The 144,179-nt window shown below is 43.7% G+C and overlaps 1 protein-coding gene across 7 annotated transcripts; it reads right to left on the minus strand.

Moving 5' to 3' along the window:
* Positions 1 to 4,835: 4,835 nt before the first annotated feature.
* Positions 4,836 to 96,967, minus strand: LMTK2 (lemur tyrosine kinase 2). 7 transcript variants are annotated; one of them, XM_017966757.4, is made up of 14 exons: positions 96,556 to 96,967; positions 68,504 to 68,631; positions 64,545 to 64,689; positions 56,930 to 57,003; positions 53,074 to 53,192; positions 48,257 to 48,344; positions 35,347 to 35,480; positions 26,016 to 26,100; positions 24,491 to 24,612; positions 20,442 to 20,591; positions 16,782 to 19,740; positions 7,259 to 7,391; positions 6,792 to 7,034; positions 4,836 to 5,549 (listed from the first exon to the last, which is right to left on the minus strand). In XM_017966757.4, exons 1-14 carry the CDS (start codon positions 96,653 to 96,655, stop codon positions 5,521 to 5,523), a joined length of 4,509 nt encoding a protein of 1,502 aa, XP_017822246.1. In that variant the 5' UTR covers positions 96,656 to 96,967; the 3' UTR covers positions 4,836 to 5,520. The 7 variants fall into 7 exon arrangements, with proteins under 7 accessions (XP_017822246.1, XP_035138644.1, XP_078213497.1 ...); XM_035282753.3 differs by lacking the exon at positions 68,504 to 68,631; XM_078357371.1 differs by lacking the exon at positions 53,074 to 53,192.
* Between the last annotated feature and the right edge of the window lie 47,212 nt (positions 96,968 to 144,179).

The raw sequence follows: 144,179 nt of genomic DNA on the forward strand, positions 1-144,179 counted from the left end.
CTCCCCCTCTAGCCTCAGCCACCCGCCCCGAGATAGCTTCCCCTCATCAGTCTCTCTCCATTCTTCCCCTACAGCCACCTCAAGACAGCCTGCATCCATCCCCGTTTCCCCTACTCTCGTCTCCCAGAACAGCCTCTCCACAAACTGGTTTTTCTCATCCTCCCCCTCAGATTCCACCCGCACCTCCCCCACATCCGTGCGCGAGACAGGCTCCCCACACCCGCCTTTCCCGACCCTCTCCCGTCACAGCACCCCCACATCCATTCCTCCCGCGACCCTCCATCCCGGCCCCTCCACCTGTGGCGGGGACCCAGGCCCATTCCGCGGATGGGGAAACTTGAGGTCTCTGGGAGCTGCCAGGCTGAGGGGCAGGCCCAGTTCAGGCTCAGAACACAGGGCCCAGGGCCCAGGAGCACTAGGTTAGGAGCCGCTCGGCGAAAACGCCAGCATCTCACAGCGGCTCCTGCGCCTTGCCGCCCTGGATGGTTAGGGGACCCTGGGGCTCCTACGGGTGGACGCCGAGCTGAGGTGGGAGTGGGGGTCTCCCTGGGCAGGTGTGCGGTCCATAGGAACGCCTTTTATGTTTTTTTGTTTGTTTTTTTTAGACAGGGTTTCGCTCTGTCGCCCAGGCTGGAGAGCAATGGCACCATCTCAGTTCACTGCAACCTCCACCTCCTGGAGTTCAAGCGATTCTCCTGCCTCAGCCTCCAGAGTAGCTGGGATTACAGGCGAGCGCTACCACGCCCAGCTAAGTTTTGTATTTTTAGTAGAGAAGAGGTTTCACCACATTGGCCAGGCTGGTCTTGAACTGCTGACCTCATGTGATCCATCCACCTTGGCCTCCCGAAGTGCTGGAATTACAGGTGTGAGCCACCTCGCCCAGCGGTTTTTATGGGCTCTGGGTCTCCCAGGTAGGGAGACAGGTGGCTTGGGCTCAAAACCAGCTCTGCTGCCCCGTGCCTCGGTTTGCTCACCAGTTTCAGGGGGAATAAAAAGTGCTTAAAGCATTTTTTTTTTTTTTTTTTTTGAGATGGAGTCTTGCTACCTGGGAGACCCAGAGCCCATAAAAAACCAGCTGGGTTCAGTGGCTCGCGCCTGTAATCCCAGCACTTTGGGAGGCCGAGGTGGATGGATCACTTGAGGTCAAGAGTTCGACACCAGGCCAACATGGTGAAACTCCATCTCTACTAAAATACAAAACTTAGCTGGGCGTGGTAGCGTGCGCCTGTAATCCCAGCTACTCGAAAGGCTGAGGCAGGAGAATTGCTTGAACCCAGGAGGTGGAGGTTGCAGTGAGCTGAGATGGCGCCACTGCACTCCAGCCTGGGCAACAGAGCCAGACTCCCTCTCAAAAAAAAAAAAAGCGGGGGACGAGGGCAGTGGCCACGGGGCAGAAGCTGCAGGTGCTCAAGGCAGGGCAGGACCAGGCCACTCACCTGGGTGTCCCTTGCATGGTGGACAAAATACAGAAGAAATGCTGCAACAGAGTTTATAAATATATAACTATATTTATTTTGAATATTAAATAGTTTTTAAATTACAAGCAATTTGTTCAATCACACTATGCATCAATATACAGTAAAAATCTTACAATTTAAAAATGTACACAATTTAAACTGAAAGTCCATTGACTTACATTGCCATGAACCTCTTTTGCCTGTGTTAAAGGACAGCAGGGAGGCCTGGTGGGTATGGCGGCCCCTGTGTCCTCCCCTGCACACAGAATCCGATGGGAGATACATACACCAGTCCCATGATGAAGATACCGGCACGTGTCAACGCCGGTCAAACTCATCTTCACAGGCTGTTGGAAATTCAATACTGTCAACACATCTTTAAGGATTTATAGACAAAAGAGAATGTTCTTTGTAAATAAAGACTTGAGCCAACCCCATTGCTACTTAGGAATATTGTTTTGGAGATTTCCACTGGAAGTCACTGTGCACACCCCTTCTTTTTATAAGGCTACTTCTCATAAGGCTCATGTTTTGAAGCCCCTCTAACAGAAGCCCAACCTTTGACGTCTAACCCTTGGTTGACTTCTGAATTTTTAGATGATGGGCTGAGTTGGGGAAGAGTCAGGCGGTGCCTTCCTTCCACTGGGCCCTGGGGACAGACATGCAGAAGGCCCTAAGCTCTAGACACCCTACGGGAACAGGGATAAAAGGAGGGGGTACGGAAAGGCCTTTTACAGCAGCAAGACAACCCAAGACTTTTCTTAGATAAATCCATTTCTACAGAAACAATTGAACCTGGACATTGGATGCTGCCTGCAATTCAGCTTGGTCAAGCTTTCTGCACCCTGACGATGAATGGCTTCTCGTCCAGACACATGGGCCAAGTCTCAGAAGGATTTGGGGAGCACTTTTTCTGTGTTGCCCTTTCTGGCTTATTGATGGGGTCATTTGAAAAGACAAATTAGCATCTAGCTAGAAAGAGAATGAAAGCTAGATTATTTTTGTTACAGGATTGAAAATGTACAAACTCCACCAAAACAGGACTAATTCAGATTCTGGGTTGGTACCCACAGAAGGCCAGAGAATATTCTAACCCCCCCTCCACATCATCTAGAGAGTGCCACTGATTTATTTCATTGCATGACTTATTGGAACAAGTACATTTTGAAAACCCACCACTGGTAACCAACTTATTAGTTAAAAAACAACAAAAAACTGAGCCGAACACAGCACATGCTGACATCTGAAAAATGGGCTGCAATTTTTATTCTACTTAAATTTCCTGTGTATTGCTTGAGATCTCAAAAGAACATGTTAACCCACGTGATTATAAATATAAAATCTTCCCCTCCATGCAACACCACAAAGATCCACTACCCCCCCAACTCAATGTAGAAAATGTTTTTTTGGCAATTAATTATGAGTAACTCAAAATAAATAAAAACGGAAATTGTGTTGTTAAAATCTTTTTATTTATTTATTTTTGAGGCAGGGTCTGGCTCTGTCACCCAGGCTAGAGTACAGTGGCATGATCTCGGCTCACTGCAACCTCCATCTCCCGGGCTCAAGCCATCCCCTCGCCTCAGCCTCCCAAGTAGCTGGGACTACAGGTGCATGCCACTATGCGCCCAACTAGTTTTTTTTTTTTTTGTATTTTTTGTAGAGGCGGGGTTTCACCATGTTGCCCCCAGGCTGGTCATGAATTCCTGGGCTCAAGGCAATCCACCCGCCTCGGCCTCCCACTGCACTGGGATTGCAGGCATGAGCCACTGCGCCCGGCCAAAATCTTAATCCTAGTGGAAAATGGACAGTCCCAAAAGGTCAATAAATTTCCTTGAGGCTGACACTTTATAAGAAGATGACAGATTCCACGGATCTGTGCGACTTTGGTCATTAAATCTGAACTCCTTAAACCTGCAACTGGAAAAAGTAGTATAATCATGTCTCATTTCTCCTCAGCCAAGACTAATCTTAGATGTAAAAACTGAGAAAACTCAGGAAGTCCCACAGCAAGAATGTAGTCATGACAATTTTGGCAAAATCATCTTCTAATGCCCTGTTAATTTTTTCTTTTAAATCCACGCATCCTGAGAACTGGTGCACCCTGGACAGCCCAGGGGGGCGCTGTGTCCACCCCAGGCCTGGGCAGAAGGGGACTCTCTCCATCCTACACTTCTTGCTTTGGAAAGTTATTGCTTTGTGTAAAAAATGAGAGGAGTGGATCACAACTGGCAATGAAGTCATCATCTGCGATGCACACTCTGGCAATGTCCACACCACCTGCATTTTGCACTGGGGTTCGACTTCCTTCTAGGTACCCAAAGCGGCCCCTGCAGAGGTCTGGAGAGCCGCCCTGGGTTGCGCTGGAGTCTGGAAACGTATCAGCACCGGAAATATGTGGGGTGAAGAGTGAGGGTGATGGGATCGCAGGCCTCAGGAGCCCCGAAGGAACGGCTGCCTCCCCAGCACAGCGTGGCGGCATGGCACCAGCCACTGGGGACTTTTTATGTCAGAGCAGAACTCAGGGAGGGAGGGGTGAGGTCGTGCATGACCGACCGGGCTCGTGCCCACGTAATGAAGCTACATGGGAGCACTCGGGCCCTTTCAAAGCTGGACGAGACCTTGTGGCTTAATGCAGAAGGGAGGGTAGGTGCAGATGAATCCCCACCACGCAGGACCAGCCAAGGTCCCGACCCAGACCATGTATCAACTGCTGACGCTCTGCTGTCATCCCTTGTCTATCCCCCTTCACAGCTTCGGGATGTGGTGTTATTTCATCCCACAGGGGATAATCAGAGACTAGCCAGGCCTGGACGTGACGTGGAGTGGCTCGCAGGGGAAGATTCAGCTATGGAGGTGTTTTTAAAGCTCAAGTCCCCACCACCTGAAGTGTGCACACATCATCAACTCAAACCGTCCTCCCTGGCCGGCACGCTCTGCGGAGATTCGGCTGTCTTGCGTTCTCAGCTTCTCGAAGGAAAGACTGATGGGAACACGGAAGCTTCCCAGTATCCTGCCCTCCGAAAACCAGATAGAAGAGCTGCACGGAGGGAAGCGGAGTGGTGGCCTCACGCGGGCTGCAGCTCTCCCTACCTGCCACACCAGCACGTACATCCCCAGGGATGGGCCGGATCCATCTGAGGTTTGGGGCGCACGACCTGTCAATTTTTACCAAAAGGGCTTTAAAAAGTTGGACGTGGGCTGGGAGAACGACAAGGAGAGGCTGCAGGACCTTTCAGCTCTTCAGAGAGAAGCCTCATTTGCTGTGAGGAATCCGCTTCATTGAGAAGAGACAAAAATGTGTTCAATTCCATCAACAAAACAGTGGTTATTTGGACTCAGTGAAAATATTTCCTATAAGAACATAAAACACTAACATTCAGAATCATTTATCATTTATGAAAGAGTACCATATGTACAATTCCAACAATCCTAGAGACAGCAGAACATTCAAAGTATTTAAGCTTTACAAGTACCATGCAGCACAAACAAACTATAAAACAGAAAAAAAAAATCAAACTAGTGGATAGCACCAGCTTGACCTGCCTCAATTTCTTTGAATAATTTTCTATACAACATTGGAGACTCTCAGAACATTTACCCACAGTGCAATTACAGAAAGCAATTCGTGATTTCTCTAGAAATAATAAATATGGCTCACTGGTGACCATTCCTCTCGCGTGTCCTCCGTGGTGCCCGCGTGTGGGCCAGGATGTGCAGGCGTGGATGTGGAGACGCCCCTGTGGAAAGCACACACATCTGGTGTGCACAGCTCCATGCACGTGTGCACACAGAGGTCGTGCCTGTGCCTCCCCCAATGGGCAGTGTGTGGGCACTGCCTGGGAAAACACAGCTGCAGGTGCACGGGGCACCAAGGGATGCCAGCTCCTGGAAACGGCCTCACTCCCCACCAGGGCTCCCCAGGGCCCCGCCTCGAATGCAGCTCAGAGCCGTTGCCCTCTTCACCTCGGGCTCTTCCTCCCAATCTCATGTCAGCAAATGTCGAGTGCATGTTGCTGCTCCACGGGAACAGCCTCGGACCCCAGCGCGCGTCAGCAGCCACCTAGTCCTTTTCTCCGTCTTCGCTGCTTCCTGTTGAGGAGAGAGGAAGCGAGGTGACAAAGCTGGGTTTTTAAAATGATGATCACAGACGGGAACGGCATGTCCGGCACGTGCGCTGCCTCGAGGAAACGGGAACAGAAGCGGGTGTTCTGAGCCCAGCATTGCTTGAGCCACCCCCTTTCCTGTCCTTTCCTTCAAAAACAGCACCTGCCTGACTCTCCCACAAACACATCTGCTAAGCTCAAATGCCAGCTGGGCACTAAGGCTCTGGGTGCAGAAGAAGTCGGCTGGGATCCACACATCTGCCCCGACGGGTCGGCAGGCAGCAGGCATTATCTAATCGGCACAAATGAAGCCTAGCGCCGACGCAAATAAAACCTCTTTGTATTCCATATTTATTATTTGATCTGTAAACTTCCAATAAAAAAAATGAGCCTATCTACCTTTAACTTTCAATCTAGTGACAGGCAAAGAAGGCTCCGTATGTTCAGATACCTCCACTTCAAACAGCCCCTGCCCACTCACCCTACCCAGCCCTCGGGAGCCACACTAGGACCAAGACTCAGTAGCAACACCAACATTCCAGGGGCAGTGCCGGAGTGCACATGGGCTGGCCCCAAGGCCAGGGGTTAAGTGCTCTTACCAGCCTGCCGAAGAGCAGCCTCTCTCTGGGAAAGGAGGAGATAGTGGGGAGGGGGACTGTGCAGCAACAGGAGGAAAGGAGATGGTGCAGGCCGGGGGCTCCTGTGAACCAGAGCCCCTCTGCCTCAGCCTGGCCCCACAGGGCAGGTGAGAACCAGCCTTGGAGTGACCACAACCCACATCCCGAGAGCACACTCAGGATGCTGGCAGTTTTATTTATTTATTTTAGAGGCAGGGCGTTGCTCTGTGAGTCACTGTAGTCTTGAACTCCTGGGATCAAGCAATTCTCCCACCTCAGTCTCCTGAGTAGCTGGAATTGCAGGTGCACACCACCACACCTGGCTTATTTTTTAATTTTTATTTTTTGTAGAGATGGGGTCTCACTATGTTGCCTGGGCTGGCCTCAAACTCCTAGGAGTTCAACTGATCCTCCCACCTCAGCCTCCTGAGTAGCTGGGATTATAGGCATGAGTCACTGCACCCAGCTGACGATGGGAGTTTATAAAAAGGAATTTGTAATCTACTCAGCAAACTAGTAGAAGACATCAGATTATCAGGCCTGCAAGTCTCCCAGCTGCAGCGCCCCAACCCCACCCCCAGCTACCCCCCACAGCACATGGTGCCGCTTACCGCCCTGCTCGATGTCCGAGTCGGTCAGGTGTGTGAGGGAAAAGCTGGCGATGTTGGCCGGAGAGATGGAGAACCGGGAGTAAGGTGCCGAGTGTGGCCAGCTCTGCTCCGTGCTCCGGGCCGGTGGCGGTGGGGAAAAGTACTTCGATGTTTGGAGAGAAGGCTTGGAGCTGAGCAGGTTACTTGTTGTCTTTGACATAAAAGGGTCTGGGGAGAAGTCATCATCCCACTCAAAGCCGCCACCTAGAAATAAAAAGTAACACTCACCCCTGATCACCATGGGTTGAGGGAGGGGAGAGCCCTCTGTGCAGGTGTGCCCCGCAGGTAGGAAGACTCTGCCCAGCCTGGCTGGCAGATGGCAGAGCTGTACCCACGTGACTAAAGCAACATGGTAAGTTATCCTCAGAAAGTGTTTCTATTACTCTATTTTCCAGTTTCCTTTAAAACTAGTCAATGAGGTGAAATACCTTCTTCGTCGGTGGAGCTTTCAGAGTTTATGCACCTGCTCAGGTAGGGAGAGCCGGAGGCCGGGGCTGGGCCGCTCAGGTCGGGGCCACACGCTTCTCCCCCACAGGGCCCCAGCTCTTTGGTTGGGGTCTCCTGAAAAGCCAAACAGAAACTCCTGTCAGCAAAGTCCTGCTCACAAGAAGCCCCCATTGTGACCGCTTCCCCAATGCGCCTCTCAGACTGATAAGACTGAGAAGTGAGTGTCTCAAAACAAGGGTGGCTCTGGGCCTGGGAGGGAGAATGGACAGACACAAGGCCCTGTCTCTCCCTCTTCCCACAGCTCTGACACTGGCAGGGACATGAAGCAGCTCTCGGAAGCCGCAGAGAAGTGCAGAGCAGCAGGCAGGCGGGAGGAGTCAGTGCTCAAGGCATCGCCCACCAGCATCAAGTGTGTCGCCTTCTCTTCCATGATCCCCCACCTGGACTCATCTCAGCCCAGAATCCAAAGTAGGCACCACCCTGGACACAGCGCTCAGGGAGAAGCCTTTGGTTCTGGCTTCAGAGTAGGAAGGAGGTCTTCTGATGCTCAGAAGGGGGTGTGGGTCAGGGGAAATTCCAGGTTTCTTTTCTCTGTTCTCTTGCTCTCCAGTCCCAAGCAATCCCAGGGTGACAGCTGCCTATAATCCTGAGGGCTGTGAAGCCTCCTCTCCACTGGAAGACTGTCATCCTGAGCAGGAGGGGACCCTCACTGGGCTTTTTTGCCCTCTGCCCTCCCACTGCTTGGCTCCAGACGTGCGTGTGGTTGCAGGACGTATGGTGCATTGTGTAACTGAAGTCTCAACTTTCTAGCTAGGGGACCAGAAAGGAGAGGCCCAAAGAACTGCAAGTATCAGGGACATCACAGAAGAGGAAGGAGCTCAAAAAGGCGACCCGACCAGGTTGTGGGGGTGCTCCTGGGCCTACCCCTGAGCTATGCATGGTAGATATGACTCTGAACACACCAAAGCTTTGAAAATGAACCTCAGGGGAGACTGAGGTGGGGTGCAAGGCACACACATGGGGTAGGTTCAAACAGCACGGTGAAGGCTTCTGAAAGGGGAACTGGGGCTGACAGTGAAACCACAGCTCACAGAAGGCTGCTTAGAACCTGTGGCCTGTACCCAGCGGGTCAAGGCCTGCTGAGATAAAAATATCAACATTACTCACAGCATTTAAACAAGACACAGAACTGCTTGGCATTACAGGAGGACATAAAAGCTCAAGTTACTTAGCATTAAAAAAAAAAACAGGAAAACCTCGATTTACCTGGGAAAAGAAAATCCACAGATGCCAGTGTCATGATGCCACTGATGCTGGAATTATCTGAAAAAAGACTATTATAAAAATGCTCCTGCAACTAAGGGTAAACATTCTCACCATGGATAGAGATAGAGAAAGTCTTAACAAAAGACCAGATGATAAGAAGAATGACAAAAAGCAAAATTCAGAAGAGAAAAGTATAATAACCAAACTCTAGTGTACTACTGTACTAATCTAATCCCAATGGATGGACTCAACAGCAGAATGGATGATGAAGGAAATCATCAGGGACCCTGAAGACAGAGCAACAGAAATCACCCAATCCAAACAAGAGCAAGAAAAAAAACCCTAGAGGAAGAAAGGGCCAGAGCCCCAGAACCTGTGATATAATATACAGTGTCTAACTCTGGAGTCCCAGGAGGAGAGAAGACAGGGCGTGGGGCAGAAGAAATACTAGAAGAAAATAATGCCTGAAAACTTCTCAAATTTGGTGAAAGATATAAAACTACTGATTAAAGAAGTTTAACAAAACGAAAATGGGATAAATACAAAGAAATTGGGCCAGGTGAGGCAGCTCACACCTGTGATCCCAGCACTTTGAGAGACCAAAGCAGGAGGATCCCTTAAGGCCAGGAGTTCAAAACCAGCCTGTGCATAATGAGACCGTGTCTCTACAAACAATTTAAAAATTAGCTGGGCATGGTGGTGCATACCTGTGGTCCCAGCTACTCAGGAGGCTGAGGAGGGAGGATCACTGGAGCCCAGGAGCTCAAGGGTGCAGTGACCTATGAGCATCCACTGCACTTCAGCTGGGTGGCAGAGCAAGACTCTGTCTCAAACAAAACAAAACGCACACACAAAGAAATCCACACTCAGATGCACCACAATCGAACTGCTGAAAGCTAAAGACAAAGACTTGAAAGCAGCCAGGGATAAAAGATGTAATACAGTTTGAACATCCCAAATCTGAAAACCAAAAATCCAAAGGTTCTGAAATCCAAAACCTTTCGAACACTGACATGACACTCAAAGTGCTCACTGGAGCACTTGGGATTTTGAATTTTCAGATTTGGGATGCTAAACTGATGAGTATAATGCAAATATTCCAAAATATGAAAACATCAGAAATCTAAAATGTGTCTGATCCCAAGCATTTCAGATAAGGGATGCTCCCCTTGTACTGCTAGGAGTTCAGGCATGATCTCAGCGACTGCAAATTTCTCATGAGACACCATGGAGGCCAGAAGGAAGTGATGCATTTTTAAAATGCTGAAAGAAGACAATTATCGACTCAGAATTCTATGTTCAGAGAAAATAGGCTTCAGGAATGAGTGTGAAATAAAGACAGTCTTAGATGGGAAAAAGAAAAACTAAGAGAATTTATTTAAAAATAAAAATTCAGCCGGGCACGGTGGCTCATGCCTATAATCCCAGCACTTTGGGAGGCCGAGGCGGGTGGATCACGAGGTCAAGAGATCGAGACCATCCTGGTCAACAAGGTGAAACCCCGTCTCTACTAAAAATACAAAAATTAGCTGGGCATGGTGGTGTGTGCCTGTAGTCCCAGCTACTCAACTCGGGAGGCTGAGGCAAGAGAATTGCTTGAACCCAGGAGGTAGAGGTTGCGGTGAGCCGAGATCGTGCCATTGCACTCCAGTGTAGGTAACAACAGTGAAACTCCGTCTCAAAAAAAAAAGAAATTAAATTAAATAAATAAAAATTCTGCAAAAACGGTTTGTTTTTTAAAGAAAAATTAGCCAAATCTCTTTAAATAGAAGGGAAATGGTACCAGAAGGAAACCTGAAATATCAATAATAAAAAAGAACAACAGAAGTATAGTAGGCCCTCCAGATCAGAGTTCCACATCCTCAGAGTCAACCAACCAGGACAGAAAATATTCAGAAAAAAAACAAATAAATAATACAACAACAACAACAACAAAATAAATAATACAGTATAACAACTACTTTCATAGCATTTACAGTGTATTTGGTATTATGAGTAATCTAGAGATGATTTAAAGAATGCAGGAGAATGTGTGTAGGTTATATGCAAATATGATGCCATTTCATATAAAGCGCTTGGGCATCCTCTAATTATAGAACCCCCACTCCTTAGAAACCAAGGGACGACTCCAGAAACGATCTGAATAAAGATCAGTGACACGACCGCCCGTGCATAACCACATCTGTGCATACCAAGTCCTGCGGTTAGCCTTGTGGAGCCCACATATGCAAAAAGTCAGTCCTCCGGGAGTATACACACAGGTTCCACATCATAAGAATACTGTGTTTCCAATCTGGTTTTGGCTGAAAAGAAACCATGTCTAAGTGCACCCACAGAGTTCAAACACATGTTGCACCAGGGTCAAATGCACACTATTCCTTTCCTCTTGAGTTTCTTAGAATGTGTTTGATGACAGAAAGTCAAATGTGTTGTGCTGTCTGAGGGGGTTATCCATGTACATGTATGCAGCACAGAAGAGCATGTCACGATGGGGACAGAGGGCAAAAGGCCTATGTGACAGTAAGGTTTCCACATTCCATCCGAAATAGTAAAATACAGATCTAGATAGATTGTGAGAAGTTTAATACATAAATTGCAATCCCCAGAATGTCCACTACAAAAACTATACAAAGAGAACATAATAGAAAAAAAAAAAGTAATACTAAAAATGTTCAACTTATTAAAAAGAGGAAGAATAGAAATAAAAATCAAAAGAATAAAATGGTATACCTAAATCCAAAATATTAATGATTTTACTAAATGCAAATGCTCTAAACACACCATTAAAAGGCAAATTTTTCAGAAGAGAGTTTTAAAAAACCCCACCTAACTATACAAGATCTCAAGAAACTCATGTCAGATGTAATGATACAGGTAGATTAACAGTATAAGGATGCAAAAAGATACACCATGCAAACATTAATGAATACAATGAGGCCAAGAGAAGTGGCTCACACCTCTAATCCCAACGCTTTGGAAAACCAAGATGGGTAAAACGCTTGAGTTCAGGAGTTCAAGACCAGCCTGGCCAACATGGTGAAACCCCATCTCTACAAAAAATACAAAAATTAGCTGTATGTGGTGGTGTGCGTCTGTAGTCCCAGTTACTTGCAGGGCTGAGGCAGGAGGATTTCTTGAGCCCAGGAGCTCAAGGTTGCAGTGAGCCAAGATCACACCACTGCACTCCAGCCAGGGTGACAAAGCAAGACTATGTCTCAAAAAAGAAAAAGGGAGGGAGGGAGGGAGAGAAGGAAACAGTCCGGAGCAGCTCTATGATCTATGAATATAAGAACAAAGGAATATGGAAGGATATTACATAGGATAAAAAGTTCAATTCAGCAAGAAGACATAATCATCATAAATGTATATGCACCAACAGAGCTGCAAAATACAGGAAGCAAAAATGAACAGAAATGAAAAGAGAAATAGACAAATCTAAAATCACAGCTGGAGACTTCAACAACCTCTCAGTCATAGAACAAATATACAAAAAAAATCAATGATAGAGAAGAACTGAGTAACACCATCAACAAATTAAATCTGACATTTATAGAACAATCTACCCACCAAAACCAAAATACACACTCTTTCAGGTACACAGGGAATAATTTACCAAAATAGACCATATCCTGGCTCTAAGATAAACCTTAACAAATTTGAAAGCTGAAACTGTATTAAATATGATCTCTGCTCATAATGGAACTAGACTAGAACTTAATAACACAAAGGTACAATAAAATCTCCAACTCTTAAATAATCTATTAACTAAATTATTAGTAATTATTAAATAATATATTAAACCATACTTATTAATCTATGCCACCAAGAGGAAGTCTTACAAAAACTTTTTGATCTGAATGAAAATTCACATTAAAATTTGCTGGGTGCAGCTAAAGTAGTACACAGAGGAAAATTTATAGCATTAAACACTAATATTAGAAAAGAAGAGGTTAGGTGCAGTGGCTCAAGTCTATAATCCCAGTGCTTCGGGAAGCCAAGGCAGGCGGTTCACCTGAGCTCAGGAATTCGAGACCAGCCTGGGTGATGTGGCAAAACAAAAATTACAAAACTTAGCCGGGTGCTAAGTGGTGTGTGCCTGTGGTTCTAGCAACTTCAGGAGGCTGAGGCAGAATTCCTTGAGCCCAGGAGGCAGTGAGCAGAGATCAGACTACTGTACCACTCTGCCTGGGTGACAGAATGAGACCCAGTCTCAAAAAAAAAAAAGAGACAAGAAGTAAGGTCTTGAATTCTAAGCTTTTCTCTTAAGAGTCTAGAAAAAGCAAAATAAATTCAAAGCAAGTTGGGAAGAAAATAATAAAGACAAAGCAGAAATCAAAGAAATAGAAAAGAAAAAAAGAATCCATGAAAACAAAAGCAATTTTTTGGAAAGATCAACAAATCTACATAATCTCTTCCAAACACTATCAGAGAAGGAAATACTTCCCAACTCATTTTATGAGACCAGCATTAATTATTATAATAACAAAACCAAAGACAGTGCCAACAAACAAACAAAACCCAAACCAACCAAAAAAACCTAGGTGGGGCCATTCTGTTTATTCCTCAAAGGTGGAGGGCAGGAAGCTCTCAGACTGTGACTCTGAAGGGGCCTCACGGCGTGGGTCTAATGCAGAGCTCTGCCCTCATCCTAACGGATAATGACCAGGGCTATATGCGATGCAGCTGAGCTCAATGCTGGTTTATTTTTATTTTTTACAGACAGGGTCTCACTCTGTCCCCCAGGCTATAGTGTAGTGAAGCAATCATAGCTCACTGAAGCCTCAAACTCCTGGGTTTAAGTAATCCTCCTGCCTCATCCTCCTGAGTAGGCTGGACTACAGGTGCATGCCACCACATCTGGCCAATTTTTAAAAAATGGGTTTTTGCTATGGTGCCTAGACTAGTCTCACCTCCTGGCCTTAAGCAATCCTCCTGCCTCAGCCTCCCAAATGCTGGGATTATGGGAGTGAGCCACTATGCCCAGCCTTTAGCGCTTCTTTACATTACAACTGATCAGACTGGAGGGAACCCTGTCACACTAATTGCAAGTAAGCATCATTACCTACTACTTTTGTCTCAAGAACATGGTACACTGAGGAAAGACATCGAAAGCACTAAAAGTCAACTCGATGCCAGGCAGATTTTAAAGGTGCATGCAAGAGGTGGCAGGGCGTGCTCGTTAAAAGTTTAGTCCTCGGTCTTGGAGGCTCAGGTCAAGCCCTAGCATGGCTACTCACTAGGGCCGACCCTGTGCAAAGTCTACCTACTCTGAGCTGAGTCCTCTCCATGAAGATGGCAACAACCACCCCTGCGTGAGGAAGCAAAACAAGACTCTGTATAATAAGGTGCTGGCCCCACAGACTGATCACCAACCTTTACTACTCTACACAGTAAGTGCTGGTTAAGTATTGCGGAACTAACAAATAGTGATATAACCAAGAAACAATGCTGCCCAATCCCATGAACGCTCAGTTAAAACTTTGGAGCCAAGATACTTCAGCTGCTTAAAAACTTAACAGCTTCAAAACCAGCTCATTAAGAAAGAAAGCAGGAGCGGGAGGAAACCCTCAATCTTCAGCCTGAGTGCTTGGTGGCTGTTGCTTCAAGGCACGGCTGCATGAGATGCATAAGCAAATGAATTTCAGAGCACCAGAAAGATCTTCTGCATTTTCTTCTGGCCCTGACCCACTTTCCGACTTTCTGACACTCACCTCCTCCTCAAAGCCTCCCATCCATCAAGCATGTCCAGTATTTGATCTCCGTACCTTCCATCCCATAACTAGTGAGCCCTTGCCACAAGCCTTCATCTTTCGCAATTCTGTTACGTCTTCTAAAGCCAGAAAAACACAACATCCACCACAAAGACTTGTGCAAGGGCCCAAACTGTGGCCCCAGGGAGCTTTCTCCGAACACTGCTTCTACTGGGGCCGCATCCCTCACTACTCCAGCTACCCACAGGCTTTCAGGAGCTGGGGACGGCGTGCTCCCCAGCTCCCACCCGCACTGCTCACCATGCACAGTTCTTTCCCACCAGTACATGATCCTATCCATAGAGAAATACGAGATCACAGAGATGGTGGAGAAAGGGCTATGTGGAAGCACTGAAAACAAAACATGAACCTGAGGGGTCAGGTGACCCATTCTCCCTCCCACTCTTAGTAGAAAGCAGCAGCTTGTTTTCCCAAGCTCCCCGAGCAAAGGCTCCTGAGTTCGAGATCTGCCTAGAGGCCACCTGGGGAATGAAAAGAGAAAGACGGACCCCTCTCACAGATTCAGGTTCAAGAAGTCAGGCTGAGCTTAAGAGGCTACTTTTTTTTTCTTTTTTTCTGAGACAAGGTCCCAGACTGTCACCCAGGCTGGAGTGCCGTGTGCAATCTTGGCTCACCACAACCTCTGCCTCCCAGGTTCAAGCGATTCTCATGCCTCAGCCTCCTGAATAGCTGGGACTACAGTCTTGCCTATCGTGACTGGCTAATTTTTGTGTTTTTTAATAGACCCAGGGTTTCACCATGTTGCCTGGGCTGGTCTTGAATTCCCAACATCAGGTGAACCGCCCGCCTTGGCGTCCCAAAGTGCTGGGATTACCAGTGTGCACCACTGCGCCCGGCCTTACTTTTCATTTTTTTTTTTTTTTTTTTTTTGAGACGGAGTTTTGCTTTTGTTACTCAGGCTGGAGTGCAATGGCCTGATCTCGACTCACTGCAACCTCCGCCTCCTGGATTCAGGCAATTTTCCTGCCTCAGCCTCCTGAGTAGCTGGGATTACAGGCACGCACCACCATGCCCAGCTAATTTTTTGTATTTTTAGTAGAGACGGGGTTTCACCATGTTGACCAGGATGGTCTCGATCTCTTGACCTTGTGATCCACCCGCCTCGGCCTCCCAAAGTGCTTGGATTACAGGCGTGAGCCACCGCGCCCGGCCACTTTTCATAAACATCGACCTCCCCCCAGTAAATGCTATAGCTCAAATGTGGGTGATTTAATGATTTTTTAAAGAAACATCATAAAACTATCAAAAAACCAAAATGAAAAGAACACAGAAGAACAACAAGGCATAAAGTGATGTTCAAAAGACACAGCTGCCAGGGGGAAGGAGGTGGAACAGTGCTCAGGAGCCCCCCACCCCCAGCCATGGGCCCACAAGGGACGGTGTCACACAGGGGCTGACACCAAGGTGTGGGTTCCCAGAACTAGGTGAAAGGGAGGGCAAGCAACGTGAAAGAGATGCTGAGGACTCCTGCACCTTCTAGAAGGTGAGAGGAACCCATTCTCATCTCCTGCCACAGAGCTCTCCTGACAATCCAGCTGATTCAAGCAGCAAATTCAAGGGCTACAAAGACTAGTACAAAAAAAACATTTTTTTAAAAGCATGCTTGAACTCTAAGCTGTTACACTTTTGAAGGAGCCTAAATCCATGCCCACTCAGCAGTGCACACTAAGCCGTTTGCTCCAAAGTAGGGAAAGTGGACAGGACAGGGGACAGACCAAAAGGACCAGACGCTCTTGCTGAGTGTCCCACCCTCCAGACACCCACTACAGGGCTTCTGGTCAGCCCCTCTCCTGAGCTGTCTCCAGGGCTGCAAGCCAGCCACCGTTACAGGCTTGCATCCAAGTGGTGGGTACTACTGCCAATTGTCAGGTTTTAAAACCTTGAGGCTGAGCGCAGTGGCTCATGCCTGTAACCCCAAAACATTGGGAGGCCGAGGTGGGAGGATGGTTTGAGCCCATGCGTTTTGAGACCAGCAAGACCGTGTGTCTACAAAAAAAAAAAAAACAACCTTAGCCAGCCATGGTGGCATGCACCTGTGGGCCCAGCTATTATAGAGGCTGAGGTGGGAGGATTGCTTGAGCCCAGGAGTTCAAGGCTACAAGTGCACTACAATCACACCACTGCATTCCAGCCTGGGCAGCAGAGCAAGACTGTCTCAAAAGAAAAATAAAAAGTAAAACAATAAAACTTTGGCATGTAAAGGGTTACCAAGTTCAGGAAGACTCCAATACAAAACCCAGGAAGAGCATATAGGTCTTGTTGCATTCATTTAACATAAATTCCCTGTGCAAATGACATTTCTGCATATTCTTAGAACTGTAACCAACCCCAAATCACTTTTTCTGAGTAATCACAATCTGCTGCCTCAAAATGGCAACTAAAAAACAGACCACACTCAATTTCCTAGCACATTTTGGAATCCTTATATGGATATATATATAGAAAATGATTTAGAGGGAACAGATACCTGGTCAAACAGGTAGACTGTGACATCATCAAAAAACGTGACTGCCTTCTTTTCTTTCTTCCAGTCCTCAGGCAGCGGGTCGGGGCCACTGGCCACCATGGGCTTCAACAGACTCCGCAGGTGCCTCCCGTCCTCATTGCTGAGGATGATGGGCACAGGGTGCTCGGTTTCGTCCTCCGACTCGGAGCTGAGGCTGTGCAGGTTGAAGGCCCGCAGGTCCTCGTCCGAGTCGTCGCTGTTTTCGTCCTCCTCGTCTGCATCCATCCCGTCTTCCGAGAGGTCAAGCATCCCCGACACCCCAAGCTTCCCCAGGTACTTCCCTTCGATGTCTGGCTCCTTTAACTTGGGGCCCTCGGAGTGGTTGGACAGGGGCTTGTCCACAGCAGAATTTGTGTACGCAAGGAGTTCGTTTGTGTTGGTTCCCGTGGAAGCAAGGGTGCAGGGGCGATCTTCCTGTGTCTCGAAGTCATCGCTGCTAAGCTCTGAATTCAGCACGCCCCAGGGACTGCTGGCCTCTTCTTCCATGGGATGCACCTGTTGGGGAACCTCAGCCTGTGCTGGCTCCGGTGTGTCTCTTAATTCCAGGTCACTGGACTTGTGCAAAGCAGACAGACAACTTTGATCTGGATGGCTCTTTTTGGCTTCCAGGCAGGTATCCTGGGCATCAGGACTTTGCTCTGGGGGGACTGGCTTGGGCAGGGGCTGCTCCTCTACCAACACCGAGGTGGATATGGAGGCTCCCGGGACCTCCTCTGACCTTTTCTCGGGCTCAGAGTCATTGTCTGAGAAATAGGCAGAGTCTCGGTATGAACCCTGCGAGCCAGCTGTAAATGTCTGAGGGGTCACTTCTGTGCCTCTGTGACCATCGCCAGCATCGGAGATGACAATGACTGGGTTGGGGGGCAGACTGCTGTGGCCATCGCCTGCGGTGGCTGGTTCTGAGTCTGAGGTGCCCTCAGGAGCGGGGTGCAAGGTCCACTCGGGAGACTCCAAGTTCTCTGTTTCGTAGCCGCTGTCTGCCGGCTTATCGGGGGGAACAAGTTTCTGAGGAGTGTGGGATCCTAAAGAGTCCAGTAGTGCTTCGTGGACATCCACTGACTCCAGAGAGTCCGGGGTTTCCAGGGATAGCTCCGAGGCTGGAAAGGGCGCTGACAAGCTGTCCTCCAGGAGGCTGTCCTGACTGGTAGAGTCTGAGGAGAAGGCAGACACCAAGCCTACTTCTTTCGCTGCATCTTTAGAATTGAGCTGATTTAAAGTCTCCACAGCCTCCAAGTTTTTCTCCAGTTGGCAACGACTGTGATGGTCTTCCGAAAGTGGTTTACTGTGTAAGTCCTGTCCCAGTTCCGGAGGATTACTCCCCATACTCACCCTACTGGCAAGGATGTCATCAGCAAGAACAGAGTCACTTTTGGTGAGTCTCAGGGTCTCCTCACTCTGGCCAGGAGAGTCCTGAGACCTGTCATCCACGCTGTGGGTTTTGGCATCGGTGGAGGGAATTTCAACCGGGACAATCACGGCATCTGGACTGATATCCTGGCAGAGACAGTCCTCCGAGACAGTAACATCTAAACATGTGGGCTGGGCTTCTTCCTGTGTCCGGAGTAAGTCTGGGGGTACCCGACGGGGCGTTTCTTCTGTTTCGAGGGAGGTAGGAGATACCTGCACTTCTGGGGAGGACTGCAATGAGGTGTTCAAAGTGTCACCTGTGTGCATGACATCTGTATCTTTGCCCTTTGTGTTTATGTTTTCCTGCAATGAAGACAAGCCTGGCTTATCTTCAGCAAATGGAAGCTCAGTATCTGAGGAGTCTCTACATGACGTTTCCAATTCTAACATGGCTTCGGTAAAACCAGCATTCTTAAGTTCTGTCTGAAGATCATTTATATGTTCTTTGCTGGACAATGAACCTTTTAGTAAGTTTTTCTCTTGAAGAAATAAAAAGTTTTCTGACAATTCTTGAACATTCAATGGATCAAAATTATCTTGGTGCCTAAGATTATCTGATAGGGAGAGAGACTCCCTGTCAAAAAGCTTACGGGGCTTTTCTTTCTCCAGGTGGCCCGTTATGACTGTCTCTTTGGGGTTATCCAAACTTGAACTGAAAGTGGCAGGTTTCAAGTCAGCCTGGACTCCGTTTAATTCCATTAAGTCAAATATTTTTTGGTGACTGGGCAAATCTTCTGATTTGTCCAGATCATTAAATATATTGTTGAAAGGGCTCTCGGGGCCACTGGTCACGTGTAAGTCCTCTGGTAAGCTAGAATCTTTGGGGTTTGTACTGCTTTGGAAGAAGTCCTCATCTGTACTGGACTCCTCAAGCTCAACGTTCCTGAGAGCCGTGAGCTGGGACGGTTCTGGGCCAGTCCTCTCCGGATTATCCATGTCAGTCGTGAGCAGTGCTGGCGGGTAATCAAGCTCCAAATTACTACCACTTTTTTCTTCTAATTGGATATAATAGTCGCTTCCAACAGAAAGGTTGTGGGCATCAAAAACAGGAACCACTCCAGGGGCCCTCAGGGGGACATCCTGGCCACTATCATCTTGCTTTCCAGGCCCGGGATCTGAAAGCGAACTCTCAAAAACTTCCACCGGATAGAAGATGCTCGTGTAGGACAAGGCTTCATCCAGGTGGCCCCGGCTGCGCTCATCAAAGTGGTCATGCTTAGCGGCCTCCCAGACATACTCAAAGCTCAGGCCCTGGCTGGTTTCAGTCACAGTAAGGACTTCCTCCATTTCACGACCCAGCCGGTCCCTGGCAAAGTGGTCAAGAATTGGGAATGCAGCATTGTTAGAGGTGTCTCTGCTATTTGTGTTCGGCTTCAGAGCATTCCACTGCTGTTCAAAGTCGACCTCTGAGTCCCGCTGGCTCTGCAGCCGCAGGTAAGTCAGCAGCCTGTGCACGTCTTCAGCTGCGGGTCTCTTTTCTGGTGACAGCCAACAGAACTGTAAGACTTCGTACCTGAAGAGCATATGACAAGCAATCAGTGGAGCCATCACCAATCTTTTTTCCCCCCCCCCGAGACAAAGTCTTGATTTGTCATCCAGGCTGCAGTGTGCAATGGCGTGATCTTGGCTCACTGCAACCTCTGCCTCCCAGGTTCAAGCAATTCCCCTGCCTGAGCCTCCTGAGTAGCTGGGATTACAAGGTGCCCACCACCATGCCCGGCTCATTTTTGTATTTTTAGTAGAGACAGGGTTTCTCCATATTGGTCAGGCTGGTCTCGAACTCCTGACCTCGTGATCCACCCACCTCGGCTTCCCAAAGTGCTGGAATTATAGGCGTGAGAGGCCGAATCATTTTAAAGTATCAAAAGAGGCCAGGCACCCTGGCTCATGCTTGTAATCCTGGTGCTTGTGGGAGGCTGAGATGGGAGGATTACTTGAGAGAAGGAGTTCAAGACCAGCCTGGGCAATATAGTGAGATTCCTTCTCTACTTTTCATTTTAATAAAAATAAAATATGAAAAGACTTTACAAGGACCCCAAAGCCAACACAACACCCCAAACATTTCTGCACCTTCATCACTGCCAACCACATTAAATAGTTCAGCTCATGGTAAAAGAAGAAATGAAGAAATATAATATTTGGCCCTGGATTTTGTGGTGTTTTGGGGACAGCACAGTGAAGATAAACAGACAGGCAGAAGATGAAGCTACCAACCATCTATCAGAGTAGGGCTGCTCCAGCTGGGGCTTCGGGAGCTTTGTGTCTCTCTCTCTAATGACTTGGTTGAGGACGTCTAAGTTGGAAAGGTTTGAATACGGCTGTGCAGCATTGTCAAAAAGCTCCCAAAGTGTCACACCCAGGGACCTGTGGGAAAAAGAAAACGACTGTTTCTCTCTCCCTTTAGATGTCCAATTTTTAACACTCACACTTGTTACACAGCCAGCAATTTTAAGGATAAGGGGTATATTGAAAAAATTATGATGATGATCATTCTCATAGCCAGTAATTTTAAGGACAAGGTATAGGTGTGTATTGAAAAAATTATTATCGTTCTTTTTTTCTTTTTTCCGAGAGCTGCAGTCTCACCACTCTGTTGCCCAGGCTGGAGTGCAGTGGTGCGGCCTCCACTCACTGTAACCTCTGCCTCCCAGGTTCAAGCGATTCTCCTGCCTCAGCCTCCCAAGTAGCTGGCATTACAGGCGCTAGCCATCATGCCTGGCTAATTTTTGTATTTTTAGTAGACATGGGGTTTCACCATGTTGGCCAGGCTGCTCTCAAACTCCTGACCTTGTGATCCGCCCGCCCGGCCAAGATAGTTCTTTAATCTCAAACCAATAATCAACAGCACAATTAATAGCAAAAAAAAAAAAAAAGGCATTTCTGTTAAAATAAGGAAGACCACCCCTCCTATTTGATACTAAATACTACTCTAGAAGTTTTGGTCAATGAAAGAAGCACAAAACAGAGATAACAGGTGTACCTATGTGGATGAGATGACTGTTAACTTTTAAGTACTCAATAAATTATTGTAAAGACTATCAGAATGTTCTAAAAATCCGGCAGGATGGCTGGAGACAAGATAAATAACCCTGAATTCTGAGGTTTTTTTGGTACGAAAGAAACCTATTAACAACAGTAGTAAACACCAGAAAGCATCTGAAGGAATCTTTATGTGAGTAAGACCTTGTCTTCTCTGTGAGACCCACAAGTTTGGTCTGAGTTACTCCTCAGTATCATGGGTTTTGCTGCTACTCTGAAGGGATTCCCTCAACACACTGACAGCTGTCTGTGTGCCAGGAGAGGCCTAGAGGGCTGCCTCACCAAAGCAGGAACACCCTTCTTCTCGGTTCCAGCCCAACCCTCTCTCACGCCTCGATGCTCTGTCCCCATGGAAACAGCTTCTGCTGGTTTCCTGAGTCAGATGAGCTGCCTCTCGTTTCCTCCATGCAGGCTCTGCATTTCCTCCCCACCATGCACTGCCTCTGTCATGCATTCATGTCTCCTACTTACTGCAAGGTTCCTGAACCTAACTGATCATCTGTATCCTCTGGGAAGCTGTGAACACACACACTGGTAGGTCAGGTCCACCCCCAAGGATGCTTAGTTGGTAGATCCAGGTATGGCCTAGAAAACTATTTTTAAAAAGCTCCCCAGTGATTCTGATGTCTAGCCAACCCTCCATGACACAGCCCAAACAATGAAGAATCAACTACATTTTGACAAAAATCACTAAAGGAGAGCACCAGAGCACATGCAAGGTGTAACAAGAACTCAGGAAATCCAGAACAGCCACACAGAAAGCAAAAGTCAAGATGGCCACAGTGAGAGTGGAAGGAAACACCTGGCCTCCACCACCCCATCCCCAGCCAGGGCAGCCAGGAACCAGGAGCAACTCCCTCTCCCAGGGAAGGGCAAGCAAGGGGATCTCACCATGGACACCTACAGTCCTTACACTGGGGTCCTCACAGGCAGTAAGCCCAGCTGAAGAATTCAATAAATGAAATTTTTTAAAAATACAGAACTTCAACAACAAACTAGATCAAGCAGAAGAAAGAATTTCCCAACTTGAAGAAAGACTGTTTGAAATTAGCCAGTCAGAGGGAAAAAGAGAGAAGAAAGGAGTGAAGAAAGCCTTCAGGACTTCTGGGAGACCATTGAGCAAACAAATACATATTATGGGAGTCACAGAAAGAAAAGAGCTAGGAAAAGGCAGAGAAAGGCTACTTAAGGAAGGAACAGCTAAAAACTTCCTAAGTCTTGGGAGAGATATAGACATCCAGATCCAGGAAGCTCAAAGGTCATCAAAATACAATTAACTCCAAAAGGTCATTCCAGAGGCACATTATAGTTCAACTGTCAAAAGTCAAAGACAAAGAGATAAAATTCTAAACAAAGAGAAAAGCAAGTCACATAGGAGGGAATTCTCATCAGACTAACAACAGACTTCCCAACAGAAACCCTGCGGGCCAGGAGGGAGTGAGATGATACACCCAAAGTACGGAAATTGGCAGCCAAGAACACTATCCCCTACAAAGATATCCTTCCGAAATGAAGAAGGGCTGGGCACGAGGGCTCATGCCTATAATCCCAGCACTTTGGGAGGCTAAGCCATAAGGATCGCTTGAGGCCAGGAGTTCAAGACCAGCCTGGGCAATATAGCATGACCTCGTCTCTACTAAAAAATATACACAATAATTTTTTTTTTTTAAAAAAAAGGAGAGATGAAGTCTTTCCCAGATAAGCAAAAACTTATCTGGGAAATTCATCACTCATCATATGAGACCAGCCTTATGAGAATTGCTCCAGGAGTCCTGTATCTGGAAGCAAAAGGAAGATAAACATCATCATGAAAAAAACACAAAAGTAATAAACTCATGATACACAAGGTAGAGGAGATAAGCAAGGGAGAAAGAAAAAAGAAGGAAACCTCATCACTCATGTGGAAGCTAAAAGGGCTGATCTCACAGAAGTAGAGAGTGGAAGAGTGGTTACTTAAGGCTGGGAAGGGGAGGGAGAGAGGAAATAGTGAGAGGCTGGCTAATGAACATAAAATTTCAGCTGGACAGGAGGAATAAGATCTACTGTTCTATAGCAACAAAGGGTGACTGTAATAAACAACAAAAATTTTGGTATATTTTCAAACAGCTGTAAGAGCAGCTTTTCAATGTTCCCAACACAAATGATACATGTTTGAGGTGAAGGGCATACTAGTTACCCTGATTTGATCACCACACATTGTATATAGTTATCAAAATATTACACTGGGCCAGGCGCAGTGGCTCACACTTGTAATCCCAGTACTTTGGGAGGATGAGGCAGGCGGATCACTTGAGGTCAGGAGTTAGAGCCCAACCTGGCCAACATGGCAAAACCCCATCTCTACTAAAAGTACAAAAGTCAGCTGGGTGTGGTGGTACATGTTGGTAATCCCAACTACTTGAGAGGCTGGGACACAAAGATCACTTGAACCAGGGAGGTGGAGGTTGCAGTGAGCTGAGATCACACCACTGTACTCCAGCCTGGGTGACAATAAGACTCTGTCTCAAAACAGTAAAAACCATATACATACATACATATATATATATATATATATATATATATATATATATATATGTTTTTCTGTGTTTATATATTTTTTTATATATAAATACACATGTATGTGTGTGTATATACATATATATATCACACTGTACCCCATAAATATGTCCAATTATACATGTCAATGAAAAAAATAATAAAAGAAAAAAAATTGTTTTAAATAAATCAATCCAAAAGAGGGCAAGGAGAGAAAAAATAAAGAAAAAGCAGTACAAAAGCACATAAAACATAGCTATAAATTAAGAATACTGTGACAGAAATTGTTAGTCAAAGTTTTAGGTGCATCTTTCTTAGCTTCCAGTAAACTGACTCCTATAAATTACATGATAGTCCACACCCCTTTCAGTTTTTTCTTTCACTTCAATAAATACATACTAAATATCTATTATATGTCAGGCCCTGTGGGAGGCACAGAATATGAAACAGACTTGGTTCCTGCTTTTATAAAGGAAAATGGGGAGCAGAGGCAGTATTCAAAATGTTAGCTGTATCACCACAATCGTGATAACTGCTGCCATGTCTCTTAAGCTGGCTTTTTCACACCATCAGGCATTCTTTTGTTCCTACATCTTATACAGCTACTTTCCTTGAAGGAAATACTCAAAGAGGAAGAAGCTAGTACTTTGCGAAAGAAATGCCTAATAAAACAGTAAGCAAATACATACCAGATATTACTATACTTAGTCTGATCTGCAGTTAGCAGTCTGTCTTGAAAGCTGGTTACTAATTCTGGAGCAGTCCATCGCAGAGGAAAAACTTTTTTATCATCTGTTTCAATATAATCCTCCTGTTTTGTTAGAAAGCATACAGAATTTTGAATAGAATTATACTTATGGTGAGTTCAAAAATTTAAATTCATGGTATTCTCAGAAAGCATATACCCAATCCAAAAAACCAGGTCAGATAAAAAAGCAGGCATGAATAGAGACTTTCTGGGCAGAAAGTGGGTAAGGAGTTTCTCTGAAGCCTCCTGGGTTTCATGAGCTCACCTGTGAGCCATGAACGCTTGCTAAGTCATTCTTCCTGGAAAAGGAAAGTACGCTCTGTCTAATGTATGCAACATAGATTCTGAGCAAAACATTAAAATATATACTGGGTCTCATGCACTGAAATAGTGAAGCCAGTGGTGAGTAATGGGTGTAGGCTTTAGACTCTGACAGAACGAGGTTTCAAGTCCGCATTCTACTATTTACCAGCTATGTGATTCTAGGCAAGCAACAATTGCGTGAAGTTTTTTCCTGATCTGTGAAACGAGAACACGAGCCTACCCTTTGTGTTGAGGATCAAATGAGATGACGCAGGCAGGTGCTGCTAAGTGCCTGGCATCTAGCAAGAGATCAAGACACTAGAGCTACTACAAAGACAAATAACCAACTTCAATTTGCATATTATTTTTTGAAAATATTATTCATTTGGTCCTTACAAGAACTCTGAAAAATAGAACAGATCGTATCTGTATGTTGCTGCTCAGAAAGTGGAGGTCAAGGCTGGGTGGGGTGACTCACACCTGTAATCCAAGCACTCTGGGAGGCCGAGGCAGGCAGGTTGCTTGAGCCCAGGAGTTTGAGACCAGCCTGGGCAATATAGCAAGACTCCGTTTAACAAAAAAGAAAAGAAAAGAAAATGGAGGTCAAGAGGCTTATCCGAGGTCTCCTGATGCCAGGAGGTGTAACAATCTCATTCTCTGCCCACCATGCACTACCTCATTCACTGAAGCTACACAAACACACACAAATGGAAACCTCATTGACTTCTTCACTTATTTACTTCAGGATAGATTTATGACAGAGTTAACCTAAATTCCCTAGATTACTGAATTTGAGCTGAAATTTTACTGACTACGTAATGGAGAAACATTTATATGACATGTATATTTTATTGTAACCGGTAATAATAATTACATTTGCTCATATGTTCACTCAAACATTTATTATGCACCATCAGACTACATCGTCTGTTTAGAAATCTTTTTAAACAAAGCTTTCGGAAAGCTGTCACAAAACCTGGGACGCAAAGCTACGGACTGAGACGAGCCACACACCAGAAGCCCAGACCACCATTAAAATGGCTGCCGTGAATCCCTCTCCAGAAAGCCTCGAGACTAAACTTCTTATCAAAACAGTAGGGCATCTGGTGATACTACACTTCACAACTTGAATCAGATTGAAGACATTGAAACCCTTGGCTTACCTTGTACCTGCTGAATCCTATTCCGTAATCACCCACTTTCACATTTAAGTCGGAGGTGAGAAAACAATTCCGCAGGGCTAAATCACTGCAAACAGAGGGGAGTGAACACAAGAATAATTAACAACCAGAATCATGCTGCATGGAACTGCCACCGAAATGGGCTTTCTCTAGGAATCAGAGTAAGTATACTGAGCTCTCTGCTTAACAATTTCTTAAAATTTGTTTTCATAGAAGTATTATTCATGTAATCAATCAAATAATAAAGATGATCACATTGTTTGGCAAGAAACTAGCTCAGGTTAAATAGTGACCATATCTGTACCATGTTCTGCATTAAAACCAGATTTATGGCTTGTTTCCTAGTATTTTCAGAGTGACCAAGAACCCTAAAATGTTATTAGCAAAATTGCCTGAATTTTTTTTTTGCAGCTTGTATTACTTGAATAATAGCCTAAGTAAATATTAATAAATTTATAACTTCAAGCACCCTAAAATAACCCACATTATTAAAAATGTTTATTTTTTCCCTTTTTCAAAGATATGCAAGCGTTGTAATCAGGCCCTTTCCAAATCACTTCCATGTCTTACAAACTCCACTTCTCCACAAGGGAGGTAAAGAGTATATTTCAAGCATTACTTAGAACAGTTTACTTATGTAATTTATTTTAAAAAGAAGTTATTTTTCAAAAACACACAATTTGACAAGTAAAAACTACTTTTTCTAAAAGAACTTCCCATACAGACAACCGACTGAGTTTTCTGGCTTCTGGCTTTAACCGTTAGAATCTTCTTAATCACCAACTGGTATATGAATAAAAAGCCATTAAATTAAAATAGAAAAGGATGCCTAATTTACAGTTTAAAGTTATCGTAAAGATATCACAGCTGAATTTCCAGAGTCCGAAATGTTTGTCTTTATGGAATGGCAAAAGACCAAAAACTTAAAACTACTATATTCATATTTTCAAATATTTTAATTTCCAAAGCTCACAAGTCTGAACTATCAGAATAATGGAGATGATGATGGCAACAGCTAACACAGATAAAATTTGTTAACAGCCTGGTACATAACATTGATTCAATAACACAATAATGGCTAATATTCTCAAAGCATTTACTTCACACGAGGCATTTGACATTTTTCTCTAAGCATTTAATCTTCACAACAAATCTGTGAGGTGGATACTATTACTTTCCTCATTAACAAATATGGACCCTGAAGCATAGAGAATTAAAGTAAGTTCGCTAGGGCCACAAAGCTAGCAAGGTAGTGTTCTGTACTATGTTCGTGCTTTCACCATCAATAACGCTCAAGGACGGTGCAATGACACCTGTAGCAGCTGGTCCTCAACGTGAATTCCAGTTAGCTACATCACATCACCTGCCACACTCTTTGTGCTTACAAGTGATTTTCCGTGCTCCGTAAGAACGCTTCAGGCCCGGAAAAACCTGGGGATACCCATGACTCCATTGCTATAAACAATATAGCATCTTCTAATTGTAAGAAGAAAGGGATCCCCGTTTCTTGGAATTAAGTAAGGAAGGGAGGCAGGAAGGGAGAGAGGGAGAAGGAACATGCCATTTGAGGACACAAAAGTGAAAATGCTTTAAGTAAGGCTGCTTTATCCACTGAGCCAACAGCTGTGACTGCAGAGATAGGGGTTTTGCCAATAGAGGCTCGGTCACTGGGCACCACCACCTCTAGGGTCTATAAACAGACCCTGTGAATCCTACAAACATCACCCTCCTGAGATCAGAACTAGGAGCTGGAGGCCAGCATCCAGACAAGGGCAAGCACACGTCCTCCTAGGCCAGGGGCAGCAGCCTGAGGCTAGCTTGGGTGATAACAAGCTCAGGCACCTCCTGGGGGCAGGATGAGTGTCCCACTCCCTCCCTCCTCATCTCTCTCTCTACACATGTTCCACATAGGTCTTTGGATCCTTGAAATGTAAAGGCTTGATAGAGATGAACAACCACCCACCCCGGCAGAAGGCCCTTGGCTCTCATTGTAAAACTCAAAAGCAATCTAACTGGTGTTCCCAGGGGAAAAAGCAATGCTTCTCACGACCTGAAATCCAGAGGGAGTGAGGAAGCAAATAGTCGTAGGACTGGGTCTTGCCCCACCGCCCAGGCTCCACAGTGCAATGGGAGGGAGCCCTGGGCAAAGTCAGGAGGCCAGCAGCTTGTCTCAGCTCCACTGCTCCAAGACCATGTGATGCTGGGCCAGTCACATGCATAGCAGAGGAGCCTGTTTCCTCATAAAACAACAGGGATGTGCCTGAAATGGTTAACTCACAAGGTTGTTGCAAAGGTAAAACTGAAAAATACATGAAATGTTTTGAAAACATAAAAGTGCTGTACAGATTCAAGGTAATGATACAATTTGGGTCCAAGTTGGTAAAAATAAATATTCTCTGAAGCCCAACAATGTGCAAAGCCAAAGACCAGAAAAACACACAGGTGTAACTTCTTAACAACAGAGGTAACTCTTGACGTCAATGGCTGCTTTTGTCAGGAAATGCAAACACACAGCCCGTATACTCTCCCTTCAAGTTGAAAAACAGGTCCAAGGATGAGGCTGCCAGTCGCACCAGCCCTGCCCGGCTCTCGGAAAGCTCTGGCAGGGTCGCCTATGCTTGGCAGCACTTGCTGTGACTGAGACCACAGTAAATTGCAAGACTCAAGGCCACATGAGCAGAGCAATGGACAGAAAGTGGGAACCCACGGTTCTAAAGGGCTCTCACCCTGATTCACAAGGAAGCACTACTGCCTGTTGCTCACTCATGCCAGGACTAGTTTGCCATCTTCAGGGTTCTCCAATGCAAATGGCTCAACCTGCAGGAAGCATTTTCAAAAGAATCCACACCTCTTGTTTATGTGAACTACTTATGCTTTCCCGAGTAACCTGGATTCCTGATAAGAAGAGTTAACAGACAGGAAGCAAAATACCGCAAAGTTACTGAATACTCTTCTACTTTATCTTCATTTTGACAACAGCACTCCAGGGCTTTAAAGATGATCCCCATTTTATAGAAAAGATACAGCTCCAAAGGATTACATAACCAGGCTTATACTGGTAAAGCTGATGAGAGGTGAATTAAAACTTCAACTCCAAAGACTCTCTCTCGGCTCACCATGCCATTCTGACTCTGGCAGCCACAAAGACTTAAGCTTCCGAAGCTACTCTGCACTTAACACCCTAAGATGGAATGGAGATGTAACCAGGAGATGATTAAACCAAGAGGATTCTGATAAAGTACAGGGAGGGAACTTTACACTAGAGTTTTGACACTGTTTGCCCTGATTATTAGGTCGGTCTTCACTAGCTGGGAAATGGTACATTTACTGAATGCCTGCTGTATGTACCTCAGGCATCTGCTAGGATTTGGGTGCACAGAGAATTCTTCCACTGTGAAATTCTTATTCCACTCTTTGGAAAACGCCTCTGGCTGGAATGGGGTCCGCCACTGATGGTGCATACCTACAGTCCTAGCTACCTGGGAGGCTGAGGCGGGAGGACTGCTTGAGCCTGGGAAGTCAAGGCCAAGCAAGTGAGCCATGATCCTGCCATTGCACTCCAGCCTGGGTGACAGAGTGAGACCCTGTCTCAAAAAAATAAAAAAATAAAAACGCTGTTCAGATTCTAATGGGAATTCTTTAGGTGATTTGGTATTTTTGTGTTGCCTCCCCACCATTAATCATGGTGCATCTTTCTATTTGCCCACGTTATTATACATTCGTCAATAAGGTTTCACAGTTTTCTTCATGTAGTCCGGTGCCTTTCTCACATAATAACAACCCAGATAATTTACATTTTGGCATTATTGAGAAAAAAATAGTTTTTATCCCTTTATTGTTGGGTACATAATTATACCTGTACAGACAAAAGCTACTGGCTTCTGCATACCGTCTTATAAAAAGCCACAACAAATTATCTTATAAATTCTAATTTTTTAAAAGCATAGTTTCTTGGTTTTTCTAAACATACAATAAATACCATGGCACAGTAAAGAAAGATAATGCTCTCTTCTTTTCCAATGGTTGAAGAGTATGAACTCTGGAGTCAGAGAATGTGGCTCTGAATCCCAACTCTGCCAGCTTCCAGCTGCACAACCCTGAACAAATCAGTGTATCTGTCTGTGCCTGCATCTCCCGACCTGTAACAGACAGGAAAACCAGCACTACCTCTTAAGAGTTGGTATAAGAGTAGCTGGCAAGTGGGAAGCATTCGGTAAATCTTAACTACTGTTGTTGTTGTTGTTGTTATTATTTGTTATCCAACTTCAGTCTCATGGTGGATATTATTATTATTATTAGAGTCTCACTCTGTCGACCAGGCTGCAGTGCAATGGTGCGATCTCAGCTTGCCGCAACCTCTGCCTCCCAGGTTCAAGTAATTCTCCTGCCTCAGCCTCCCGAGTAGCTGGGATTATAAGCGAAAGCCACCACACCCGGCTAATTGTTCTCTTTTTAGTAGAGATAGGATTTCACCATGTTGGCCAGGCTGGTCTCCAGCTCCTGACCTCAAGTGATCCACCCACCGTGGCCTCCCAAAGTGTTGGGATTACAGGTGTGAGCCACGATGCCCGGCCTATTATTTTTAAATTGGTAATTTTCTAGTTTGTGTTTGTATTTGTTAGTACTTCCGATGAAATACTGGAAAATAACATAAATAGTGGGCATCTTTGTCTGATTTCTCATTTAATTGAAAGGGCTTTATTATTTAGCAATAGCATGATATTGCTATTGAGTTTGGTAAAGTCTTGGGTTTTAGTCCATATGATAGTTAAGTTGTACCTTTCCTTTCCTATTGGAGGAAATGTTTCCCATTGGAGGAGAAGATGTTTACATATTCTATGTAAAGACAGAATAGCTTCCGAATTATACTAAATGATGTTTCTGCAATCTATTGCTATAACGTCTCTCATCTTTTATTCTGTCAATGGAACAAATTATGTAGACATTTTATAATATAAATCTACCCTTATATTCCTAAAATAAGACTTAACTATTTTGTTTACACACTGCTGGAGGCAGTTTGCAAGTATTTGTGTCTATGTTCATTCATGAGAATCGTCAATAATTTCTTTACGTCATCTTTTGCTATTAATGTGGGGGGGGATTCATGATATGAGTTATAGGCATTTCCATCTTTTTTATGGTCTGGAATAGTTTAAAACACTGGAGCCACCTGTTCATTAAAAGTCAGACAGATGGGGCCAGGTGCGGTGGCTCACACCTCTAATCCCAGCACTTTGGGAGGCCACGGTGGGTGAATCACTAGGTCAGGAGTTCAAGACCACCCTGGCTAACATGGTGAAACCTCATCTCTACTAAAAATACAAAAATTAGCCAGGTGTGGAGGCACGTGCCTGTAGTCCCAGCTACTTGGGATGCTGAGGCAGGAGAATTGCTTGAACCCAGGAGGCAGATGTTGCGTGACCCAAGATTGTGCCACTGCACTCCAGCCTGGGTGACAGAGCAAGACTCCATCTCAAAAAAAAAAAGGTCAGACAGATGTTACCAATGAAACCCTCTGGACCTAGAGCCTTTTTAAATGAAAGCTCTTTGATCACCTTCCCAGTGTAGCAACTCAGCTGATTACAGTCTTTCCATCTTTTCTTGGGTTGCAGCTGCAATCAAATTATGCAATAGTGATTATACATGAACACACGTGCATGCACAAAGCTCTGGGCTTGCCATCCTACTGCCTACAGAACACAGCCTGAAGGCCTTATCCTGGCACTCAGGCCCACTGTAATTTAGTTTCAGGCTGCATCTCTATTCTCATCTCCCGCTATCTTCTCTCCTCGTCTTCTGTTCTAGTTACACTGGGCTAGCTGACATTTAAACTCCCTTCCCTCCTCTTCCTCCTACCACATACATCATCTTGCTACTCCCTTCTCCAGCAATTCTGAATGTCCTCCAGCCCCCAAATGACCTATTCTTTAAGGATCACTAAAACCCATCTCCTTCCAAAAACTGACCTGGACTCCTCCCAGGCGAAAGTAACTCCTCCTCCTGCAGAAATGACCACACAGAGTGTGTGCCTGGGTTCAAACTGCTCATCAAACGATCAAATGAGTGGCTGAGACAGACCAACCATTCAGCACTGAGCCTCAGTATTCTCCTCTTTGAAGTGGGATGAATAATGGCACCTGCCTCATGACGGGTGGGGTGGAGGATCAAATCACTACTCACAGAATGTTCTACAAATGCACAGAACACAGCAAACACCCTGCCAAATGAGAACATGCGTTTCCACACTCCTGCTGGGGCATTAGTGAGCAGGTGTGCATTTTGCTTTGATATGAAATGTATTTCTCTGTCTCTCACCTTGTCACTAGATTTTAAATGTATTTTTCTGCCTCTCACCTTGTCACTGAACTCTGCAGGAAGTGGAAGTTCACTGCACACTAACCCTAGTGTTGCCCAGCAGAAAGTCACTGTAACTCTACAACCGGGCAAATCCTACAAGAGGCGCTTTTATACACAATCGTCACCCAGGTACTCCTTGAGACTACGCCCTCCAGGTATCGAAACTACATGAGCCACCACTGTGAGGACACATGCTGCTGCCTGTGGGAACCCTGGGCTCAGCTCATCAAAGCAACCTGGTGGCATCTCACAGACAGGCTGCTCAGGAGACTCATAGGCAGGGAACAGGAAGTCCTGGGCTCCAGGCCAGCAAGGCGAGTGGGACACACAGCAGCAAGCTGGCAGCGCCTGCTGTTTACATGACCTTCACAATAGTCAAATGCACGATTTCAGAGATGCAGGCTCCTGAGACTCTGGGTTAAGCCTCTTCTTAAACAATCGGTAGAAATCCAAATTAACTGGGATGCCTTACTAGGTGAGTTTCCAAACAGAGCTAAGAACTTTAATTGGACGTGTAGGTTGTTCTATTTTCAGCCAAAAGAGGAAGTCCTACTTTACGGCAACCAATAAATAAGTTCCAACTTAAAAATATACTGTATGATACGCTACTGACAAAAAAGACCTTAAAATACAAAATTCTGCCCCAAATGGAAATTTAATAAAGATATGATTACTTTTTACAACAAAATTAAACAGCTGTCAATGGTTTCAAGGATTTTCTTTGAGTTTTTGAACTTGAATAAAACCCAAACTATGTGATTTACTTTATCATCTTTACTTGTTCTAAAGTCCACAAGATTTGAAATTAAGTAAAACTTTAACTTGAAACTCACAGGAAAATACTATTTACTCCGACATCTTTACCAATTTAAAAAATACACAGATTCTAGCCGTTTTTGATAATTTTACATTGCTGATTCTGATATGATGCTCTTTTTTTTTTTTTTTTTTTTTTTTGAAACGGAGTCTCACTCTGTCGCCCAGGCTGGAGTGCAATGGTATGATCTCAACTCACTGCAACCTCTGCTGCCTAGGTTCAAGTGATTCTCCTGCCTCAGCCTCCTGAGCAGCTGGGATTACACATGCCTGCCACTGTGCCCAGCTAATTTTTATAGTTTTAGTAGAGATGGGGTTTCACCATCTTGGCCAGGCTGGTCTTGAACTCTTGACCTCGTGATACACCCATCTTGGCCTCCCAAAAGTGCTGGGATTACAGGTATGAGCCACTTCACCTGGCCTATGATGCTCTTTTAAAATATAACCCCCTTCTTCAAAATTAAAGAATTCCTAAACCAAGTATTAGTAAATAATTATCTGAATTTCGTAAGATATTAACAATATAAATTATGCTAGATAATAACCTGTTATAGAAAACATTAAAAACTAAATATAGGCTTTCTCCACTACAAAATCTTTATAAAGTTTCATGTAAGGGATTCTGCTTTGGGTCTTAAGAAACTGGTAACTTTTTGAGTCTCTTAGAAAAAAAAACACTTTATCAGGATGATTTGTTTACTATTATAAATCAAACAAGATATAAATGTTTAAGAAGGTTAATGATTTTCCTTCATCCCCCCTTGAAGTAATGTTGAGAGTTTGATAGGCACAGTACTTTTCCACGCCTGTTTATACACACACACCTCTAGAAATACAACCAGGTGTTTTCATACTTAAAAAAAAAAATAGAATCACTCTATAAATACATTACTGTGAAATCTGCTTTTTAAAAAATAGAATACTTCAAGCCAGGCACAGTGGCTCACGCCTGTAATCCCAGCACTTTGCGAGGCAGAGGCGAGTCGAACACCTGAGGTTAGGAGTTCGAGACCAACCTGGCCAACACGGGGAAACCCCATCTCTACTGAAAATACAAAAATTAGCCAGGCCTGTTGGCACATGCCTATAGTTCCAGCTACTCGGGAGGCTGAGGCAGGAGAATTGTTTGAACCCAGGGTGTGGAGGTTGTAATGAGTCAAGATTACACCACTGCACTCCAGCCTGGGGAGACTCTTTCTCAAAAAATATATACATAAATAAATAAAAAATAGAATACTTTATACACATTCCTTCAAGTCAAGACACACAGGTGTTCCTTTTTAGGAGAGTTAAATGATTTACTTAAAGTAAATTTAAAAAATACTGCCTGGTTTTCCTGGAGATCTAATAAATAATTTTAAATGTATTGTGTTGTTTTTAAATGTAAACCATAGCTCAAAAGCCTAGTAGAGAATAAGTAGAAATCTCCTTTTGGGTTTACAGAACGACTCATCATTTGAGACAGGACTATATGTCCTTTGGTGTTTTAATTACGAAAATTACCATCAATATCTGAACAAACTACAACAGGCTCCAAGTGGGGCCTGAAAGGTTTCAACAGAAATGTGCTACACAGATCCCTGTGCTGTTCACAAGCAGTCCCTGACGACCCACCCAGGGGGCCTCTTCAGATCGGATCCCACGACACCTCTGCTTCCAAGTGGACCCCTGACGCCCACCCTTCAGCTGGCCAGAGACCAGTGCTATGACCTTGTGCAACCAGAGGCTGCTGGCCTAGAGCCTCTCTCATCCTCTCTCAGGAATGTGAACTGGGGCACACCACGAACCCGGGCGGGTAGCACCAGAAGCCTAAAGCTGGTGTGGCAAGGATGAAACACGCGAGGTGTCATGCAGTGGATTGGGACTGTTTACTCTCAACTCTGGGGCAGGTACAACTCTTCATTCTTTCAAATTCTGGAAATAATAAATGTACTAAGACATCTTATTCTCTAGTACTGGTTTCATTGAAGCCCGACTCAACCCTAATCTTAATCACCGGCAAGAACGAGATCGCTTCTACCTGCATGAGCTAAGTTCATTCTGCCACCTGTCCTCCTTATGTTTCACAAACCCGGCAGCCTCTCTGGGCCGTCTTGTGGTGCTGTGTGAGGTGTGTGCCTCTGACACAGGGACCCACCTGTGCAGGAAGTGCAGCTTGTGCATGGCAGCCAGCCCCGCGGCAATCTCACACGCCATCCTCTGCAGCAGCATGGTCTGTGAGTCCCCCCGCATGTGCTCCTGCTCGCTGCGCAGATACGCCTTCAGGTCGCCCTGCAAAAGTCAGCCCGTTTGAGTTTCAAAACGAACCACAGGAACAAAGTTCATGCTTAAACATGTGCCTCGGTAGACACTAATGTTAAGATTATTTATTAGAAACTTATGTTTGTACTTAAAACAGTTCCAACCCAATAATGCAAAAGTATAGAACACTATTATCCTTTTAGGGGCATTCTAACTAAACATTTTTATCATATAAACAAACACATGTAAAACAAAAACAGTTTAAAAAAAGATAGTTTTGCAATGATGCAAAATTTGAACTAAATGCAGTGAGAAGTAGAGAAAGTCCCAGGTACCTAAGAGATGACACCGCGAGTGTAAGAAATGATGCCACTCACATTGCCTGGTCTATGGATTCTAGCCAGCCCCTAGGCAGTGAGCACTTCATCACTAAGGCGCCATGGCTACTGCTGAGGCTTGGGGGAGCAATGGATGGGGAGAGAAGGAAAGAAAAATGGGTAGGAAAGGAGGAGTACAGTAGGAGTAGGAAAGGAGGAGCAGGTAGTACAGTAACAACTGCTTCTAGTCTCCCACAGCTTCCGCAGGGCCCTGTGCTATCCTGAGATGGTGGAGAGAAAGAACATTCCAGCCAATCCAGAAAAACTCACCACATGAACAATGAACAAGCCTACTCTTCAAAGAGGAACAGCCTGAGCAGGAAAATAGACTTACAGTCAGACGCCCAGTACACGGCCATGACACTGCTGGGCTCCCTGCGCCTCCTCGAGGACCTCCCTGTGTTAATGCTATCTTTATTTCATAACTTTAATTTAGAACACTATGTTTTGGGAGTTTACAGTGTATCTGTTATGTGGAATACCCTTTTGAGGGAATAAATTCTTCCACATTCTCCTTACCACATGATTAAATATTTATTAATATGATTTCATCCCAAATTAAAGCTTCCTAGAATAAGTTAATAAAATTTAGGAAGCAAGCCAATAGCTTTCTGTGTTCTTTAAATCTGAGTCAAGAAAGACTGCTGGAGTTGGGGATCACGGAAAAAAAAGAAAAAAAAAAAAAAAAGACTCCTGAGGAAGGACATTTTCCTTGACCAGCTAAAGAGCACATGTCTTATAACTGTTACTGGAGCTAGCAAATTTATCTAATTCCTCCCAGAATAAAACCTTGAAACACAGTATTCCTTCATAAACATTTGCCCACATTTAATACTGAGTACATTCTGATGTAACTTCTAGGTCCACTCTAAGAATCTAAATTTGTTTCCATTCCCAGTTTCAAAGATCTTTACACGAGTGATAATGCTGATATTAATAGTCGCCACCATTTGTGCTTTGAGCCCTGAGTCAAGCATTGTGTTAGGAGTTTTTGCACTTGCTACCGCAAATACAATTTGAGATGTTTGCCAGATATGGAACTGAGGCTTAAGGAGGGTAAGAAATTTGCCCAAGGCCAAGAGCTAATAAATGGTAGGGCTGTGCTTCCACTTTTCAGTTTACCAACTAGTCAAGAAAGTTCTATTTAGCAAGTGAATTAAATTAGTATGTAGATGACATCAATGTATAAGAATGACTATAAGGTGGGTGCAGTGGCTCATGCCTGTAATCCCAGCACTTCGGGAGGCCAAGGGGGTGGATCACTTGAGGTCAGGAGTTCAAGACAAGCCTGGCTAACACGGTGAAACCCCATTTCTACTAAAAATACAATACATTAGCTGGGTGTGGTGGTGTGCGCCTCTAATCCCAGCTACTTGGGAGGCTGAGGCAGGAGAATTGCTTGAACCTGGGAGGTGAAGATTGCAGTGAGCCAAGACTGTGACATTGCATTCCAGCTTGAGCAACAAGAGCAAAACTCCGTCTCAAAAAAAAAAAAAGAAAAATGAATGAATATAAAATAACTTAAGGTCTATCCCGTCGATCTACAGGGTTCTCTCAAGTGTCCCGAGACAGCCCTGCTAAGGAAGCAGTGCCCTTCCCTCAGTACCGTGCGGTCAGGCCGCACCCGGCTTCGCTGTCCTTCACAGACTTCCTTCCAAACCGAGTGCCTTCTCCTTCGTTCCCAACAGAATTAGAGGCTACACCAGAGGAAAAAGAGACATCTATTTTTTTTCTTCTAAAAACATATGCCCCTCCATCCAGTTTAGGCTCTGTGAAGCTTGGGAGTTGTAAGGATAATGAATGATTCAGACGACAATTAAATTCACCCAGAAAAATCCCAGCAAAAAACTCCCAGGACTACAGGTGTATGGGAGTTTCATAAGGTGGCCCGTAGAGAAAGCAGACATGAAAAAAGCTTAAGCCTATCTATATTACCAATGAAATGGCAATGTAATTCTTCCGCCTAACCACTTCACCACAATACCCATCTAAGGTAAAAATCACTCTCACAAGAAAACATGGTTGTGCTGGGCCAAATCTGGCCAGTCCTCAAAACCAACAGCAGCTGTTGGCAGTGAACTGCGACTCCGGCCATGAGGGCAGAGGAAAGGCAGAGCAGGAGTAGCTGCTTCCCAAGGGTATCTAAAGTATGTTCACTACCACGCATTGTCCTTTAAATATCTTTTCTCCATGATACCCCATTTCCCAAATTTCACTCAAAGACAGAATATCATAAACAGAAGGGGATTTTACTCAAGAATAGATAAGATCAGTACTTTCCAGACAAAAATATTTTAACCCAGGAATAGGGAATAACATCGAAGACTACTGAGGCCCCTGGTCATGGCTCTCATGGGCGAGACTTGTGATGGACAGAGTTAGTTCTGTGTTCCAGAAAGGTCTATGAGCTCTCCTGGTGACACAGTTTAAAAGAAAAAATTAACATAAAATATTTAATTAAAGATGTTTATATTAAGCAAATACTAAAATTTGATTCATTCTATTCAAAACAGACAAACCTATATTTAGATATCTGATTTATTTGTACTTTAATGGTGCTTAGTGAAGAAACATGGTTATTTTGGTTCATTATTGAAAGAAAAAAACCTCACCAAGAAGAGCAATGTATTCTGAATTAAAATAAACATTCCTTTATCCAAGTTTTAAAAATTTCTCAGCTTCACAAAACCCCTTAAAAAACTCCAGAAGGAAAACTTATGACACTAGATGGCAGCAGAGTGCTACACCAAGTTCCACTAACAGCAAGCCACCTGCAAGGCCTTTGTGGAATGAGTCATTCCAAGATCTGTAAGTGGCTTTTCTAGAAAGTCCCCTCCTCAATGCTGACATGAATGGTCGGGGCGACCTTTATCTTTGTTGCAGGACACTGAGAGCAATTAATTAATTTCAATACAGTGTAAAAAGTCAACAGGTAAATAGCTTTAGAAGTGGAAATTATAGTCATTTTTATGTTTAATAGGATGATTCTGGGGAAAACCATAATTTTCAATAATTTTATTGAAAGGATGAAAGAATGATACAGACAGGGCAACACCCCCGCTTCTGCTAATGAAATAGAAAACCTGGAGACTGGGGCAGCTGGCGCCACGACGCCTCCGTGCAGCCGGTGGCGTCACTTCCCTCCTAGACACTCTCTGCATCTCTCTGCCCACTGGTATCCACAACCTTATACATCATCTCCTCTTTGGTTGCCATGGATTCTTCGTCCTTGTGCCTTTCTAAGCTCAGTCCTTTTGAGAGTCCATCTCTTCTCTCTGCTCTGGTGCCCAAACACCTCCCAGGTAAAGCCAGCCTTCCAGTTCTCCTCTCCACAGATAAACTCCTCAGAAGCCTAGTCTGTCCTGGCTCCTTGCTCAGGAACACCTCCCCACCATCAGAAGCACTTTCATCCACCGTTCAGTGGCAGCTGCTCTCACCAGGCCTATGGAGGAGTGATGTGCCCACTTCTCCCCAAGTGCAGAGCTGGCTGGGTCCCACTGCACCAGCATTAACGGAGATGAGTCCATCCTTCCTTGCTTAAACACGTCCTTCTTCAACAGTCTTCACGGCAACCTCCTGCATTTCTTCCTATCCCACTGGCCACTCCTTCCTCTGCCCCCACTGGATCTCCCTCCTCACTGATGGGTAAGCACCCTGGAGCTCCATCCTGGTCCTCAGCCCTGGGGGACACTCACCGCCCAGGGGTTTCACCCACCCCAAGTCTTGAAAGACCACGCCTCACATACACCCCTCTGGCCCAGTCCCCTCATCTCCTGACTCAACTTCCCTCCCTGTATGTCTATGAGCCATCCAGCACAAACCTCTGCCAATCTCAGGAAGCAGCATCACTGTTTTGGTTAGACCAAAAGTGAAGACGTCATTTGCGAGTTCTGCCTCTAGGCTGCCACATCCAACCCATCACCAAGTCCTGAGTCTACCTCCCATGCTTCGGCTGCTGTTGTGCTGGTCCTGGTACCACCCCACGCCTGCACCAGTACCCCAGTGGCCTCCCTGCATCCACTTGCCTGAGCAGCCAAAGCCAGCCCCCAAAAACATAAATCCGATCATGATAGCCTGGGTTCCCACCTGCTGTTTTATTTCCTTGTCTGTTTCTACCACTAGAAAGCAAGCTAGACACAGCAAGGACTCCGTCTAGTTCTCTACTGTGTCCCTAAAACCTAGAAAAGTGCTGGGCACACGGCATGTGTTTAATATTTGCTTAATGAATGGGAGAAAAAAGAAAAAACACTTATGCAGATGTTCTAATTGAGGCCCCACAGGTTAAAGTTGGGACAACTGTTTTCCCAAAGCAGTCCCATCCCATCATTTCCATTTAATAATCTAGTAAGAATGAACTTAGGAGTAAATCTGAAATTTCACATTTTTACTGGGCTTTTAAATTTATTACTTCATTATTCTGTATATGAAAGCTAGCCAGACACTTAATTTGGGGAAAATAATATTCTTTAAGTATGTGATTCTCTTTGAAAGTTTATCTTTGTATAGTAAATGTTACTTTGAGAACAGTGAATCCACATTATTCTAAAACTCAGGTAAAGTACAGTGATGTATCACTTAACACTGGGGATACCTTCTGAGAAATGGTTGTTTAATTTCACTGTTGTGCAAACATCACAGAGTGTACTTACACGAACCTAGAGGGTCAGCCTACTGTACCCCTACGCCACATAGGGTGGTTTCTTGCTACAGTCTAGGCGTAAACCTACACAGCATGTTATTGCACTGAATCGTGTAAGCCACTTTAACAAAATGGCAAGTATTTCTGGATGCAGCTTTGACCTCTCGGGCTCTAGAGACCCTTAGCCACATTAAATTTACATAAAAACATTTTCTTGGCCGGGCGCAGTGGATCATGCCTGTAATCCCAGCACCTTAGGAGGCCGAGGCGGGTGGATCACAAGGTCAGGAGTTCAAGACCAGACTGGCCAATATGGTGAAACTCCATCTCTAAAAATAAAAATAAATTTCTTTCCCAATAATAAACCTTAGCTTACTGTAACTTCTTTTTACATTTTAATTTTTTTAAAAGTTTGAGTCTTTTTGTAGTAACACTTAGCTTAAAACAAAAATACAATTTACAGTTGTACAAAAATAATTTTCTTTATATCCTTATTCTGTAAGTTTTTTTCTATTAAAAGTATTTTTCTTTTTAAACTTTTATAGACAACAGTGAGGCCCCCATCAACCTGCCCCAGCACCATCAGAGGGCGCCAGAGAACCTCCGCTGAGATCACAGCAGCCACCGTGTGTCCCTCCCGAGCTCCAGCTACATACAGGTGCACACCTTGATTATAAGCAGCGATGACCTGTCACTGCCGCGACAGGGGAGAAGACAGTGCCTAGGAGCAGGATGGCCACACACATGCGGAACCAGCACCGGTGGAGGAATCGCGGGGTAGGGTGGTGGGAGAGCAGGCACCAGGGAAGACAGGGCCTGCCAGAGGCAGCCTGTCAGCAAGGGCCAAGTCTGTAGTGCCCAGGCTACAGCCAGGTGTGGGGAGGGCCAAGGCCACTGGCAGGCTCCAGAACAGGGCCAGGCACCAGAACAGGGCAGACCCAGGGACTAGGAACATACACCCCACCCAATCACCCCACACCTCAACCTATTCGGTTGTCCCGCACAGGCCTCCCTTCTGCTGGCTCTGCTCAGGGACACTGTCCATCTGTGCCCCTGGCCTTCCTCATGTCTGTTCCACTGTGACTCCGTGTCTCTTCTCCTCTACGTAAGCTCCTTAGGGGCAAGGACATATCATCTACCTTTGGGTGCCCCATGCCTGAAGAGTCCTTGGTGCCTGGGGCTTATTAGTAACTATATTCATAAAGAAAAGATGCCCATTAATTAGGCATTTCTACATCAAAGGCCAATTCTAAAATGGAGGCTTCCCACTGGTGGTGGCATTAAACCACCTGGCATGAAAGCACATAGGGCCAGGTAATTCCAGAACTTTGGAAGGCTGAGGTGGGAGGATCACTTGAGACCAGGAGTTCAAGACCAGCCTGGGCAATACAGTGAGACTCCATCTCTATTTTTAAAACAATAAAATAAAATCAAGCCACCCATGAACACACTCGCTTTGGCATTAGTAATTCTGTGCCCTCAGGCAAGTCAATCACCAACCCTGACACAGGTCACCCTGGGTCTGATTCTTCAGCCAGTCCCTTCACCTCTCTCAGCCTCGGTTTCCCCATCTAGAGACTGAAGCTACTGCTGGGTTTCACAGCATTATCAAGATGACTCACTCAATGGGAACACATGTCAAATGCCCAGCACAGGGCCTGGCTCAGAAAGCTCAGATCTTCCCCTCTGTACTCCCCATTGTAGGCAGTGGTCAAGGTTCCTTCCAGGTATAAGAGCCCATGAGTTCAAGCTCCACTGATTCTGCTCCGAAGTCATCGCTCTTCATGAGAGATGAAAGAGTGCAAGTCCCACAGACCAACACGCTGCTGTCAAAGAACAGCCGGTGGACGACCTTCCCCTTCTCCACTGTGAATTGCTTTTCACAACAGTGGATGTCCTTCCCCTTCTCCACTGCGAACTGCTTTCCAAAACAGTGGATGACCTTCCACTTCTCCACTGTGAACTGCTTTCAGAAATTGACTCCATGTTTCACTGGCTGAATTTAAAAGGAACTCCATATACAACATTCAAGAAAACATCCTTGTGAAAAAAATATTATCCCCTCCTCTGGAGCTGGGTGACGCAGCTGAAGAAACTGCTGACCAATAAGACAGATGAAGATGTGGCGAAGCTTAGTCTACATCCTTCTTTTTCTCTCCCCGGCTGGCAGACTGGTCTCCAGTGTGGTTTGTTTCCTGTCCTTACCCAAACTTCTACTTGAGCCTTCCCAACGGACCCAGCTGGCCTCGCCACCTAGGGCACCATGTCCCCCATCTGCACATTTTCTTTGCAAAGCCTTCTCCAATGATCCTGGTTAGGACTTCCATGCTTCTATACATACTACCCAAGCTTTTATTTAATGATAAGAATAAATCCATTTTAGTAACTAAAAATGGCCACCACTTACTATTTTCCTTGTTCTCAGTAATCTCTTACTTACAATCTATCAAATTACTTAATGGTCTGGGCAATTCTAAGTGGGGAGACAGTATTATTGCCATTTTACAGAAGAGGTTAAGGGATTTTCTAAGGTGATAAACCAGTGAGTGGTAGAATGAAAACATGAGGCAGGCAAGTCAGGAATGGGGCTTACTCACTTCTGTGTTCCTTAAAGCACCAGGCAGCTCCTGGCACCTGGAATTTGCTCAATCCATTTTTGTTGAGTGAGTGATCCTTAATCAAAAGACAGTCTCATTGCCTTGATATTCATGTGAGAGTGGGGTGTACCTGCCATGTCAACAAGTTCTATAAAACACCCTCCAGCTCTCTCGGCTCCTCCATAAACACGGCCACCGCCAGCACGGCAAATCAGTGGCTGCAGGCCTGCTACCAAATGCACTCACAGAGTTTTCATTTACTTTCATAAAAATTCCATGATTAAGAGCCTTTTAAAAACAAGCTGGTTCATTCCATCTTACAAGGAATTAAGTAAGTACAAAAATATTCTCTCCTTTCTCCTTGGAAGATGTTATCATTGGGCACGATGACTGCAGGATGATGACTGAAAAGGCCACTGTTCATTCAATGACTCTTGACCTGCTAAGACAGACAGAGAGGGCTGGTCCTCACTGTGGCCACAGCGGCTTTTCACAGAGCCCAGACTGCTGCCCTCTGTGTCCTTTGGACTGCAGCCAAGAGGCAGGTCCTACCTTGGGGTTATGCCCCTTCAATCAGAAAGGCCTGTTCCTGGGCAGATTTTGGGGCATCCAGGCTGTGAGCTGGGCTCAAAGTGAGACTTTGGTGTGTCCCTTCAGGTGGACACCCTCTCTGGCTGCTGGGCTGGTGCTACCTGATCACTCTTGCCATGCAGTGGGAGCCCAGAGAAGCTGAACTTCAGTGCCAAGAACCCTGTCAGGCCCCTAGTCCTTGCTGCTGGAAAACCTGTTCCTTTTCAAGTTTATGAGGGCCCAAAAGTGGTATGTATGCAATTACCCAAAGAAACAACGTGACCTCTCACTGCAGGGCAAGTTGGTGGGGCCCCTGTGTTTACAACCTTTACTCTGATATAAGACTGGCCACACCAAGTGATAACCAAAGATTTCCAAAGGGCATCCTAGCCTCCTCTTAACATAGGTAGCACCTGACATGGTGCCTTAAATTGCAGGAGGTAATTATCCATTTTTTTTTTCTATTGGGGTAAAAAAAGTACATAACATATCATTTGCCATTGTAACCATGTCTAAGTTTATAGTTCCAGAGTTAAGTACCTTCTCCTTCCTGCACAACCATTACCGCCAGCCCTCCAGAACTTGTTCAACTCATGAAACTGAAGATCTGCATCCTTTAAACAACTCATTTCCCCAGCCCAGCCAGCCCCGGCACCCATCTTTCTACTTTCTGTTTCTATGACTCTGACTATTCTAGGTCCCTCATGTAAGTAGAATTAAACAGTATTAGTCTTTCTGTGACTGGCTTGTTTCACTTCGCATAATGACCTCAAGGTTTATTCATGCTGTACCCTGTGTCAGAATTTCCTTCCTTTTAATGACCCCCATTGTACCTATAGAGCAGATATGGTTTATCCGTTCACCCACTGATGGACACTTGGCTGATTCCACCTCACAGCTACTGTGACTAGTGCTTTTGGTCATAATCCATTATTGTGAATAACATGCGCAAGTATCTGCCTAAGGGCTTGCTTTCACTTTTTTTGTATATATCCCCAGAAGTAGAACTGACTGGATCATATGGCAATTGTATTTTTAATTATTTGAGGAACAATAATTGTTTAAAAAAATATTGATCAATGCACCATTGGGTGGGACACTAAAACACAGCTATTAGCTCTGCACTGCCAGTGGAAGCTTTCGGTGGGGACGAGAGCTCCTCGAGATGTTCAGGACTGACCATCCCCACGTGACTTAGGAGGGACACATAAAATATGCTTCATGAAGTCACATCTGTTCATTCTAGAAGATTGTATCCATAATACTCACCCCAAAGTATAAAAGCCAATCAAATTTAGGTAAGTTAATATGCTTTCAATACTTAGTCTAAGTATTTGGATAACATGTATTTAAGTCTGAGATCTAAATTTGTTAGAGAAAAAAATTAAAAGAATGCTGAGTTAAAGAACAGATGCATTTCTCATATTTTCATACAAATGACGTCTGTACAATGATAAAGATACAAATAATACTCTATAATTTTGTCAATCCTAGGTCATTTATGGTAACATAAAGGAGTTATTTTGTAAGGTTTTTGTGTTTTTTTATAAAACAGGTTAAATTACTACTCCCAAAACAGAGAGCTGCTGTGAAAAATCAACTAAAATAGCATTAAAACAAAGCCCATCTTCTGAACCCATTCAGAAGAAAACATGAAGCTGAATGGCCAAGGTCTCTGACCAGTGTATGAAAAAACTAACACTGTCTACTGGAACTTTCAGGAATGGATGCAGAAGATCAAAGAAGAACTGGAAAATGCTAAAATAAATGAGAGTTTTCCAAGCACCTCCATCAGCCGGGAAACAGGCAACAGTCAAACAGACACTGACTCTGCCTCTATTTCTAAGATGGTCACTCACAAAGTATATGCCTCAACTGTTATTTATAATTAATATAAGGAGCTTAGGGACCAAAAACGGCACTATGACACATCTTAGAATAGTGGACCTCTGACAAGCAGACTTGCCTCTTCACCTAAGTGCATCTCTATGCCCTTTTTTTCTGTCAATGCTTAATGCTGTGTCAGTGCGGCAATCACCTCTCATGGGCCACACAGAGCTAGACTAAAAGGAATCTACTTTTATATCACAATAACCTAGGATCATAAATTTTATAACTCTGATCATATCGAGATCATCAAAACCAATTATTTAATAATATGCAATAAAACAATGAGAAATCCCAGTGAGAACTCCTTCCTCTTAGTTCTCACGCCTCTACTAAATACTTTATCATGTGTCACCTCTCACTGGGAGACCTGGAGGACAATGATGACACTGAGTCTCAGTATCTCGAGGGTGCAGCATGCTGCCTGACTGCAGTTAAGTGCCCAATGAATAAGTACCCTCCACAATGGCAGAGAATATGGGGTGGCCCAGAAAAGTAGGTTGTAGTCAAGTTTTCCCTACATGGAGAAAAAGCTCTAGGAGGTTCCAGCTCCTTTGGAGCAGGATTAAAATATTAATTTTAGACTTTGTTACCTTAAAAAATGTGCATGTTGTAATTTCCAGTGTAATCATACAAAAAATTAAGAAATATCTAAAGTCCAAACTTATAGATGGGGAAAATTGAAACAAAAAAAAAATGGAGAATCCCAAAGAAGAACAGAAAAAAAGCAAAAAAGAAAAATGGTAACAGGTAAAGAAAAGAATACCAAATATGTGGATAAACTTGTAAACATCTCACTAATTAAAATAAATGTAAATGCACTACATATTCCATTTTAAGTGACCGGGATTGCCAGACTTAAACACATTCTTAATAACAAACTATTTACAAGAGATGTAAACAAGAGGAGAAAATAATTATCAAAGATAGGCAAAATTCTAACCAAAAGAAACCTGGTCTAACTATGTTAGTATCAGTAAAACTAGACTTTCTCTTTATTAATGATTTTAACCTTAAAGAGAGCCCCTTCATAAAAGATAGACGGTACAAATTGTAGGAAATTATACCAATCTTAAAAGTTCATGCTTTACATAACAGGGCATCAATATGTAAAAACAACCAGAATTATAAGGAAAATCTATAACCAGAGCCTCTCTCAGTAATCAATAGAAAAAGACTCAAACCCCCTCCACACTCCTTCCCCCATGTCAGAAGATAAATTTAAACAATTTCATAAACTTGACCCAAAAGACCCATAAAGAATACTCTAAGAACGACATCAGAATACACCTTTCTTTCTTCTTCTTCCAGCATGTACAGGTACGAGAAAACACTGATCCTACATTGAAGATGAATGCTGGGCGTGGTGGCTCACGCCTGTAATCCCAGCACTTTGGGAGGCCGAGGTGGGGGGATCATGAGGTCAGGAGTTCAAGACCTCATGATGAACATGGTGAAACCCCATCTCTACTTAAAAAAATGCAAAAATTAGCTGGGCATAGTGGTGCATGCCTGTAGTCCCAACTACTCAGGAGGCTGAGGCAGAAGAATCTCTTGAACCCAGGAGGCAGAGGTTGCAGTGAGCCGAGATCGAGCCACTGCACTCCAGCCTGGGCGACAAAGTGAGACTCTGTCTCAAAAAAAAAAAAAAGATGAATGCAGCCTGGAAGAGAGCCACAGCTGACTCAAAGCCAACACCTAAGATGAGTGAGAACATGTTGCTATGAGCCACAGATATTTGAGGGTTACTATTATATAATCCAATCAAAGTTAATATATTAAGTTTATTAATCAACTACCTCTGTCAATGAAAGAAATATTCAAATCACACTTAGGAATTAAAACAAAAAATCATGATGCTTGCAATTCTATATTTTAAGAGATGAAAATGTTATTTGAATTAATTGGGAATTTGTTTTGGGGTACTCCTATTTTTCCATGCACAGCCAAGGAAGTTTCAATGTTCTGAAAACTGAGATGATGAAAAGAAATCAATTAAAACCTGACTCATCCAATTAACAGCTCACCACTCTTTTTGGAAAATAACAATTACATGCTAAAAATGGGCTTTTAAAAAAAGATGAAATATTCTGCACAAGGGGAAAACACGTTTGGAGGAAATTCCACAAAGAAATTACTTTTGAAATTATTCACAAAACTGCACAAAGCACAATCTTCCCAACTGCCTCAATAAATGATATTATCATGCTAAGAAATAAGATTTTTAAGAAAATAAATCTAATTCTTTAAAAACATAAATGTCACATACATTCACTATTTTCAGATGCTGACAGACCAGGAGTACTGTAGGTAAAGAGATTCTGGGCTTTCTCAGGGGGTTAGTGCTTCGAGATGTTTCAAGCCTGGTTCAAGCTCTTAGGAGGAACACATCGAGATCCAAGCTCTGGCTCTGCTGTACACTTGATTCAACATGGCCATCCTCTCCCTGAGCCTTGTTCTAATCATATGTAAAGTATGCACAAATATTAGTACCTAACTCTGGAATTTGTTATGTGGTAAGTCAAGTAAATAGCTTAGCACAGGGGCTGGAGTGTAACAAACCACTATGGAAGTGTCAGTCAACACTATCACCAAAGGTAATAGAAGTAACATGGCATAAAGTTCTTCAAGTGGGGGACAGACATGAAAGCAGCCCTTCATCCAGCAGGTCTCTGTCAGAAAGACTCAAGTACAATCTTTGGAATGCTCAAACTTGAATGCCTTCTAAAAACTTACCAAGTCACAGAACTCAAACACCAGGAGGTAGGGGATCGCTTCTACGCACTGTCCAACACATTGAAGAATATTTGGATGCTGAAGAATACTGGTAAAAATAAAAGCCATAAAGTCGTTCATCAGGAAGCATGATAATAAACTTATTCAAACAAAAGCATAATAAAATTATTCAAACATCCAAATTTTTTCATAATGATACAATATTTAAATAAATGACAGGCTGAAAAGATCACAAAGATTATACTTAAAAGCTGTATACTAAGTTATCTATTAAGTCATTCAAAGCCAATCAGGTGAATATTTTCACAAATTATAAAAGGAAATGTAAGAATCTTTTAAAATCTTTTTTTCAAGAGACAGGGTCTTGTTCTGTCACCCAGGCTGGAGTGCAGTGGTGCAATTATAGCTCACTGCTGCCTCCAACTCCTGGGCTCAAGTGATCCTCCCACCTAAGCTGGCCAAATAGCTGGCATTACAAGCACGTGCCACCATGCCTGGCCTCAAAAATTTTTATCTTTAATCATTTAGGTTTAGAGATAATATTTTTTTCTTTTTTGTGTGTGCCAATTAAACATCTCAGGATAGAGATAATATTTTAAAGCAGCATTTAAAAGAGGACAGACTACACAGTCATTCCTTAGTAACTGCAGGGAACTGGTTCCACAAATCCCTGAAGATACCAAAATCCAAATCGAAGATGCTTAAGTCTCTTACATAAAATGGTGCCATATCTACATATAACCTACACACATCTGCCGATATAAATTGTCTCTAGATTACTTGTAATACTAACACAATGTAAATGCTATGTAAAAATTATTTATATATTTTTTACTATTGCATTGTTACTTCTTCACATTTTAAAAAAATATTTTCTATCCACCATTGGTTGAATCCATGGATACAGAGGGCCAACTGTATATACAAATTCTATAAGTATTTCAGCCAGGACAAAAAAGGGAGACCTGATCTGTACAAAAGAAAAACTAGTTGGGCGTGGGGACGCATGCCTGTGGTCCCAGCTACTCAGGAGATGGAGCCAGGAGGATCGTGTGGGCCCAGCAGGTAGAGCTTGCAGTGAGTCATGACTATACCACTGCACTCCAGCCTGAGGGACAGAGTAAGACCCTGTCTCAAAACGATGACGACAATAAAACAAATTCAATATGTATTTTAATCCAGATATTAAATGACTCAGTTTCTCCTTCAACCTATCTAGTTTATATACTTTTCCATAGATTTCCACTGTATATGCAAACTCCTTTTAGAAAATATTTTGTCCAAATGAAAATAAAGTTAAATAAAAGATATGCCAAAATAGTTTTTTAAAAAAAATATTTTGCTACAATTATGAATGTACAGGAAGTTGAAAAGAGAGCCAAGAGGGCCGGTATACCCTTTGCCCCATCTCCCCTGTGGGTTCCATCTGACACAATGACATACAGTGTAACACCCAAACCTGGGAACTGCCGCTGTGATCAAGTGTGTGCAGAGCTCCATGCCATGTCTGCATGTGCACAGATATGTGTAACTATCACCTCAATAGAGACCCAGAGCTATCCCATCACCACAAAGATCTCCCCACCCCACCCATGTATACCCCTGGCAACCACCAACCTGTTTTCCATTCCTAGAATGTTCTCATTCTCAGTCTAAGAATATTATATAAATGGATTGGTATAGTATGTGACCTTTTGAGATTGATTTTTTTCACTCAACATAATCCCTGAGGTCAGCCGAGGCGTTCCACGTGTCAATGGTTCATTCCCTTTTGCATGGGAGCAGTATTCCAGGAATGCACCACTTTGCTAAACCACTCACCTCTTGATAGACATATTAGTTTTTCCAGTTGTTGGCTATTACAAATAAAGCTGCTATGAACAATCATGCACGGGTTTTTGTACGGAAGCAAGTTTTCACTGCTCTGGAATAAATGTCAAGGAGTGCAACTGCTGAGTTGTATGATGTGATGGTTAATTTTGTATGACACCTCAGCTGGGGCATAGTGCCCAAGTATTTGGTCAAATATTATCCTTATTATGTTTTTGTGAAGGTGGTTTTAGATGAAATTATTGTACCTATCTTCTATCTCCCTACTCCCTACTACCTACCTACCTACCTACTGAGACAGGGTCTCACGATGCCATCCAAGTACAGTGGTATGATCATGGCTAACTGCAGCCCTGAGCACTTGGGCTCAAATGATCATCCTGTCTCAGCCTCCCGAGAAGCTGAGACTACAGGTATGCGGTGCCACTATGCCCAACTAGTTGTTTTTTTTTTTCAACAGACAGGGTCTCACCACATTGCCCAGCCTGGTCTCGAACTCCTGGGCTCAAGCAATCCTCCAGCCTCAGCTTCCCAAAATGCAAGGGTAATAGACATGGGCTTCCATGCCCGGCGGATTACTATTTAAATAAGTGGACTTGGAGTAAAGCAGATCCTGCCACAATGTAGGTGGGCCTCATCTATCAGTTGAAGGCCCCACTAGAACAAAGACTGACTTCCCCCCACAGAAGGAAGAATTTTGCCAGCAGACAGCCTTCAGCCTTGAACTACAGCATCATTGACTCTTCCCTGGTCTCCAGCCTCCTGGTACACCCTGCAGCCTCTAGACTTTCTGGCCTTCATAACTTCATGAGCCAATTCCTTTAAAAACATCTTTCTCTTTATGTATACATGAACATACACATCCTATTGGTTCTGTTCCTCTGGAGAATGCTAATATATAACTAATGCTAACATACAATTAAATGTATGTTTTGTTTTTTAAGTAACTGCCAAGCTATTTTCTACAGTGGCTCTATCATTTTACATTTCCACCAGCAATGTATGAGATATCTAGTTTCTCAACATCCTTATCAGCATTTGGTGTTGTCACTATTTTTCCATTACAGCTCTTCTTATTTTGTTTTGGAGATGGAGTCTCGTTCTGTCACCCAGGCTGTAATACAGTGGTGCAATCTCAGCTCACTGCAACCTCCACCTCCTGGGTTCAAGTGATTCTCCTGCCCCAGCCTCCCAAGTGGCTGGGATGTCCAGCTAATTTTTGTATTTTTAGTAGAGTCAGGGTTTCACCATGTTGGCCAGGCTGGTCTTGAAATCCTGACCCCATGATCCGCCTGCCTCAGCCTCCTAAAGTGCTGGGATTACAGGGGTGAGCCACTGCGCCTGGCCTCATTACAGCTTTTCTAATAGGTATGAAAGGATCTTGATTCGTTACTTTAGTGGCTTGTGACACTGAACATCTTTTCATGTACTTATTTGCTATCCATGTTATCCTCTCTTTGGTGAAATGTCTTTTTTTTTTTTTGAGACAGAGTTTCGCTCTTGTTACCCAGGCTGGAGTGCAATGGCGCGATCTCGGCTCACCACAGCTTCTGCCTCCTGGGTTCAGGCAATTCTCCTGCCTCAGCCTCCTGAGTAGCTGGGATTACAGGCACGCGCCACCAAGCCCAGCTAATTTTTTGTACTTTTAGTAGAGACGGGGTTTCACCATGTTGACCAGGATGGTCTCGATCTTTTGACCTCGTGATCCACCTGCCTCGGCCTCCCAAAGTGCTGGGATTACAGGCTTGAGCCACCGCGCCCGGCCTGGTGAAATGTCTCTTAATGTCTTCTGACAATCTGCAAATTAGGTTACTATTTTTTTCTGTTCAATTTTGAGAGTTTCTTATAAATTCTAGATATGAGTCCTATGTCAGCTGTGTGGTTTCGATCTATTTCCTCCCAGTCTGTGGCTTGTCTTTTCACTCTGTTACCAAGGTCTTCCACAAAGCAAATGTTTTTTCATTTTGATGATACAATTTATCAGTTTTTTTTAAGGAAGTTTAGCCATATTTTTGTTCTTTTTGTTGTTCCTTCTTCTTTTCTAATGTTCCAAGACTCCTCCCTTTATCATTTCTTTTCCATTTGGAAAACTCATTCTTTTAAAGTATGTCTGCTGGTAATAAATTCTCAGTTTTCCTTCATCTGAGGATGTCTTGATATTCCCCCTTCATTCCTGAAGGGTATTTTCTCTGGAGAAAGAATTTCAGAGTTCTGATCTTTTAGAAAAGTGAAAAACGTACTGATTCCTTGCGCCCTCCAAGGTTGCTGATGAGAAATCGGCTGTCCTTCACATTGCTTCCCCCTATAAGTAAACTTCTATTTCGGTCTCCCTGCTGTTAGAATTTTTGTCTTTCATTTTCAGAAGTTTGACTACACATCTTGGCATGAATTTCCTTGGGTTTATCCTGTTTGGCATTTTCTCAGTTTCTTAAATCTGTAGGCTTTTTCTTTTCCAAATGTAGAAAATGTTAGCCACTATTGCTCTGAATCCTTTTTCAGCCCCATCCTCTACCTCCTTTCCTTCTGAGACATCTATGACATGAATAATGCTGGATCTTTTGTTCTAGTCCCCATGTCTCTGAGACTCTAACTGAAATGATGAGTTCCTGTATTTTCCAGTCCTGAGGTTTCCATTTAGGTCTTCTTTGTCTTCTATTTCTCTGCTGAGACTGTATTTTTTTGTTTTAAATGTGATACAACTGCTCACGAAGCATTTTTATGATGAGTGCTTTAAAATTCTCATCGGATAATTCTAACATCTCTGTCATCTGTGTTGGAATCTGTTGTCTTTTCTCGTTGAAGCTGAGTTCTCCTGGTTCTTGGAATGCCAAGTGATTTTTCAGTTGACACCTGGACATTTGGGGTCTCAGGAGACCCTGGAACTTAATCAGGTATGTTGCAGCCAGAAATCCCAAAGTAGTTTTAAACACCTGACTTTCAACAGACCACACACTAGCTTTACAGAATACACGCTAAGGTTTACTTACTAGTAAGGTTCTCCATTTTTCAAAAAAATGTCTTGTTCCTTTGGGCTGGCACTTGCTTTTAACTCCTTCACTATGACTCTTGCTACACTAGTGCCCGTGTAAATCTCTCCCAGGAGAACCTAAAATCAAAGAATAATTTTTTGTGTCATTTCCATTAAAATGATACTTTTACCAAGAAATGGAATACACGTGAACAAGTTAAGCAATAAGCAGATGACCTCCTATTCTTTCACATACTAATGCACGAAAAGCTTGGAAAACTCAAAACTTTTCTTCAGTAAGAGGACCATTTTAAACCATTCAACAGATATTTACAATATTCACTTATTTACATATATTTCTTTTCTATTTATTTTAAAATGTATTTATATTTATTTGTATTTGATTTATTTAAAAATGTATTCTTTTTTTTTTTTTTTTTTAAAGATGGGGTTTCACCATTATGGCCAGGATGGTTTTGAACTTTTGACCTCAGGTGATCCACCCACCTTGGCCTCCCAAAGTGCTAGGATTACAGGCGTGAGCCACCACGCCCGGCCAAAAATGTATTCTACTTCAGGAAAATTAACCATGATTTTACAGAAGTGCAATTTATAGGTTCGGTTCCAACATAATCAAATGCTCCTCAAAAACACTTCCGCTAGGTTTTGTTATTTAGTCTGCTACACACATATGCTACACATATGAGAAAGCCAACGTACAATCAATTGTTGCTCTGAAACTTAAACACTATCATACTCCATCCAATGATACCACGCCTTGATCTCCTACCAAAACTCCACTCAACAACACATTCCATTGAAATCAACAGAACACGAAATGAGAATGTGCTGCCTCACATAAGAACTAGCCATGGCCAGGCGCGCTGGCTCACACTTGAAATCCCAGCACTTTGGGAGGCCGAGTTGGGTGGATCACGAGGTCAGGAGTTCAAGACCAGCCTGGTTAACACAGTGAAACCCTGTCTCTACTAAAAATACAAAAATTAGCTGGGCATTGTGGCAGGTGCCTGTAATTCCAGCTACTTGGGAGGCTGAGGCAGGAGAATCACTTGAACCCAGGAGGTGGAGGTTGCAGTGAGCTGAGATTAAGCCACTGCACTCTAGCCTGGGCAACAGAGCAAGACTCCATCTCAAAAACAAACTAACAACAATTAAGAAGAACTAGTCCCAAGGGAAATGCTAAATATAAAAGAGGACAATGCCAAGGCATTCCAAAGTGCAATATTTAAGATGAAAATGCTAATAAAGGTTTTTATTTAACTCTAGAGAATGATCAAAAAAGAGAATGATCAACACAAAAGATTTTCTTTTAAAATAGATTAATTTTAATGTCCTGAAAATAGAGTAAAAACCTGAACAGAACTCAATGTGTTTACCAGAAATATAAGGACAGAAAAATGGAGAAAAAGAAATTCTGATAATTAACTAAATCATCCTCTCTTTTTTTTGAGACAGTGTCTTGCTCTGTCACCCAGTCTGGAGCACAGTGGTACAAATATGGCTCACTGCAGCCTTTAATTCCTGGGCCCAGGTGGGCCTACTGCCTCAGCCTCTCGTGTAGCTGGGACTACAGGCATATGCCACCAGTCCAGCTAAATTTTTTTAGAGATGAGGTCGTGCTATGTTGCCCAGGCTGGTCTCAAACTCCTGGTCTCAAGTGATCCTCCCCACTTCAGCCTCCCAAAGTGCTGGAATTATAGGCGTGAGCCACCACATCTGGCCTATTGCTTCTGTTTAGGGTAAAACTACTCGAGAGAGTTATCTAAATGCACTGTCTCCTCTTCCTCTCTTGAATCCATTCCAACCAAGGATGTGGCATCATCACCATTGCCCCCTGAGCAGCTTCTTTCGAGGACACCAAGGAACTCACGCTGCTGAATCCTAATTCTCCCAGGCTTCATCTTACTCCATGTGTAAGCTGCAGCATACTACAATTAATCTTCTGGAGCTCTTCTTCACCTGACTTTCAGAGCCTCCCATCTACTGGGCTTCTCCATCCTCACTGCTTCTCCTTGCCTGCACTGGTGTCTTTCCTGCTGCAGAGCCTCCCCTGGTTTCCACTTTGAAATTCTTCATGACTTCACCTAGTCTCCTAGCTTTGAATTCGCTCTATAGAGTGAGATTGCTTGGATTTTCATCTCTAGTCTGGAACCTCTCTCTTCAACTCTTGCTCTGCATTTCCAGTTCAGCTACTTGCTGCCTCCATTAAGTTGTCCAATAGCCGACTCCCACCTGACATAGCAAAGGTGAACACCGACTTCCTCCTCCAAGCCTGACTCTCCTGCAGTGTCTGTTGTGTTTCAGTTGACAGCAACTCTGTTCTTCCAGTTAATCAGGCCCTAAGCAGTCAACTTGACTGCCTCTTCCTCCAGAGCCTATGTCTCATCCACTCTAAGTCTACACTGGCATGCTCTTATCCAAACATCTATCTTGAGTCTCACTACTTCTTGCCGCCTCCACCGCTATCCTCCAGGTCCAAGCTGCCTGGACCTCTACCCGGATGCCTATAGGAGCCTTCTAGCCCATCTCCTCCCTGCTTTCACCTTCCCCCTCTATGACTTCCAGAGTGATTCTTTTAAAAAGGTAACACGATTACATCATGATCTCTCAGTGTGTTTTCCCATTTCACTCTGAGCAGCGCAGTCTCTAGGTGCACACAGATCCCACATCACCTACCTGCCCTATACTTCTCTGAGCCCACCTCCCACAACTGACTGCTGTGTGACCCTCCCAGCTAGAAATCTAAGGCTTGTGGGTGTTGTTTGATCTCTCATACAGGACTCCACACAGGTCAAGGTTTGACCCATCTTCCTCCACATCATACCCCTAGCACCATTAACAATGAATGGCTGGTATGTAATAGGGTTTGCTGAATGGTGCAGAAGAGAACTCGTAGAGCTGAGAAGACATGAAAGCTACAGGCCTAACAGACAAGGCTGAAGGGAAGGAGAGGCAGCAGAAGATGGCTGCTTACTGGGAAGTGCATCCTCCCGCTGTAAGCACCCTGCTTCCGATGTAACCCCTACTCCATTAGGTACCTCTTGCAGAGAACCACTGCGGCACTGTGGAAATGACTGCAGGAGATTAATCCTTCTGAGCCATCTATGGTAAAAAGACCAACAAAGCACTATTACTACAGGCCACTTGACAGGGTATGAAAAGGACAGTTCTTCATGGTGGTCTTCATTGTAAGACTATATTTACAGTTCTAAAGTGGCTTAACTGCTGTAAGAGGGAGGAATAACAATCTAACCTGAGGAGGATACAAAGCTGACACTGCTAAGATTCCAGGTCTCTTTTCCCTTCTTTCTTATGTCAACAATTTTAAAGGCTTTAGCTATGGCCAAAATGTTTGTGTCCTGTGTCCTTCCCAAATTCATATGTTGAAACCTAATGACCACTGTGATAGAGAGGAGGAGGGCCTTTGGGAAGAAATGAAATTCACATCCTTCCAAAAGAGGTTCCAGAGAGCTGCCCTGCTGCTTCAACCACATGAGGATAAAGCAGGAAGGTGCCACCTTCACCTGATGCTGACTCAGCCAGCACCTCGATCTTGGACTTCCTAGCCTCCAGGATTGTAAGAAATAAATTTCTGTTGTTTATAAGTGACCCAGTTTGTGATATTTTGTTATAGCAGACTGAATGCACTAAGACAAGCTTCCTAGAAATGGCCCCACACACAGCAAGGCTAAAGCTCATGCCCCTGTGCTGCCAGAGGGGGGGACAGGGAAACTCATTTCATACCACAGAGCCCAGGGGGCAGGTGGAACGCCACATGACACAATTCTTCATCAGCTCTACACTGTACACAGTATCCTTCAGAGGGAAACAAATGAAACTGAAGAAGATTTTACCTTTCCAAACCAGCCATTTCCAATTTCCTGTATGTAGTTCAGACTGTGGCGGGCAACTTGAGACTTCAATCCTTCTGTAGAGAAAAAAACATTAAAAATGAAATGTAAGTATCTAACTAATACAAAATAAATATTAAATATATAACCTATAAAGAATAAACACTAACATAAAGGCTGTGCAAGTAAAGGTAGGAATAAATACATAAAACATCTTTTTAAATGAACCATGCCAAAACAGTTTTAAGCTTTAAAACCAAAAATGTTTTTTAATGAGTTTCCTACCTCATTAATTCTTTAGTACCTCAAATTGTTTTTTTCTAACTACTCTAATGTAATTACCAATTACCACACCAATGGCTTTTACTTAGTCCTTATTTTCATCTCTCTGAACAGTTCACCTAGACATAAGATTATCCCTCTGAAACTATTCTTAATTTTTTAAAAAAGTTTTACTGAAGTCATTATACAATACAGTCCACATATTTAAAGTATACACTTTCACATATTTTAGTATTTGTATGCACCTGTGAAACCATCACTAAAATAAAATACAGGACAGCTCCATTACCCACAAAAGTCTTCTCACACTCCTTAGTAGCTCCTCCCTGCTACTCATCTGCCCCCATCTCTACACAATTCACGTGCTTTCTACACTACAATTTGCATTTTCTAAAATGTTATGTAACCAGAATCATACAGTATGTACTCTTTGTACATATCAATATCAGTGAATATCAATTATTTTAAAATTCAATCAAGGTCTAGAGTGTAGAGTTTATTATTGTTTTTATCACAGAGGAATTTTCCACTGAATGAACATACCACAGTCTGTTTATACATTCACAAGTAGACGAACATTCATGTCGTTTACAGGTTGAGGCTCTGACAAATCAAGTACTATAAATACATGCATGCAAATATTTGTAGGGACAAATGCCTTCGTTTCTCTTGAATAAATACCAAGGAGCTGAACGGTGAGATGTCTCTTTAACTTTTAAAGAAGTTGCCAACTGCTTCCTAAAGCATGAGTAGTGCGTGAGGTTCCAGTTGTTCTGTCTCTTTGCTATCACTTGCTGTAGTCAGTCTTTTCCATTTTAGCCCTTCTAAAGGGTATGCAATCTTACTTTAGTTTTAATTTTTATTTCCCTAATGACTAATAATGTCAAGTCCTTTTTCATTTGCTTATCTGCATCTGTATATCTTCTGAGATGACATATCTATGCAAATCTTTGCCTCATTTGTATTGGGCTGTTTCTTATTACTGAGTTTTGAAATTTCTATCTTCTGAAACCAAGTCCTTTAGCAAATAAATAATTTGCAAATGTTTTCTCCCAATCCATGGCTTGGTTTTTCATTCTCTTGTCAAAAGAACAATGTTTGGAAGAACAATGTCTTCCAAAACACTTTAAATTTAAATTTTTTATTTTAATTTCCAAAAAGCTTTTAATTTTGATAAGGTCCAATGTGTAAGTATTTCCTTTTGTGAATGATGCTTTTTGTGTTCTTTCTAACAAATCTTTGTCTAACTAAAGATTATAAAGAGTTTCTTCTAAAAGTTTTATAATTTTAGGTTCTACATTTAGGTTTATGTGCATTCTGAGTTAATTTTTACATACGGTGCAAGGTATCGATCAAAGTTCAACTTGTCTGTCAATGAACAGCCAATTGTTCTGGCACCATTTAACTACACGTCTATTGAATTAACTGACCAAAGAAAAGGGACAGCAGTGGAAAGGTGGAGCAGAGACATCTCCTCTGGTGGTTGTCTTTTCCAAGAAACACTAAGAGACTTTTTTTAAACTGCCAGTGTTAACCTTATAAAAACTCCAGAAGATAGTTAAAGGTATTCAGCAAGTAAAGCAATCCAGGAGAAAATCCACTGACACAGGGTAGAATATCTTTGTGGCTTTAACTTACACTACTTCCCTAGTCTCCCTCCTCAGTGCGCCCACAGTCTTAAAGATGACTTGTGTTCCCAGGTGGGTACCAGGATCCAGGGGGAGCATAGTGGGCCTTATTCCCAAGGAACTAAGTTTACCTTGACCTAACTGGGGTTGCCCTGAAGGACTGCCACAAGTGCTTCTCTTTGTTTCACATAACTCACAACTCTATGAGGATGGAGTGGTCACATATTCCTCGAAAACAACAAAAGGCAAATGAGGACAAGTTACTGCCATCTAGGGCAAAAACTAACAGTTGAGGCCAACAGTACACACACAGAAAGCTTTGGCAGAAAAGCTGGGGAGTGAGATTTTGGGGGAGAAGGGGGCTTTGGAAAGCTCCTGTGTAGATGAGAACCTAGATAGCCATGTGCTTGCTCAGGGCAGGATGTGTGCTCAGAAAGGCTGGGGAAGAACACAGGCTTTCAGCTGGGGCTGGTCTTCAGGCCCAACACAAGAAGAAAGTGAAGGCTAAGGAAGAGCTGTAAATGGCCTGGCTAGATGTTTGTTGAAGGAGTGCCCTAGCAGAGCAAATCTGCAAAAACCTAGAGAATATTTTTTATTTTCTTTCTTTTCTACTATTTCTCTTTTGCACATATTATTCAATAAAACATCCAGTTTCCAAGAAAAATTATGAAACATGGAAAGAAATAAAAATGTGGCCCATTCACAGGTAAAAACGAATGAACAGAAACTGTCGGTGAGAAAATGGACATTAGACTAATTATTAGACAAGACATTATTTTTTAAAATTAATATTTTTTCTTTTCTTTTTTTTTTGAGGCAAAGTCTTGCCCTGTCACCCAGGCTGGAGTGCAGTGATGCTATCTTGGCTCACTGCAACCTTAGCCTGCCAGGCTCAAGCAATTCTCCTGCCTCAGCCTCCCAAGTAACTGGGACTACAGGCGAGTACCATCATACCTATATTCTTGGTGTCTAGCTCCTCTTTTTATTTGCTACACAATTTAAAATATGAATGCATTAAAAAATTGTAACTGTGCTAATAGGCACAAATTGTATAAAGATGTAATTTGTGACAACAACATAAAGGGAGGGACTGAGCTGTATAGGAGCAGATTTTGTGTGCTGTTGAAGCTAAGCTGCTATCAATTCAAAAGTGTTATCAATCTGGGATGTTAACTGTAATCACTAAGAAAACATCTAAAAATATAATCCAAAGGGAAAGAGAAAGGAATCAAAATGGCACATCAAAAAAAAATTCCTTGATTACAACCATTACAGATTATTTTGTTCCTTCTCTACTGCCACTGGTTCACTTGACTAGACTTAAAAAACAACAACAACAACAACAACAAAAAACCCTATCAGAATCCCAATGGCCTGTTTTAAAGAAATAGGAAGACTAATCCTTACACTTAGTTGGAATTGTAAGGAATCTCAAATAGGCAAAAAAGAAATTGAAAAAGAAAAAGAAGACTCTCACAATCTTAGTTTCAATACTTACTATTAAACAAAAACTACAGTAAACAAAATGGTGTGGTACCCACATAGGGATAGACATACAGATCAATGGGATACAGCCAAGAGTCCGAAATAAACCCAAACAAATATGGTAAACTGATTTTCAAAAAGGGTGGCAAGACAATTCAACAGGAAAAGAATAGGCTCTGAAACACTGTTAACTGAGACAACTGGATACCCACATATAAAAGAATTAAGGTGGATCCTAATCTCACACCATATAAAAGAATTAATTCAAAATGAATTGAAGAGCAAGAGCTAAAACTAAGAAACTCATAGAAGAGAACATAGGGAGAAATCTTCATGACTAGGGATTTGGCAATAGTTTCTTAAACATGACACCAAAAGCGCAAGCAACAAAAGTAAAAAACAGAAAAACTAGACTTCATCAAACTTAAAATGGAAAACTTTTATGCATCAAGGACAATATCAAGGGAATGAAAGAGAACATACAGAATTTGAGAAAATATTTGCAGTTCGTGTTATTATGACATTATTATGATTAAAAGAGTGGTACTAGAACAAGAAATACACAAATTAATGACAGAAAATAGAAAGCCTAAAATAGACCCACACACATACGGAGGTAGAGAGAAAAGGAAGGATCAGTGAATGAATGAAGCTGAAAAACCACGGCATTCTATAAGGAAAGCTGAAGTTGGATTCCTCCTAACACCATCCTCAAAAATCAACTCAGATGTGTTTTAGATCTAAATGTCAAAGCAAAAGCTTAAAATATTTTTTAAAAGGTATTATTTTGATCACAGAATAAGAATTTCTAAACACCACAAAAAGTCCTAACTCTAAAAAGGACTTAAATTTCAAACTCTAAAAAAAACTATAAAATTCACTATATTAAAATTAGGAACCCTGTTCATCAAAAAATCCTTTTTTGTATATGTGTGATTGATTTTTTTTTCAGTGTACCATTTTGATTCTCTCTTCACTTCCTTTTCTGCAAATTTTTAGTGGTTACCATGGGGATTATAGTTAACATCCTAAATTTATAACAATCTAGTTAGAATTGATTCCAATTTAGCTTCAAAAGCAATGGCATTTACCATTAGATACCCAACTGGCAGGAATATAAATTAGTACAACTCCTGCAGAGGGTAAGCTGGCAAGACCCATCAAATTATAAACACATGTATTCTTTGACCCACTTTAAAAAATGTATTCTACAGATACCAGTACAACAACCACCTGCAAAATACCACAGATACAAGCTTTATTTGTTTCTGCATAAGATTAGAAACAAGCCAAATATCCATCAACAGGGGGCTGTTTAAATAAACTGTGCTAAAGCCATAAAATTTACATAGTACGAACCTAGAAGCAAGAATACATTCACTTTAACAAGATGGAAAGATCTCCAAGGTACATTGGTATGTGAAAAAAAAGTATGATGCAGAATAATGAATTTACCATGACAACCTTGAAGTAAAAAAAAAAAAAAAAAAGGCTAGGTACTATGCATGTGTGTGTATGGGGGTATAGACATGTCTACCTACCTTCCTCTAAATTTTGCTGTGAACCTCAAACTTCTCTACAAAAAGTCTTTAAAAAAACAAAAATTTTAAAAATTAAAGTAAATGTAAATGGGAGTGAGGGGAGATACCAACATTAACAAATTCTAGAAAGATATATGAAAAAACAAGAGCCAAAAGTGCAGCTGTTACCTAGGGAAGGCAGTGGTGGAAAACAGATCAGATTCAAATGCCATAGGGAAACTTTTCAGTAGATACACTTTTTTAATGTTACGGTTTTTGAACCAAGTGAATATACTATCTATGCAAAAAATAAAATACATTTTAAAAATAAAAAAAAAGAAAAAACCTGGTAGAACTTGTAGACTTGCTTGTGAGTATGTGGCATATCTTTTTCATGTAATATATCACAAATATCTTTCATAGTCAAATATAGTTCACCTTGATACTTTTATAGGAATACATAAATCTCTACTGTATCGATTTACTATAATTTAGCAAAGCACATATTGACAGATATTTAATCTGTTTCCATCTCACCCTGCCAAACAATGCTGCAATAAATTCCTTTGTACATGCATATTTGCACACTTACCCAATTAGTTCCTAAAGACAAATTACTAAAAGTGGAATTGCTGGATCAAGAGTAAACATGTCTCATATTTTGATACATGTTGCCAGACTGCCCCTCCAGAACGAACATCTTCAGCAATTTATAGCTGCACTGATCATAGTGGATGACAGTGCCAGTGACTCTCCACATGCTCACCAATCACTACCTGCTGTCATTTCTTCTCGTCTTTACTCATCTGCTATCAGCTTAAGTCTGCTTTCTTTAATTAAAAACAAGGTTACTATGTTTATTGGCCATTTGAGTTTCTCCTTTCAGGTCCTCAGCTTATTTATTCAAGTAGCATGTTACTTTTTCTCACACATTTGTTTATATTCTTGATATGTAACTGTTTTTAATCCTGTTTGTTGTTTACAAGTATCTTTTGCGACTCTGTCAATTTGTGTGTGGTGTCTTTTTCTATACAAAATATTTCATTTTGTAAATCATATTTGGCAATAATGTTCCTTTATGGATTCCGGATTTGGTGCATGCTTGGAAAGGCCTCTCATATCCTAAGATGATAAAAATATTCTGAGTATTCTATGCAGAGAAATTTAAAATAATTTCTTCCTTTGAAGAGGAATATTAGGGTACATGGCTTCGGTAAAACAGAAAGGGGTGTGTATATAAACAAAATTATAATGGCTGCCCAGGTCACCATGATTTCTCTCCTGCCCGAATATGACTGTGCTCCCATCCATCCCCAGTAGATCCTGAAGAGAAACTGTCAGTCTATCCCCACCTTCCTGCCCAGTGATGGCTCTGCATCCTGTGACTCAGTTGAAGCCAACCAGAATGTCCCTCCAAAGGGTTTTCTTTCTGGTCCAAAGAAAGAGAGAAAGAAGCTCCTTTCCTCTGTGGTTATAAAACAACAAGGGAATGGGCATGGAGCTGCTGGCAGCCAGCCTTCCTACTGAGCAGAGAAGCTGCCTGAGAGTTCAGCAGATACGAAAAGAGAAGAGAAAATCAGAAATGAATTAAAATGTTGATGATGTTCCAGGCCCTGGTTCTAGCTGTCTCCAAGGTCAGCTGAACCCCTGCTCTTCCTGTGGTTGGGGTCCACGTGTTGGAAAATTCCCTTTCCCACTTAGGCTGATCTGAATTAGAATTCTATTACTTGAAATTAATCCACGGGTGATAGACTATGGGCCTATAAAAGCTTGGAGAGGTCTCTCAAGGTTTTTCTTAAGTATAAAGGAAAGCAAATTATCAAACAGGCAAGGATAAAATATTTTGATTTAGAGTAGGCATACTTAAGTTATGTCAAGAGTATGTTAGACCTCCTTTAAATTTCATTATTGTGGTTGGAGTAGGATATCTTTATTCAGAAATTAAAGCTAAAAACTAAAGGCATTTTTTTTTTAGTGTTGGACAAATCGATAAATATTAAATATACCTTACTTTACAAATATTTAAATGGAATGCACCAGCTTTGTCATGTTCCATCTGGCCCTTACTTGTAGTCATGCCTATCCACAGTGGTATTATCAGTTCGGGGGTTTATTCTGCCCTAAGCAGAGCCCACAGTGTGTGTCACACCAGAAAAGGTAGTCCTAGAACCTACAGACTTACACAGTCTTCTTGTGGCAATCTCAGAAAACCCTACTTCTTGAACCACTAGCTACATTCAATTTTTTAACAAGACATCAATTAACATAGAATCAAACCTCTATCTGAAGAAGCTTAGAAAAGTCAATCTGATTAACTTATCCAAACATTCCTCTCCTCCCCAAATGCAGGGCATCCCAGTGGAAGCCAGCAAAGTCCTACTCAGCAAGGTGAACTGTGGCCAGAACTAGCAGAGAAACCAGCTCCAGAACAGAGCCCAGGAGTTCTGTCAAGGTGTTCAATGTCAATGAATCAAGGAGATTCGTTTTCTTTTCATACTACACCCAGGGTCCAGAAAGGAGAAGACGAAGCTATTGCAGGAATACAATGGGCCTGACCACTAGAACTCAGCTTCACTGGGAGCAGAAGGAAGAGAAACAAACCAAAGAGAAGATGGGCAGTGCCATTTTTATGATAGCAAGGCTCCCACTCTCACATCTCAGAAATAATTCAGGAAAATATGACATTAGGTTGTACAGTCTTACCTACAGAAGGCTGGAATTGTGAGGGAGCTGGTAGTGAAATATTTGGTACTGAAAGTGTGAAGACCTCTGCTGGGGACTGAACAGAGGGAGTATCTTCTGCTGGTGGTGTGAAATCTATCTCATCATCAAAATTATCTTCAAATTCCTAAAATGAAAGAGAACAAGCATTCAAAACTACTGGCTACACTTAGAATAGGAACATATTTATGCACTCACTTGAAACTTGCTGCCACAATTGTTTTTCCTATTTGTACTTAATGTCAAGTAAAAAGCATATGTAATTGTGTTCTCTGACTCCAAACAGCAGAATACAAGACAGGAAAATAAATTATACATATTTTATGTAATTTTTTAAACTGATAGTTTGAAGTTAAATGCAATGGAATTTACACAAACATACTCTTTTAGGCTTAAAAATTTACTTTTTTTTTTTTGAGCCAAGGATTTGCTCTGTTGCCCAGACTGGAGCACAGTGGCACAATCATGGCTCACTGCAGCCTGGACCTCTAAGGGCCCAAGCAAGCCTCCTACCTCAGCCTCCTCAGTAGCTGGGACCACAGGCACGCATCACCACGCCCAGTTAAGTTTTTGATTTTTTCTGTAGAAGTGGAGTCTCCCTATGTTGCCCAGGCTGGTCTCAAATTCCTGAGCTCAAACAATCCTCCCACCTCAGTCTCCCGAAGTGTTAGGATTACAGGTATGAGCCACCGTGCCTAGCCAAGCAATTCTTTTAAAATTATTATTTACTCGCATGACATGATTCTTTGCATAGTGAATCGAAAAAAATCATTTTTAAGTTGTATATGCATTTCTGATTGAAATGTGATTTCTATCAAAATAAATGTTAAAAGACTCAGAAAAGATATTTTTATGTGGGTCCTATTTCTCTGAAAAGAATGACAATGGAAACATTACTAAATTAGCTAGAAAAATCATCATGATCTGAATCACAAAGGTCACTAAAAAACTGTGCGGCGCCTAAGTGTAATTAACTTAAGCACATCTGGCTTTCCAAAGATGACAACTTTACAATTGAGGATGTGGCAGGTGCAGAGGCTCACGCTGTAATCCCAGCACTCTGGGAGGCTGAGGCAGGTGGATCATTGGAGGCCAAGAGCTCTAGACCAGCCTTGGGCAACACGGCAAGTCCTTGTTTCTACAAATAAAAATTTTTAAAAATTTGCCAGGCATGAAGGCAAGGAACTACTGGAGTAGTCCTAGCTACTGGGGAGGCTGAGGGGGAAAGATTGCTTGAGCCTAGGAAGTCAAGGCTGGATGACAGAGCAAGACCCTGTCTCAACAAACACCCAGAAAAAAAAGTGAGGGGGGATGCACCAATAAAGCTGTGGAAACCTTTTAAATGATGTTTGCCGGGAAGCTATCGCAACTCTTCCCGTCACCATTCTGGTGAACTGGTATACCTTGATGTCCAAGTTAATTTACCATAGACACGGCCAATTATCAAGTCATTCATCAAGTCATCTGTTCAGATAATAAACATGTTACTCCTCCAGGCACCATAACAGAAGCTGGGAACAGATCGGTGAACAAGACTGTTCTGCACTGAATGGTCTACAAATATCTTTCTTTTTGTTTTTCTTTTCTACCACCTATCCTCAGACCTCATCCAATACAAGAAAGAAACTAAGTTATAGTGGTAGATTTCTCTAACGCTTATGTTTCCACATGCATGTGAGAAGACATTATTCTCATATACGTTCTCCAATGCATTAAAGCACATTATTGCTATTTGTATTGACAGAGTTAGGAGCAAGAAGAATGAGGTACTGTAACTTCAATCTGTGAGGGTATTTTTGAACAGAGGAAATTCTTCCATTTTCCTTTTGGATATTCCTAAATAAGGCTCTCTCTGTAAAATTATTTCATCCATCACTCCTACCTTAAAATACTGCCATTCAAAATTTGGCAGCAGTATGACATACCACTAGATATACCAACAGATGATTCTAAAGATTCAGACAGGTAATGTAGCATAAATATAAGAAAAATGTCCAGGCACAGTGGCTCACGCCTGTAATCCTAGCACTTTGGGAGGCAGAGGAGGGAAAAGCACTTAAGCTCAGGAGTTCAAGACCAGCCTGGGCAACACGGTAAAACCCTGTCTCTACAAAAAATACAAAAATTATCCTGACCCAATGGCATATGCCTACAGTAACCTTAGCTACTGGCAAGGCTAAGGTGGGAGGATTTCTTGAGCCTGGGAGGTTGAGGCTACAGTCAAGTGTGATCATGCCACCGCACTCCAGCCTGGGTGACAGAGAGATACGCTGTCTGAAAAAAGAAAAGAAGAAAAATGAGATAAGCCCGGGTCACTTTTAAAGTTATGCCGTTGGCTATCTGGATGAACGTGGGCAAGCCACCTGTGCTACCAGACTGTAGCTTTCTGGTCTGTAAAATTACTTCCACGGACCATCAGCTGTAAAACTGCACAGCTGTAAATCCAGAGATAATCAGCAAACCACAGATGGAAATAACGCTTACGCAGTCACACAGACTCTAGAGCTGGAGAGTCCTCTAACACACTACGGCCCCTGCACCAGCATCGCTAGGGAAAGCTTGGTAACAATACAGATGCCCAGCTCTCACAATGAACTCCCAGCATTCAATCCTGAGATTCAAAAAGCTTCGCATGATCTAAGGCAAGAATAAGGCATCATGAAATGTGAGACGGGGACTAGATTTCGGTATCAGCAACATTGATCAGGCTTTATCTTTGTCCTGAAATGGCCAGGTTTCTGTGCAAAGTCCCTCAGTAAGACTCACAGGCAAGGGCCACAAACTATCTACCTACAATTGTGCCCCTATACTAGTGCAGTCAGCAGCTGCCCACAGCAGTGTCTGTAGGGGTTCTAAGGCCTAGAGACTGATGTTGTGAGTAAAACTCTACAGGTCTGGAGCAAAATCTTCTAAAGGGACTGATCTACATTAGTCTTTTCCGACCGCCCTCCTGCGTTCTCAGCCTTCTGTGTGTATACGACAAGTGCTGACCCAAGAAAACAGCACATCTCTGTCTCCTCAGGGCTACCAGAAGGCTCGGGATAAAGACGGCACATAAAAACAGGTATGAGGTTCTAAAGACCAGGGCCCCATGTCCAGGGAAAACAAGGCTTTAGCCAGGAGACAACCTTCTTTTTCCCCCAGTTCAAACCACTGGCCCTCCAGACTCCTGAGACAGCCCTGTGCAGTCAGCAGGGCTTGACATTAAGAACCATTTTCTCTGCAGGCTGTATTCCTTATAACAAGTATTTACAGAGCCCGAATGCACTCCAGCAGGCATGCAGTAAGTTCCAGAGGCTTTCCCGGCTAGTTCACTGGTAGACTCTACTATCTGCTACTACAACCAGATCTTCTCTATTACCCTTCCTGGCCAGGACTTTACAATCCGCAGCCTTCTCCTCCCTGTTAGGGAACTCGAGGTTTCGATGATCTTCTGCTTTCACAAAACACACTGGGGGATCCCTTTGCCTCAGTAATCTCAATGACCACAAATTTACCAGCCTACAGAAGTTTGGGGGTGGAGGGGAACAACCAACCTGCTCTTCCTCATAGGCCTTATGGAGAGTCAATTCAATCATCACACTCCACTCCTCACTCAGCAAAAACCTAAACTTACCACGGGCAAGTGGTTACTGTCTGATGGAGGTGCAGCAAACTACGGCTGGTGCACCAAATCCAGACCTCCTATTTGTGTAAAGAAAATCTTACTGGCACAAAGCCAAGACCATTTTGAACAGTGTCTGTCCTAGCAGAGATGAGCTGCTGTTTTGGAAACTATATGATCAACAATATTTACTATTCATTAAGGCAGAAAATATTTAGTATTTAGCCATTAGGAGAAAAAAATCTGATCTCTGCTCCCAAAGGACTATGATACCTAGTTATTCTACTAAAAAACATATTAGAAGACCATTTTAAATGTTCCTACCCTCTGTGCTCACCTTAAAGTCTATTTCTGGGTCCTTACAGCAGGATACACAGTTTGCAATTAACACTATTAATATTATTAAACTGCACACACACAGGATCACAAAAGATGAGGCAACTTCTGCAGCAGGTGGTGCCTCCCCTGAAAAGAGAGATAAATAATATTAAAAACATGTACATTCCAAAATAAACTTCAAGTAGTGAATCAATAAATTCTCCTCTACATACAAATGGGTGCGTGGCTAATAAAATAATGCTTGAGATAAAGCTGATGATCCATCCAGGATAAGAAGTTGTTGTTTCCTTTGAAATAAGTTAGATTTCCAGTGGAGTTAGAGAGACAATATAGAGTTCACACACACCCTTCGCCCAGGTTAACATCATACAGTACCATGGTAGACTGATCAAAACTAGGATAGTAACGCTGGTAACAATGAAATGAACTGGACTTCAGGCTTTACTCAGATTTTACTGTTTTCTCACTGAAGTCCTTTTTCCTTTTCAGGATTCACTCCAAGCTACCAATGCTGCATTTAATCACCACGTGCCCCTCATCTCCTCCAGTATGACAGTTTTTCATCTTTCCTTCTGTTTCTTAACTTTAACACTTTTGAAGAGTGCTGGTCAGTTAGTTTGCAGAATTTCTCTCAATCTGGGTCACCCAATGTCTTCTCAGGCTTAGACCAAGGTTGTGGCTGCCTGGGAAGGAGCTAGAGAATTCCAGGGGGGTGAACTGTCCTGCTTGCACAGCAGGACACATGACCTACTCCTGATGAGGTAACCTTTGATACTGTGGGCCAGGTGGCTCCCACTAGGCGTCACCTGGTGACGCAGTCCCAGCTTTCCCTTATCATACTCTATTCCTCAAGAGCAGGGCTGGCCCACAGGGAAGGGACGTAAGCTGGAGGGAGGAGTACTAGAGTCTGTAGACACAGCTTACAAACCCTCCAGTAATTAGTAATACGGGAGGAAGAAACTTTGAGGGTGATGCAACTGCCCTGTTTCTCCTTCAGGTCTTGTGTACCAGTTTTTTGCATTTGTCAGTGCATCTTGCCTACAGCAATTAATACTGTGATGCCTGAAAGAAGATTTTCTATTTCCTTTGTTTCTTCTACATTTGTTACTTAGTAAGGAAGATTGGTTGCCTCTCCTCCCCTTATTTATTTTATTCAGTCATGTATACACTTGTGGACTCATGGATATTTATTCTCTGGGCTGTAATCCAAAGCCATCATCATATATTTTATGGCTCAAATGGTTCCAGCCTTGTCCACTGGGAGCTCTGTCAAGGTGACCACTGGATCTTTTTAGTACACGCCATCCTTCCCTTTGTTTCCAACTTTTCCTTACTTCTGGGCACTAGAGGAAGCTCCAGCCTCCTCATATTTTCCTTACTCTGCTTGAAGACCAGCCAGTGCTCCAAGGAGCCCTGGTCATAATAAGCAGCAAGGGAGGTGGTCTGCAGACTACAGCCTGAGTGCGGCCCACTGTTGCATGGGGGACCTCCTCCAACTCCCCAGAGAAGAATGATTTCTGTATCTTTAAGAGGCTATTAAAAAAAAAAACAGAATATGCCAGGGATACTGCCTGTGAGCCACAAAGCCTAAAATATTTTACCGTCTGGCCTTTTCCCATCCCTATCTAGAGCATAAAGATTTTTACATCTTATTTTTAGTAAGTTCTTCATTAGCCGGAAAACATCTTATTCAACTAGGGTAGTTAACAATCTTTTCTTTGTTAGAGCAAACTGTTAAAGTCTCAGCTACTGGAGTTTTACTGAAAAATAAACTTTTCCTTAAAATCCTCATCTATGGCAGGCAGTGAGCATGCCTGTAATCTCAGCACTCTGGGAGGCAAAAGTGGGATGATCGCTTGAGGAGTCAGAGACCAGCCCGGGCAACAAAGTGAAACTCCACCACTACAAAAAATAAAAATAAAAATTAGCTGGGAGTGGTGGCACGTGCCTGAAGTCCCAGCTACTCACGAGCCTGAGGTGGGAGGATGGCTTGAGCCCAGGAGGAGGAGGCTGCAGTGAGCTGTGAGCACATCACTGCACTCTAGTTTGGGTGACAGAGCAAGACTCTGTCTCAAAACATAAAAATAAATCCTCATCTATGGCTAATTAAGTGTTCAAATGCACCAAAAGGAAGGCAGAGAAATAAATTAACAAGGCTACTTTTTTCTTAAATGAAGCTAGGGTACTAGAAAAAAAGAAAAACTAACCCAAACTCCTAGGGGAGCAAAACACATTCTTGAATCTAAAACAAGCTTCAGTGAAGATCGGGAAGTCTAAAATGAACTGCAAACAGAACTAAGTTCTTTTTCAATAACAAAAGGTCCCTTTGTGAAAGCAATGCTAAAACACCATTGTTACAAGCGGGCTCAGTCTGTGCTTAAGAATAATATAGTTAACCAAGGGGTGTCGAGAAATCTCCAAGTTCTCAATCAACAAAGTCTAAAACAGAGGAAAGCCCATACATTTACCACAGGAGGTAACTTGGTGCTTCCTCTCAAAACCAATCTGGAGCAAGTCAACTTCCACTGAGAAAAAGAATTCCCTAACTACAGACACACTTGTATCCATTTGGAAAACCTAAACTAAGTGAGGAGCTTGAGCCCCTGAGATCCGGTTCTTATGACTGAAGACCAAGAGAGACGATTTTCTTCTCTTCCTCCTTGCAATGAGCTGTCCACTCATCCAGAAAAGTAAAGCCTGTGCTTCTTCCCTGGAATTTCTTCTTCGTTTTTTTCTATTAAGAGATGGAGGTCTCACTATGTTTTCCAGGCTAGTCTCGAACTCCTGGGATCAAGCAAGCCTCCCAGTTTAACTTCCCAAAGTGCTGAGATTGCAGGCATGAGCCACCGCGACAGACCACTGGGATTAATTCTGAAGAACTGTGCTTCACTCCCAATTCACATAATAAAAATCAAATTTGACTCCTGAGGATTATATAGCAAACAGCTTTCAAGTACATTTTTTAAAAATTGATTTTTTAAGACGCATCTGGATTGTACGGGAGAATAAAAAGAAAAAATCATACGTAGTTTGTCCACTGCATCTCTGAATTTCAGGTGCATCTCACACTTCAAACCAAATTAGTTTTAACTGGCAGCATTTCTTTTTAATGGTACAAAAATAAGGATGTGACTTATCATCAACCTGATCTGACACTGTATAAAATACAGTATTATTTCATTTGGTCATCACGACACCTTTGAGGTAATACAACCAGTTCCACATCACAGATGAAGACATTGATATGCCCATGAACCCAGGTGGGGCAGTGTCAGGCTAGTCTAAGTTTAGGTATGTGAGGTGCAAGCTCTCTCTCTTTCCTTGAAACCCCACTCTTCTGCCTCAACGTGGTTAACTATTAACACTTAAAAGCAGCCCCCTGTCCTTTGAACCCAAGTCTGTCACTAATTAGGGTAGTTCATACTTCTTCAAACTCTGCAAAGCTGATCTTGAATTCCTTTTTCCTCTCTTTCACCAGGAGTTTTTTTTTTTTTTTTTTTTTTAATCATCACGAACTACCCATTTATTATAAAACTGGATAAGGACTGTATGAACACCAGCCCAATTATATGATTCATGAAAGTGTCCTCTGTGAGTCACTAGATAGGCATGAAGAGTCATTACCAGGTTAAGGACAATGAACTATGCCAAGCTTTGCCCTAGCTTTCTGCTGCACATACTGCTGCTAGGGGCTGCAGGGGGGGCACCTACTCTCCCTTACTTAGATTTCCTCAATGTGAACCATGTCTATTCACCCTCAGTATCTAACGGTCCCATTAAAACTACTGCCTGAGAAATTTACTAGGTAGCTTCAAGTAGACATTTTTAGTTATTCCTTTTTAAAACTTTACTTATAGTATTTTTCTTTTGATTAATCCAAAAGCACTGTGCTTAAAACTCTATTTAGCAATAAAAAAATAAAGACTTCCATAAAATGAGGAAATCAAATATAGGCTGGAAGGTGAGATGGGTTTGCAAAAACCACAAAGGGGAAGTAAATTCTAGACATGAGGAACCACAAATAAAATCCCCATACCGCTGTGGTCAAACTAGAAACCAGGCCCTGACATGGTTCCTAACTACAACCATTAAAACCCGATGAAGAAAGGCCGTTTTAACATTGCAGCCTACAGCACTGAGAAGTACAAAAATCAAGCTAGTCGTCTACTAAAGAACATCAAGAACAGGTTTCGCCATACATTTAGGCAGCTCTTCCCATCACAAATTGAGAGCCAGCACAACCTGAGGTCTGGAGTACTATGTATGCTTCCCCCAAGACACTGATTAAAAAATACCCAGCATCTCTACAGCACATTCTGTGAGTTTTCATTTAATAGTTTTCAAAGCATTTTAATAGCTATCTAGAACTTGATTTAATAAGCAGAAAACTTGAGAAACTCTACAAGGTAGGTACATATTATCTGTTTTAGAGACAGGTAATTTAGAAAACGCAATTTTTCAGTAATGACTCAGAGTAAGCCAGAAATACCACCTATTAATTCAACCATTATAACTCCAGCCCAATTATCTGATTCATGATCTCTAGAACCTCAAATGAAACTGGACCCACATGTAATTAACTGAAGAGTTGTCTGCGAAACCATTTTTGGATTCGATAAAAAAAAATTCAAAGGCCACAGATAAAAAGAAATGATCATCACTGTCTAGATCCATGAGGGATTACAAAATGCTGGATATTCCAATGTTGTCAGTCCTTGTTCAGTCACTAGGGGATATACTTTTATAAAGAGAAATTTCCTCACACTTAATATTCGGTTACCCAGTGATTCAAGGAAAAGCCAGACTAGATACTTAAATCTTTCTCTTTACGGGTTTTTTAAAAATGAGTTGGTTCACTAGCACCCTCTGGCAGTGAGCAGTTCAGAGAGCTGCTGTCACTGTTCTGTGATATCATTATGAGCTAATGGATTTAAAGCACCCATTGTGGTTGTTCTGATTGATACTCACATTGTCCTATCTTTGGCAAGCAGGGCTCCTAAAGGGGTTTCCTCCCAAGCCCTCCGACAGAGTCCCAGCAGGCCAGGGTGGAATTCTTGTTTCCTTGGATGTTCCAGGCTCATCTTTTATAGTTTTGTTTGAGACCTCCTATCAATCATTTCCCCAAAGAGCCCTGGTTTCTTTTAAAGTGAACTGCCAATGTAAAGACCTAAATTTCAGGAAGTAGAGCTGCTTACTCACTGCCGGTGTTACAACTACCTTAGCAAACAATTTGTCACAGTTTTGTAACATTGAACTTGGTACCCCTGTGGTCTAAGCAGTTTCCCTCTTGGGGTAACAGCAATCAGGAAACTACAGCCAGTGGGTGAAATCCCACCCACAGTTTTTGTTTTTATATGGCATGAAACCTAAGAATTAAGAATCCACATTTTCAAATCATTCTGATATCCAAAATAATATTTTATGACACATCAAATTTACATCAATAGCTGGTAACACAGAAACAAAGACATCATGTGTCTCCTGATGGAAAAACACATCGCCACCTATGAAACAGTACTGCCCAAAACAAGCAAACAAAAACAGAATATCAAACCAAGCATCTAGATCCAAATGTCAATGTGTAGAAAACACCTTGAATAGTGAAACATGTTAAATCTGCAAGAACGTTGTCAGCAAAATACAGGCTATGAAAAACACTTTGGGAGTAAAAACCTAGGAAATTGAAAAAAGGTAAGAGATCAAGAGACGGAGGGTGGCAAACATTAGGAGACTTAAAAGATCTACCCACCAATTCCAACATATGGATGTTATTTGAATCATGATTCAACCTATTTTAAAACTTATGACATTTCAGGCTATCAGAAATCTGAACACCGAATAAATAATAACTGACCATATTAAGAAAACGCAATTCATTTCTCCTAGGAGTGATAATGGTCATGCGGTTGTTTTTAAATGTAGTCCTTATTTTTTGGAGATAGTGACCTACTTAATGTCTGGAATTTGCTTCCAAACAGCACAAGGCGTAGAGGAAGTGGACGGAGGCAGCATGAAGAAAGATGGGCCGCGGCTAATTCAGGCTGGGTGGAAGCTGTGTGGGAATTCATTACAGTATCTATGTCTTGCATGCTTGAAGCTTTCATTTATTAAATAATTCTTCCCATGCATTAAATAGAAAGTTTAAATAAAAAAACAGATACCATAATTTATAATCCATATTCTTGTCTACTCTTGATAAGGGCATTCATGTGCTAGGGCTGCCATGACTCAAATGACCAAAATTTATTCTGTTTTGGAAGCTAAGAGTCCAAGATCAAGGTGTCAGCAGGACTGGTTCCTTCGAGGGCTATGGTGGCAATATCTATTCCAGGCCTCTCTTTGCTTCTGGTAGCTCACTGCTGTTTCCCAAGTCTCTTCCCATCATCTCCCCTCTACGTATGTCCGTGTCCAAATTATCCCTTCTTATATATATAAGGTCAGCAGTCACTCTGGATTAGGGCCCACCCTCATGACTTCATTTTCACTTGATCATCACCATAAAGACCCTCTCTCCAAACAGGGTCACATTCTGAGGCACTGGGGTTAGGGTTTCCACACATGAATTTGGGGGGAACACATTCCAAACCATCTCTAGGATAGATGTTTAAATGAAAACAAGGAAAAACAAAGATGAGCCAGAGACCAGTAGGTGCACCTGTCAACAGGAGTTACCTGCAAGGATGGAAATGAAGTGACTGGGGGACAACAGTCAGAGGTGCTATATCCTTTCCTACTTGTTGAATTTTGTACCCCAGGCTTCTCACCATCTTTAACCTAATGTCAAAACTCCTTAACAAGGCTTCAGCATCCATCATTGCCTGGCTCAGCCCCAACTCCCATCACTCCTCCCCAGCTCTCTATTACAAGCTACAATGACCCTCTCTCCCTCCTTCCAGATGGATCTTCTGCCACTTCATTCTCCTATCTTCCCCTACCCAGAGACGCTACCACGACACCACCCCGCCCAACCCATTCATCCCTGTCCACCAGAGCTCAACTCAGAAACCATCCTTGAGGCCCATGGATGGAGTACCTGCCTGTCCACCCCCAATTACCCTGCATCACCCCATGGAATCTGTCCATGTTGTAAATACCCATATGCCTTCCCTACTAGACTGCATGATGAATGGTGTCACGGGCTGGGCCTGTATAATCCACCAATGACTCCTTAGAGCCTGGCCCAGTGCCTAGCATTCAGGTAGAAGTTGGGGGTAAGGAAACAGAGAAAAAAGTGAGAGAGCAATAAAGGGGCATGAGCAAGTGAGGGAAAATAAGCAAGCAAGGGAATACAGGAAAGCTAACCATACAGAAAAAAAAAAAAAAAAAAAAAACAGAAAGAAACCATAACCAACCTAGGGGATCACAGAATAAACTTATGGGCTAAGCACAGCAGCTCACGCCAGTAATCCCAGTGCTAGTGCTTTGGGAGGCTGAGGCAGGAGGATCACTTGAGTGCAGGAGTTCAAGACCAGCCTGGGCAACATAGTAAGACATCATCTCTACAGAAAATGTGGAAAATTAGCCAGGCATAGTCACACACCTGTAGTGTGTATTTGGGAGGCTGTGGCAGGACACTCACCTAAGCCCAGGAGGTCAAGGCTGAAATAAGCTACAATCATACCACTGCACTCCAGCCTGGGCAGCAGAGTGAGACTCTATCTCCAAACAAAACAAAAATGAATAAACTTATGGCCCAAGTACAGCAACTCACACCTGTAATCCCAGTGCTTTGGGAGGCTGAGGCAGGTGAATTGCTTGAGCTCAGGAGTTCAAAACCAGCCTGGGTCTCTACAAAAAAATATATAAAAAATTAGCTGGGCATGGTGGCATGAGCCTGTAATCCCACCTACTCAAGAGGCTGTGGTAGGAGGATGGCTTGAGCCTGGGATGTTGAGGCTGCAGTGGTCCGTGATCGTGCCATTGCACTACAGCTTGGGTGGCAGCCTGTGTGACAGAATTAGACTCTCTCAAAAAAAATAATAAACTTATGTTTTCAGGGTCAAACAAATAAGATTATAAGAGAAGCACTCCTTCAGTAATTTTACTCTTACTTGGCACTGTTTTTCCACTATTAGCATACATTGTATTGGGTGGCGAACCGCTTATTCCCCAGGTCTCCAAGAACTCCCACAAACGTACCCAATTTCCTTCAGCTGCATAACTAAGGTATTTTATTAAAAAATACATTCGCTCAAAAAGTGGATTTCCTCCAATTTATGTTCTCTCTCAAAAATGGGTGTTTATCCACACGCACCACATTCTTGCATAGCCTCATCTTCCTGGAAGCCATCAGAGCATTCTACTCAGTGGTAGCAAAGTGAGACTTTCAAAGGCACCCTCTTCCCCAGGGAGCCCCCAGAGGTGCAGGACTGAGAAGTAAGCCCCACACACAGGCAGAGCCACAGGCCTTGGACCTCTACACCAACATTCGTTTAGGAACAAAACGGGAATCTTAACTGGTGCCATCTAAGATGTGATTTAAATGTGTTTTAGTCTGAACACTGCATGTGTTAGTTTGCTAGGGCTGGTAAAACAAAATAATACAGACTGGGGCTTAAACAGCAGAACTTGACTTTCTCATAGTTCCAGAGTCTAGAAGTCCAAGACCAGGTGTCGGCAGGGTTGGTTTCTCCTGAGGCCTCTCTCCTTGGCTGTGGACAGCCGCCTTCTCCCTGCCTTCTCAAAGGTCTTTCTTCTATGTGCATCCCTGGTGTCTCTCTGTGTATCTAAGTTTCCCCTTTTTGGAAGGACACCAGTCAGAATGGACTAGGGCCTGCCCTTAGGGTTTCATCTTAACTTATTCACCTATTTAAAAGCCCTATCTCCAAATATAGTCACAGTCTGAGGTACCTGCAGAGGTACAACTCAGCCCCTAGCACTGTGTCAATTTACTCATCTTTTCACCCTTTTATGTTTTTAAGGGTAAAAATAGGTGTATATATTTATGGCATATGTGTGATGCTTTGATACAGGGATATGAAGTGTAATAACCACATCAGGGCATTTGGGGTATCCGCCACCTCAAGCATCAATCATTTCTTTGTGTTAGGAACACTCCAATTCCACTCCTTTAGTTATCTTAACATATACAATCAATTGGTCAGCGTATTAATTAAAGAAAGCCAGTACCCCTGGCAGGGGTCCATCCTTGACAGCACAGGCATGAGCATGAGGACATCCTGCCTTCTCACTGGGAAAGCAAGTGTACAGCAAGGCTCAGGTCCTCACACATGTTGCCTGTTTTCTGTTTTGCCCAGACCCTCTTACCTCAGGAATTTGCATAACAGAATTCTGTGCCCACTTAAAAGTCAACAATGGTGGCTATTTAGACAAAGAAAACTCACAGAACTGAGGGAAGTTCAGGGCCCCAACCTTCCGAATGGTCCACATAAAGCCCATCTCTAAGAAACGTCATTTGGGCCTTTTTCTCTTAGCACATTAGGACCTCTATGTCTGCCTTCCTCTTCCAACACCCTGACAAGTAGCACTGTAGCCCAGAGACTTAATAAAATGAATCATCATCACACTACTTGGGGAAAAAAATGTGAACAATCAATTATTGCAGATCACACATTTTTACTTAACACCTGAAACTTACGAACCCATCTATCAAGGTTTCCTGTACACAGAATTTTAAGTCACAAAATGTTTTCCTTGCCATAATTTAACAATACATCTATTTATAAGAACATTAAATAACCTAGAATCTCCCTAAGATATTCTAATATTGGAAAGAAAACGGGAAATGAAGCATGGCACTAAATATATTCAACTACACAGAACAGAAAGTAATGCACTGATGATCCAGTTGATGAATCAGATTCCACAAAGACCCCTAAGCCTGAATATCAACAGCCTAGAAAAACAGATCGCACTGTGTGCTCATCATAGACAGGGAAGTGTTCCTCTTGCTCAAAAGTGATTTTCAAGGTCAGCCAGCCCAACTGCTCTCTCACACTTGCAGAAAGGTTATATAATTTGAGTGCTAATTAAATACCTGTGAATGAGATCATTTTATACAAAGCTGCTGGTTTCTCTCGGCCTATTCCACTAAAATTTGTTATCAAAGAGTCATTTCATTCCTGTTTTAAAACACTAACTAGGATGGAGACTACCATAGAAAAGCTCATCTAAGGCAGCACGGTGTGGCCAAAAGAATGTCGGACTTGAATGACTTCTGCGGGACCACTGGGTCCCCACACCCCAAGAAATGATGGGCTGGATATCCCTGAACTGGAGTCTCAGTTAATCTGTTGGCATAGCTACGTTGTGGAGTCATCCACAGCGCTTCCATATTTGTAACAGCTTTGAACAGTGGTTCCACAGTCCAGAAAGCCGATGCAGAAACAGGAAGCATCTAGTCCTGGAAGGAGAGACACACAGCCAGGTTCCCAAGGCTGTACCCCAACAACTATCCCTTCAGTGGACCACCAACGTCTAGGGGAAGGATATTCTGTTTTGCCACACAACTTCCATGGAAATCTACAGAGATGTGCCGCCAAGCCACTGGCAGTACTAGATTCACAACCCTTAGCCAATCCTGCTTCTGTACAACACAGCCCAAAGGATGAAGAGGCACCCTAAATGTCCGCTCCTTGTTTCCCATGGAGACCAGACCTTAAATAGCCTAGAAAAACATGTCTACTTTTTACTTAAAATCTCCAACAATCCCTTGATGGAGTCTGTGTTCTCAGAGCCCTTCTAGCTTCCTAAAGCCTAAGTTCTTGAGAACATAACTGAAATGCGATCTTAGGCAACGTGTCCTTCAAAGTTCTCTCTTAGAGAGAAAGTACATGGTGGTGGTGTTGCAGCCGGACTGGCCGCGAGAGACAGCTGAACATGGGTTTGGGGAGACAGAATTCATTACACTCTTCTCTCTACTTCTGCGTATGTTCAAAATTCTCTACAATGAAGTTTTAATTTTTAAGTACTATCTTCAAAACTAAGCCAGAAACTGCTTACAACTGTGACCTTGAGAAGGTTCTATGGCACAAAGGCAAGATCATTGACTGTTTCCTGTTGATAATGCTGCAACTGGATGTCTTTATGTCACACAGAAAAATAAGCCCAAAGACAATTCAGTATGTAATTAGGTGTTTCCAGATACTCAGGTATCCAGCCCAAGATAAAAGACCTCCAGATAGTTAAGAGGGTTACGGGACAGGGGTGTCACCTACTGAAATGGCTGTGCAGTCACCCTACTGTGACTGCCCACCAGTTAAAAAGCCACATCTAACACATTCATTCATTCAACAAACATTTACTAAGCATCTTTGATAAGACAGATGCTACTATAGGTTCTGAGAGTACAGAAGTGGGAAAAAAAAAAAAAAGCAAAGTCCCAATATTGAAAAATAAAACAAGGGACTGGGGAGACTATTATCTTACATGAAACGACCAGGGAACATATTTCTGCTATTACAACTAACTCATGCAACAAATGATAGTGATTTGGTCCCAGGAGGGTTATAAAAAGTCAATATTTACATGGTGGCTACAATGTTCCAGGCAGTACTCTAAACTCTTCCAATTCCATAACAACTCTTTGAGGTAGGTCGTATCATTAGCCCCATTTTATGTTACTTTATTTGGTTTTTTTTAGAGACAGTCTTGCTCTATCACCCAGGCTGGAGTCAGTGGTATAATAGTAGGTCACTGCAGCTTTGAACTCCTGGGCTCAAGCAATCTTCCCCTCCCAACTACAGGTATGCACCACAAGGCCCAGATAAATTTTTCAAATTTTGTAGAGACAGGGTCTCACTATATTGCCCAGGCTGGTCTCTATCTCTTGGCCTCAACTGATCCTCTCATCTTGGCCTCTCAAAGTGCTGAAATGACAGGCATGGGCCACCGCCCTTGGCTAATTTTTAAAAATTATTTTGTAGAAATGGAGTCTCACTATGTTGCCCAGGTTTGCCTCAAACTCCTGGCCTCAAGTGATTCTCCCCGCCCTGTCCTCCCAAAGTGCTGGGATACAGTCATGAGCTACTGTGCCTGATGAACCCCATTTTAAAATGAAGAAACGGAGCAATGAAGAGGCAAAGTAACTTCTCCAAGGTCAGATACTACATGGTGAGGCTCAGAGTGCAAGCTCTTGCCGCTCCATGACAGTGTAGGGGACGAAAGCAGGTGGAGCCAGGACTTACTGGCAGATGTGAGGTAAAGATGGAAGGAAAAGGGGCATGGAAGACACCTCCAATCTATTTATTAACTCCCTTCTCTGAAACAGGAACAGACTTCGAATACCACCTGACATTTGAAAAACCTCTTGTAAAAGACAGTGCCCAACCCAAACAGATCCAAAGGAACCTGAGGGAAAGAAACAATGCAGGGGTTAAAAAATAATAAAAACAACGACTGTAACATTCTCAGAAATCAGAAGAGATAGTATACTCATGAGAAGGAAGATGCTATTTAAAATATAGGGGGAGGAAGCCTCCAGGAAATCAAATGAAACTGAACAAAATACTTGCATATAGCAGAAAACAGACAAAAAAAATCAACAGAAGTAGAAGCTCATTCTAAAACGTTCAACAATCTGCTGATAGAAGCTTTAGATGGAAAGAACAAAAAGAAGACAATTCTTCCCAAAAAGTGTGACACATACGTATGTCTGTGTGTGTGTATTTCTGTGTGTGTGTGTGTGTGTGTGTGTGTGTGTGTGTGTGTAGATATGAAAATTTTCCAGAACTAAAGCATACAACTTTCAAGGTTCAAAGGGCCCACTGTGTATCCATGTTGGTTAATGTAATGAAAATAAAGAGACTCATACCAAGGCTCAGTTTTACAACTGTTCAGAATCTAGACACAGAGGAAGTCGGAAAAGCTTCAGACCTCTCAATAGGCTGGACAGCAGCCACAGATACACCACTGCAAGACTGGCATAGGGCACAAGGGTTCCAGGACACAACAGTCAAACACACGGAGAGGAAACTTAAGCTCCTGCCGAGAAGCATGGGACGAATTAATGATGCTTTCATAAAAAAACTAATAAAAGATGTAAAAGAAATGTAATAATCACAAACACTATAGGGTCAGTTGCAAACAAAATATGCAGCCATAAAAATATAAATAGTGATTTCATAGAAAAGACTCAGTGACTGTGTTGTGAAGAAGGGTGTACTCACGTATGTGTGTGTGAATATATAAATTCTCGTCGTGCATAGTAGAAACTCAGGATCTGATTAAACCAAGTTTAATCACTTGAGGCTGCAGGGAGCCTCAACTGCACCACCACACTCCAGCCTGGGGGACAGAGCGAGACCCAGTTTCAAACACACACACACATGCCACGTAGATATATACACGGAACTGTTATTTATTATATAAGCAGAGGGCAAAGGTCCAGCAGCAGAAAGCAAAGAGGACATGAGTGAGGGATGCTGCGGCTGCCAGGGAAGGGTGGGATGAGAGGCATGGATCACAAAGCTTATTTTAAAGAGCTGACAGAAAGAAGAGGAAAAAAATGATGTCTGTCAACTGCTCCACACACTTTTTTAAATACCTGTCCATGACTCTTGAAAGGATATACAAAATATCTGCCAGTGAGCATTATTCTTGCGATCTACAGCAGTAGGTAGATTCCTAAAAGCATTCAGGGTTGGAGGAGAATGAGGATTGAGAAATTGACTATGGGGCACTATTCTGATTGTCTGCGTGACAAAATTATCTGTATACCAAACCCCTATGACATGCAATTTACCCATGTGACAAACATGCACATGTACCCCTTGAACCTAAAATAAAAATTGCAAAGAAAAAAAGTAGTCCAGACCTTCACAAAAGGAGTCTAGACCTTCACATGGTGATGTTTAAAGTATCTTCTATGTTTACAAATGAATGCTTACAAGTTTACGATAACATTTCTTAAAAGCCAAAAAATATTTTTATACCTTTAATTAAACGGTACAATGTCATCTCATAGGTGGAAACTAAACAATTGTTTCCCCCAAGACAGGGTCTCGACAGGGTCTGGCTCTGCCACCCAGGCTGGAGTGCAGTGGTATAATCACAGCTCACAGCAGCTTCAACCTTCTAGTCTCAAGCAATCCTCCCACCTCAGCCTCCTGAGTAGCTATGACCACAGGTGCACAACACCATGCTCAGTTAATTTTTTAAAAAAATTTTGTAGAGTCTGGGTCTTGCCTTGTTGCCCAGGCTGGTCTTGAACTCCTGGCCTCAAGCGATCCAGCCACCTCAGCCTCCCAAAGCCCTGGTATTACAGTCCTGAGCCACCATGTCTGGCACAAATTTAAAAACAATATGAATGTGATTTTTTTTTCAGCCTAATTATGGAAGCTAGCACTTTTGTTTCCTAAATTTCAATATGGAATTTTCTTTAGTACTTTGAGTCAATCTTAGGATAAATAGTTGAAAACTTTATCCCAGTACTTTCAGAGAGTAAACAGAAAACTATCCAGAGAAATGGAGTTGGGGTGTGTGTGTGTGTGTTGTACTACAGAGGTTCTTTAAAGCACAACTTGGTTCACTGGGGTGAACGGGTGGCCTAGACTTAGGACCTCACTCTTGAATCTGCTCCGTGTGTGTGTGTGTGTGTGTGTGTGTGTGTGTGTGTTGCACTACAGAGGTTCTTTAAAGCACAACTCAGTTCACCGGGGTGAACGGGTGGCCTGGACTTAGGACCCCTCACTGTTCAATCTACCCTTAACTGGCGGTGCAGGACTGACTTCGCTGATCAACTTCTCTGGGCCTCAGTTCCTTCATCTGTAAAACTGGCATCTCAGCTATAAAATTCTACAGACAAGGATTTATGGTTCCAAAATTTTCTAGGTCTACTGAATGTATATAGGATTAACAATGGTGATCAGATCGTTATTAAAGTTAATTTTCTTTTCAATACAGAAAACTAAGTTAGATGACAGATTCCTGGATTGTACTACTGTGGCAGGCCTCTCGGAGAGTGTTCCCAGGGGGCTATTTTGATAGGCTGGTTATTTTTCAGTGCCTTACCAGCAATCAGTGTCTGGGTGTTGCATTTTAATAACAGTCTGAGGTAAGAGTCAAGTGGGGCTCTGCTGGATCTGGGGAAGCAACCGCTGCTGCCTATAGATAGGGAACCCTTCTACAGGGGCAAACTGCCAGGTAGGAATAGGGACAGGATATTTTTTTCCTCTCGAAAGAGGCACAGCAATGCGTGGTGGTTCACGCCTGTAATCCCAGCACTTCGGGAGGCCAAGGTGGGTGGATCATCTGAGGTCAGGAGTTACAGACCAGCCTGGCCAACATGGTGAAATCCCATCTCTACTAAAGATACAAAAAAGTAGCCAGGCGTGGTGGCACACACCTGTAATCTCAGCTACTCAGGAGGCTGAGGCAGAAGAATCGCTTGAACCTAATAGGCGGAGGTTGCAGTGAGACAAGATCATGCCACTGCACTCCAGCCTGGGCGACGATGAGACTCCATCTCAAAAAAAAAAAAGTCACAAGTTTAATTTATTGAGGGTTCTGAGAAGAATCTGTAATGAGAAAAATACTTTAAATTTAGTGGGTAATCTGAGAGGCCACCAATAGATCACAACACTTTAGTTTTGCAGTAAGAAGCTGAAACTACCAAATTTTATACTTACTAGTTGGTTAAAACAGGTATTTTAAATGTGCAAAATGACTGCAAACTTCTCCTTTATCTTCTAAGTCCAAGATGTCTTAGAGCTTTACTTCCTATAATTAAAGGTTGGAATTATACCATGTCAAACTCAAGTTCCTTGTTCAGTGTAGCAAAAACAGAAAAAACAAAGTTTTGGGATGGACTGTGACTATGAGCCAAAAGGGGGAAAAAAGACATGAGCCTTTTAAAATTATAGTGGTTTCACTTTTAAATAAGAGCAGCTCCTCTCTCAAAAATTGCTATCGTAGATGTTTGTAACTAAATTCTTTTCTCCCACCCAAGGCATACATGTTGCCAAAAAAATAGTCTGTACTAGTACAAAGCCTGTGGTGTTCTTAACCAACCCGACTGATGATTATACAATTATTATAATGTAGCAGCTTCAGAGACAGTTAACTTTTATTAGCTCATCATGAGAAAATTTTGTACAGATCAATCATCCACAGCAAATATATCAAAACATAACAACAAACAGCTTAAAAAAAAGTACCTATTAAAAATACAAAATAAGCTACAAATCCTAGGATATATCTAAATAAGTTAGCTTAGAAAAATAAACTTTTTAAAAGTTTATTTTATTAACATATTAACCTAGAAAAACAAAACACCCTGCAAGTTATTGTATAGATCATGAATCAGGGGTTCTCATGTTACAGCACACACATTTATCACCCAGGGAATTAAGAATGTCATGGTATTTATACCTGCTCTCCAAATTTCCCTGCAAGTCAACTGCTACCCTGACTCTAGTTGCAGTGAGCTAATGCCTGGTGGTCCAGGAATGGCACCGAAGTTCTCAGCTCACAGTGCCAGCATCTGATTGTCAAGACTACCTGCTCACTGTTTTTCCTAATATATACAGGATAGTCAGAAAATGTAAAGAGGCTATTATTATTCATACAGACATCCAGAGAAGGAGGTGAAATTGAAAAAAAAAAAAAACTTATTTCGAGCTTTAACTGTGTTCTGCCCTGGACTGCCTGAATTCCTTTGTAGTGATAGCATATGTACCCACAGGAAGATTCTTCAGAACAATATTTACACACGGTGCTCAGGATGAATGAGTTCTTCAGATTTCAGGTATTATTCATTTTAAAATCTGAAGTTTTTAATTGAATTTAATGTTTTCCTTCTTTTCTTGATTCTCACTAGTTATACAAGTCAACAGTTTTCCAATAAATAACTGATATTATTTTTTATGTAGAAGATAAAACATGTATGTTGTGGCAGTGAGGGGACAAGAGGAGAAATAACCAGAAAACTATTGTAAATGCAGACTTCCAGTCCAACCTTCAGCATTCTGATTCAGTTGGTTAGTTTGGGACCCAGAAATCTACATTTCTCAAATACCTAGGTGATCTTCAAGCAAGCCATCCTGTTTTATAAAAACACCCTTACTTCTTCCTGAAGCATTTTCTGCTGCATTGATCTGTCACTGAAATTAATGTCAAAACAAGGGCGAGGGCAGAAGGAAGGGTAAAGGTGAAACAGATGAAACATAAGTTAAAATACTGTGGATGCTGGGTGATGGGAATGTGAGGGTCCACTATACTACTTCACTCTACTTAGTGTATGTTTGAAATTTTCCATTATAAAAGGAAAAACAAATCTCAATAAACAGATCAAAATAAGTCTACAGCCCCATACATTTCTAGAGGCTTGCCAGTAGAATTTCCATTTGAACTTTTACCAATTCAAGGAGTTGCCTACAATCCCTTTCAGCAATTCCAATGCTGAAAGACACCTTCACCCCTCCCTCCGTCACCAAAATAATCCTCTCTAACTCAATTCTTAAGCCAAAGAGGTTTCGTTCAAATTCTTAGAGATTAAGCTGCTCCTGGAGGAAGTAAATCAAATCTATTTTTCATATATCTATTACCCTGAAAAGAAAACTAAGATTTTGCCAATACCACTATAATGCAGTTACTACTGCAAACATGGTATTTAGAATGTTTATGGTGGTATTTAATAGTTTAAGTGACAGGGAGAAAATATGGACAGAGTCCTTCCAACTCATCTGTCTCTAAGAGGTCCCAAAGTTGCTCTCTCCTCCCCTCCCCACAATCCCAAAGATTGGGTACAGGAAGCAGAGGATCAAAAATCTATTAAAAATGCCCCAGAAACAATGAACGAACCCAGCACCCAGATCTCGGCTTCTTTTCTTTTTTTGAGACAGAGTCTCGCTCTGTCACCCAGGCTGGAGTGCAACGGGGTGATCTTGGCTCACTGCAAGATTCATCTCCTGAGTTCAAGCGATTCTCCTGCCTCAACCTCCTGAGTAGTCTGGATTACAGGCATGCACCACCACACTCGGCTAATTTTTGTATTTTTAGTAGAGACAGGGTTTCACTATGTTGGCCAGGCTGGTCTTGAACTCCTGATCTCAAGTGATCTGCCTGCCTCAGCCTCCCAAAGTGCTGGGATTACAGGCATGAGCCACCCCGCCCAGCCCAGATCTTGGTTTCTAATATCACTCTTCAGCAATAGGAAACAGAGCTCCTTAAAGAAAAGGCTGATTCGAGGAATGGTGCAAGGAATATACAAGATGAGTCTGTAGCTTCTTGAAATGCCAGAAAATAAGGAAATGCTTAAAAAAGAAAAAAATGAGTATGTCAGTGGGACACTCAGGAACCAACTGAAAGAGCTCCCAATGGTCAAAGCTGTTACAACGTAAGAACAAATAACACTGTGGAATCAACCCAAAGTATAGAATAAATATCCATGCATCCACACGGATATAAGTTAATGTGTGAATAAAGAAGTAAACAGAGGATCGCTTGGGCCCAGGAATTCAAGGCTGCAGCGAGCCATGATTGTGCTACTGATTTCCAGTTTGGACTACAGAGCAAGACCTGTCAAGGAAAAGGAAGGGGAAGGGGAACGGGAAGAAGAGACAAAAAAGAAAAGAAAAGAAGAGAGAAAAGAAAAGAAGGGCAAGAGGGGAGGGGAGTTAAGTCTCCTATACAGAAGAACTTCAAATAATGTCTATAGACACTTTCTTGCAAGGAGGTGGAGCATAGCTTGCCACCCATTAAGAGTTGACCCTGCACTCATACACCACGGGGAAGGGAGGACAGAGCAACTTTTCAGGGTAAAAGCTGAAAAACACTACTCAGCAAGGTGACCAAGTGACAAGTCATGTTGTGAGCACATGCCGTCAATGCCCTCGATGTGATATGATGAGAATGGCACTTTAACTCTGTGGTCTTCCTCCCAAAAACCCACATCCCCAGTCTAATCATAAGAAAAACATCAGACAAATCTCAGCTGAGGGACATTCTACAAAATATCTGACCAGTACTCCTCAAAGCTGTCAAGGTCATTCCAAACAAGGAACAGACTGGGGGAGCCCAAGGGCCATAACTACTAAATGTAATGTGGCATCCTGGAAGAGAAAAAAAGACACAGGAGAAATACTAAAGAAACTGAATAAAGTACGGACTTGTTTAATAACAATATATTAATACTTGTTCCTTAGTCGTGGCAAATGTACTACATTAATGTAGGATGTTAACAACAGGGAGCCTGGGTAAAAGATACACAGGAACACTCTATACTATCTTCTCAATGTTTCTGTAAATCTAAAATTGTGCTAAAAAAAAAAAAAACCACATAAATGGCTGCATTCCAGGTGAAGGTCTGTGGCTGCATGGAAACTCAAGCCTGCAAGAGAATGAGGTGCTCCAGCTCATACCCTCTCCTTTTCATCACATACACTCTCTCTCTCTCTCACACACACACACACACACACACACACACACACCACGGGTACTGGTTTGGTGAACTTAGTTCTCTAGTATCATCTTCATTATCCTCAGTTGCAAACGCTGAGGAAGCATCTACAACCTGTGACATACCATGCAAACGCCAATCCCAAAATTGCGCTATCCCAAGGATGTAAGACACAGTCCTTGTAAACTAGGTGAACAGACTGGACTTAAACAATGATGTAGGCGGGGCACGGCGGCTCACACCTGTAATCCCAACACTGCAGGAAGCCGAGGCCAGAGGAATGCTAGAGGCCAGGAATTCAAGGATGCAGAAAGTCATGATTGTGCCCCTGTATCCCAGTCTGGGCAACAGAGCAAAACTTTGTCTCTTAAACAAACAAAAAACCAATGATATGAAGATATGAAGTGGTATTTGATATTTGTTAAATGCATATGGTAAACAGGCACGATGAGCTCAAACCTTTCTTGATCACAGTAAATTTCTTCTTTCCTTCCTCCCTCCTTCCTTTCTTTTCTTTTTCTTTTTTTTTTGAGGAGGGTGGCACAATAAACCCAAACCTTTCCTGTTCACAGTAAATTTTCCTTCTTCTTTCTTTCTTCCTTTTTTTTTTTTGAGAGTCTCACTGTCACCCAGGCTAGAGTGCAGTGTCCTGATCTCCGCTCACTGTAACCTCCGCCTCCCAGGTTCAAGTGATTCTCCTGTCTCTGCCTCTGGAGTAGTTGGGACTACAGGTATGTACCACTATACCCAGCTAATTTTTGTATTTTTAGTACAGACTGAGTTTCTCCATGTTGGCCAGGCTGGTCTTGAACTTCTGACCTCAAGTAATCCATCCACCTCAACCTCCCAACATGCTGGGATTACAGTCATGAGCCACTGCACCCAGCCAGTAAATTTTATTTATGTTCTTTCCATCCTATGTCATTTATAAACCAAAAATGTGTTCTATACTTTAAAAAGTCACATAAGGATGAAATGAAAATAAAAACGTTAAGTTCCAACATTTTCCTCTGACACCCCATGGCACAGTTTGCTCCACAGGTATATACTCCCAAGTTCACCAGGGGAAGGAATCTCTCAGGGTTGGGCCAGGACCAAGAACTCAGTAAGGAAGGTGAGTCCACAAGTAAGTTTTAAAACAATAAAAAGACAGCAGCACTTACAGAGGCAGGAAAAGAGGCAAATGCAAACAGGGAGAATACATGGAGAGCCAGAAGATGGGAATTTGCATGGGATATTTTGCAAGCTATAGGCAGATCGACTTAGCTCTGAAGAAAGTGCTGTGGAGGGTGGAGACAGAAACAACAGATGCACTGCAAGACACCCAGATGCAACGGTCTCCCTTCACCAAACGGGCATCAGATGCAGGGAGCCAGGGGTATTTAGCCACAGCACATGGTTCTAGCATATCTCATTTGACCTGAGAGTAACTCAAGCCTTGTAAGATATTAAAACTGCCTAGGTGCAGTGGCTCAGGCCTGTAATCCCAGCACTTTGAGAGGCTGAGGCAGGAGGATGGCTTGAGTCCAGGAGTTTGAGACCAGCCTGGGCAACATAACAAGATCCCGTCTCTACAGAAAAATAATGTTTTACATCAGTCAGGGATGGTGGTGTACACCTGTAGTCCCAGTTATTCGGGAGACTGAAGTGAGAGGATCGCTTTAGCCTAAGAGGTTGAGACTGCAGTGAACTATGACTGTACCACTGCATGCCAGCCTGAGTGACAGAGCAAGACCTTGTCTCAAAAAAAAAAAAAAAAAACCTTAAAAAAAACACATATAACAAAATGCAAAACCTACCAAACTGTCGAAAATTAAATGGACGGTTTACCACCATCATCCCCTCCCAGCAAAGGCCCAGAAGGGCAGAGGAGTACAGAGTCTCTCTTTTGTGGTTGGGGAAGGAACAAATGGCAGAGAAAATGAAAGGTACTGATCAATGTTGTGGCTGCGGGCACCTGAGACATCTGGCATAAACAGTGCTCACTTTTCCCTCCTCAATCACAATACAATTAAATGAGATTTGGAATCACTGCACTGAGCTAACTTTCAGAAAAAATAAAATAAAATTTTAAATAATGAGGTTATTTTTCTGATATGGCTGCTCTTTGTGACAAATAATTGTAATGCCAAGGCTGGGCTCCAAATTGGCCACTTGCTGCAATTTTAAAATACATCACTCCAATATTTTTCTCTGTAGACATGCTAATTTCATCATATTTCCCTCATTTTCTACAATAGTATCTTCATAACAAAACTCAAGGAAAAGCTGATAATGGAGTCTAAAAACCCTAGATGGAGCAGTCTTTCCAGATCAGAGATGCTTATCCAGCATCTCCTCTTGTAATATTCCTTACCTCATCTTAGTAAATAAAAAGTTTTAAAATAGTAATAAAGTACAGCCTAGTAGACTATAAAAGTGCATGATTTTAAAAGAGAAAGGGCCGGGCGTGGTGGCTCACCTATAATCCCACCACTTTTGGAGACTGAGCCAGGAGGATCACTTGAGACCAGGAATTTGAGAACAGCCTGGGCAGCACAGTGAGACCCCAACTGCATTAGTCCGTTCTCACGCTGCTATAAAGAACCGCCCAAGACTGGGTAATTTATAAAGCAAAGAGATTTAACTGACTCGCAGTTCCACATGGCTGGGGAGACCTCAGGAATCTTATAATCATGGTGGAAGGGGAAGCAAACATGTCCTTCTTCACATGGCAGCAGGAAAGAGAAGTGCCGAGCAAAGGGAGAAAAGTCCCGTATAAAGCCATCAGATCTCATGAGAACTCACTCACTATCACAAGAATAGCATGGAGGTAACCACCCCCATGATTCAACTGTCTCCCACCCGGTCCCTCACATGCCATGTGGGGATTATGGGAAGTATAAGATGAGAATTGGGTGGGGACACAGCCAAACTATATCACCATCTCTTCAAAAAAATTAGGTGGGCATGGTGGCACACACCTGTAGTCCCAGCTACTCAGGAGGCTGAAGCAGGAGGACTGCTTGAGCCTGGGAGTTTGAGGCTATAGTGAGCTATAATCACGCCACTGCCTTCCAGCCTGGGTGACTGAGCAAGACTCTGTTTTTCCCTGAAGTCTCTTCTGTTCTGCAGTAGGGAGCTGAGGTTGGGCTACCTCTGTTCTCATCTCCTCACCAGCAAAAAATCCACAGTTGTTTTGTCTCTTCTTTTTTCTAAGTTCTCACCAGAAGCCCTCTTCTCATTTCCCTCACCCTTGTAGTAGGCCTAGATTTGGGACTTCATGAAGAATCAGGATCATGGTCATAATGATAATCCCAGCTGGCCTTATGTGTCCTAACCAAGAACTGGGCACCGTACCTGCCTCATACCAGTACTGTCCCATAGAACCTTCTTCCATAATGGGAAGTTCTCTTCAGTGTTGTCCAATGCCGTAGCCACTGGTCACCTGTGGTTATCAAGCCCTTAACATGTGACCAGTGCCACTGAAGAATTGAAGCTTTTGTTCTAAAACATTTACATTTAAGCAGCCACAGGGAGCTAGTGGTTACAGTACTAGACAGCACAGGTTTGATCCTTCACAAGACTGTAACTATTCTCCCTGTTTTACAGATAAAGAAACCAAATCTTGCCCAGTGCAGTGACTCATGCCTAAAACCCCAGCACTTTGGGAGGCTGAAGCGGGAGAATCTTTTGAGGCCAGGAGTTGGAGATTGCAGTGAGCTACAATCACACCAATGCACTCCAGCCTGGGCAGCAGAGCAAGATCCTGTCTCTTAAAAAAGGAAAAAGGAGAGGGAGAAAGAAAAACATCAGTCACATTCCTCTCTCCAGTTTCTAAGGGGGAGCATCAGCTCTAGGCTTGTTCTACTACAGCCTGGGTTAATCAGGGATGCCTCCTGAGAATACACAATTGTGTTTAAGATCAAGGGAAACTTTCAAGTGCTCATGGTTCCTTTAAATAAATTAAAACCAGCTACTGTTCACATGCAAGAGCTTTAGTCATCTTCAAGTTTAAAAACAGGTTTATTACATAAAAGCAGACTAACCCAGATCATCCTAAAAATTTCCAGCATAGTTCTCCAACACTACGAATTTCAAGTAGTAACAATACCAGCTTAGACTTAAATACACCAAATTTCTCTCTAAAGCATCTCCATCCATCATATAACAAATTATTTTGAGAAACAAAGATTTTTAAATCCAGTAAATTCTAGCCATGCCATGTTAAGCAGCTACCACTCTGAGCTCCTGCTTTGAAGCCATACCACCCTACCATCAGTCAATTTTATGATAACCAAATTTACAAAAAAATCTAAAACAACAAACAAATCTAGTGTGAGGGCAAACCACTGTGACCCCTGACACCCCTTTAGGTAAATATTGTTGTCACCACCCTTTTTAATGACTGAGTTCTAAGCCCAGAGGTTGAGTAAACTGACCCAAGGTCTTTAAACTAGTCAAGTGGCAGCCAAGACCTCACACCCAGATCTCACTATAAAGCCCAAGTTCTTCCTACAACACTGTGTTCCTGCTAGGACTGGTTCATGAATTTCACTTTCAAAGGAAAAAGCTGGATTACTTCTATTTGTTCATTTATAAGAACTTTTTTTGAGAACTCGTTTGTTTACTGTTTCAGAACCCTGGACAGCCCTTATTTACATGACAGTGTCTTTTTTTTTTGGAGACAAAGTCTTACTCTGTCGCCAGTTTGGAGTGCAGCAGCTTGAACTCGGCTCACTGCAACCTCCGCCTCCCAGGTTCAAGCAATTCTCCTGCCTCAGCCTCCGGAGTATCTGGGACTACAGGCGCATGCCACCATGCCCAGCTACTTTCTGTATTTTTAGTAGAGACAGAGTTTCACCTTGTTGGCCAGGATGGTCTCGAACTCCTGACCTCGTGATCCGCCCGCCTCAGCCTCCCAAAGTGCTGGGATTACAGGCAGGAGCCATCACGCCTGGCCAACAGTGTCTTTTTAAAATTATATCTACAACTGTTATCTAAGTGACCCAATACACAGGGGCCACAGAGGGCCCAAGGACTCTAAATTTTAACAGAATTTTCAGAAACACTCAGCACTGATTATCAGCAAAACTGTACAGATCTGATAACTTCAGTGCTAATCAGCTACAAAACCGCTGGACAGACTTCTTACTACTGTTCAAATGAGCATACTTAGCCCAAAAATATCACCAAGTAAAAGCAATTACAGCAACCCCAACCGAAACCAAATTTCAAGCCTTATAAGTACAAATCCTAAAATAATTTGCATAGAAAGCCTGTTGAAAATAATTTTTAATTCTCAGAGGCTGTTAAAATAAACACAAGAATTCATACTTTGGAAAGCATTTCCTTTACTTCAGAAATCTTTTTCAAGATACAAGTCTGTTTGTTTAATCTAAACTGAGAGGCTCGATTTCACCAGCTGCCATTTAATCAGTAGCTGAGTCCCACTGGCTTCATGGGCTTCCGTGAGGTCTTTTATCTGGAGCTGCTAAAAGCTTCCTCTGTACTCTGTGACCTAATATGCCACAGAACAATAGAACTGGGTTTCCTTGTCTCACTACTATCCTAATATTAATAACAAAGTGTGAGCTTAGAGAAATGCATTCACATATACAAGATCTTTCATTATTTCCAGTCCTAGTTTATGATGTGAGCCCTGAGAATCTTGGAAAAGGCACATCCATGTTTTCTAAGAGAAGAATGATTTGATAACTATGATCTGGGGAAAAGAACTGAACTGTAATCTTAGTTTGGCAATTTAACTCGGTGTGAAAACAGCGAACTTTCTCCCTTTACGTAAAAGCCTCCTGGTGAGGACCAGCAAGTCTCAGACTACATAACAACAAGGACCCTTGCAGACACACAGGAAAAGAGGCTCCTAGACAGGGGGGCATAAGGGCATCCCAGCTCAAAGAAGGAGCCCAAAATAAAGTTCAACTAAGAAATGTCTACTTGCCCGATAGGCAAGTGTGATCCATATATTTACAAAACTTTATTATGACTGAATGAGAAAACACCTTTTTCAACTTCTGAGCCTAGAAATGAACCTGGATGATGAAGACACCATGGATAAATAATCTTCAGTTTAAAAGCTGAATTTCTGAAACTGACAATTTCAAGGAACCAAGAAAAAAAAAAAGCTGAATTTCAGTTAACTGAAATTAAACTGAATAGCCTGATCAGACTTCAAGTAGAAAGAAGACCAAGGAGGCAAAAGACCCTATGAAATGGATCTATCCTTATTTGAAAGTGTCTAGCTCCATCTTCATAAGGAGTGCAGGCTCCTGGATCACCAGAAGCTTTAGTTACGTTTTCAGCATGTAACTGCTCCTTTATCTACCACATGCTCAGGTGGGATTCTTCTTTCTTAACCATTGAGCTCACTAGTCAGGATTAGCTCAAAGGTTGTTTTTTTTTTTTTAAGTCTTGAGGTCTAATATATCTTGATCAAGAACCCATCTCAGTTAACAAGGATCAATCATCTCTTTTGAATGGAGACACAAATCCCTGAATCTATATCTGATTGTACATCTTTCTTTTTTTTTTTTTTTTGAGATGGAGTCTCACTCTGTTGCCCAGAATGAAGTGCAGTGGCACACTCTCGGCTCACTGTAAGCTCCACTCCCCAGGTTCAAGAGATTTTCCTGCCTCAGCCTCCCAAGTAGTTGGGATTACAGGTGCCTGCCACCATGCCATGTATTTTTAGGAGAGACAGAGTGTCACCATGTTGGTCAGGCTGGTCTCGAACTCCTGACCTCAAGTGATCCACCTGCCTCGGCCTCCCAAAGTGCTGGGATTACAGGAATGATCCATTGCGTCCAGCCTGACTGTGCATCTTTTCCACTGACTTTAACCCTAGGTATCCATTATTCATATGCAACACATCTAAAGATATACCTATCCTACAAGGATCAGAATATGAAAGGAAAATTTGTAGCAAAAGTTGCTACACATCACCAAATATTGCCTTATGCTTTACTATGTCAAAATTTGGTATTTCTATTTACGGATTAATTTTTCTGACTGCTTTGTTCTACAACACCCCAACAAAACTCAGTTTTTTATAATTCATTACACCATAAAATTGTAAAAGAATGGAATAAAAACCATGTAAGAAGTGTACAGGCAGATATAGGTTCCTATAAAAATTGATTTTTCCAAAATATATAAAAATCCAATTAAGGGCAAAGTCATCTGGAAATTTCTTGACTCCCCATCACATAAATACTCTTTATCCACTATCCTATACTAGTGCTAATTTTTAACATCAATATCTTTAAATATTAAACATCATCATCCTTCCATATAATCTTTCATTATTTCCCAGGTACTTTCTGTGGCTCTTACCAGGGTTGCCTATACACACCTGATAACATTTACTCTTCTTAACAGATTAGAAAACAGAATTCACCTCACAAATATCTGACCTAAGGCAGTTAACAGAAATTTAGTGCTAGATTATATGGTACAATGAGAACATCTAACGTTCAACTAAAGGGTACTCAATGACATAACCCTGATGTAGCTCTGGAAGCAATTATATGTAGCTTTCATCGTAGATTTGTTTGAAAAATATGCCTTTACTGGAGTCAGGACATCCACATTCTGTACCCAATTAACATTATTCTAAAATAACTCTTGACCTCTAGAGTATTCCAAAACAGTTACAAAACTTGAAATGAAATGGGAAAAAAAAATCATACAACTAGGGGAATCTAAGACCAGGGTTTGGGGCTCCGCCTACAATGTAGCTCTGTCACCTTGGGTAGGTCATCTGACCCAACATCCCCAGTATCTTCTACTACAAAGCGAAGAAATTAGTCTGAATTTTCTTTAAGGTCTCCTCTAACTCTAACATTCTATGAATATACGAAATTTCAATCTTTCCTCATTTCAAAGATAATGGCGGCAGGCAAGAATGGCAAGTTAGCCTAGATTTTTTTTTTTTCCTTTTTAGAAAAATGACTCAACTTGGGATGTTTTCTAGGGTTGAAGTTTTATTTAGGAAAATAAACCCCAAATAAAAATGATTTTCAGAAAATGGGGGAGGGGTGAGAAAGAAAATCATACACTGACGTTAGCTAAAATAGAAACTTCCATCACCCTTAAGCCAGTTTGTCAATAGTTATTCAACGCCTGCTACTCTAATCACTGGCTTCCTAAAATAGAAATATTTATAGTGGTTTCCTTCTCATCTCCGGAGATACATTCCGAATAAAAAGCACAGCGTCCAAAATCAATTTACAACTTCAGAATAAGTTGAAGGGAACGAAAGAAACTCCGAACTGCTGGCCAAGTCATTTGCATTTAAGTATGATTAGGGCTAAGAAACGGTTCTTATTATGAGATGCGAGAAAAACGCACAAGAGGCAGGTGACATCTGGAAAGGGAAGCAGAACTGCCAGGAAACGATATAAGCTGAGGACCTTAAGGCAACAGGTCCAGAACCGGTACCGCAGCCTATCCCGGGAGGGGTCGGTCGCTGCCACCTCGCTCGCCGCCCTCCCCAACCCCAACGACGTCGCCTCGCGCCCGCCCCCCCAATCCCACGCCCCTGCGGCAGAAATCTTCCTAATCACTCGCTTCCCCGGGCCTCCCGCCCCTGGCAGGCCCTCCGATCCCTCAGCGCCGAGGCCGGCCCGGCCTTGCCGCCCCCTTCCCCGCTGCCGAGGACCCCGCAGCCTCGACACCGCCGCGGGCCGACTCACCTGCACCTGTTTGCGGAAGTGGCGCAGCCCCGGCATTGCCGGCGACCAGGAGGAGCAGCAGCAGCAGCAGCCTCCGCCGCAACGCCGGCAGTCTCGGCATCTCGCTCACGGCGCGGCTCCGGGGCCGGCTCTCGAGTCGCTTTCCGTCCGTCCGTTTGCCAGTCAGTCGGTCCTGCCTCCCTCCGCTGTCTTAGCGGCACCCGCGCCGGCTGCTCCCAAGCACACGTTGCTTCTGCCAAACCTCGATCCGGCTCCCGGTCCGAACCTGCCGCTCCAACCGCAGAAACACCATCCTTCCCGCTCGCCTGAGCCGCCGCCGCCGCCTCTCAACAGCAGCAACGACAGCAGCTCTGAGGAGCGGCGGGCCCGGGCAGCCGCGCTCCCGCCGCCATGATGGGCTGCGTCATGTGACGTAGCGCGGGGGCGGGACGTCGTGATGAACAGGACGGCCAGCCACTCGTCAGTCCACACTGTCCCGGGAGGCCCCGCCTATTACCCTGAAGGAGTGAGAGGTGGCGGCCGGTGCGCCCCCTGCAGACGGAGGAGTGTGTGGGCGCAGGTAACACCGACAATTACTTTAAATTGAAAAATACAGGAAAATGTAAAGACCGCGACGATTATCCTGATATATTTTTCTCAGTGTTTTATAACATGCAAAAATAGATCTATCTTGTCTTCTGCCTTTTTTTTTTTACTTGTCAGAACTATTTTGAGCTCTTCTCCTTAAGTTGACCTACACATCCTCTCAGCCATCAAACAGCTTTAGGCTTTTCCCTTGGATTCATCAAGAGGAGAATGCCTCTCCCGACTTCACCCACTGACTCACCTCCTGAGCTCAAGCTGTTGCCTCTTGTCCACCTGGCAGACACTCTTCCTTTCATCCGTCAAGACTCACCTGACATAATTTCATCCCTGAATCTCCAGGAGAAATGACTGTCATCTCCTGAGCGCCCCGCCCTGGCCCTGTATGGACTGCTATCCCAGCTGCTGTGTCCTATTGACCCATGACTGTAAGCTCCCTGAGGATGGCAACTATGTCTGATTCAGCTGGGGGAATCCCTGGTGCAGGACCTGGTCAGAGCAGGTCTTCTCTAAAGCAATGGTGCATGGCCCTGGTCCCAAGTACCAGGGCAAAGCAGCTCCCAGGGCTGGCGTTCTTTCCACTAAGAGGTGAGGTGAGGTCACATTCCTGCAGAGAGGATAGAGAAAGCACTCTCCAGACACAAGTAACATAGTGGTCAGAGGCATGCGGGTTGCGAAAATGCCAAGCTTTTCTGGAGACACACTATGGTTCAGTGTGTACATGAGAGGAGCTGATTTGAATCTTATCAGATGGGACTTTGCCACCTGGCAACAGGGGACTCTCCCCAATTCTCCAAACTCCCCAAATGTCCATCCTAAATGCCAGCTGCTGGTGATGTTAACACATCACTGGACACACAGACAATGCCCAGGGAATATTCGTTGGATGATAGAGGCAAGCCAATAAATATCTAAGGAGACAACTGGAACAAGAAACACTGAATTTAAAAGTCCATGGCAGTTAGGTGCGGTAGCTCCTGCCTGTAATCCCAGCACTTTGGGAGGCTGAGGCTGGCGGATCACGAGGTCAGGAGATTGAGACCATCCTGGCTAACACGGTGAAACTCGGTCTCTACTAAAATACAAAAAATTAGCTGTGCATAGTGGCATGCACTTGTAATCCCAGCTACTTGGGAGGCTGAGGCAGGAGAACCACTTAAACCTGGGAGGTGGAGGTTGCAGCAAGCTAAGATTGAGCCATTGTACTCCAGCCTGAGTGACAAGCAAGACTCTGTCTCAAAAAAAAAAAAAAAAAAAAGTCCATGGCTTGGCTGGGCACGGTGGCTCACACCTGTAATCTCAGCACTTTGGGAGGCCAAGGAGGGCAAATCACTTAAGGCTAGGAATTCAAGACCAGCCTGGCCAACATGGCAAAACCCCGTCTCTACCAAAAATACAAAAAAATTAGCTGGGCCTGGTGGCGTGTGCCTATAATCCCAGCTGCTTGGGAGGCTGAAGCAGGAGAATCACTTGAACCCAGGAGGCAGAGGTTGCAGTGAGCGGAGATCACGCCACTGCACTCCAGCCTGGGTGACACAGTGAGACTGTCTTAAAAAAAAAAAAAAAGTTTACGGCTTTCTGCTGATTCTATGCACAATTGGTACAGAAGACAAAGGTCTAGGAAAGAGACATAATCACCCTGTTGTACTTCTACTTCTATCAGGAAGTTTCTCCCTTTGAGTTCAAAGAAGCCAGGGACATCCACACCGTGTACTGGGAGGAGACTCATGACTGTTTCAGCAGTGCTGGCCTAAGCAAGACCTTGCCTGATAATCCTGGCAGTGGTGACTTACAACTCAGGTGCATTCGAACAGCACATGACACCACAATCCCAAAGTCGATTGTGCTATTATTTGAGCAAGCCCAAAAGTTAAAAAAACAAACATCCTTTCCTCTTTCACAGAGCAGGTTCAAGTGCACGTCCCTCAGAGGATGTCTAAAGGCAACCTTTATCCCACTCACCCACCTCACCATGCCTTTACTCAGTACTTGAAGACTTCCAGTTAGAGAGGTTATTAAACAAACAAAAACTTGGTGGCATTGTTGAGTTTCACCTAGAAGTCAGAGGACAGCCATTAGCACAATTTGGAATTAGATGTCTAAGATTAGAAGCAATATCTTTCAGTGTTTTTTTTTTGAGACCGAGTCTTGCTCTGTTGCCAGACTGGAATGCAGTGGTGCGATCTCGGCTCACTGAAACCTCTGCCTCCTGGGTTTAAGTGATTCCCCTGCCTCAGCCTCCCACGTAGCTGGGATTACAGGCACGTGCCACCACGCCTGGCTAATTTTTTATATTTTAGTAGAAACAGGGGTTCACCATGTTGGCCAGGATGGTCTCTACCTCCTGACCTTGTGATCCTCCCACCTCAGCATCCCAAAGTGCTGGGATTACAGGCATGAGCCACTCTGCCCGGACTTTTTCTTTTCTTTTTTTGAAACAGGGTCTCACTCTGTCACCCATGTTAGAGTACAGTGGTGTGATCTTGGCTCACTGCAACCTCTGCCTCCCAGGCCCAAGTGAGTCTCCTGCCTCTACCTCCTGAGTAGCTGGGATTACAGGCATCTACCACCACACCTGGCTAATTTGTGGGGTTTTTTTTTTTTTTTGAGACGGAGTTTTGCTCTCGTTACCCAGGCTGGAGTGCAATGGTGCGATCTTGGCTCACCGCAACCTCTGCCTCCTGGGTTCAGGCAATTCTCCTGCCTCAGCCTCTTGAGTAGCTGGGATTACAGGCACGCACCACCATGCCCAGCTAATTTTTTGTATCTTTAGTAGAGACGGGGTTTCACCATGTTGACCAGGATGGTCTCGATCTCTTGACCTCGTGATCCACCCGCCTCGGCCTCCCAAAGTGCTGGGATTACAGGCTTGAGCTACCACGCCCAGCCTAATTTGTGTTTTTAGTAGAGAGAGGGTTTCACCATGTTGGCCAGGCTGGTCTTGAACTCCTGACCTCAAGTGATCTGCCCAATTTGGCCTCTCGAAGTGTTGGGATTACAGGCGTGAGCCACTGCACCCAGCCCTTTATAACTATTCTGGCAAGTGCTCAGCCTCTTCCAAGGTTTTCTTCATACCATGCCATCACTTGGAAGACCCTCCTGCCAGCATCTGTCCAGCAAGCTCTGGCTGAGGGCTGGATGCTGAAGAATGTGGAGTCAGCTTAGTATTGGATGGGCACTTCTGGAGCTCTGGCACCTGGCAGAGACTCTAAAGGGTCACAGAGCTCAGCTAGATCAAATGGGGCACCCAGGAGGGCCCTGTTGATGGGGTCCTGGAGCTGTTGGTGCCAACTCATGAAAGCCAATTGTTAAATACTCAGGAATTTTGCACACTGGTTGTTCAACACAGCCATTGTTAAAATTTAAGTTGTAGGCCAGACACAGTGGCTCATACCTGTAATCCCAGCACTTTGGGAGGCCTAGATGGGCGGATTACTTGAGATCAGAATTCAAGGCCAGCCAGGCCAGGATGGTGAAACCCCATTTCTGCTAAAAATACAAAAATTAGCTGGGCATGGTGGCGGGTGCCCATAATCCCAGCTACTCAGGAGGCTGAGGCAGGAGAATCGCTTGAACAGGGAGGCGGTGGTTGCAGTAAGCCGGGTTCACACCGACAGTGAGACTCCATCTCAAAAAAAAATTAAAGTACTTAAATGTATAATTAAACAAATTATATTAAAAACAAAGGTCATGAGGAGAAGCATTTTGATATGATTTGGATTTGTGTCCCCACCCAATCTCGTGTGTAGAGACGTCATTGCCATTGTTGGAGGTGGGGCCTGGTAGGAGGTGATCAGGTCGTAGGGGAAGTTTCTTATGAATGGTTCAGCACTGTCCTCTTGGTGCTGTTCTTTTGATAGTGAGTGAGTTTTGATGAGATCTAGTTATTTAAAAAGTGTGTGGCACCTCCTCCCTCTCTCTCTCCCTCTGTCTCTCTCTCACACACACTACTGCTCCCACCATGTGAGATGCCTCACTCTCCTTTTGCCTACTGCCATCATAAGCTTCCTGAAGCCTTTTCAGAAGCCAGATTCCAGCATCATGTTTCTGTACAACTTGCATAACCATAAGCCAATTAAGTCTCTTTTCTTTATGCATTACCCAACCTTAGGTATTTCCTTATAGCAATGCAAGAATGGACAGATACTTGAAGAATGGAAGGCAAGAAGAATGCTGGCAAAATTGTCCACATAAACTTCTTCAGAACTCTAGGAATTCGCCAAAGGGTTGCAATAACATGAGTCAATTTGTTAAAGAAAAATGGCTGAGGCCAGGTGTGGTGGCTCACACCTGTAATCCCAACATTTTGGGAGGACAAGGTAGGAGGATCACCTGGAGCCAGGAGTTTGAGATCAGCCAGGGCAACATAGTGGGACCCCATCTCTACAAAAAATAAAAATAAATAATTAGCCAAGCACAGTGGCACATGCCTGTAGTCCCAGCACTTTGGCAGGCTGAGGTGTGGGAGGATTGCTTGAGCCCAGAAATTTGAGGGTGCAGTGAACTATGATTGCACCATCCTGTACTACATAGTAAAACCCTGTCCCTTAAAATAAAGAAAAGAGAAATGGTCAAATCTTGATAAGAACAATGAGCTTCATGGCATATTCACTTGCTCTGTTTCCATTCTTCTCTCCCCACCTCTGTGATAGCCTTGGGAACCAGCACCTTCACCACCATGGGAACTGTAGAAATAAGCAGCCTAGCAGCTACCAGAGCAGGCAGAATAGGTTTAGAGCTCCCCCAAAAGCTGTATCCCCAAAGAACTGTGACTATCTGACTTATCCGGCAGCTCCCTAGAAAGGTACTATTTTCAGGCCTTGTCTTCATTTGATATAATTCAGAAATCCCTCAGTGCAAACAGTCCTATCCCATTTGTTGAAAATAATCAGTGACAACTGTTTAACCTTGCAGTTGCCTGAGCTGGTGATATCAGTTGGCTGATAAGAAACTTAAAAGAAAAATATAGGGAATAATATGTCAGTGGGGGCTTTGAAAAGATCCACCATATTCTTGGAAATCTAGAAAGCCATGTGCAGGTACAAGGCTATGAACATGCCTAGGAAACATACATGAGAAGGCCCTTATTTCTCATTCCTGGCTAATCATGAGGCTACACAAGCAGAAAGTGAGGGCTGGAGCAGAATTTTAAACTGCCAGAGCATCAGATGCATGCTCCAAAACATATAGAGACCCTTAGCAAAAACAGGGAGACATATTGGCTCAAAGAATTTAAGGAAGCCAGGTGCAGTGGCTCATGCCTGTAATTCCAGCACTTTGGGAGGCTGAGGTGGGTGGATCACCTGAGGTCAGGTGTTTGAGACCAGCCTGGCCAACATGGTAAAACCCATCTCTACTAAAAATACAAAAATTTTCTGGGCATGGTAATGGGTGCCTCTAATCCCAGCTACTTGAGAGGCTGAGACAGGAGAATCACTTGAACCCAGGAGATGGAGGTTGCGGTGAGCTGAGATCACGCCATTGCACTCAAGTCCATGTGACAAGAGCAAAACTCCATATCAAAAAAAATAATGGTAATAATTTAAGGAAATCTCTGTAAGATTAAGCTAACTAAACAGAGACTTTGGTGACCATTTACACATTTTTCAAAATACAGAATTAGACCAGGAAAGTCACTTTAAAAATGAATGATGGCAGCAGCAGCAATGACAAGCAGCAGTAATAGTACAAACCCTGGGAAAGGGGAATATCAAGGAAAACTGATTTCCAGAGTTTCCACATTATGCAATTTTAAATATCCAGCTTTCAAAAAATGCGTACAAGACAGAAAAAGAAACAAGAAAATATGCTTCATACACAGGATGAAAAAGTAGACAATAAAAACTTTCCCTGAGGATTCTGTATTAGTCTGTTTTCACACTGCTAATAAAGGCATACCTGAGATTGGGCAATTTACAAAAGAAAGAGGTTTAATGGACTCATGTTCCACATGTCTGGGAAAGCCTCACAACTGGAAGGCAAGAGGAGCAAGTCCCGTCTTACATGGATGGCAGTAGGCAAAGAGGATAAGGAAGATGCAAAAGCAGAAACTCCTTATAAAACCATCTGATCTCATAAGACTTACTCACTACCATGAAAACAGTATGGGGAAAACTGCCCCCATGATTCAATTATCCTCCACCAGGTCCCTCCCACAACACATGTGAAGTGTAATTCAACATGAGATTTGGGTGGGGACACAGAGCCAAACCATATCAGATGCTGAGAAGTTAGACTTAATAGACAAATACTTTAAATTATAATAATAATAATTAAATTATTATTATACATATGTCTAAAAAAGTAAAGGTTGATTGAAACACAGTACAGAAGACCTTAATAAATAGAAAGACATCCCATGCTCCTGCACCAAAAGACTTAATGTGGTTAAGGCAATACTCTCCAAATTGATCTAAAGATCTAATGTGATCCCCATCCATTTCATCTGGATTCTTTTCAGAAATTGAGAAGCTGATCCTAAGATTCATATGGAAATTTAATGGACACAGAAGAGTTAGAACAATCTTGGGCAAGGTTCAGGAGACAAAGTTGGAGGATTCACACTTTCTGACTTCAAGATGTATTGCAAAACTATAGTGATCAAAACAGTGTGGCACTGGCATATATACATCAAACAATAGAATAAGGTCTACAAATAAATCTTAACATTGACAGTCAATTGATTTTCAACAAGGATACTAGGACAATTCAATGGAAAAGAATAGCTTCTCAACAATGTTGTAAGAACGGTGGAATGATGTTAAAGAATGATGATGATAGGCCCCTACCTAAAATCATGTACAAAAATTAACTAAAAATAGATGAAGAACCTAATGCAAAAGCTAAACTATGAAAATCTTAGAAGAAAATGTAGGCATAAATCTTCATTACTTTGGATTAGGTTTGTTTCAGAGTTAGGATACCATAAGCATAAGTGAACAAAAAATATATATAAATTTGGCTTCAAAATTTGAAATTTTGTGATTCAAAGAGCACCACCAAGAAAGTAAAAAAAACCCACAAAATTAAAGAAAATAGGTGAAATTCATATATATGATAAGATACTTGCATCTAAAATACATAAAGGACTTTTACAAGCTGGGCACATTAGCACATGCCTGTAATTCCAGCTACTTGGGAGCCTGAGGCAAGAGGATTGCTTGAGCCTGAGAGTTCAAGACCAGTCTGGGCAACATAGTGAAACCCCACCTCAAAAAAGTAAATAAATAAAAAATAAAAAACAAAAAAAACACAAACCAACAAATACAAAAAATAAAAAGAATTCTTAACAACTCAAAGACAAGAAGACAAATAGCCCAGTTAATTTTTTTTTTCAGACAGAGTCTCACCTTGTCACCCAGGCTAGAGTGCAGTGGCACAATCTTGGCTCACTGCAACCTTTGCCTTCTGGGTCAACTGATTCTCCTGCCTCAGCCTCCCGAGCAGCTGGGACTATAGGTGTGTACCACAATGCTCAGCTAATCTTTGTATTTTTAGTAGAGACAGGGTTTTGCCATGTTGGCCAGGCTGGTCCTGAACTCCTGACCTCACATGATCCACCTGCCTCGGCCTCCCAAAGTGCCAGGATTATAGGCATGAGACACTGAGCCTGGCCAGCCCAATTAAGAACTAGGCAAAAGGGTATGAATACACATTTCTTCAAAGAAGATATACAGAAGAACAATAAATGAAAAGATGCTCAGTGTCATTAGGCATCAGGGAAATGCAAATCAATGCCATTTCATACACAATAGGATGGTTTTAATTTTTAAAAAGACAGGTCTAATTTTAAAAATATAAGACACAAGTTTGGTGAGAATGTACAAAAATTGGAATTGGAACTCTCATGCATTACAAATGGGGATGTAAAATGGTATGGCTGCTTTGGAAAACAGTCTGGTAGTTCCTTAAAATGTGAAACACAGAGGTACCATATTACCCAGCAGTTCTATTCCTGGTGTATCTAATAGTATTGAAGATGTATGGTTATATAAAGCATTTCCCACAAATGTTCATAGCAGAATTATTTATAATAGCCCAAAGGTAGAAATAACCCAAATGTCCATCAACTGATGAATGGATTAGCAAAATATGGTATATACTTAGAATATTAGTCACCAACAAAAAGAAATGAAGTATTGATATGTGCTACACCATGGGTAAACTTTAAATATATAATGGTTAGTGAACAAAGCCAGTTAGAAAAGACCAAATATTGTATGATTCAATTTTTATGAAATGTCTAACATAGGCAAATACATACAGACAGAAAGTAGGTTAGTGTTTGCCAGAGGCTGAAGAGGGAAGAGAATAGGTTAGTGATTGCCTAATCACTAATCTAACAGGGTGGATTAGACAGGGTGGGAAATGAATAAGGAATCACTGCTAATGGGTATGGAATCTCTTTGGGGGATGACGAAAATGTTCTAAAATTTATTGTAGTCATGGCTACACATATCTATAAATATATTTTAAACTATTGAATTGTACTTCAAAAAAAGGAAGTTCATTACCTGTGCACACAACTACTTAAAAAAAGAGAATGTTGACAAAGAGCAGTTACTTTAAAAAGAACAAAATAAAAATTCTGGAGTTGAAAAGTACAATCACTGAGATTTAAAACTCACTAGAAGGACTCAACAGTAAATTCGAGCTGACAGAAGAAAGCATCAGTGAACTTAAAATAGGTAAATTGAAATCATCCAGTCTGAGGAGTGGAAAGAACAAAAATGAACAAAGCATGGTGGGGGCGTGTAGAAAGAAGTGGCTTTATCAAAGTGTAGAGAAACCTGACAAATGCTACCTTAATCAGATGGCCAAGGTCTGCATCAACAATGTTAAATCATGTTGATACTATGTATTTTTTAATATGATGTGATGAATTCTGGTCTTCATCCTCAAAATATATAACAATAGTCCAACTGATAAGCAGCTTCAGCAAAGTCTCAGGATATAAAATCAATGTGCAAAAATCACAAGCATTCGTCTACACCAATAACAGACTTAAAGAAAGCCAAATCAAGAATGAACTGCCATTCACAATAGCTACAAAAAGAATAAAATACCTTGGAATACAACTCACAAGGAACGTAAGGGACCTCTTCAAGGAGAACTACAAACCGCTGCTCAACGAAATGAGAGAGGACACAAACAGATGGAGAAACATTCCATGTTCATGGTTAGGAAGAGTTAATATTGTGAAAATGGCTATACTGCCCAAAGTAATTTACAGAATCAATGCTATCCCCATCAAGCTACCATTGACTTTCTTCACAGAACTGGAAAAAACCACCATGAACTTCACATGGAACCAAAAGAGAGCCCTCATAGCCAAGTCAATTCTAAGCAAAAAGAACACAGCGGGGGGCATCACACTACTGGATTTCAAACTATACTACAAGGCTACAGTAATCAAAACAGCATGGTACTGGTACCAAAACAGAGATATAGACCAATGGAACAAAACAGAGACACCGGAGGCAACACAACATATCTACAACTATACAATCTTTGACAAACCTGACAAAAACAAGCAATGGGGAAAGGATTCCCTGTTTAACAAATGGTGTTGGGAAAACTGGCTAGCCATGTGCAGAAAGCAGAAACTGGACCCCTTCCTGACACCTTACACTAAAATTAACTCCAGATGGATTAAAGACTTAAACATAAGACCTGGCACAATAAAAACCCTAGAAGGAAATCTAGGCAAAACTATCCAGGACATAGGAGTAGGCAAGGACTTCATGAACAAAACACCAAAAGCATTGGCAACAAAAGCCAAAATAGACAAATGGGATCTAATGAAACTCCACAGCTTCTGCACAGCAAAAGAAACAGTCACTAGAGTGAATTGGCAACCAACAGAATGGGAAAAAATTTTTGCAGTTTACCCATCTGACAAAGGGCTGATATCCAGAATTTACAAAGAACTCAAACAGATTTACAGGAAAAAAACAAACAAGCCCATTCAAAATTGGGCAAAGGATGTGAACAGACACTTTATGAAAGAAGACATATATGAGGCCAACAATCATATGAAAAAATGCTCATCGTCACTGATCATCAGAGGGATGCAAATCAAAACCACATTGAGATACCATCTCATGCCAGTTAGAATGGCGATCATTAAAAAATCTGGAGACAACAGATGCTGGAGAGGATGTGGAGAAAAAGGAACACTTTTACACTGTTGGTGGGAGTGTAAATTAGTTCAACCATTGTGGAAGACAGTGTGGCGATTCCTCAAGGCCTTAGAAATAGAAATTCCATTTGACCCAGCAATCCCATTACTGGGTATATATCCAAAAGACTATAAATCGTTCTACTATAAGGACACATGTACACGAATGTTCATTGCAGCACTGTTTACAATAGCAAAGACCTGGAATCAACCCAAATGCCCATTGATAATAGACTGGATTGGAAAAATGTGGCACATATACACCATGGAATATTATGCAGCAATCAGAAATGATGAGTTTGTGTCGTTTGTAGGGACATGGATGAATCTGGAGAACATCATCCTCAGCAAACTGACACAAGAACAGAAAATGAAACACCGCATATTCTCACTCATAGGCGGGTGATGAAAAATGAGAACACATGGACACAGAAAGGGGAGTACTAAACACTGGGGTCTATTGGGGGGAAAAGGGGAGGGCCAGTGGGAGGGGGAGGTGGGGAGGGATAGCCTGGGGAGAAATGCCAAATGTGGGTGAAGGGGAGAAGCAAAGCAAAGCACACCTCCATGTGCATACCTACGCAACTGTCTTGCACGCTCTGCTCATGTACCCCAAAACCTAAAATCCAATAAAAAATTTAAAAAATAAAATAACAATAGTCCAATCAGACAAATCCCAATTAAGGGAAACTCCACAAAATACCTGACCAGTAGTCTTCAAATATGTCAAGGTCATTTGTTGCAAGTATTTGGTTAATTAAAAAAAATTTAATGTCACAGTTATGAAAAACAAAGAAGTCTGAGAAACTGTCATGGCCAAGAGGAATCTAAGGAGATGTAATAACTATATATAATGCGGTACCCAAAATAGGACTTGGAACAGAAAAATGACATTAGGTGAAAACAGGAAATCTGAATAAGATATGGGCTTTAGTTAGAATAGCATATCAATAGCAATTCACTAATGATAACAAACTTACCACATTAATGTAAAGTAATAACAGGAAAAATTGGGTGTGGGGTACATAGGAATTCTCTGTACTATCTTTACACTTTTCTATAAATCTGAAACTATCAAAAGCTTATTTTAAAAGAAAAAAATAACAAAGCCTCAAAGCTCTGTGGGATTTCATGGAGCATACCAAAATACACAAAGCAGGGAAGACCCAGAAGATTGAGAGAAAGGGAAAAAATATGCATATTTAAAGAAATAATGGCTGAAAATCTCCCCAGTTTCATGAAAAGCATTAGGCTACACATCCAAAAAGCTCAAAAACTCCAAGGAGGATAAACTTAAAGAGATCCACATCTGGGCACATCATAGTCAACTGTTAAAAGTTAAAGACAGAGATAATCTAGAAAGCAACATGAAAAAGGATCTCATTATGTATATAAGTTCCACAATTAGATTAACAGCTGACATTTCATCAGAAACCATGGAGGCTGGAAGGTTGTGGGAGGACAAAGTGAAAGTGCTGACATGTTAAAGAGCTGAAAGACAAAGACCGTCGAACAAGAATTATACGTTCAGTAAACCTTCAAAAATAAAAGAAATATCAAGACATTTTCAAGTACACAAAAACAGAGTGAAATTGTTGCTAGCAACTTTTACTACAAGAGATACTAGAGGAAGTCCTTGAAACAGAAATAAAAAGTCACTATTCAGAAACTTGAATTCACATAAAGAAATAAAAAAACCAGGAGGGGCCAGGCGCGGAGGCTCACACCTATAATCCTAGCACTTTGGGAGGCTGAGGCGGGTGGATCATGAGGTCAAGAGATCGAGACCATCCTGGTCAACATGGTGAAAACCCGTCTCTACTAAAAATACAAAAATTAGCTGGGCATGGTGGCGCGTGCCTGTAGTCCCAGCTACTCGGGAGGCTGAGGCAGGAGAATTGCTTGAACCCAGGAGGTAGAGGTTGCGGTGAGCCAAGATTGTGCCATTGCACTCCAGTCTGGGTAACAACAGCAAAACTCTGTCTCAAAAAAAGAAAGAAAAAAAAAAAAAACACCAGGAGAAGGAAACTATATCACTAAATATAAGAATATAAATATAAACCTTTTTTTGTTTATAACTCTTTTTTTTCTCCTATCCTATTTAAAAGACTACTACATAAAGCAACAATTATAAAACTGGCAGAGGGACTTATAATGTATAAAGATGTAATTTGTATGACAATAATAGCACAAAAGATGGATGTGGGAAGAGAGCTTATACTAGAGCAAAGTTTTAAATACTATTGAAATTAACTTGGTATTAATCATATCTAGCTTGTTTTAGGGTATTATGTTAATTGTAATCTCCAGGGTAACCACTAAGAACACTTGAAAAATGTATTTAAAAACAAGTAACAAGTGAATTAAAATTGTACATTAGAAAATATCTACTTTATGCAAAAGTGGGCAATAATGGGCGAATAGAGGTATAAAACACACATAAGACCTGTAGAAAATACATAGCAAAATGACAGACACAATCCTATTTTGCTGATGACCAGCACAGTGAATCACACCTGTACTCCCAAGGATCTGGGAGGCCAAGGCAGGAGGATCACTTGAGCCCACAGTTTGAGAACAGCCTGGGCAACATAAAGAGGCTTCATCTCTACAAAAATTGTTTAAGTTAGCTGGGTGTGGTAGCATGCAAATGTAATCCTAGCTTCTCAGGAGGCCAAGGTGAAAGCATTGTTTGAGTCCAGGAGTTTGAGCTATAATTGCACCACTGCACTTCAGCATGAATGACAGAGTGAGACCCTGACTAAAAAAAAATTAATAAATTATCATCATCATCTTCATCCTATCTTATTGATAATTACATTAGATGTAACTGGACTTGCTGCTCTAATCAAAAGGTAGAGGTTGGCAGAATGAATAGGAAAGCATCATTCAACTATATGCTGTCTACTAGAGACATATTTTAGATTCAAAACATAATAGATTTAAAGTAAGATAAGAGAAAACCAGGAAAAAGGCATCTAAAAGAGAGGTGGAGTGGCCATACTGATAATTTGAAACAGAAAAAAAAGAGAGAAGAAGAAAAACATTTTATGATGATGGTCACTCGATTAAAAAGATATTATAATTATGTAGAAACATGCACCTAACTACACAGCTTCAAAATACATGAAGCAAAAACTGACAGAATTGAAGAAAGAAATAGACAATTCTAAAATAATACTTTAGACTTCAATATCTCACTTTTAGTAATAGATAGAACAACTGGGTAGAAAGCCAAGGATATAGCAGACTTGAACAACACCATAAATCAGCCAGACCAACAGACATCTATAGTACACTCCATCCAACAACAGAAGAATATATATTCTTCTCAAATGCATATGGAATATTTTTCAGAATAGACCATATTTGGGGCCACTTTTAAAGCCTCAATAAATTTAAAAGAATTAAAATAAATAAAGTGTGTATTCTCTGAAAAGAGTAGAATGAAATTAGAAATCAATAATAAAAGGAAATTTGGAAAATTCACGAGTATGTAGAAATTAAGCAACATACTCTTACATAATAAATGAGTCAAGAAATCCCAAAGGTGTGGGTGTGGTGGTTCACACCTGTAATCTCAGCATTTTGGGAGGCTGAGGTAGGTGGATCACTTGAGGTCAGCAGTTCGAAACCACCCTGGCCAACATGGTGAAACCCTATCTCTTAAAAATACAAAAATTACCGAGGCATGGTGGCAGGTGCCTGTAATCCCAGCTACTTGGGAGGCTGAGGCAGGAGAATCACTTGAACCCAGAAGGTGAAGTTTGCAGTGAGCCAACATCATGACACTGCACTCCAGCCTGGGTGACAAAGCTAGAAAAAGGAAAGGAAAGGAGAGGGGAGGGAAGGGGAGGGGAGGAAAGAGGAAAGAAAGAAAGGAACGGAGAGAAAGACCCCAGGCGTGTGGCTTACACTTGTAATCCCAGGGCTTTGGGAGGACAAGGCAGGTGGATCACTTGAGGTCCGGAGTTCAAGACCAGCCTGCCTAACGTGGTGAAACCCCATCTCTATTAAAAATGCAACAATTAGCCAGGTGTGGTGGCCGGCACCTGTACTCCCAGCTACTTGGAAGGTTGAGGCAGAAGAATTGCTTAAACCTGGGAAGTGGAAGTTGCAGTGAGCTGAGATTGCACCATTGCACTCCAGCCTGGGCGACAAGAGCAAAACTCCATAACCTAAATGAAATAGACAAATTCCTAGAAAGACACAATACCAAAACTGACTTAAAAAGAAATAGAAAGTCTGAATAAACCTATAAACAGTAGAGACAAAAGTAGTCATCACAAAATTTTCCATAAAGAAAATGCCAGGCCCAGACAGCCTTATTACTGAACACTACAAAACATATATTAATAGAAAGGAATGACACCAGTCCTTTACAGCCTTTTCCACATAATAGAAAAGGAATCCTGTCTCATTCTATGAAGCCAGCATTGCCCAAGAAAACTATTTACTGATATCCCTCATGGATATAGATGCAAACATCCTTTACAATACACTTGGAAACAGAATCTAAAAGCATATAAAAAAAATTAGAGATGGGCATGGTGGCTCACACCTGTAATACCAGCACTTTGGGAGGCCAAGGCAGGCTGATCACAAAGTCAGGAGTTGAGACCAGCCTGACCAACGTGGTGAAACTCCAGCTCTACTAAAAATACAAAAATTAGCCTGGCATGGTGGTGTGTGCCTGTAAGTCGTGAATCTGAGGCAGGAGAATTCCTTGAATCCGGGAGACAGAAGCTTCAGTGAGTCAAGATTGTGCCACTGAACTCCAGCCTGGGCAACAGAGCAAGACTCCATCTGAAAAAAAAAAATAGAATTATACACCATGAACAAGTGAGATTTATCCCATCAATGCAAACTTGGTTTAACATATGAAAATCAATTAATGTAAACATATACCATATTAGTAGAAAAAGAACAAAAAACACACGATCATCTCAATAAGCATGGACAAAGCATTTGACAAAATCCCTTTGATGATAAAAACACTCAACAAAATAGGAATGGAAGACACCTTCTTTAACATAATAAAGCACATCTATGAAAACCTCATAGCAAACATCATACTTGCTCTAAGACTGAATGTTTCCTCCTAAGATCAGGAATAAGACAAAGATTCTTGTTACTTCTATTTCACATTATATTGGAGATTATAGCCAGGCAATTAGTCATGAAAAAAAAAATAAAGGTATTCAGACATAAAAGGAAAAAATAAAACTATCTCTATTGACAGATAATATCCTTTTGTATGTAGAAAATCCTACTCCATTAAAATACTATTTGAACTAAGAAATGAGTTCAACAAGGTTGCAAGATACAGCTCAGTACAAAATCAATTGTGTCTGTACACTAGCAATAAGAAATCAAAAAAGAAATTAGGACAATTAATTTACAATACCATGAGAAAGAATTAAGTACTTAGGAACAAATTTTAAGAAATACTTAGGAATGATTAATACTCTGAACACTATAAGACATTACTGGGAGAAATTAAAGATCTAAATAAATGGAAAGACATCACATGTTCATGTATTAGAAGATGCAATGTTGTTAAGACAGCAATACTTCCAAACTGATCTACAGATTACATGCAGTTCCTATCAAAATCCCCCAAGAGCTGCCTTTTTGGCAGAAATTGAGAATCTGATTCTAAAATTCACATTGAATTCCAAAAGATCCACTATGGACAAAACAATATTGAAAAATAACAAAGTTGGAGGACTCACATTGTCTGATTTCAAAACTTACTACAAAGCTACAGTAATGAAAACAGTGTGGTACTGCATAAGAAGAGTCAAGATAGACATATACATCAATGGAATAAAATTGAGAGTCCAGAAATAAACCCTTACGTTTACTGTCAATTTATTTAACACCAGGGTGTCAAGGCAATTTAATAGAAATAATTGTTTTTCAATAAATGGCATTGGGACAATTCACATGGGAAGAATGGAGATGAACTCCTACTTCACATCATATAAAAATTAACTCGGCTACCCTGGACACACTGCGTATACAAGAAGCAGTTTTAAAAAATTATCTCAAAACATCCTAAATGTTAGTGCTAAAAAATAACTCTCTTAGGAGAAAACGTAGGTATAAATCTTTATGACCTTGGATTAGGCAATGTTTTTGTAGAAAGCACATCAAAAGCATAAGTGAAAAAAAAAAAAGATTGGACTTCATCAAAATTAAAGGCTTTTGTATTTGAAAGAACACAAGTGAAAATGCAACCCACAGAATATGAGAAAATATTTTCAAATAATGTATCTGATTAAGGATTTTTGTTCAGATATAGAAATAACTCTTTTAACTCAATAATAATATAAATAACTGCTTTAACTCAATAATAATATAGACAGGGTTTCACCATGTTGGCCAGGCTGGTCTTGAACTTGTGACTGCATGATCTGCCTACCTCGGCCTCCCAAAGTGCTGGGATTACAGGTGTGAGCCACCGCACCTGGCCCCTAAAAAAAAAAACAAAAAAACACTTTTTTTAAAAAAGAGAGTGGATGCCTGGATGTTTAAGGACAGGGTGTATTGTTCTAGTGACAGGGGACCCATGTGTTCTTTCATCCAATTCTGTTTGTGCCTCTGATACATGGGCATCTCCAGCACAAGAGCCCTGAGCAACCCTCCCTGCCTATGCTAAGGGCAAACTGCTCTCTGAGCATATTAGTTTGCATGGGCTGCCATGAAAAACATTCCAGACTGGGCAGCTTACTTAACAGAAATGTATTGTCTCATAGCTCTGGAGGCTGGAAGTCCAAGATCAAGGTGTTGACCAGGTTGGTTTTTCCTGACGCCTTTCTCCTTGGCTTGTAGATGGCTGCCTTCTCTCTGTGACTACACATGGTCTTTCCTCTGGGCACATGCATACATGGTGTCTTTTCCTGTTATTTTTTCTATTATTTATTAATTTTTTATTTTTTTGAGACAGGGTCTTGCTCTGTCACCTAGGTTGGAGTACAGAATGGCACGACCATAGCGCACTGCAGCCTCAACCTCCCTGGGCTTGAGTGATCCTTCCACCCCAGCCTCCCATGCACCACCACACCTGGCTTTTTTGTTTGTTTGTTTTTTGTAGCGATGGGATTTTGCTGTGTTGCTCAGGCTGGTCTCCAACTCCTGGGCTCAAGCTATCCTCCCACCTCAGCCTCCCAAAGTACTGGGATTACAGGCTTGAGCCACTGTGCCCAGATGAGAGCCACTTGTTAACCTCTAGCCAGCACATCAGTGGTCTTGCCATAGGACACCCTCCTCCAGGTACTTACGATCACCTTCTCTTGACTTGAATCCCTGTTGTGGTTGCGGGACTTTAATTGAGCATTAGGCAAATAAGGAGACCAAGCAGGTGGAAAGTCATTTGACTCTCCCTAGTTCTCTGCCAATGCAAGGTCATGTGCCTCATTCTGGATGATAGCCGACTTTATCTGCAGAATGATGTGTGGTATCGTTAATGCATCAATTACCAGGCTGGGCACTGGTGAGATATCATGATGGACAATTGGCTGTCTTTCCAAATGCCTTTGTGCAAAGTCCTTACCTGTTGTTGCCTCTAATCCTGTCTGACTCAGGGACAGCTCACCCGCTGCCTATCAGAGCCTTGAGTCACCTCCCATTTTTGGAGGGGGTGCAGAAATCACCTGTGCCAACGGGTTAAGTCTAACAAATTAACACTTTTAATATACATAATTTATACAGCTACATAATGATGCTATGCACAAAATAATGACAGCGGGATTTATAAAAAGTAACAGACAGTGAGATTTGGGACTGAAATACCATTTTAAAATTGTATTATGAACATATTCTTTTCCAAGCTCATTAGTATGCATGCCTTTATTTCGAGGTAAGTTTTATTTGACGATGACTTGCAGATCACTTTTGATTACAGTCAGACACGGCTGTAAGCACTTTATAAGTAATAACTCTTAAGCTTTACCTAATTTTAGGATATTTTTATCACCCACAAAAGAAACTACCCATTAGCAGTCATTCCCCATCCACTCCCCCTGGCAACCGCTAATCTAAATCTACTTCCTGCTTCTATGGATTTGCCTGTTCTTGGCTTTTTTTTTTTTTTTTGATAGAGACAGGGTCGCATTATATTGCCCAGGTTGGTCTTGAACTCCTGGCCTCAAGCAATCCTCCCTCCTTGGTCTCCCAAAATGCTGGGATTACAGGCATGAACCACTGCATTCAGCCAATTCTGGACATTTTATATAAATGAAATCATACAATGTGTTGCTTTTGGCAGTTGGCTTAATTTCCCATTTTTCGGATGAGGAGATAGAAACAGAGAAGTTAAGGACCTTGGCCAAGATCACATAGCTACTAAGTGACAGAAGCAGCGTTCACACTCAGGTCATCTGGCGCCAGCATCCTTGCTAAGTATCAGAATCAAAACTGAATGATGTCAAAAGTGTACATTGAGGCCCATTACACACCTCAGTGGCTCATGCCTGTAATCCCTGCACATTGGGAGGCTGAGATGGGAAGATCACTTGAGACCAAGGGTTCAAGACTGGCCTGGGCAAACATAGCAAGGCCCCATCTCTACCAAAAAATAAAAAATAAATAATTAGCCAGGCATGGTGGCACACACCTGTAGTCACAGCCACTCATGAGGCTGAAGTGGGAGGATTGTGATCACCGAGCCTAAGAGGTCACGGCTGCAGTGAGCCATGATTGAACCACTGCACTCCAGCCCAGGCAACAGAGCAAGATGCTGTCTAAACAAGAAAGTAAACACTGAAAGCTTTCTGTGCAGATGAGGTGGGGGTCAAATTGCTCCTTGGATGCCCCTCAGGTGAGAGACCCTTCTGTGGATCGGAGCTGGGGAATAGGGTAAAGAGCAGAGGTGGGGAACAAACTCTACCCTAATAGTTGTCAAGTAAACCTTTGTCCCTCAAGAAGATGGACTCAATACAATTACCTGCATTTTAAAATAGTAATTTTAAAATTAGCTGGTCATGGTGGCACATGCCTGTGATCTCAGCTACTCAGGAGGCTGAAGTGGGAGGATCCCTTGAGCCCTGGCGGTAGAGGCTGCAGTGAGCCGTGATCACACTACTGCACTCCAGCCTGGGTGACAGAGCAAGACCCTATCTTAAAAACAAAAACTGTAATTTTTTTTTTTTGAGACAAAGTCTCTTGCTCTGTCTTGGTATGTCTCCCAGGCTAGAGTGCAGTGGTGAGACCTTGGCTCACTGCAACCTCCACCTCCCGGGTTCAAGCAATTCTCCTGCCTCCGCCTCCTGAGTAGCTGAGTCTACAGGCGCCCACCACCATGTCCAGCTAATTTTTGTATTTTTAGTAGAGTTGAGGTTTCACCATATTGGCTAGGCCGGTCTTGAACTCCTGACCTTGTGATCTGCCTGCCTCGGCCTCCCAGAGTGCTGGAATCAGGCGTGAGCTACCGGGCCGGGCCAACAATAAATTTAAAAAAGAAAAGAGATGTAGGTTTCTGGGGACCGCGGGCTTCTCTTGTGCAGGGCACGTTCTCACATCTGCTCCTTACCAATCCATTGACAATTATTTCAACACATACAGGAAGTGCCTGATGTGTCAGGTCATGTTCCATGGAGGCACCAGAGTGTACAAGAAGATGACTTGTTAGATTTCTCGGACGAGGAAAGCCCAGATGGCTGTGGAAAACTCCACCTGCGTCAGCCACTCTGCTGGCCACAGCACCTTTGCCCTAGGCCCATAAAATCGAGGGAGTCACCTGCTGCGTCAGTTTCTGCCAACCAGCTGTAATACTGGCTGTAACAGGCCGGGGCGAGTAGGTTTCAGACCGCCACGTGGGCAGGTAAAGGCAGGGCCTGTTGTCTTCCCATGGACCAATCAGTCCGTGCAACGTCATCCTTTGGCTCTTCCTCGGCATTAGACCAGAACCTGGGTTCGGAGCCTTTAAGCTAAGGGAGATCCTCCAGCAAGACCCTCCGCGGACTCTCCAGCAACCCATGCAATGCCACCCTGTCTCATCCACGAGTCTCAGTGAGAGGCAGAGGGAAAAAGGAATGGGGCAGAGGGCTTTTACTGTGTCTGTCTGATTGTAAGCCCCTACTTCAAGATACTCTAAGGAATCGGTTCTGTCTGCCCCACATCGCTGGGGAGCGAACGCTGGATGAGACCCCATAAGATGAGAAGTGAGAAAGTGACTTCCCTGTAACCCAGCAGTCTAGAATCCTGGGTCCAAGGTCACCCAAATCAACCATCTTATCGATGTTTGCCATTGCTCTCTGGGTCTGCGTGTGGCTTCTTTTCGGGCTCAGAGCCCAGCAGGAAGCCAGGCCTCACCAGCAGGCCCCCACTCCAGCTGCCGGGGAGGCGGAGGCGGAGGGGTGGGGGCCAAGACCGCGAGGCACCAGGGAACTTCCTGCACCTCCCTCTGCCACACCTGCTTGTACCTGAAATTGTTTATTAGAGCAGTTCCAACATCTGCCAACAGGCTCAGCAGGAATGTGTGGTTCTTTCTGTGTAAGGCTCAATAGCTTTTTTATTTAAGCGCAAAAGGAGTTGTGGCTATTTAATTGCCAGAGTTTATTAGAAATGGGGCTTTTTGCTGGGCATGGTGGCTCACGCCTGTAATCCCAGCACTTTGGGAGGCCAAGGCGGGTGGATCACCTGAGGTCAGGAGTTCGAGACCAACCTGGCCAGCATGGTGAAACCTTGTCTCTACTAAAAATACAAAAGTAGCCAGACATGGTGTAGACGCCTGTAATCCCAGCGACTTGGGAGACTGAGGCAAGAGAATCACTTGAATGCAGGAGGTGGAGGTTGCAGTGAGCTGAAATTGCGCCACTGCGCTCCAGCCCAGGTGACAGGGTGAGACTCGATCTAAAAAAAAAAAGAAATGAGGCTTTCACTGCCCTTTGTACCTGCTGCGTCAGTTTCTGCCAACCAGCTGTAATACTGTACACCCAGGTTGTAACCACAAACCACAGCTCTTCTGCTAAGAGGGTATGCATGTTTGCCTTTCTCTGATTCCCCACGAATAAGCCACACACAATTTCAGATTCTGTTCAGGATACTTAGACAGCTGCATGTCCGAGCTAACATGCAGGCATCTCCGGTGAGGTATGTTATCCCTCCTCAGAATAAGTCCTCCGAGGGTGGAACTGTGTCCATTTTACTGATGCAGGAATTGGGGCGCCTCTGTCTTCCTGTGGGTGATGGCTAAAAAGACTAGGGCTGTATTTGATCAGCAGCAGGAAGGGTTCTTGACTAAGCCAACCGCCTGCTACTGATTTCATTTGGGCCTTGAGGTTATTAGTTTCTCTCCCTGCATCTGTTTCCTCTTTGGGGAAATTGACTGACCCCACCTGCTCACCTGGTCACCGAGCACCCCCTACTTTTCTAAGAAAAAGAGAATGAGTTGTTATTTTTTTTTTCCGTCTTTTTTCTGTTTACCCAGTTCCTTATTTCCTACTTAGCCCTTTAGAAATGCTATTATAACTTGGCTGGGCACAACGGCTCATGCCTGTAATACCAGGACTTTGGGAGGCTGAGGCAGGTGGATCACTTGAGGCCAGGAGTTTGAGACCAGCCTGGCCAACATGGCAAGACTCCATCTCTACTAAAAACACAAAAATTAGCCAGGTGTGGTGGCACATGCCTGTCATCCCAGCTACCGGGGAGGTTGAGGCACCAGAATTGCTTGAACCCAGGAGGCAAAGGTTGCAGTGAACCAAAATCGCACCACTACACTCCAGCCTAGGAGACAAAGCAAGAATTTGTCCCTCCCCCACCACACACAAAAAAGACTGCAGTGATAACCTTTTACCTCCCCTTCACCAGCCACTCCCTGCAGGGCAAGCTTATCTAACTATGTGCTTAGAAGCTCCAGAGTGGAACTCACTCCCACCAGGAGACTGCCTCCAGAGACAACGGTCCATTTACAACCCAAAGTGTGCCGCTATGAAACTCTCTCCCACCTGGAGAGTTTACAACCTAGTTCTGCCCATAAAGGTGCTAGCTTGACTGCTCATTAAATAAAGCACCAAACAAATTTGGGCAGACACCCACCTGCTCACTTTCTCCCCTGCATGCCATTCATGCCAGACCCCTCCCTTTAAAAGTGCACACCTTCTGCTCCAAAAGTGAAGTGGCACCCTTAAGGCAGGAAGCCTGTACTTCTTCCCGTAAGCCAGCTTTGAAATAAAAAGCCACTTGGTTTGTACAGGACCTCACTCTTGTTAACGAAACTTTGCAAGTGGTGAGTGACTGACCCTGTGATTGGCTTACAGCCTCTCTTCTGGAAGGGCTGAGGCTCAGTCCAGCCCAGAGAGATGAATGGAGACCCAGGGAAGGACAGGGCAGAGGGGCCTTTGGGAGTACAGAAACTCCAATGCAGCCATGAGATCAAGATCATATAAAATGAGCCGGGCGCGGTAGCTCATGCCTGTAATCCCAGGACTTTGGGAGGCCAACATGGGTGGACCACTTGAAGTCAGGAGTTTGAGATCACCCTGGCCAACATGGTGAAACCCTATCTCTACTAAAAACACAAAAATTAGCAGGGCATGGTGGCATGTGCCTGTAATCCCAGCTACTCAGGAGGCTGAGGCAGGAGAATTACTTGAACTCGGGAGGTGGAGGTTGCAGTGAGCCAAGATCGTGCCACTGCACTCCAGCCTGGGCGACAGAGAGAGACTCCATCTCAAAAAAAAAACAAAAAAAAAAAAACCACAATGTAAAATGGACATTTCAGAGAGGCATAAATAGCAGAGAATTCATATCCTGGTGAGGTTGGAAGAGGCTGGAAAGCATAAGGAAGGAGATGGTATTCTGGCCAGAGGACGGAGGTGAAAGGCTGTAAAAACCAGAGAGGTGGGAACCATGCAAATGTGACCCAACCAGGAGTGACCATGTAAACAAGAGAAAATGCTCACATGACCCTATTAGTAAAAGGATGCCACGTGATCTCATGCTCATATGCATATTTTACTTATGCATATTCATAGACTGGAAGGAAATCACCAAAACATTAGTATACTAACGGTGATTGTCTCTGAATGATAGCACCTTGGATGTTTCTTCTTTCTTCAAAGGTTCTCATTTTTCTGTAATGAGCCTCAATTATTTAATAAGCAAAAGGGAGGATCGTTGTTTGTGTGTGTGTTTTTATGTTTACGTTGGCAGATTTTCCAGATAAGATTTTCAACTCAGAGCACTATCATGTCAAGGACAGAGGTTTTGTCACAAGGATAGCTTTACAGTTAGAAAATCACTGGTGGGATGCAGTGGCTCACACCTGTAATCCCAGCGCTTTGGGAGGCTGAGGTGGGAGAATGGCTTGAGTTCAGGAGTTCAAGACCAGCCTGGGCAACACAGCACGACCCCCCCATATCTACAAAAAAGTAAAAAGTTAGCCAGGCATGGCGGTGCACATCTGTAGTCCCAGCTACTCAGGAGGCCGAGGTGGGAGGATCACTTGAGCCCAGGAGGTCAGGGCTGCAGTGAGCTATGATCATGCCACGGCCCTCCAGCCTGGGTGACAGAGTGAGACCCTGTCTCACACACACACGAAAAGGAAAATCATTAAGAATTTTCCAAAACATGCTCTACATAATGAAAAATATTCCAGATGGCACTAGGCAATACTATTCATTTCTAAACATTTATATTCGTGGAGCTTAGACACTACTGCTCCTAGCCGAGCCAGTCCGTGTTTTACTTTGCACCTTGGGCACTGGTTGCTTAATTATTCACTGTTATCCTCACCAGCTCACTGAATCTGCTGCCTGCTGGGAGGTGTTAAAAAAGCCCTTTTTTAGAGAGATAATTGAATCGGCTGAGGGAAGTGGAGTGTTTTATTTTTGGTGGGGATGGCTGGCTACGTTCCATGTATTCTTTTAAAAATCTTACTTGAAGGATTGTTGCTGTCTGGTGATGGCTCATAGCTTTTCGGTTTTGCAATTCTGCCTTGTTCCTGAGCAAGGTATAGACGCATGGCAATAAAATTCCATTTGTCGCTCTTTATTTTAATCTGGGTATGTGCTTCTGTGTTCAGAAGGCAGCTGGGGTCATTAGACAGCAGAAAATCCTATGCAATTTTGGAATATGTAAGAGGAGTTCCACCTTTCTACAAGTCAGGTTTGGTGGCTCAGGGGAGCCATGTCTCCAGGCCTGCAGCTCATGCTGATTAGGGAGTCAGGCAGCTGCTTCATAGGAGAACACGTGCGGAAAGGGTCGGCTAGTTGTTTTCCTCTGTGTTGATTACTATTATCAATGAATCGACTGAATTGATGAGGTATTTTGGCGCTATGTTATTTGGCTTTAGTCCTGCTAATAGGACCCAGCAGAGAGCTTTTGAAGACACTCAGCTCAGAGGAAACAGACTTTAAAAACTGTTATTATGGTAAAATATACATAACATACAATTTACCATTTTAACCTTTTTTAAGTTAATTTTTTTTCAAGACAGAATCTTGCTATGTTGCCCAGGCTGGAGTACAGTGGCGTGATCTCGGCTCACTACAACCTCTGCCTCCTGGGTTCAAGTGATTCTCCTGCCTCAGCCTCCTGAGTGGGCTTACAGGCACGTGCCACCACACCTGGCTAATTTTTGTATTCTTAGTAGAATTGGAATTTCACTATGTTGGCCAGGCTGGTCTCAAACTCTTGACCTCATGATCTAACTGTCTTGGCCTCCCAAAGTATTGTGATTACAGGCATGAGCCACCACACCCAGCCCTAACATTTTTTTCAAAAGATAGAATCTTGCTGTGTTGCCCAGGCTGGTCTTGAACTCCTGGCCCGGCAATCCTCCCACTTAGGCCTCCTAAAGTGCTGGGATTACAGGCGTGAGCCACCACGCCTGGCCCATTTCAACAATATCAAGTGTACAGTTTAGTTCCATCAAACACATTCACATGGTTGTGCAACCACCAGCACCAAAGGCTCCAGAACCTTTTCATCTTCCCAAACTGAGACTCTGTCGCGTTGAGTTCTCACTCCCCTTTTATCCCATTCCCCAGCCCCTGGCCGTCACCATTGTACTTTCTGTCTCTATAAACTGGACCAATCTTAGAACCTCATATAAGTGGCATCATAAGGCGTTTGTCTTTTTGCAACCAGCTGTATTTGCCACATTTTGTTTATCCATCCGCTCGTCGACGGCCACTTGGGTTTCGTTCCTTTGGGCTGTTATGAGGAAGGCTGCTATGAACACAGGTGTGCAAATACCTGTCCCTGTCTCTGCTTTCACTTTTCTTTTGGGTATATGCCCAGAAGTGGAGTTGCTGAACAAGCAGACGTTTTAATAGAAACTAGGCCATTTGGAAAGCTCTCTCTTTCCTGAGCCATGATATCGACACCCACGTCCAGGAGGGGCCCCTAGGAAATTTAGACTCCACAGCAGCATCAAACCCGGAAACATCAGTCTGAGCTGGTGGAGTCTTCAGAAGCCTTGGAGTCCAAAGCCCTTGCTTTATGAAGAATCTGCATTGAGTCCAAGTTATGCAGCAAAACCGTTCCTCTATCCTGGTGGTAATGACTGGGCCCAGGGATCAGCTGCTTAATGGATCCTCTCAAGGATAAAACAGAAGGGAACAGCACATCTGGAGGAGCTGTAGGGGAAATTCTCTGCTGTGTCAGGAACTATCTGCTGCCCACGACCTGCCTGGTGCATGGACACGTTTCTCCTTGAGATGGGCCAGGGAATTTCAAGAGGCACCACAAGTCTCATTAAATCCAAAGTGACAGGAAATGTAAAGTGTTAAATGGTGCCGCTGACTAAGTCAGGGAGATAAGCCACTGTCCGTCAGGGATTTCCTACACGGAGACATTATAAATCAAAGGCTCTGTGCAGTGATCATCTGAGATTCTGGCTCAGCAACAGGTGTAGGGAACACTGGGGTGGATGTTGTAGCCATGGATCATTCTTCCTGGCGGTCCAGCTCTGGCCACTGGAGACTGATGATCACTTTCCCAGCCTCCCTTAAAGCTAGAAACTTGCCATGTGACCTATGCCCCACCAAGCAGAGGCTAGGGAGAGAGAGGAGCGGGTACCAGACATGTCCACTTTGCAAGTGGGTGGTCACAGCTACATCTAAAGTCTAGAGAGAGGGATCGACTGGGTTGCTGTTTGCTAACAGAATGAACTGTGATAACTGCACTGAACCCGTTCTGTTCTGTGACTTGAGGCTCGTTCCTGACTCTATAGACTCCAAGCCAGGATCTCTAGCCTTCCCAGAGATCTGAGTTAGCCAGTATTCTCCTTCCCTTTCTTTCCCCTTCTTTTTCTCTCTTCTTTCTTTCGTTATTTTATTTTATTTTTTAAGATGGAGTTGGGCGTTGTCACCCAGGCTGGAGTGCGATGGCGTGACCTCGGCTCACTGAAACCTCCGCTTCCTGGGTTCAAGCGATTCTCCTGCCTCAGCCTCCCAAGTAGCTGGGACTGCAGGAATAAGCCACCACACCTGGCTAATTTTTGTACTTTTAGTAGAGATGGGGGTTTTACAATGTTGCCCAGGCTGGTCTCAAACTCCTGGCCTCAGGTGATCCATCCTCCTCAGCCTCCCAAAGTGCTGGCATTACGGGTGTGAACCACTGCACCTGGCCCCTCCTTTCTTCTTCTCCTTCTTTCTCTTTTTCTTCTTCCTTCTCCCACTCTCCTCCTCCTCCTTCTTATTTTTCTGTTCTTTTCGAGACATGATCTTGCTCTGTCGCCCAGCCTGGAGTGCAGTGGCACACTCACAGCTCACTGTAGCCTTGGCCTCCCAGGCTCAAGTAGTCACCTCAGCCTCCCAAGTAGTCAGGACTATAGGTGCACACTATAGTGTACCTAACTAATTTTTTTTTTTTTTTTTTTTTTTTTTTGTAGAGATGGAGTCTCACTGTATTGCCCAGACTGGTCTTGAACTCCTAGGCTCAAACAGTCTCCCATTTTAGCCTCCCAAAGTGCTGTGCTTACAAGCATGAACCAGCATTTTTGTTGTTGTTGTTGTTATTTTTGAGATGGAGTCTCAGTCTGTCATCAGGCTGGAGTGCAGTGGTGCGATCTCAGCTCATTGCAGCCTCTGCCTCACGTGTTCAAGTGATTCTCCTGCCTCAGCCTCCTGAGTAGCTGGGATTACAGCTGCACACCACCACAGCCAGCTAATTTTTGTATTTTTAGTAGAGACGGGGTTTCACCATGTTGGTCAGGATAGTCTTGATCTCCTGACCTTGTGATCCAACCACGTTGGCCTCCCAAAGTGCTGGGATTACAGGCGTGAGCCGCCATGACCAGCAGTTGTTGTTTTGAGTCAGAATTTCGCTCTTGTTGCCCAAGCTGGAGTGCAATGTTGTATGACCTTGGCTCACTGCAACCTTCACCTCCTGGGTTCAAGTGATTCTTTTGCCTCAGCCTTTTGAGAAACTGGGATTACAGGTGCCTGCCACCATGCCCAGCTAATTTTTTTTTTGAATTTTTTTTAGTAGAGATGGGGTTTCACCATGTTGGCCAGGCTGGTCTCAAACTCCTGACCTCAGGTGATCCACCCACCTCAGCCTCCTGAAGTGTTGGGATTACAGGGGTGAGCCACCACACCTGGTCACCAGTATTCTTTAATTACATTTCTTTTTCTGCTCAGACCCATTAGAATTAGTTTCTGTGGTTATGACTAAGACCCTAGAATGATTCATCAGATTGCTTGCTATCAGTTAGCATTAGATTCAGCTGTAAATACTGGTGACCCACCTCCCGGCCAATTAGGAATGCCTTTTTCTTCCATTAACAGACGATTCTCTGGCCAGGCATGATGGAACACACCTGTAATCCCAGCATTTTGGGCAACCAAGGTGGGAGCATTGCTTGAGCTCAGGAGTTTGAAAGCAGCCTGGGCAACATGGTGAAACCCCGTCGCTACAAAAAGAAAAAACATAAAAATCAGCCAGGCATGGAGATATGCACCTGTAGTCCCAGCTACTCAGGAGGCTGAGGTGGGAGGATCCCTTAAACCCGGAGGTTGAGGCTGCAGTGAGCTACGATGGCACCACTTTGCTCCAGCCTAGGTTACAGGGCGAGAGTGTCTCAAAAAAATAAAAATGAAAAAAGATTCTCACTGTCACCCAGGTTGGAATACAGTGGCACAGTCACAGCTCACTGCAGCCTCAAACTCCTGAGCTGAAGCAATCCTCCTACCTTAGCCTCCCAAGTAACTACAGGCATAAACCAACATGTCTGGCTTTTTTTTTTTTTTTTTTTTTTTTTTTTTGAGACAGAGTCACTATATTGCCCATTGCCCATGCTGGTCTGAAACTCATGTCCTCAAGCAATCCTCTGGCCTCAGCCTCCCAAAGTGCTAGGATTACAGCTGTTAGCCACAGCACGTGGCCAAGAGTGCCTTAAGCAAGACAAAACTTTGTTCCTTTTTCATTTAAAAGTCTGGGAGGACAGTCTTGACTGGCATGACAGCACAAAGGCTTCTGGTACTTTGTCTCCTCCAAACTTCTCATTCTGCCATCCCTCGCATGTGACCTCATCCTCATGGTCCCAGATGGCAGCTGAAACTCCAGCTACCACATTCACATTCCAGGTTGAATAAAAACAGAAGAAAGGACAAAGAAGGAGCAGATAAGTTGTAATTATATATATATATATATATATATATATATATTTTTTTTTTTTTTTTTTTTTTGAGACAGGGTCTCACCCTGTTGCCCAGGCTGGAGTGCTGACCTGATAATGGCTTACTGCAGCCTTAATCTCTTGGGCTCAAGTGATCCTCCAGCCTCAGCCTCCTGAGTAGCTGGGACTACAGGATGCGTCACCACACCTGGCTAATTTTTGTACTTTTAGTAGAGGTAGAGTTTCACCATATTGGCCAGGCTGATCTTGAACTCCTGACCTCAAATGATCCACCCACCTCAGCCTCCCAAAGTGCTGGGATCACAGACATAAGCCACCGTGCCCGGCCTTCACTGGTTTTTTTGTCGTTCTGTGCTGTAATTCTCAGCAACTAGGAATGATGGCAGGTCACCATAGCAGGTGCTCAATAATGACTTGGCAAATTAGTGAATGAGACATTCTTGGCTCTCACTGAAGGAAGCAGTCTATTGAAATTCATTGCTGCTTTCTCCTTTGCTACGGTGAATTTGTTCATTGCCATTTACTAGGTCTCATATCGTTACACAGGAAGTTTATTTTATGTATGTATGTATTTATTTATTTATTTAGAGATGGAGTCTTGCTCTGTCACCCAGGCTGGAGTGCAGTGGCGTGATCTCGACTCACTGCAACCTCCACCTCCTGAGTTCAAGCAGTTCTCCTGCCTCAGCCTCCTAAGTAGCTGGGATTACAGACATGCACCCCACACCCAGCTGATTTTTGTATTTTTTTTACAGATGGGGTTTCACAATGTTACTCAGGCTGATCTCGAACTTCTGACTTCCAGTGATCCCCCCCTCTACCTCTGCCTCCCAAAGCACTGGGATTACAGGCATGAGCCACCGGGCTCAGCCAGAAGTTTATTTTAGAAGTTAGGTCTAGGAAGGGAAATGGAAAAGGTATCAGTTAGGGTCCCAGTGAGGTAGCAGGCAGGACTCAACTGCAGAGGCGGGGTTCAGATACTGGACCTAATTGAAGATCTGCTAAAGCAGGGACTGGTGGAAGCAGCTTTCCAGAAGACACCCACCAGTGCAGCATGTCAGTTTACCATCGCCATGGCAACACTTGGAAGTGATCACCCCTTTCCATGACAATGACCCCACAACCTGTAATTTACCATCCTCATCCTAGAAATAGCTACATAAACCACCCCTTAACTTGCATGGAGGTAAAAGTGGGTGTAAATACCAGTGTAGGCTGGTTGCAGTGGCTCACACCTGTAATCCCAACACTTTGGGAGGCGGAGGCAGGCAAATCACAAGGTCAGGATTTCAAGACCAGCCTGGCCAACATGGTGAAACCCCATCTCTATTAAAAATACAAAAATTAGCTGGGCATGGTGGTGGGTGCCTGTAATCCCAGCAACTCGAGAGGCTGAGGGAGGAGAATTGCTTGAATCTGGGAGGCGGAGGTTGCAGTGAGCCAAGATCGCACTATTACACTCCAGACTGGATGACAGAGCAAGACTCAGTCTCAAAAAAACCCAAAAAACAAAAACAAAAATTCCAGTGCCTCTGAGCTGCTGCCCTGGGCCCACTGCCTACAGGGTAGCCCTGCTCTGCAAGGAGTGGGACCTCTGCTGCTGCTGTGCACTGCTGCTTCAATAAAAGTTGCTGTCTAGGCTGAGCACTGTAGCTCACACCTGTAATCCCAGCACTTTGGGATGCTGAGGCAGGCAGATCACTTGAGGTCAGGAGTTCGAGACCAGCAAGGTCCAGGTGCTGGAGCTCACACCTGTAATCCCAGCACTTTGGGAGGCCGAGGTGGGCAGATCACAAGGTCAGGACTTCAAGACCAGCCTGGCTAACATGATGAAACCCTGTCTCTACCAAAAATACAAAAATTAGCTTGGTGTGGTGGCAGACACCTGTAATCTCAGCTACTCAGGAGGCTGAGGCAGGAGAATTGCTTGAACCCAGGAGGCAGAGGTTGGAGTGAGCCAAGATCATGCTGGGTGACAGAGCAAGATACCATCTCAAAAAAAAAAAAAAAACCAACAAAACTCAGATGCGGTGGCTCATACCTCTAATCCCAGCACTTTGAGAGGCCGAGGTGGGCAGATCACAAGGTCAGGAGTTCAAGACCAGCCTGGTCAACATGGCAAAACCCTGTCTCTACTAAAAATACAAAAATTAGCTGGGTGCAGTGGCAGGTGCCTGTAATCCCAGCTACTCGGGAGGCTGAGGCAGGAGAATCACTTGAGCCTGGGAGGTGAAGGTTGCTGTGAACCAAGATTGTGCCACTGCACTCCAGCCTGGGCAACCATCAAAAAGCAAAACAATATAACTCAATCAAGACAGGAAAAAAGGAAAGAAAGAAAGAAAGAGAGAGGGAGGGAGGGAGGGAGGGAGGAAAGAAGGAAGGAGGGAGGGAAGGGAAGGGAAGGGAAGGGGAGGGGAGGGGAGGGGAGGGGGGAGGGGAGGGGGAGGGGGGAGGGGGAGAGGGGAGGGGGAGGGGGAGGAGGAGGGGAGGGGAGGGGAGGGGAGGGGAGGAGGGGAGGGGAGGGGAGGGGAGGGGAGGGGAGGGGAGGGGAGGGGAGGGGAGGGGAGGGGAGGGGAGGGGAGGGAAGGGAAGGGAAGGGAAGGGAAGGGAAGGGAAGGGAAGGGAAGGGAAGGGAAGGGAAGGGAAGGGAAGGGAAGGGAAGGGAAGGGAGAAAAAAAAAACACCACTAGCTTGTCCTTGAATTCTTTCTTGGGTAAAGCCAAGAGCCCACCCAGGCTAAGCCCCAATTTGGGGCTCACCTGCCCTGCATCACCATTAGGATTCAGATGACGCACTCAAAATAGGAGTGCGTCATTTTAGGAGGGGCTATTCAATGGAGTTATTTACAAAGGTGTGGATCACAACAGCAAGTCACTATCACCCGAGGCTGGAAGAAGTGGGAAAGGAGGGGCTGCCAGAACCCAGGAGGGAAGACAGCTAGGTGCAGCAGGATGACCTTCAGTTAAGGACCACAGCCAGCTCAATACCACTCGACCTTGAAGGATTAAGAAGATGGGGCAGGGAGGAGATCAACAGCCAGACTTCACTGTTCTCTCTCCCTCTGATCTCATGCCAGAACTCAACCCAGCTAGAAACCAGAGAGTACAAGAACCTAATGATAAAGTCTCTACAGCTCAGCTTTATAGGATAGTGAATGGCTTGGAGAAGGGTTGAGAGCAGGCCTGAATTGTCAAAGGAGAGGTACCTGGCATAGATGTGTTTTTTTTCTCTGATAATAAGAATGCAACTAATCAGTCACATCTCCCTTTTCACTTTGCCTGCCAGGAAGCTCTGAGCCAAATAAGAGGCTTGCCTAGAGCAGCTATGTCAGCCTTGGACTTGCCTTCAGAATTCTTCCATCCCTTGTTGTCACTTCTTTTCCACTGAACTGGCCCTGATTTCTTCTTCCTATCTGAGTTAAGATTATTTTGTGGCACATTTTCTTTTGAAGCCATCTCAACTTTGGTGGCAGGAATCTTGGCACTTACACAAGTTTTTAAAATTAAAAAACAAAACAGCAAGTGACTACTCTGTGCCAGACACTGTAATAGCTGCTACAGGAAGTAGAAAAATAGGTGAGATGCAGCTTCTGTCCTCAATGAGACCCTAACATACACAGTGAGGCATGGGAATTCATTCGTTTGGGTCTTCACCATCATGAGGGAGAAAAAAGGCTGAAGCCATCTGGAGGAAGAAGGACTTGCTGCAGTCTCTCTGAAGTTGGGTAAGAGTACCCATCCTTTTGGCTGCTAAAGGTGAGCATAGGACTTGGGGCTTTGCTTGTACCATCAAGTCCAGTTCTTCAAACTATCAGGGAGGATGAGAGTAAACCTCCCTCAACGCGAGGTCAGTGGGAATGCTGCAGCTCCCTCTCCTGATTGGGTGCAGTGGCTCACGTCTGTAATCCCTGCCCTTTGGGAGGCCAAGGTTTGCAGATCGCTTGAGTCCTGGAGTTTCGAGACCAACCTGGGCAACACAGCAACATCTCATCTCTACAAAAAATATAAAAAGTTAGGTGGGCATGGTAGTGCACACTAGTGGTCCCAGTTACCCGGGAGGCTGAGGTGGGAGGATCGCTTGAGCCCAGGAGTTGGAGGCTGCAGTGAACTATGATTATGCCACTGCACTCTAGCCTGGGCAACAGAGCAAGACTCTGTCTCAAAAAAAAAAAAAAAAGGCCTGGGATTTTAAAACAGCTGAGACAGGCAGTCTTTGGAAGTTTTATGTTCCACATTACGAGGGTCTGATGTGCCTCATGGGAGATTCTCCTTTAGCACTTCAAGATTGGCTGTTGCTTGGGAGTTCTAATTCAACAGCAATGGGGCAGAGTACTGCAGAAAAGGCAACAATTCACCTTGTTCAGGGACTCGTGAAAAAAAGGCAGCTTTCCCTCCATTACCAGTGCAGCCCAGGGCAGGGTCGTGGATGTGTTGGAAGGTTGTCCTAGACACTTTAAGCATATGCCCCTAAACTTGTTCACTCACAGGCAGCAATGCCTTTCCATTTCTGCTGCTCAGATTTCCACAAGCCAATGAGAGGCTACCAGCTTGGATGGAACAGTCTTCATCTCAGCCCTGTTGTTACATCGTCTGGGCTGTGATATGGCAGAGCCTGGGCTGGTTAAACACATGCAATGCCTGCCTATCCCTGTATAAGTCTGTTCTTGCCCGCCTATAAAGAAATACCTGAGATTGGATAATTTAGAAAGAAAAGAGGTTTTCATTGGCTCATAGTTCTGCAGGCTACACAGGAAGCATGGCAGCTTCTGCTTTTTGGGGAGGCCTCAGGAAGCTTCCAATTTTGGCAGAAGGCAAAGTGGGGGCGGGCATCTTACGTGGCAGGAATGGGAGCAAGAGAGAGAAGGGAAGTACCACACACTTTTATTTCTTTTCGAGATACAGTCTTGCTCTGTCACCCAGGCTGGAGTGCAGTAATATGATCTTGGCTCACTGCAACCTCTGCCTCCCGGGTTCAAGCGATTCTCCTGCCTCAGCCTCCCTAGTTACAGATGTGTTCCACCACGCCCGGCTGATTTTTGTATGTTTAGTAGAGAGGGTTTCACCATGTTGGCCACGCTGGTCTTGAACTCCTGACCTCAGGTGATCCACCCACCTCAGCCTCCCAAAGCTCTGGGATTACAGGTTCCTGCCACCATGCTTGACTAACTTTTTATATTTTTAGTAGAGACTGGGTTTCACCATGTTGGCCAAGCTGGTCTGGAACTCCTGACCTCAGGTGATCCACTCACCTCGGCCTCCCAAAGTGCTGGGATTACAGGCTCCTGCCACCATGCTTGGCACCACACACTTATAAACAACCAGATCTCACTGTCTTGACACTGCCAAGAGGATGGTGCTAAGTCACTCATGAGAAACCCACCTCCATGATCTCATCACCTCCCACCAGGCCCCACCTCCATTGTCGGTGATTACAATTTGACAACAAATTTAGGCAGAGATACAGATCCCAATGATATCAATCCCCAATGGCTGGGGATTGATTCTGTAAATTCTCACTGTAAATGTTCATTAAATATTGATTTGAATGAATGAATGAGAGATAAGGAAGCAGGTACTAGAAATATGATGTGATTTGGGGCTCAGGCCTATAATCCCAGCACTTTGGGAGGCCAAAGCTGGCAGATCACTTGAAGTCAGGAATATGAGACCAGTTTGGCAAACATGGTGAAACTCTGTCTCTACTAAAAATACAAAAATTAGCTGGGAGTGGTAGTACTCGGGAGGATAAGGAAGGAGAATCTCTTGAACTCAGGAGGCAGAGATTGTAGTGAGTAGAGATTGTGCCACTGCACTCCAGCCTGGGTGACAGAGTGACACTCCGTCAAAAAAAAAAAAGTATATTTATTGAATGAATGAATGAATGAATGAGAGATAAGAAAGCAGGTATCAGAAAAAATACAATATGATTTGGGCTATAGAGGAGGCAAATATATGGAGATCTGGAGGCAGCCAGCCAGCCCCGGGGTACTGGGCAAAGGAGACGAGTTTAATTCTGGGAAGGGTCCTGAGGACACAGGGGTCCTTCCTTTCCTTTCCTTCCTTCCCTCCTTCCTTCCTTCCTTCCCTCCTTCCCTCCTTCCTTCCTGCCTTCCTTCCTTCCTTCCTTCCTTCTTTCTTTTTTCTTTGAGACAGAGTCTTGCTCGGTTGCCCAAGCTGGAGTGCAATGGCACAATCTTGGCTAACTGCAATATCTGCCTCCTGGGCTCAAGCAATTCTCCTGCCTCAGCCTCCCGAGTAGCTGGGACTACAGGCCTGTGCCACCACACCCGGCTAATTTTTGTATTTTTAGGGGTTTCACTATGTTAGCCAGGCTGGTCTTGAACTCCTGACCTCAGGTAATCCACCTGCCTCAGTCTCCCAAAATGATGGGATTACAGGCATGAGCCACTGCATCCGGCCTCGGAGTGTTCCTTTAATGGGGAAGATGACCGGAAACGCTGGAGGCTGGGTGCCATGTGTTCTAGGACCTCAGTTAGTGCCCCGGGGAAATGGGGGTTGGGGGACAGGGAGCAGAGGAAAGACTGGGCTGTGAGGTGACAGAATGCCAGCCCTAGGCATTTAGACTCTGCCCAGATGCAGGAAGCAAATCCTGAAGGGTTGGTTTTGTTTTGTTTCGTTTTTCATTTAGCTTTTTGCAGGATGTTTCAAACACACCAACATATATGGAAGAGAACAAGGCTAGCTCTCCGTTACCCTCCTCCAGCTTTAAGCAAACCTTCAACTTAAGGCCAGCCTGGTTTCACCTCCACCCGCCCCTTTGCTCACCCATTTTATTTATTTGTTTGTTCATTTATTTAAAGATGGAGTCTCACTTTGTCACCCAGGCTGGAGTGCAGTGGCACAGTCAGAGCTCACTGCAACCTCCAACTCCTGTGCCCACCCATATGATGATGAAGCAAATGCAATGCTAGAAAAAAAGTCACAATAATAGAACCCTTATAAAGTAAGGGGTTTTTGTTGTTTGTTTGAGACAGAGTCTTGCTTTGTCGCCCAGGTTGGAGTCAGTGGCTTGATCTGGGTTCACTGAAACCTCCACCTCCCAGGTTCAAGTGATTCTCATGCCTCAGACTCCAGAGTAGCTGGGATTACAGGCGTGTGCCACCACATTCAGCTAATTTTTATATTTTTAGTAGAGACAGGGTTTCACTATGACCTCAAGTGATCCTCCCACTGCAGCTTCCCAAAGTGCTGGGATTACAGGCATGATCCACCACACCTGGCCAAGAAATATTAAAAAAAATTTTTTTTTCACACAAAAATATAGCCACAATACTGCCGTCACCAAAAATAATCAACTTTAAGGATTCATCTGTAAAGTTCCTTAATCCTTCAAGCTGCAACTTTGGGTCTCTTTCTAAGCTTTGGCTTCCTCATCTATAAACAGGGACTATTGAGACCCATCTCTGGATTATTTTAAGGACTAAATGCAATAAGATATGAAATGTGGCCAGGAGCAGTGGCTCACGCCTGTAATCCCAGCACTTTGGGAGGCCAAGGAAGGCGGATCACGAGGTCAGGAGACCAGCCTGGGCAACAGGGTGAAACCGCATCTCTACTAAAATACAAAAAAATTAGCTAGGCGTGGTGGCAGACGCCTGTAATCCCAGCTACACAGGAGGCTGAGGTGAGAGAATTGCTTGAACCTGGGAGGCAGAGATTGCAGTGAGCTGAGATTGCACTACTGCACTCTAGCCTGGGTGTCAGAGCGAGACTCCATCTCCAAAAAAAGAGATATGAAATGGGTCAACATAGCTAGTGTTAAATAGATGGTGAAATTCACAATTCCACGGGCTTCTGGCCTGTGTCTGAACACCCAGATGGTGACCAGCTGCTCAGAGATAGGATCCCTGAGCCCCGGGCACCTGAGATAAGAGAAGACGGCGGCCTCCTCCCTCCAAGGGGAAGCTGGTAGGGCCATGGGCTTGGGTTCTGGAGGCCTGGGAATTCAAGCACTCAGGCCTGCTATTTAGTGAGAGCACAGCAATCATTGACAGCATTGCAACAAAATGTTCACCTGATTGCAGCGAAAATGAGCTTCCACTCTTTGAAGACAAAAACCACAATAAACCAGAAAGAGGTATCAGCATTGCATTCTGCACACACCATTAAGAAAAATGCTTGAGGCTAAAGATGAGATCTCCCTCCCATCAAATTTCTTCCTTCTGTTTTTTTTGGTGTCCCATCACAAGCCTTTGTTAATTTATTATTGTTATTATTATTGAGACAGAGTTTTGCTCTTGTCGTCCAGGCTGGAGTGCAATGGCTTGATCTCATCTCACTTCAACCTTCACCTCCCAGGTTCAAGCAATTCTCCTGCCTCAGCCTCCTGAGTACTGGGATTACAGGCACACACCACCACACCCAGCCAAATTTTGTATTTTTAGTAGAGATGGGGTTTCACCATGCTGGCCAGGCCGGTCTCAAACTCCTGACCTCAGGTGTTCCGCTCACCTCAGCCTCCCAAAATGCTAGGATTACAGGAGTAAGCCATCACGCCCGGCCTTTAATTTTTAATAATAAAAAACCCTCTGCAACATTCTAGTGTGTCAGGTTTCAAGGCAAGGGCAAGGGAGACAAGTCCTGAGGACCACCACGTGAAGTGGACATAATTAATCCCAAATTGTGGTGGAGGAGATTGAGGAAAGGTGTTTCCATTAGGATGCAAGTAACAGGAAATACACTCAAATCAGCTCAAATATGGGAGCTGGTGGCAATGCCTGAAGATCACCCAAATGAGAGCAAACAGAGGCTATTCACTCAGAGCTTGCTAAAGCAAGGGAATTGACCCTTTTGCAGAAACGCAAATGTAGGCAGTGAAAGGGCAAAAGCATTAGAATGAAAGAAAACGCAAAAGCATTAGAGTGAAAGGGTCCTAAATTGGAAGCAGGGGTAAAAACAGGGAAGCTGAGAGTCATCGACTAAATTCAGGTCAACTGGTGCTGATGGCTGCAGAGATTGTTTTTGGACTTCCTAGAGTGATTGCTGCAGGGGTGAGTTCTATTATCATGTATGGTGTGGCTGCTGGCTTTTCTTTTTTTTTTTTTGAGACGGAGTTTCGCTCTTGTTACCCAGGCTGGAGTGCAATGGCACGATCTCGGCTCACCGCAACCTCCGCCTCCTGGGTTCAAGCAATTCTCCCGCCTCAGCCTCCTGAGTAGCTGGGATTACAGGCACGCGCCACCATGCCCAGCTAATTTTTTGTATTTTTAGTAGAGACGGGGTTTCACCATGTTGACCAGGATGGTCTCAATCTCTTGACCTCGTGATCCACCCACTTCGGCCTCCCAAAGTGCTGGGATTACAGGCTTGAGCCACCGCGCCTGGCCAGCTGCTGGCTTTTTATAAATTCAGTCTCTCAGAGGGAGACTCAGGCAGTAAACACATCTCTCCTTACACAGCATCACGAAGGCAAGGTGACACGGAGGAGCAGCTCAATTATCCAAGTGCATGTGTCTGTGTCCAAGAATGTGGATTCTTTTCTTTCTTTTTCGGAAAAAGGGTCTCACTCTGTTGCCCAGGCTGGAGTGCGGTGGTGCCATTATAGCTCACCGAAGCCTTAAACTCCTGGGTTCAAGGAATCCTCCCACCTCAAACTCCCAAATCGCTGGGACTACAGACGCATGCCACCACACCCTGATAATTTTTAATTTCTTTTTTTTAAGGAGTGGGGTCTTGCTATGTTACCCAGGCTGGTCTGGAATGCCTAACCTCAAATGGTCCTCCCACCTAGGCCTCTCAGTGTTGGGATTACAGGTGTCAGTCACTGTGCCTGGGCTCTGAATGTGAACTGTGAGTATCAGCTCCATGGACACATGTGTTTGTGGGTCTAATTGGTGACAAAAACACACCCACTCGTAGGCTATCAGGGATCTGCGCCTCCTCCTGTTCCTGCCTCTCCCTTCCTCACCCCTCCCCCTGCCTTTCAATGCTTTCTACGTCTTCACCTGCCAGGACCTGCCTGCAGTAATGTCCATGTGGCTACCACCCACCACAAGCTCTAATTATCACCACTAACATGGCCCAGAGTGGGAGCTCGGCTTCCTGTTACTGGAACATTCTGTCCTGGAGCAGTCACCCCAGAAACCATGAGACTTCCCCTTTCTAAGGGGTCCTGAGGCTCTGAGTGTGGAAGGAAGGAAGGGGTCACCAAGAATAAATGGGCCCCCATAGAGGGAGCTGAAAGATAGGAGCATGAGCTGGGCATGGTGGTGCATGCCTGTGGTCCCAGTTACTCAGGAGGCTGAGGCCGGAGGATCGCTTGAGTCCAGGAGGTCAAGGCTGTAGTGAGCTATGATGGCACCACTGCACTCCAGCCTGGGTGACAGAGCGAGACCCTGTCTCAAAAATTAATAAATTAATTAAAGGAAAAAGATGAGGGTTCCCCTATATGTGATGGGCCAGCAATGCCCAATAGCCCCCAATTGAACAGTAGACGCAAGGTCCTTGGTTTAGTTACTGTGAAGGCCAAAAAATTCTCTATTGAGCAAAACCTGAAAAACAAGCCCAGCGCCACAATTAGGAGGGTGGAATCCCAGGAACATTCTTCTATTTTGGCCCTGGCTTCAGAGACAGTGGTGGCTAATCTCTGTTCTTTTTTTTTTTTTTTTAAAGACAGTGTCACTCTGTCACCCAGACTGGAGTGCAGTAGTGTGCAATTATAGTTCACGGCAGCCTCTACCTCCCAGGCTCAAGTGATCCTCCTACCTCAGCCTCCTGACCATGCCCAGCTAGGATTTGTATTTTTTTGTGGAGATGGGGTTTTCCTATGTTGCCCAGTTTGTTCTCAAACCCCTAGCCTCAAGCAGTCCTCTCGCCTCAGCCTCCCAAAGTGCTGGGATTACAGCGGGGAGCCACGGCACCCGGCCCAATCTCAGTTCTTGAAGAAAGTTCACACGAGATCCTTAGGAGGAGGGCATGAGCCAAGGGCTAACCTGTGATTTCTCAAAAACTTCCCAGTACATTGGAAGGGAGAGAGAGGGAGCTCTGAACCCAGCACCATCACTGGTTATGCAGAGAAGGGTGGTCATGGCACTGAGACAGCCTGGATTCCGGCCCTGGAAGGGCTGGCCCCTTCCCACAGAAGAGACATTGTGGGGTGGGGGTTAAGGCCCCGACCTGTGTGCCAAACCCAGACAGAGTTCTGACAGCCCCAGGCCTTAACACAGTCTGTCTGTTGTGTAAACCTCCCAGCCTGCCCATGGCTCTCCATCTCCATGGTGGCCCGTGGCCCACTCCCCACCATTTCTTACCTGGAGCCGGCAGTCATCATCATTCTGTCTTCAGCATGGGCTCTAAATCCAGTAACTGGTGCCCTTCTAAGAGCAGAGGACACAGAGAGAAACAGGGAGGCCGTGTGAAGAGGGAGGCAGGAGGCTGGACGCGGTGGCACACACCTGCAATCCCAGCACTTTGAGAGGTTAAGGTGGGAAGATCACTTGAGCATAGGAGTTTGAGACCAGACTGGGCAACAAAGTGAGACCCTATCTCTAACAACAACAACAACAACAAAAAAAAATTAAAAATTAAACAACATGGGGCGTGGTGAAGTGGCTCACGCCTGTAATACCAGTGCTTTGGGAGGCCAAGATGGGCCATCACCTGAGGTCAGGAATTCGAGACCAGTCTGACCAACATGGAGAAACCCCTTCTCTATTAAAAATACAAAATTAGCCAGCCATGGGGGCGCATGCTTGTAATCCCAGCTACTTGGGAGGCTGAGGCAGGAGAATCACTTGAATCCAGGAGGCAGAGGTTGCGGTGAGCCAAGATCATGCCATTATACTCTAGCCTGGGCAATAAGAGCAAAAATCCGTCTCAAAAAAAAAAAAAAAAAATAGCCAGCATGCTGCCATGCACCTGGTCTCAGCTACTCAGGAAGCTGAGGTAAGATGATCACTTGAGCCCATGAGGTTGAGACTACAGTGAGCTGTGAAGGCACCACTACACTCCAGCCTGGGCAACAGAGCAAGACACTGCCTTTTTTTTTTTTTTTTAAAAAAAAAAGAAGACCAAGACAGAAATTGGAATAATGTTGCCATAAGCCAGGGACACCTAGGTCCCCCAGAAACCAAAAGCACCCTCCCCTAGAACTTCCAATCAAGAGTGTGGCCTCACCAACACCTTGATGTTGGACGTCAGGCATCCAGAATGAGAGAATGCATTTCTGTTGTTTGTTTTGGTTTCTGTGTTTTTTTGAGATGGAGTCTTGCTCTGTTGCCCAGCCTGGAGTGCAGTGGGGCAATCTCAGCTCACTGAAACCTCTGCCTGCCAGGTTCAAGTGATTCTCCTGCCTCAGCTTCTGGAGTAACTGGGATTACAGGCGCCTACCACCATGCTGGGCTAACTTTTGTATTTTTAGTAGAGACAGGGTTTTGCCATGTTGGCCAGGCTGGTCTCGAACTCTTGACCTCAGGTGATCCGCCTACCTGGGCCTCCCGAAGTGCTGGGATTATAGGCGTGAGCCACCGTGCCCTGCCGCATTTCTGTTATTTTAAGGCACCACCTCTGTGGTAACTGGTTACCGCAGCCACAGAAAACTAATGCTCTTGTAAACCCCAATCTGTCCCCCAGCCCTTACTCCAGCAGCTGGAGGGGTCTTTTAGGTCACGTCCCTCCCGTCCTCCCCTGCCGTGCAGGATGAAATCCACCTCCCTCCCACAGCACCAGGCACCCTGCCAGCCCCCTCTCCTACACCTCTTCCCATTCCTCTCCTCTCCTCCCACACTGGACTCCACCCATCAATTGTCATCTGCTTGAAGTCTCCAAGCACGTTCCCACATCAGATCCTTCACGGTTATTGTTCTGTCTTAAGGGATGTCCTTCCTGTGGCTCAGTCAGGGTGGAGTTTTCCTCTTGTGGGACACGTGGCCTGACGACATTTTGGTTGTGGGGACTTGCGGTCTGGGGAATGGGAAGGGGGCTACCGGCATCCAATGCGCAGAGGCCATGGATGCTGCTCAACACCCTGTTGGGCACTGGGACCGCAGGACAGCCCCGTCCCGCAACTGCAAAGAACTATCTGGCTCAAAACATCCACAGCGCCCAGGCTGAGAAATCCAGTTTCCGCAGGCGCGGTGGCTCTGGCCTATAACCCCAGCACTTTGGGAGTCCGAGGCAGGTGGATCATGAGGTCAGGAGTTCGAGACCAGACTGCCCAACATGGCAGTCTCTACTAAAAATACAAAAACTTAGCCGGGCGCCATGGTGCTTGCCTGTAATCCCAGGTACACAGGAGGCTGAGGCAGGAGAATCACTTGAACTCGGAAGTCTGAGGTTGCAGTGAGCTGAGATTGCACTCCAGCCTGGGCGACGGAGTAAGACTCCGTCAAAAAAAAGAAAAAAAGAAATCCAGTTCACACCTCTCCTTAATTCAGTCCTTTTTGCCTTTCAGGAGTCAGCTCAAAAGCTACCACCTTCTCCAAGAGACACTCTCTCCCTATCCATTGTAAAACAGCACTCCTCCCCATCACCTGTCTTCCTTCTCTTTTTGTGTGTGTTTGGAGAATGGGGTCTCACTATGTTGCTCAGGCTGGTTTGAACTCCTGGGCTCAGGCAATCCTCCCATCTCTGCCTACCTAAGTGCTGGGAGGCAATCTTCTTGCCTCAGCCTCCCAAAGTGCTAGGATTACTCTGCTTCCCTAAGTGCTGGGATTATAGCCGCCATGCCCAGCCAAGCTTCATAGCTTCATTTTCTTTCCTTCCTTCCTTCCTTCCTTCCTTCCCTTCCTCCCTCCCTCCCTCCCTCCCTTTCTTTCTTTCTTTCTTTCCTTCTTCTTTCTTTCTTTCTCTCTCTCTCTCTCTCTCTTTCTTTCTTTCTTTCTTTCTTCTTTCACAGATTCTTGCTCTGTCGCCAGGCTGGAGTGCCGTGGCCTGATCTTGGCTCACTGCAAGCTCCACCTCCCTGGTTCAAGCGATTCTCCTGCCTCAGCCTCCCAAGTAGCTGGGACTACAGGCGTGTGCCACCACGCCTGGCTAAGTTTTTGTGTTTTTGTAGAGATGGGGTTTCATCATGTTGGCCAGGATGATCTCGATCTTCTGACCTCGTGATTCACCAGCCTCAGCCTCCCAAAGTGCTGGGATTACAGGTGTGAGCTACCGTGCTCGGCCCAAGTTTCATTTTCATCTACCATTATTACTATTATTATTTTAAGGGATTGGGGGGGGTCTCACTACATTGCCCAGGCTGGCCTCAAGCTCCTGGGCTCAAGCAATCCTCCCACCTCGGCCTCCCAAAGTGCTGGGATTCTAGGCATGAGATACAGCGCCCGGCCGGGCTTCCTTTTCTTCATGACCTCATCATCATTTGAAGCCATCCTGCTTATTTATTTTTTGTTGTTTTTGTCTGTCTCCCTGCTCCCAGCCCTCCCCAAGACATCCCAGAAGACTTTCCGGCCGCTGTGGATGGAAATTATGACTGTCTATCCATCCCCGCCCTGTCCTCACCTCCACCACCCCCAGGGAGTCATTAATTGAAGGTTTGTTCTTTCCTTGTAGCCAACAGATATTTTTCCCCCTCTCCTACATCTCCTTCTGAAGGTGAGAGCCGCTGGCTCGGACCTGTCTGAACAAGCATCATTCCATGTGGTTTTACTGGCGCTCTCTAGTCTTGCCAAGGCTGTGAGAGTCGCTATAAAGACAGCCTGCCTAGCCTTGCGTTGGAACAAGCTATTGAGGCTGTCCCGTTCCTTCTGAGCACAACCTCCCTGACTGGGTGTTTCCCTGTGGTCTAGATGTAACCCTGGAACCAGAGCGGGGGCCGAGGTTCCAGCAAATCTAAGCCACCACTTATTTCAGAATTAGAATTAGAACCCCAGGATAACAGGGGAAGGCTGATCATGTTCCTCCCAAATTCAGTACGTTGAAGCCCTAACCCCCATGCCTCAGAGTGGGACTCTATTTGGAGACAGCGCCTTTAAAAAGGTGATTAAGTAAAAATGAGGCAGTCAGGGTGGGCTTTCATCCAATACAATTGGTGTCCTTATGAGAAGAATTTAGTGGCCAGGCATGGTAGCTCACACCTGTAATCCCAGCACTTTGGGAGGCCAAGGCAGAAGGATCACTTGAGCCTGGGAGTTCAAGATGAGCCTGGCCAACATGGTGAAACCCTGTCTCTACTAAAAATACAAAAATTAGCCACGCATGGTGGCATGCACTTTGTAGTTGCAGCTACTTGGGAGGCCAAGGCAGGAGGATTGCTTGAGCCCGGGAGATGGAGATTGACATGAGCTGAGATGGCGCCACTGCACTCCAGCCTGGGTGACAGAGAGAGACTCTGTCTCAAAAAAGGAGGAGGAGGAGAAGGAGGAGGAGAATTGATTAGCACACAGACACACATAGAGGGATGACATAGGAAGACTCAGGAGGAAGTCAGCCATCTGCAAGGCAAGGAGACAGAGCTCCAAAGGGCACTAACCTTGCCAACACCTTTTTTTCTTTTCTTTTTTTTTTGAGATAGAGTTTTACCCTTGTTGCCCAGGCTGGAGTGCAATGGCGCGATCTCGGCTCACCACAACCTCTGCCTCCCGGGTTCAAGTGATTGACCTGCCTCAGCCTCCCAAGTAGCTGGGATTACAGGTATGCACCACCATGCCCAGCTAATTTTGTACTTTTAGTAGAGACCGGGTCTCTCCATGTAGGCCAGGCTGATCTCAAACTCCCGACCTCTGGTGATCTGCCCGCCTCGGCCTCCCAAAGTGTTGGGGTCACAGGCGGTGGCTGAGGCAGGACAATCACTTGAATCCGGAAGGCAGAGATTGTGGTGAGCCGAGATCGTGCCATTGCACTCCAGCCTGGGCAACAAGGGCCAGCACCTTGATTTCAGGCTTCTGGCCTCAACAACTGTGAGACAGTACATTTCTGTTGCTGAAGCCACCTGGACTGTGATGTCTTGTGATCACAGCCCCAGGGAACTAGCACAGGGGCCAGCCTAGCCTCTAACCCCTCACTACTCAGCACTGTTAGGGAGGTAGCCCCATCTCCCCGAGGGTCCTATTCTTCATTTGTAACATGGAGCTAAGACTGCCTCTACTTTATTGAGCTGCTGCAAAGAGCAAATGAGATAGACCAGATGTTTGGTGCTGAATGTGAATGCAAGTTTGCCTGACTCCAAAACCCGGGTCTTTAACCACAGGTAGGTATATGGTGCTCTTATGTACAAGGAGATACTTGTTAGTTCTATTATTTACAATACACTAGTAAGTTACTATTCACCACTAAAAAAATAGAAGGCCAGGCACAGTGGCTCCCACCTATAATCCCAACACGTTGACAGGCTGAGATAGGGGATTGCTTGAGGGCAAGAGTACAAGACCAGCATGGGAAACATGGCAAGATCGTATCTCTACTAAAAATTTTTAAAAATTAGCCGAGCATGATGATGCATGCCTGTGATCCCAGCTACTCGGGAGGCTGAGCGGGGAGGATCACTTGAGCCCAGGAGGTTGAGGCTGCAGTGAGCTATGATAGCGCCACCACACTGCAGCCTGTGGAATAGAGCAAACCTGTCTCTAAAAATAAGTAAGTAAATAACTCAAAAATTGAAAATTATGGCCGGGCACAGTGGCTCATGCCTGTAATCCCAGCACTTTGGAAGACCAAGGTGGACGGATCATAAGGTCAGGAGTTAGAGACCAGTCTGGCCAACATGGTGAAACCTCATCTCTACTAAAAATACAAAAATTAGCTGGGCCTGGTGGCACGCGCCTGTAGTCCCCACTATTCAGGAGGCTGAGGCAGGAAAATCGCTTGAGCCCGGGAGGTGGAGGTTGTGGTGAGCTGAGATCAGGCCACTGCACTCCAGCCTGGGTGACAGAGCAAGACTTTGTCTCAAAAAAAAAAAAATTGAAAATCACATCTGTAGCTTACAATATCCTCAATTCAACCCTATAAGCATTTATTGAACACCTACTGTATTCTTAGCAGTATTTTAGGTGCTTTAAGGAGAGGTTATGCCTCTCCTTAAAAATTGTAATAATTTATTTCTGGAAAATACACTTATTATTCCCTAGGGTTCCTTGAAAGGCTGGAGAGCATGTCCTATAAGCTAGCTATTGCTATATAAGAAATTACCTCACGAGGCGCTGTGGCTCACACCTGTAATCCCAGCTCTTAGGGAGGCAGAGGCGAGAGGATAGCTTGAACCCAGGAGTTCGAGACCTGCCTGGGCAATATAGCACGACGCCATACTCCACAAAAAGGGGGGAAAAAAGCCAAAAAAAAAAAAAAAAGAAAATACCCCAAAATGGTAGAGCTGATTTCTGTAGCTCAGGCATTTAGAGAGAGCAAAGCAGAGATAACTTGGTTTTTGCTTACTTTTTTTTTTTTTTTTTAGTAATTCTTATTGCGGTAAAATGTACCTAACATAAAAATTTAACCATTTTAAGTGTACGGTGTTCAGTGACATTAAGTACATTCGCAATTTGCCCAACCAGCCAAGTGTGTTGGCTTATGCCTGTAGTCCCAGCACTCTGGGAGGCTGAGGCAGGAGGACTGCTTTAGCCCAGAAGTTGGAGGCTGCAGTGATCTCTGATGGTGCCACTGCACTCCAGCTTGGGCAACAGAGCAAGATCCTATCTCTAAACAAAAATTTAAAAATAAGAGAAGAATTTGTGCAGCCATCACCCCCATCCATTTCCAGAACTCTTTCATCATCCCAAATAAGAACTCTGTATTCACTAAGGGTTCAGAGGGCACACAGACTCCAATTTCAGGAGAGGTCTATCAGTCAATCTGTAAAAAGGGCATGTAGGATAAAGAAATATATTGATGAGGGCGTCTTTGAAAAATACAATCTGCTACAGATGAGGAGGCTGAATATATAAGTGCTGAGACATTTCCCAGTCATAGAAATGGCCATAGGTAGGTTGGATGTGGTGGCTCATGCCTGTAATACTAGCACTTTGAGAGGCCAAGGCAGGCAGATCACCTGAGGTCAGGAGTTCGAGACCAGTCTGACCAACATAGTGAAACCTCATCTGGACTAGAAATAACAAAAATGAGCTGGGCGTGATGGCGCACACCTGTAGTCCCAGCTACTCGGGAGGCTGAAGCAAGAGGATCTCTCGAACCAGGGAGTCGGAGGTTGCAGTGAGCTGAGATCCCGCCACTACACTCCAGCCTGGTGACAGAGCAAGATTCTATCTCAAGAAAAAAAAAAAAATGCTGGGTACGGTGGCTCACGCCTGTAATCCCAGCACTTTGGGAGGCTGAGGCAGGTGGATCACCTGAAGTCGGGAGTTCAAGACCAGCC

This window comes from Callithrix jacchus, chromosome 2, assembly GCF_049354715.1.
Source record: "Callithrix jacchus isolate 240 chromosome 2, calJac240_pri, whole genome shotgun sequence".
NCBI lineage: Eukaryota > Metazoa > Chordata > Mammalia > Primates > Cebidae > Callithrix > Callithrix jacchus.

Excerpts from the sequence above, each read along its gene's own strand:
- LMTK2 (XM_017966757.4), bottom strand. The coding sequence starts at position 96,655 with ATGCCGAGACTGCCGGCGTTGCGGCGGAGGCTGCTGCTGCTGCTGCTC. Across the intron at positions 57,004-64,544 it reads ACAATTCCAGCCTTCTGTAG|AAGGATTGAAGTCTCAAGTT; the intron begins GTAAGACTGTAC and ends TTTTCTCTACAG. Across the intron at positions 7,035-7,258 it reads AAGCTCCACCGACGAAGAAG|GTGGCGGCTTTGAGTGGGAT; the intron begins GTATTTCACCTC and ends TTTTATTTCTAG.